We start from the raw sequence: 144,179 nt of genomic DNA, 5'->3' as shown, positions 1-144,179 counted from the left end.
ACTTTACATTTACTTGCCAGGGTTTGTTACCAAAGTATTTTATTTAAAAATATTTTAATTAATATACTCATCAATATCATCCAGCATGTTTTATCAGTACAAATTTTATGAAAAGTCTGATAAATTCTAAAACTGTCCTATGCTATGTGAGCATTATCATTCATTTCATAGTACTTTTTAATAATTATACTTATTTATATAAAAGAAACAAAAAATCTAATTACTATACAGTTCCCATTTGAATTGTATACTGTGAATAATCAATAATTTTTATGCCTAGCTTTAAAATTTTCTATAATGGCTTTAAAACACTAGTTACAACATTTTTTTAAATTTTGGAATGTGCATAATAAAAACTGATGTATGCATAATATAGTTTTGAAAAGAGAAATAGTATATATTTGCCTTTTTTGACTGTTTCATCCACCTGTCACTTGGTGAGAGGATACAGAAGTAAAATAATTCATTTCATACTTGCATATTGGAGAAGATCTCTGTCCTTAATAAAATAAGGAATTTACACTTGTCAGTTAAGTGTGACAATAAATTTGTGCACCTTTAATCCTAATCATGCATTAAAATAGAAGCATCCTGCATCTGAATAATAAAAAATCATTTTGCAATAAATTTTTGATGAGTAGTTACATGCGTTGAAAGTATAGACATTTCTTCTGGTGCTCCTGAGTACATTATTGAATTCTGATTGAGATTTCTTTTATTTGGTGGTGTTAGATTCGTAGGCATAAATGCAAAACCCAATCAGCCATTTCACCTGATGGATATATGGTTGGTAAGAAATAGCTTCCTGGGAATAAAAATGGGGCTTTTTTTGGGGGGGGGATGCTTTTTAATATTGTATAAGAAGAACTTAAAGGACAAAAATTGAATGTGTAGAAATGGAGATAAAAGACAAAACCACTTGTGGTTATAAGGCATATAATAGCATGATTAACATTTCAATTTTAAATAATAATTTGTTTCATTCCTTGTGTTATCGTGCCATTCTTTGGATAAATTCTTACCACCTCTTGATTACAAACATTTCAAGAGAACATTAAATGTAAATTTTGTTTTACTTTCGATCTCACAACATCCTGGTTTCAGACACGAGTTTGTTTCTAATAATGTATGGAAAAGAGGTAATATACGTATGACTCCAAAAAAAAAAGATTTTGAAGTTCTTCTTCTAGAGAAGTGACAAGTCTGAGCAGTGTAAACAACTGGTTATATACACGTGATGTGATGTAAATATTAACTATCATAGTTTGCATTTAATTGTATTTGGACATTTCTAACATATGTAGATGTATAAGTTCATTTCAGGTGCCTTTTATATTAATAATACAGGTTTTACTTTCAGATTCTTTTTTCTCTTTTTTAAAAATTTATTTATCTTTTTTATTAATTATAATTCATTCACTTTGTATCCTAGCTGTAGGCCCCTCCCTCATCCCCTCTCAATCCCACCCTTTTTCCCTCATCTCCTCCCATGTCCTTCCCCTAGTCCACTGAGAGGGGCGGTCCTCCTCCCCTTCCATCTGACCATAGCCTATCAGGTCTCATTAGGACTGGCTGCATTGTTTTCCTCTATGGCCTGGCAAGGCTGCCCCCCACCCCCAGGGGGCGGTAATCAAACAGCAGGCCACTGAGTTAGTGTCTTCATGTTATATACACACATATAATATATTATCTGATATGATAAAGATAAAAATATATTTGACAAGTTAACTCAATGTTATCATAACTATTAGACAAACATACTCAGAAACAAGCAACACTGTGAGTATTTTTATTTGACTTTGTAAAATAGCAATATAGTGCCAATATAGTTACTACATAAGTGTGGGTTGTTGTAGTGCTGATCCAGGGTCTTATCATTATGTGGGTTTTTGTATAATAATTTTACCACTACTTGGTTTCTTCATCAATAAAAATAATTATCACTTTTCTCAAGTGATTTTGAAACTTACTGTGTTGTATCATTCTCTAGGAGTTTGCTTTTAAAGGATATGCACAAAGGTGTGCTCAGAACATTTTGACCATTATTCCAGGTGTCTTTTGCTGTTTAGTAAACTTCACTACAATTTAACATTTTAAAACAGTAGATTTGAAAAGAGTATGCTTTATGTTTCATCATTGTTCTGTGGGCTCATCTGGAAGGTCATTTGGAGTCTGTTTTCCTCATGGCATGGCAGTCTCAGACATCAATGTTTTTCCATGGCTGTTAACTCCCCCGCATCCTACCACCACAGAGTAAGCTCTTATTTCCAGGAGTGGAGCAGTAAAAATAGCAATTACTTAGTGTCTAGAACATAAATGGGTACAAATGCCTGCCACTTTCTGCTGGTCCATTATTCAAAGAATGGACATACATATCTTGCTTCAATGAAACAAAAAAAAAGGTTTATGGACATTTTAAATCACCATATACTGGCATAATTCAGCATTTCATTCAGATTTTGTTACACTATATTTAGCTTAGAGGCAATAAAATCATATTTGAATTATTAATCTTATAATTAGTACAGAATACAGCCTCTCACACAAAGCCTTAGGTTATTGTTTAATCTTCGTTTGGTGTATAGCTTGTGGGCTGGCATTACTTACTACTCAAATTATCAATCCAAATAGATATAGAAGATCCTAATATCCTTTAACAAGTGTTACAGGAGATACATGTTATTCAGCAGCCCAGTGAAAATCAATGGGACCCTGAATCATAGGACAGTGACTCTGGGATAGGATACCTTTCTGCTGATAGACAGGTTTCCTCATCTGCCCTTTGCTTAGCCAATTAGCTCTAGACTTGGGGTTGCATAGGCAAGTGAGCTGGTTTAAAGTGAGATTTGAAAGATGGCAAATCTGAAAAGAGTTACTTAGGCAAAATCTTACAAATTTGGTTTATAATATAGGGTGTTCTGAATAAATGGGATTCATAACTGTCAACTAACTTCTGAACTGTTGATTTTAAAAGTGAAAACTTAACAATAAGCAAAAAGTAGTGCTTTACAAAGCACATGGATTGTCATGCTCCAGGGGAGCTTAAGAATATTCAGAAAGCATGGCCATGCTCTAGGAGAATGTGTTGCCCTTATGATAAATGCATTTTACAGATGTTTTAACATCTGTGTAATTATTTTATATTTGAACTCATTCTTGGCTAAGTAAAAATGCCCCCAAATAATATTTATTTTCTTTGTTTGTCCGGTTATAATTGAGCTACAGTGTGGTCAAAATAACACAGCACATAGTCTTCCTGTCTACCTAGGATGGCTTTTAATCCTACCCTGGTCAATGTGCAGGCCATTGAGATACAGGGTCTTTTGAGGCCCAAGATGATAATAGCTGGGTTTGGTGGAATAGCACACAATCTTTCTTTGAATTTGAGGCTAACTGAAGCTGCTCCTACAACCATACATAGCAGAGTGAATGTCTTTCTTACAGGTATTCTGCATAAATGCAAATATCTTATTTAGCAAAACTTCTTTTAATTTTGCAGTAAATCTTTTCAGTAGGCATGAGCTCTCAAAAGCTCAACAAATATCATTACTAAGGCTTGTTTCAAGAGTTTTGATAGTGTGTAGAATGCAAAGAGGCACCATCTCTATCTCTCATGGCATCATTGTGAAATCACGTCAGAATCAAAGGACAATGTGCAAAAGAAGCAGTGAAAAAGATGAGTTTCTTGTTCTATGTATGTATGTATGTATGTATCTATCTATCTATCTATTTAAATATTTACTTATGAATGATGGTGATAGAACACAAAAAATTAGCAAAAGATGCTTTTTAATTCAAGATGCTTTTCTTCCTTCAAACTAGAGTCCATATCTATTTTCTTTTTCTCCCCACCTTCCTCCCCCCCCCCCTTTTTGTTTTTGGAACAGACCATCACCATGTAGTGCTGGCTAGCCTGATGCTATGTAAACCAAGGGACACTAAAGTTTGCTGCAATAATCTCCATGTGCCTTCTGAGTACTGTGATTGTAGGTGTGTTCCAGCACCCCTAACAAACTATATATATATATATATATATATATATATATATATATATATATACATATATATCTTTAATCCATTTTTTCTCCCAAATTTCATGTCAGTTCATTTCTTTTTCTTCTTTTCCCTCTTCCCACTTAGAGACAAAGTCTCATCCTGTATCCCAGACCATCTGAATTTCACTATATAGCCTAGGCTTGTGAAAAACTTGGGGCTAGTCCTTTTCCCTTAGCCTCTTGAGTGCTGGGATTACAGTTATGAGCCACAGAAGATTCACACAAGAACAACTGTGTATCATTATGTTGTGCTGGGAATTAAACCAGGAGCTTACAATAGTAGGCTAGCCCTCTACTTTTGAGCCATGTCCCTAATCCTCATCTAGATAGAACTCCTAAAATCTCCAGGTTTTTTTTTTGTATGTTTCAATCAGGTGTAGGAGCCGTCTTTCTCCTTATTTTCTTACTTTGATGGTATATAAAATATATGAAAGTATGCATATTATTGGTTTCCCATGTGATTTTGTTTAATTTATAGAAAAAATCTGGATAATGTCTTCAAGCACAGTGTAAAGAATGAAAAGTTTATGTATAAGCATTTCTGAAGATAAGTACTATGAACAGAGGCAAAAATTATGAAGATACTTGGACTGAAAATTATATATTTTACATGAATGTGTCATTTACAATGAAAATTGAATTGACAATATAAATAAGTCCATTTTTATTAACTCTGAATTCATATTAAATGGTGGCTAGCATTACATTTAAAGTTTAGATTTACTATACTTGAGGAAATAAGAATTAAAAAATTAGCTGTAGTATATAAGCCTCTGTTAGTACAGCCTGTACCCCGTCAGCCCATTTCCCTCTGTTCCAGAAGTTAAAGACTATTCTCAAGCTCTTGTAAGATTTGTAAAATTTGCTGTTCTAGAAAGATAATTGGTTATAAGACTGACTGCTGCTTCTGCTTTTGTAATCAAATTTGTTTTTTTTTTTTCTGCTTGAAAAGATGACTAGAACAACTTCAAGACATATGTTAAAGTTAGAGCCTGCCCACACATATACAAAATACATATAATCTTGTAGGATTTGTCTTTTAAAATCTTGTAAACTTGTACAACCACTTTGGAAATCAATCTGGTGCTTTCTCAGACAATTAGGAATAGTGCTACCTCAAGATCCACCTATATTACTCCTAAGCCTCAAAAGATGCTCAAGTACACAACAAAAATATTTTCTCAATCATGTTCATAGCAGCTTTATTTGTAATAGCCAGAGGCTGGAAACAACCCAGATGTCCCTCAGTTGAGGAATAGATACAGAAATTGTGTTACATTTACACAATGGAATACTACTCAGCAATTAAAAACAAGGAAATCATGAAATTTGCAGACAAATGGTGGGAACCAGAAAATATCATCCTGAGTGGGGTATCCCAGAAGCAGAAACACACACAAGATATATATATATATATATATATATATATATATATATACTCACTTGTAAGTGGATACTATACATATAATATAGGGTAAACATATTAAAATCGATACACTCAAGCTAAGAAGAAGGACCTTGGGTAAGATACTCAATCCTCATTCAGACAGGCAAGGAGATAGACATCAGAAGACGGAGAAAACAGGGAACAGGACAGGAACCTACCCACAGAGGGCCGTTTAAAGACTCTACCCTGCATGTTATGCTGACACTCATAGCCAAACTTTGGGCAGAGTGCAGGGAATCTTAAGAAAGAAGGGGGAGATAGAAAGACCTGGAGGAGACAGGAACTCCACAAGAAGAGCAACAGAACCAAAAATCTGGACACAGGGGTCTTTTCTGAAACTGATATTCCAACCAAGGACCATTAATGGAGACAACCTAGAACCCCTGCACAGATGTATCCCATGGTATCTCAGTATCCAAGTGGCTTCCATTGTAATGGCAACAGAGACTGTCTATGACAAGAACTCAGTGCCTTGCTCTTTTATCACCTTCCCTGAAGAGGGAACAGACTTACCAGGCCACAGAGGAAGGCAATGCAGCCAGTCCTGATGAGACCTGATAAGCTAGGGTCAAATGGAAGGGGAGGTAGACCTCCCCTATTAGTGGACAAGGGGAGGGGCGTGGGAGGAGAAGAGGTAGTTAGGGTGGGATGGGAGGGGAAGAGGGACGGGATTATAGCTGGGATACAAAGTGAATAAAGTGTAATTACTAAAAAATAAATTAATTAAAAAAAAGAAAACAAACAAAAATCTTTCGACTAAAATTATTAGAGACCTTACCTAGAAAACTCTCTGGTCCTGGCCAGTTTCTTTTATTTTTATTTTGTATTAATTATTTAAAAATAAAAATCCTATGTTTTACTAAATTTACTATAATTAACTAAAATTATAACATTGGTGAATTTCTGAGTGACACAAGAACCAGAAGAACTTAAGAACACAAGGTTTCTCAGTTACTTTTCTATTACTGATATAAAACACACTGGGCACTGGACTTTATAAAAGAAACCTTTAATTCGGGCCTCACAGTTTCAGAGGGTTAGAGTTCGTAACTATCATGGTGGGGATCATAGCAGCAGGTAGGAATGGTACTGAGGCAGCAACTCAGCTTATCTACTGATCTGCAAGCAGGTGGCAGAGAATGGAGGGAATGCCTTATGATGTTAAAACCTGGAAGTCCTCCCCCAACCCTTACAGACCTTCTCCAATAAAGTCACACCTTTTTCCAAAAGGCCACAGCTCCTCCAGTGAGGCTACACCTCCTAACGCTTGACAAACAGTTCTATCAACTGAGGACCAAGTCTTCAGATTGATCACCCTATGGAGTCTATTAGCATCCAAACCATCACAAGAGGTAATTTTAAAAATTTAAAAACCATGATATCATATTAAACATGTTCTTCAGAAATGTTAGCTAAATATTATTAGCTAAAATATTAAAGACATTAATATTGATATATTAGTTAAAACATACCAACAGATGCCAATAATTGCTAACGTTATTTTAAATTTATATAATGAACAAATAAATTTTGAGAATTTTTGTCTTTAACATAAATAATACAATGTACCATTTTATTATTTTAGTGTTTAGAAATAATTTCACTTGCAAAATCAACTTTGAGTTGATTTTGTTCATCAAAATCATATTAGTTCATCAAAGTCACATCCTATATCTTAAACTCCTAGAATTCTAAATAATTATATTTCTGCTTTCTTTTTCAAAGGTCCCGTCTTGGTGATAATATTTTGTCACTATTATGAGCATCTTGAAATAGGAGAGGTGAGATAGCTAGTTTTAAGGAGCTCTGATCTCCCTTTAGTGTTTTAAAACAATCTCAAAGATCCGTCATAACTAAATGGACTGAAAATATAACTGAGAAAAAGCTCCTGGGCTCGCCAGAGAGTGCTGTGTTTTGGGAGGGAAGAATCCCAACAAGAGAAAAGATGCAGTGTAGTGTCTTGTCAGGATGCATATCTTCAAGTTTTTGTTTGTTTTCTCAGCATACAGGGCCATTTGATGCACTAAAATGCTTTTGACTGCAGTCCCCTAGGCTCTTCTTGTGGGGGTAATGAGGCCATTTGTTTGGTCAGCTGGAAGGGACGCCATCTTCCTGCGTGACACGCCCCTTCCTTTCCTCTAGGGCGGGAGCTGCCACAGGAAGTCCCGCCCTCTCCGAGGTGAGACCAACGGTTACTCGGTTCGCTGTGCGCCATCTTCTTTTGGCCTCTACCTGTGGCGTTGCTGGTAAGCCCGGTTTGTGGGTTCGGTTTTGTCAATAGTTCACAGAGATCATCTCCAGTTGTTAGTACCTGGCTGTGCAGCTAATTCTTAGAGCTCTCCTGGTCGCCTGCTTGTTCCCCCATGCCCCCTTGGGGGAAGAAATGTTTGTGTTGGATTTCCCTAACAGGACAACGCCTTAGGTCGTAGGGTTAGAAGGACATAGACTAGCTTCGATCTCAAGGCATGGCTTCTGATCACCGTGATCCAGGCTGGCCCTGCCATGCTCTGCCGTCCCCAGCCGCACTTAGAGCGGGAGGTGCTGAGTCAGGTGTCCGCTTAGGGATGTTTTTCCGCACCAGGTAATTTGTCCACCGAAGAGTGGATATTTTCATAGAAGCTAATGTTGCTTTCTAGAGAGACGAGTTTGGGCACCCTGGTCCGTAAAAAGAGCAACGGGGCTTTCAGAGGTGTGGCTCGCACGGTCCACTCAGGAGTGGAAAACAGACAGCCTTATTAAATGGGTCCTAAACTCTTTCCGCTGCTAGGCCTAGCCTGGAAATCTGTAGATATTATTATTATCATTATTTAAGTAACGTATGAGAAAAAGAAGTGACGATAGATACATTTTTGTATGGAAGCAGTTTAGAACTCAAAGGTGGTTTTTGTTGTTGTTGTTTATTGTTTGTTTGATTCGCTGCCTTAGGGGTGTCTGCCTGAACTAGCCAGTGTGAGGCACAAGTAGATGGCACAAGTAGTAGACACAGCTCCTGCCCCATTTTTCTATCATTTTGTCTCTTATTCAGCCAAGGGAGAGAGAGTTACAAATGGACAAACCGTGGACATACAGGACTTGTATATAGATTTTAAAGTTTCCCCAAGTTCTTAATCTTCAGTTGGCTTTTTTTTTTTTTTTTTTTTTTTTTTTTTTTTTTTTTTTTATAATTCTGTGTACTCTGACATTAATTTTGGTTACCGAAATCCAAACTTACTCCACCACAAGAGCTGCTTAAATATATGAAATTATGAAGCTGGAATTGCAAAGTTAGTTTTATAAGGAATAAAGGCCATTTATATACAGAGTATAATATACCTTGCTCCTTAAAATTATTGCAAAACCCGTGACTATGAAAACAAGTAAGAAAGTAATTTGAATCATTCTAATACTTGTTTTTCCCATAGGATTTGTGAATTGTAAAATATGTAATATGTAATTTTTTAACATGTGTAAATTTTGTCCTTCAGTATTTATAGTAGCGGAAGAACATATACAGAATAGATGTGATTTTGAGGAAAAATTCTTTTTCTTTGGGAAGGAAATAAAAATTTTACTAGAAATGACCTGAAAGTGAGATGTGATGTAGATATCTTTAAAAGGGAATTGGCTTCAAGCAGGATCCAGAGGTGTACAGCAGTGGTAGAAAGGCTGGTGCTCAGTGGCTACTTGGCTGAAACAAGATTGATTCTAAATCATCCTGTGTTGGACGTATTTATGTAAAAGAAATTTTAGAACGTTATATAAAGAAACATTAAAATGCTTCCCTGTATTTCATGGGTCTTTTTTGAATTGAAAAAAGCAGAATGTTTTATTGTGCAATGATTGGGATATGCTGAGGAAATAAAGAAAAAATGGTTTCTGCAAAAATCAGAAAAGTCATAGGTAGGGGTTGAAGTTAAAAATAATTAGAGTTACCTAATAAAGAGTATATAGTAAAGGTTTCTCTTGTCCTCATCCTCCTCAGGTTCTGTTGTCATCTGTTTTTGTTGTTGTTGTTGTTGTTTTTGTTTTGTTTTGTTTTTTCTTTTTTCTTTTTTTGGTGACAGCAGTTCCAAATATTGGGGTGGAATAACAGAGTATGTGTTTTTCTGAGGAATCTTAGTCACTGTGCTGAGAGTATGAACTATGTGTGTAAGCTTGTCAAAAAAAGTAAAAATGGAACTTCACATGACCCAGCTATGCTTGGACATGGCATAAAGCTAAACCACAAAAATATTTCTTTCTTAATTATGTTCATGTCTGCTCATTTCATAATAGAAGTGGAATTAGCCTTAATCAGACTATCAAGAGATGAGTGGTTAATGAAAACATGCTGCATGGAAACAACCATAATAAAAAAATGAAATGATGAAATTTGTATGAAAATTAGTTAACCAGTAAGACATATGTAAAACAAGAAAACCCAGGCTCAGAAAGACAAGTGCTGCATTTCTTTATCACATGTATATCCTACTTGCCAGTTGTAAAACACGTGTATCTAGTTAGGTGTTGTCTGAGTCACTGTCATATTGTTGTGTGGAGACACCATAATAAAGGTGACTTTTATAAAAGAAAGCACTTAGTTGGGGGCTTGCTTATAGTTTTAGAGGTTTAGTCCATTATTATCATGTCAGGGAACATGGAAGCATGCAGGCAGGTGTAGTGCTGAAAAAGAAGTGAGAGTAATATCCAGATTCACAGGCTCTGAGAGTGAGAGACTGGACTTAGTATGGGCTTTTGAAGCTTTAAAGCCCACTTGCCGACATGGCATAACAAAGTAAGACTAGGCACAAACCCTCATATCAAGGCTGGGTGAGACCACTCTGTAGGAGGAAAAGGGGTCCCAGGAGCAAGCAAAGGAGTCAGAGATACCTCTCACTCCCCAAGTTAGGAGTCCCAGAAGAACATGCAACTATACAACCATAACATGTGCAGAGGACCTGGCACAGACCTGTGCAGGCTCCTTGAATGTCACTTCAGTCTCTATTATCCCTCATGAGCCCTACTTAGTTGATGTCTGTGTTCTGTGGTTGTGGTTTCCTGGTGTCCTCAAACTTTCTTGCTCCTGTAATCCTCCTTCCTCTTCTGTGGGGTTCCCCTGGCTCTGTGTATTTGGCTGTGAATCTACTTCCATCATTTGCTGGATGACGCCTCTCAAATGACAATTGGGCCAGGCACTGATCTACAAGTATAGCATAACGTCATTAGGAATCACCTCATTGACTTTTACCAATCATATTTGTTTCTATCCTGAGTAACTGGATATCCAGCCTCTGGTCCTGGCTATTCAGGCAGTGCCGGGTGTTGACTCTCTCTTGTGTGGACCTCAAGTGGTTGGTCACTTCCAGGAGTTATGCAACACCATTATCCCAGCATATCTTGCAGACAGGACAGATCAAACACCTGCAGGCAGGTCAAAGGTTTTATTATAAGCTGTATTATAAGAGGCTAGGATATAGAATAAGTTAAATGTTGGATGGGCTAGTCATATAGTATGAAAAAAGTTCTTTCCTGCAATTATCCATCCCAGTAAGGTGTTTGGAGATGGGAGTTATGTGTGTATTTAAACAGTGGGTACTTGTAGTAAACTCAGAATGAATCCATTTTTTATTGTTAAAGTAGAGCAAACTAGACTTTAAGAATATAGATAGGGGTATCTTAGCAAAAAGATCTAGTTAAAAAGCACAAAAGACAAATATTCATTTCTAACAAAACAGCATTAGTTTGCTGTATGATGGAGAAGAGAGAAAATTAATAAGTTAAGCAGTTGAAAACTGCAGAAATGCAGATCAAACCCAGGGCCTTGGTTATGCTAGGCTATGGCCTTTCTACTGAGTACTACATTCATTGTACTCTGTTTCTTAAATATACTAAGCAATTAAAAAGTTAAGAAGTCTAGATAATGGCTAAAACAAAATGAAAATTAGAGGCACAGTCCTGGCTTGTACAAAAATGATGTAGTAGTAACGAATGATCTTCAAAGCGTTAGCAACTCAGTGATGAATGGCAATGCCCAAAGGAATACATGAAAGAGGAATTGATTCTCATTGGCCACCTAGGGAAACAAGCTTCAGAAGCATCATTTGCAGCTTTAGTCAGTAATCTGTTTATAGTGGGTTTGCAGGTGAAACTAAGGCCTTCCTAAGAGGCACATTTCATTAGTGTAGGGATCCTCTACACAGCAGAAACAGTCATAGCGATGCAGGGTTGAAAGTGGGTGTTTACTAGAGATATGCTGCTTTGTTTAAGATAACATCTACTTCCAGTAACACTCAAACAGTATCAGAAACTAGGAAGAAATGAAGAAAAATTTTAAATGAATTTTAAGGATGGAAATGTACTTTAACTCAAATCTGGTGATTCGATGGTAAATGTTTAAACTTTTTTGAAAGACAGGCATAGCTCAGGTTTCATTTATACTGACCACTGCCGAATCCATTTTCCTCTTAGATGTCATGAGAACATAACAGAAAAATTAGCACATTGATAGGCGTGCCCCGGTTTGTATGATGCTCATATAAACTAATGTGCATCCTAGTGAGACTCAGAACAAAGTACTTCTATGTCCTTTTTCTGTAGTCACCTTTTTATTTGGTTTCTAATTTTTATGGCATAATGTTTGGGGATTGAGGAGTGTCTTTAAAGTCATACATAGGTCAAGCAATAGTTGTAAATATCTGTATTCTTTTATTTATTTATTACAATTTCTTCTCTTTATACCCTAGCTGTAGTCCCCTCCTATGTCCCCTCCCAAACCCACCCTCCATCTTTCTTTTCCTCCTATGTCCCTCCCCAAGTCCACTGATATGGGAGGTCCTCCTCCCCTTCCATCTGACCCTAGCCTATCAGGTCTCACCAGGACTGGCTGCATTGTCTTCCTCTTTGGCCTGGTAAGGCTGCTCCCCACTCGGGGAGGTGATCAAAGAGCCAGCCTTTGAGTTCATATCAGAGATAGCCCCTGCTCCCGTTACTAGGGAACCCACTTGGAGACTGAGCTGAGGTTAGTACAGTTTTTAAATAGGAAAGTAAAAGTATAAAATATCAATACTTTAGAAAAATAAGTAAATGGTAAATTGAATACGGAAAGATAGGAGTCAGGAAGACCAATTATGTAAATACTAAAATAATACAAATAAGAAATGATGGATGAGACCATTTAATGTAATTTTGGCTTTTAGAACAGATATTTCAAAGGAATACTTTTTTTATAGAATTTATGAGTACAGGGAATGAGGTAATTTAGAAATAACTTCTTGATTATAGAAAGTAATACAAATTTGGAAGAGAAATGGGAAATTAATCTTAATGCTTATTTGGCTTTAGGCCAATGACTATATTTGGGACAAAGATTATTCTAGATAGTGAGCCTAAGGTACTGAGATGTTGGCTAAAATGTAAGGTTTTAGAGTTCACTAATTCAGTAGTCAGGAGGGTAAGAATGGCTTTTAAGTTACAAGGCCAAAGAGGATAGAGTTTGGAGAAAGACCCTAGATGGCTAAAAGAAGCAGAAGTTGAGCTGGGTGTGGTGGCACACACCTTTAATCCCAGCACTCAGGGAGTCAGAGGCAGGCAGATAGCTGTGAGTTTGAGGCCAGCCTGCACTACAGAGTGAGTCCAGGACAGAGAAACCCTGTCTCCAAATACCTAAATGAAAGAAAGAAGAGAGAATGAGAGAGATTGGGGGGGGGTGGTGGAAAGAACATGGGAGCGCAGTTAGTGACGCTGAAGAAATAATGTAAAATTAATAATGCTTAGCAGTATTTTTTATGTGAGTTAAAAGAAAATGAAGTGTAGGAAATCGATTAATCTGGTTTGTAGTGTTCCCAGAGTGAAGTGAGTGTGGATTAGTGATACCTAAACCTGTTGTCAATGCAAATACACACTTTTTTTGGCATTATTTTTTTAAAATTTTTTATTAATTACATTTTATTCACTTTGTATCCCCCCTGTAGTTCCCTCCCTCCTCCCTTCCCAACCTCTTCCTTCCTCCCCATTCTCCACGCATGCCCCTCCCCAAGTCCACTGGTAGGAGAGGTCTTCTTTTCCTTCCTTCTGATCCTAGTCTATTAGCTCTCATCAGGAATGGCTGCGTTGTCTTTCTCTGTGGCCTGGTAAGGCTGCACCCCTTAGGGGGAGGTGATCAAAGAGCAAGCCAATCAGTTCATGACATGGTCATATGTTACAGATTGTTTTGTCAGATACTTTGGGACTGAGCCACTTAATTTGAGTAATTTGAGCAGTGGAGGTGATGATGAGAGAGCTATATTGAGTTGGTATCCATAGTGATTATTTAAGAAATCATGAGAGTATATGCGATAGATGTGTGTCCTTGTGTCTCCCGATTTTGCTAGGTTCAGTGAACTGCCATTTTTTTATTACAATTTATTCACTTTGTATCTCAGCTGTAGCTCATCCCCTTGCAATCCTGAACTCAAAGCCTCTTCTCCTCCCATGCTCCTCCCCTAGTCCACTAAGAGGGAGGTCCTCCTCCCTATCCCAGAACCAAAATATCTGGGCCCAGGGGTCTGTTCTGAGAACTGCCATTTCTTAACAGAAGTCTGAGCTGTGTATTGAATTGGGGATAAATTAAGCTGACTCAAAAAACTAATACTGAGAAGCACATACGATGAGTATTTTGTTACAGAGAAAGAGTACAGCAAAACCAGTGGTATAGGCTTGGTCCTTATTATCTTGATAAAAGTGAGAAAAAAAAACCCTGAGATGTGATGTTGCTCTCTGTCTCTTTGTGTCAATCTCTTGTCTCTCTCCCTCCCTGTTCTCTCCCTGAGTGTGTGTGTATGCATGTATGTATGTATGTATCTGTCTATCTGTCTCTTTGTGTGTCTAAAAGTATGAAAAAAGGGTGGTAGCCCAGAGAGAAGGGAATCAGAACCTTAGTTTTAAAACACAGCTAACAATTCATGACAAGGCCTACAGCCCGAGTGACCTGTGTTCCCAGACAGTTGCTCCTGTCTTAACCCTGTTTGTTTCTGGTTCAGTTGTCTGTGCCCCTGAGGTGAAGTAAAAATAGAGGACAATTGCAAAGCCAGCCATGGACTATAAAATAAGCCTTCAATTGTCATTTTAATGGGTCTACCATTTACCCTAATTTAATTTCCTTACCTCCAAATATATCTTGTTTTGTAAGTTCACAAGATGACATATCATCCAGAAAAACTATTTATTTTCCCTATCTTCTCCACACAAAGACCAAGATTATTCTTGCAACAGTAATCAAGATCTTCTGTCTTTGGCTTGCAAAGAAAATGCATTCAACTGTACTTGAAAGAGAAAATTGAAATTCTGCTACAGATGATAAAGCACATTCTCCTCCTTTTTCAATTTTGTCTGTTCATATCAGCTGAACTGCATTAATAATAGCAAAGGGTGCCTGTTGCTAGTCGTGGCAAAAAATTATAACATTTGGTTGCCCCAAACTGTATGAGGTGCATGGAGATTTACTGCTTTTATGGAACCATGAGCTTTTAGGTTTCTTTGTCTTGCCCCACCTTGTCCTTAAATTTGTATTTTTTGAGTCCTAGATATTGCAAAACAAAGCAGGAAACAGCCTCTAGAAGAAAATTTTTCCACCAGCTTTAAAGCTGAGCTGAGCTTTAATGGCTGAGCAGTTGTGCATTTTCCAAAAAAAAAATGATCTCCAATATTATTGGCTTGCCTATCTGCCTGCTGTAGCCATTCTACATTACTGTTAATTACTTTAGGAAGCAGTCCAGTAGACTTATTAGAATGCATAACTCTAGCTTTAATTATTTATTGCACTTATCTAGTATGTTAACCATGAAGTAATCACTGCATACATTTACTCATAGTACAACCATCACAATAATCAGAAGTATCCAAAAATAAAAGTAGATTGCTGCCTTAGAGGTAAACGTCTAAAAACAAAACAATATATACTAGATTTTTCCTTTTCTCATAAGATTGTCTCATAGCTATGTTAGTTGGCAAACCATTGTCAAATTTAAAGAAAGGAAATGATAAGGACAAGAAAAAATTTATATTCATAGGTACTTAATAAACAAGTCTTTTTAGTCAGACCTATAATGGGAAGCCAGTAGCACAAGCCTAAGCAAAATGAATTTAAATATGCTATGTTTCGATAAGTCTACCTGCTTTTTGGCATAATTACTGACTTCTCTAGAGGCTGTATTGAGTTTTCTCTCTTTCCTCTAAATTTATTCTTAGAAGGAGGTAAAATTAATTGTCACTGAGTTTTAATTGGTAGTGATGGTGATGTTGGGAAAAATGCTTTGAAATAGTCAGCTCTATTTCAAGTTAAAAAGTAATTATTTTCTACTTAAGTGAATTTTAATTAATAGTGTTTCCTTCATTGATATCAGCATTTCACACTGCCTGAAGCTTATACAATTCAAGGAACCTTAAATATGTAATTCAAATATCTATATAGATTTGCATAGACTTACAGTTAATATAGATATGTGTTAAATACAGTAAAATGCAAAATCATTTAATTTATTAATATCTGTATAATTCTTTTTCTCTATGCTTTTCAAATTTCATTCAGTATATATTGGTCTTTTTCATTCTATCCCCTGAATCACTTCCATACATTCCTGTACCTTGATACCCACCTAACTTCATATTTTCACTCTACAATAAAACAAACAAAACAGAAGTCTAGTTTGTATTGTTTGTCTGCTTCTGGGTCTGGAACCTGCTCTGTAGTGTAGTCAAGTGTCATTCTATCCAAGTGTCATTGTCTCTTACTCAACAGCAATCTAATGGCAATAGATCCTTGTGTAGCAGTGGGACTTGATGTCCATCTCCTCTCCTCTATCCTAGGATTTGACTGATTTGAGTTTTGCAGGTCATGTGTTTATTGTCATAGTCTCTGTGCATGCTTTCATATGTGTATCTCTTGTGTTAGGAAAATAATGTTTTCTTTGAAATCATTCAATACCTCTTGCTCTTAAAATCTTTTCATGCCTTTTTCTGCTTATATCTCTGAGCCTTAAGGGGAGTGTTGTGATAAAAGGATGCACTTAGAGCTGAAAATCTCTAAATCTCTGCATGTTGATAGATTGTGGTTTTCTGTATTGACATCTGCTAATTGATTAGAGCTGAGCAATGCTCTCATGTATAGGTATAGTAATATGTCATTAGGTGTCATTTATCATGATGTTCTTTTAGCAGAGTAATAATAATAAGTTTTCCTGTAGGGCCTATGACCTAGCCTCAATTTCTTGGCCTCATTGACAGTGATTTGTATGGGTTCCATTTCATAGAGCAGGCCTTAAATGAAAACAAAATTTTGGTTATTTTTTTAACATTCATATCATGATTGCACCTTTCACCAGTAGGCATATCTTGCTGGGTAGGCTGTTTATGTAGATTGCAATGTTCATATTTGGGTGAGACTGATGATTATTTTTCTCCTCAGATATCATGTATAGCGCCTTCCAGAACTATGAATCCTAGCCAATAGAGATAAACTTTCAGTTTCCATGTACAATGATATAAGTATGTGGTGTCTTCAGGAATCGAGTCTTACTGTCAAGTTCTGGAGGGTAGTGAATAGCTTTGGCACAGACTGTAGTTTGAGGGGGTTGCTTCACTCCTATCTTCACCAGCAACTCATATCCTGTAGTGTTAGCTTAATATTACTTGATTATTTTACTCTGTAAGGAGAAATGAACTCTAGCTTTTTTTTTTTTTTTTCTGTAATCTAACTGTGCCTCTTGATTTGTAAATGCTTCTGCCACCAGCTCCAGCATGCTGGGATTATAGGCATGTAATACTGTCCTTGGCTTAATTTTTATTTTATAAAGCTTAAGTATCATTTTCTTAAGTTGTACACCTTCTGTGTCATTACAATTCTCCTTCTCCTTCTTCTTCTTCTTCTTCTTCTTCTTTTTTTTTTTTTGAGAATTCCAACATCTTTAACTTTTTTTAAAGGTTTTTGCTCCCATGGGCTACATCTGAGCAGGAGTTCTAGGTCTAGCTCAGGATTCAAGTGGGTACCCTAGTAAGGGGAACAGGGATCATTTCTGACATGAACTCAGTGACTGGCTCTTTGACACCCCCTCCACCGTCCGAGGGAGGAGCAGCCTTATTTAGGCCACAGAGGAGGCCATTGCAGTCAGTCCTTGAAGATACCTGATAAGCTAGGGTCAGATGGAAGGGGAGGACAAACTCCCTTATCAGTGGACTTGGAAAGGGCAGGGAGGAGATGATGGAGGGAAGATAGGATTGGGATGGAATGAGGGAGAGGACTATGGCTGGGCTATGGCTAAATTCTAGGAGACTCTAGCATTCTGAGTTTCATCTGTGCTGAAGCTGCCACAGGAACCAGTCTTGCTTGTCCAGGTTTGATGAACCAGATTAACAAAGCATTTGTTAATTCAATTATTCAGTCAGCAATCAGGCTTCAGTGCATTTTTACAGTGTTTTTTTTTCTTTTTTTTTTTTTCTTTTTCATTTCTTTTTCTTGGTCCTGTACCTGGACGTAGGTGAAGAATAAAGAATTTTAAGGAGACATTTCTCTTTTTTGAGTTCACAGACTAATACAAGGAAATATTTTATAACAAAAATGTTCTGCAATAATGTATAAATAAAAGGTTGTATAAAAGTAGAGAGTATTTAGATGGCTAGAATATTGGAGATTACTTGTCTTATTATTTTGTTTCCCAAAACATTTCTAGGAAATGCTCATCCCATGAAACGAATTTTGTAGCCTGTAAATACGAAAAAATATAAAAAATAGTCTATATTCTTCCTATGAGATACTCACTGTGTTCTTACCAAGTTAAATATCTATGATCACCTTCACCTGAGAAAACTATTTAATTATATAGTTGTCACTTAGCTGTATTTTACCCTGAAAATGTGCTTTTAGAAGTAAAGCACTCCAATGGTTGTGTCATAATGACCCATTACAAACTTGATTTTACAAATATGTAGGGTTACCTTAATTTTCTCTCCATGTAAGGAATCTTTTTTCTTCTTTTTATATATGAACACTTATGTGAGGTGAAAAACTAGAGTGAAATTAAGGAGTCAAATATTTAGAAGATCACATTCAGAAGATCACATTTTCAAATATCCATAGTTGGTGGAAGTTCCCTACAGGAGATAATAATCTGTATTTGCATGGTCTTCAGTTTCTGCAATAAACACTTCTTTGCTACATGTGTCACAGATGATATAGTTCATATCAGAATCAGCAAGACGTACAGGCTTTTGCTCTTGACTTCTCTGGAAAAAGATGATCTCTCCCTGTGGTATTGATATGTTAAGTAGCTGTTCATTAGAACATTTTGGGTTTAACTTCATCTTGCTTCTTTGGATTTACTTTTCCCCAGAAAGATATCTAAAGATACAGTTAACTGAAAGGGGTAAAAGAGTAAGGAAATGAACATATATAAGACTGAGTGGCAACATATGAAATATACTTAAATAAGAGACTCATCTTCTCCTCACTGCAGCACAGTAGCATGCCTGCAGTTTGATTTGGTCATATACTGTTTATGCTCAGCTTGCAAGAGACTACCAGCAAAATAGCATTGTATTGTATTCCATGTCAGCTCCGTATTTCAAAGGGAAAGTAAATAGAATCTAAGATTGTATTTTTTGGCCAAGACTCTGAAGACAGCCAGGACATTATGACTTTAGACATGTGTAATAATTAAAGTGTATTTAATTCACTTTATTATTTAAAAAAAAAAGTATATTCAGGTGACTTAGTATCTTTCCCTAGTGTCCTATCCATCTCTGTACTTTCAGTCCTCTCTGCTTGATTATCTTTTAAACTAAAAAATGTGGAGATCTGAAGAATCATCTTTTGACCTCTTTTATTCTTGCTACTAACTCATCTTGTGATCTTTTAGTTACCATATGTATGCTGATGTCTTCCCAGGTCCTCTACCTGACCTGATCTTTCCCTTGATCTTTAGACTCATGTGTAGTTTCTACCTATATTTAAACTCAAGTTCTTGGCTACCACCAATAGTGTTCTATTGTTTTAACTGCTAACATTAATTACTCATATTAAAATCAATCAGTGAATAAAGTGGCATGACACACATTATCATTGTTGGTCTCAAACCCCACATAAGCCAATTGTTTGTCCATAACTTTGGAAATTATCTAGAGTTTGATCACTCTTCTGTATTTAACATTGGTCTAGTTGTTTAAGCATCAACTTGTCAGACATCACAGATTATACTGGTAAAAGTAGAATTCATCTTGTTTTTCTAGGACCTATGAGAAAAGACACTGTCAAATTGCCTTCTTTACTCCTTTTGCATAAAAAAAAATCTAAAATGGCCTGACATATGAACCATACACATAGAAATGTGGTAATAGTTAAGAAATGAATGAACAAAGCATCATTTATATTCTTGAGGCTTTGTGCTTATTGTAGCATCTTTTGTGTTGGACTAGACAATGGGAGTATATGACCATAGTTACATCAATTATAATTGTCATTCCCTTGGCCAGATCTAGCACTAGCAGGTAATCTCTGGTATAAAAGAAGCCAAATGTTTAGTATTATGAATACATGGCAAATTGAGAGGAAGGCCTGAACTTAGTTTTCTCCTCAGATGTACTACAGTGACATAAATCTTCAATACTTACTACAGATTCTACTTTCTGGGGGATTATTACTGATTCTGTTCCTCCTGTATCTGGGCTCACTAGTTGTGAGGTATGGATGCTCAGGGAGCTTCTCTACTGTCTGTGTGCTGGCATTTCCTCCTTTGCAAATATCATTTTCTTTATAAAAGTACAGACTACATTAATCAGGAAGGACTGAGTAATAATTATAGAAAAAAAACAGATAATTATTCTAAATAATAAAAATTTTAGACTATATATATATATATATATATAACACATATATATAATCTTACCTATTTCAATTTCAGGATGTCATGTGGTTGAAATAATATTACAGTTGTGGGCTACAAACACCAGGGCTCACAGAGTAGTGATTCACATGAGGCGAGAAGGAAATCTAGTTCAGCATGTCTCAGTAAATGTTGTTGTTTACAGACTTCTAGAGTCTGACACCAGACAGTTTATTTTAGGCATATTTAAGTACAGCACAATTTTGGAAAAGTTTTTCCTGATAACAATTATCTCAATCCCGTGTACACTCCCATTTAAGAGTGACTACATCAAAACTCTTTTTCATAGTACATGTGCCCTCTTCCATAAAGATGGCTTCTATAGCTCAAAGACTGACGGGAGGAACTGGTGTGGTAAAATAGATAGCTTAGAAGTCACTAAGCTATACAATACATGTAACAGCTCCCCTTAAGACAGGTTTTAATGACTGTGAAACAATGCTCAAGATAAAGGTCGTTGAGAGTCTGGTTTATACAGAACAGTCTAGGAGATTCAGGCATGCTACCCCTATAGATACCCCTATAGACAGATCATCAGGTTATTAGCTACATCTACTTCCAGACTTTTGGGAAGAAAACAGGTATACATCTCTTCCATTAAAAAGACAAACATGTATGTTTAGCTTTCCTAAATTTCCTAGTGTTTATCTGTGAGCTCAAGGACTTCGTACCCTTTATAGTAGTGAGCACTGTTTGTTTTTATAGCTCTTTGTTTCCAGCTTAAATAAACTTGATAAAATAGCTGAGGGAATTTAACTTTGTCACCGCATGAGCTGCTCCATAAGACATTGCTGTCATGGGAAATTGTAAACTGCATTCTATCTACATTACCATTACATGATGCTTGATGTATATGACACTTTCTTTCCATACTTTGAAGCCATTCAGTAATGTTTGTGAAATTATGGCTCAAGAGTCGTATATGCCTTGTTTGCCAGTTTGTAGGTACGTTAGTAAGACAAGGCAGTGAAACATTGGAAAGTCAAATTTAGGGAATTAAGTCAAGAGTTAGAACTACTGAGTATCCTGGACTTGAAGAATAAAGAGTGCTGTGCAGCACTCCTTAGTGGTCGCAAGGAGAGCTGAGTTCTATCACTGCTTTATTTATGACAAAACCTAAGCCTTAAGGAAACTGAAAAATAAAACCATAAAGAGTAAAACCATATATGGAGATCCAATATATGGATCAATCTTCCTGGGTTTATTTAATGTAATATGACTGTTATAGGAATGATCGAAAGTGCAGAAGTGTAGCTGAAGTGCTTATCGTTCCTTTATTTTTCTTTTCTTCTCTCTCTTTTTGTTTTCTTTTTTTCAAGACAAGGTCTCACTATGTAGCTCTGTCTTCTTCTGATGACACCAAGCTGGCCTCAAGCTCACAAAGACCTCTGCTTCCCAAGTGCTGGGATAAAGTTGTGTGCCATTATGGCCAACTGGTACTATGCTTATCTTTTTTTTTTTTTCAATGCAGTTTATTCAGGAACCTTGAACAATCATCTGACCCTGGGGAAAGCCAGCCCACAGCTTAAATAGCCTCTGGGTAGCCAACCCAGGCGTGCCACGTGGGCAATGCAGATAGGTCCACATACATGGAAGCAAGCCAGATCCTCAGCCTTAGCCAAATGTGGAATTGTTCCTGACAGAGAGCACTCTGGAAGGTGGAAGGTGGAAACCAGCTCCATCTTTAAGGCATAGCATTCCACAGCTCTCTACAGTTCCCCCTTTTTGTTTTAGACGCATCAGGCAAGAGTAGAGGTCTGATCTCTGATATTAGAAATAAATTGGGACTTTGTACCGATGTTCATTTAGGTGTCATCCACCCAAAGAGCATGAGACCCGTCTGATATCTTTTTCTCAGAGGCGGGACCTGGGGCATCAACCCGCATGCAATCAGACATGCTCTTCTCTGGGTCCAAAGCGGCTGACCCTGAGTGCAGTGCTTAGCCTCGCATCCTGAGCGTATCATTTTAGCTTTTTATGGTATCCAACCATGCTTGGGGAGAATGTCCTGCTTCAATGGCTGTAAACGCCTGAATGATCATGGCTGCATCACACTGTTGTGAGACTCTAATCTTGCATATATACCACAGGCAAACCAAGGAGACCAACACCAGAAGGCCTGCTAACGCTCCCATTCATGGCTGCAGCAATCCATGTTGATAATCCTGTGGCTAGTCCTGCGTCCACTCTGGTAGAATCCTTGGTACTTATTTTATGGTATTTGATGATGTGATAATGGGGAATAAGTGAAAGAGAAATTTGGAGTTGGATGAAATATAAAAATTGGACTAGTAGAAAAGTAGTATCACTGTAATATAAGATGCCTAAGAAAATTATGTCTGTCTCCCCATTTTTCAGTTATCTAAACTGTTAGATATATTCTATGATTAGAAAACAAATGTTTGTAAAGAATATACAAGTTTTAAGCTGGCATGGAGACACTAGGAATTCAAAAGGCCAAGATTTGATTGTGGTTTATTTTCCTTAGGGATTCACTTAAGTCTTATTAGAATATAAGTGCCCTGTGAAGATACCAAAGTCTTTGTCTCAGTGGAATTCAATGAGCTCTTAAGGCATGGACTAAGGGGCACCACTTTGCTATTCCTATTGTGCTTCTAATGCACAGGACACAGCATGGGAGTTATTGCTTATCAGTAAAGTTCGTGCTGTCACTGTGAAATGTTGTTTTCCAGATGTTTGAATCATTAAAAGTATTGTCAGCACAGCAAGCATGCACGCCATTTGGGGTATCTGCATCTTCAGCAGGGACTGGCAGCCTACTGTTTTTGGTTGTTGTTGTTCTGTTTTGTTTTGTTTTGTTTTGATTTGTTTTGTTTTGTTTTGTTTCCTGATTAATGATTCCAAATACAGTGAAGCATTTCCAGGAGTTGACAGAGGAATCTTTGGCCAGGTCATTTTTCTCCTTTGTTTTCTTTCTTATGCCTGTCTATAGGAGGCTTATAGAGGTTAACTAATGACATGAGGGAAGTTGGGAAGTATCTGCTATAGACATCTTGGCTCTTTTGTTTGAATTAAATCACTATGACTTGATTATCAAATGTCAACATGAGGCCTTTTCTTTTAAAAGGGCTTCTTTGTACATGATATTACAGGAACCTTATAAGCCTCAAATGTTGGTTGGTAGGTAGAGTTCATATGAAGGATATGAGGCAACCTTTTTTTGCTTTCTTACAGACCTAAACTCACTGGGACTAGAAAAAATTCTGCTCCTTAAGTTTACATTCAGTTTTTCTTTTTTTCTTCTGTGTATGCCCTTAGGCTAGGAGGACATAAGTGAAAAATGCACATAAAAATTGCATCGCCTAAAATGCTTCCTAGAATGCCAAGCAAACAGATTTAGAAGAAGCCAAAGGATCAATTCCCTTCTTCCCTCACTTCCTGCATCTTTCCTTTACCTTTTCCAGTTTTATAATTTTAGAAAGACCTTCTCAATGTGAAACACCCATAATAGTGCCTTTTTAATATAATTGCTAATTGAAAAGAAAAAAAGACACATCATGGCTTCATGTTTTTTGGAAGACTTATTCCTGGAGTATAAAATGCATGTTTGTGAACTTTTGCCACAACAGTTCTTTTTAGTAGGTGGACTTTTTCTTGCACACAGGGACTTTCTTGTTTCTTTAACCATTTGTTGCTGGTCTATATGGAGCTTTTCCTTACACTGAATTTCTGCCTTCTCATTTTACTATCTGAAAGGCTGAAAATAGATTCCAGGTTTCTGTCCACTCCTGTTTGAGAAATAATTGCAACTAGAATTAATTTCACTTCCTGTAAGTTTTTGGTAAACATATATTGTGACATTTTAATTTATCTGTCATGGCTTTTATTCAACAACTAGTTAGGATTCTTGGCTCTTTTTCATTAGCACAAAACCCTTCAAAACAATCTATTTTTTGTACTTAAATAAATGTCTGTGTATATATTTGTAGGGAAACTTTCTGAGGCTGTTTATTTCATTGTGCTCATAACTGCATTTGTTCATATTTTTTGAAGTGTTTTCTCATGCTTCTTCACCAAGGAATCTGGCACATGAATCATTTTAAAGCTGATCCCTATAACTTTTCTTAGGATCACCTGAAGTTCAGTGTCTTTCAGAGTTTTTTACCTCTTTCTATGACCACTGGAACAAGTGTCTCAACAAGAGTATATAGTGACAGCTTTATAGTTGCCAATGTTTCCCCCAGAGCCCTTACTTTGTTCCCCTTTTCTTTGAAAAATCTTAACTATGTTTTTTAGACTTCAGAGATTACCTGCATGGCACAATGCTCAGTGGTTGAAGCAATACATTTATTATAACAGAAAGAAGTCTCTTGGTCTGTAAACCTACTTAAAAAAAAGCCTCATTTCAGTAAAGTTTGCATGCTGTTTTCTTGAGCCTGAGTCAGCAATGATGACATGGTATCCTAAACCAAACTTTTCTGCCACTTTATTATCTCTGTCTTTGTAATAGACTTTACCTTCGTGGGAGAAAGTGAAATACTAAATGAGAAAAAAATTGACAAATTTTCATTGATAAGCAAACTTTTACTGTTTTTATTGTAGAGTCTGAATTCATAGAAAGGATTTCTAAAATTTTTATCTTTCTATCCATTCTAATATTTGATAATAAAATGTGGAGTCATACTCTTCTGCCTATATTCACTGATCTGATATTTCTTAAATACGTTAATAATTTATTTTATTATTTAGTAAAAGTTAAACACAAAGCACTGTATGCACATAAACATACAAAAATAACTTTATTAAACAGTGTTATATAAAACCATAGTCACTTAGCTATATATATTCCATTTGGAACTTGTCAGTTTTGCTTGCACTATTACACATTTTTATATGTAAATATTTTCTGTTGAAAATAAAAACTACATTGCATGACCTTTTATATATTTATTTTTGAATAAACATACATGCTTTATACATAGCAGAATCCTTTATTGATGTGCTAATGTGCATATAAGTATAGATTGGTATATAAACTAAAATTTGTAGTAAATGTGTATTTGTGCTTTGAAGTACCTTATTTATTAGAGTGAAAAATCAATAGTTTGTAAGGAATAGGAAATGACCACATGTTAAAATAAGTGATATAATAATGAAGATAATATTTGTAGCATTTTAGATTTTAAAAAGTAGAAAGTTTTATGTCTCCAATTTATATTGATGTTTTATAGTAAGCAACATGTTTTCTGAAAGCTAAAATTTAATGTATAGGAAAAAATCATGGGTTGAGTTAGAACATTAAACAAATGAGAGATTTGTTTAGAAATAATTTGTTTTGAACATTGGACATAGGACATTTACAAAAATATAACAAAATATATGCTTTAAAAAGGTAAATATAACTATTGTGTCCAATAGTGCATAAAGTTAAGACATCATAAAACCAAGGTGAAGATAATTTGTTGGGAAACATAAGAAGAAAAAAAGAAAGAAAAAAGTTGGGCCAACTAAATTCTGGAAACAAGGACAAAAGTCATAGGACAAAAGTCATAGTGATTAGGATAGACCACTTAGTAATAAGGACATGATAGAAACCAAAGACACTACAAAGGATGGTCTCTCCCTCTTTACTATAACAATACTACAATATTCTTCTCTGGCCTGTAAGAATATAAGATGTCAAAAGTGATGGTGTGCTGTGGAAAAACTCATAATGATCTGGCTTTGCTTTTGTGTATTATGTGTTTTTTTTTTTTTTTTTTTTAACAGTGCTCTATACCTGGTCACATATGAGTTAATTTGTATTATAGATGTAGGTGAACAAAATGTATAATGTTTAAAAATACAAGAGCAAGTAAACTAAGAAGTAATGTTAAAGCTGGTGTGGTAGCACAAGCCTGCAATCCCAGCACTTGGAGAAGCAGAAGCAAGCATATCTCTGTGAGTTCGAGGCCAGCCTGGTCTACAAAGTGAGTCCAGGATAGCCAAGGCTACACAGAGAAACCCTTTCTTGACCCCCCCCTTAAAAAAGAAGTAATGTTAATCAAAATAATTAAGATATAATTATACAACAAATATTAGAAAGGAAAACAATCCATGTGTAGCTCTCATATAAGCAGGTTTGGTTGGAGTTATGAGTCTAGTTTGTTTCTGACTTTTAACAAGTTATTGAACAAGTAGAGATCCATATCTATTTCTTTTTTTAATTAAAAATTTTTAATATTAATTACAGTTTATTAACTTTGTATCCCAGCTGTAGCCTGCTCCCTCATTTCCTCCCAATCCAACCCTCTCTCATCTCCTCCCTGTCCCTTTCCAAGTCCACTGATAGGGGAGGTCCTCCTCCCCTTCCATCTGACCCTAGCTTATCAGGTAATAATAGTAGTACTGAAACACCTTAGGAAAGGATGTTATTATTCTATAATGTGAAAAATGAAGGTTCCAATCCAGCTCTTATGACCTGTACTTTATAAGACTGAAGTTGTTTTTCTACATTTAAAAGACTTAGACAGGGTTCCCAACACTAGTGCTAGCAGTTTTCCAGAGTAATGCAGAGAGGAGAGACACTGCAATTCTGGCAGTTTCTTCTGAGAGCACATTGAAAGTTTGAGATGAGGCACTGTGAATAATTAAAATTTAAGTGAGGTAATTGATTTATATTTATATTTGTATGTATCATATATGTTTATATAGGTAAAAGTAACAGAAAACATTAGTGCAAAAATAAACGCAAAAAAGATAGAGAACAATAAAGATCGAAAATCGGAGACACTAGTTAGGTAAATTAAGACATAATCAGCGTGAAAAGGAGAATACTAACTATGAAATGAGGTAAATAAATAATAATAATTGAGAAAGTTATTGAAAACAATTGATCATCTTCCCATGGGTAAACATGTTTTTCTAGAATAAAAAAGTATAAGCTAAGGTTGAAGACCAAGTTACTTTACTCAGTTATTACCACCCTTTTCTAGAATTCAGTCTTGAGAATGAAATTGACTTTGATGTTTTTGCTTCACATTTTGAATATTTCTTACTTTTTAGCAACAATAAGAACTAATTGAACTTATTTTATATAAAACTTCAGCCTTCAAATCAGACTACCATTCTGAAGCATGTCTTAAATGTGTCAGAAATAAAGTATTTTTTTCCCTTTTTAATGTTCTTCACAGGTAGATGATAGTACAGTAATACTGATGGGGCATAAGTAGAAACTATTCATGACTTCATGCATTGTTCAGGAAAAAGACAAGACTCTGCTCCTGCATTCCTACATATTATGCTGAACACTATTTTACATTGTATTAATAGTGCATTCTTTTTAGCTATATGTGATATCATTTGGATTTTTGCACAACTGTATGCTATACTGGGGAAAAAAAAACGCAGAAAAGTCTTGCATAAGCCATACTGTAAAAGTAGAGAAAGTTGAAAATGCAGGCTCCTTTTATCAGAACATTTCTTGATATATTAATGTAAGTTTATCCAAACCAAAAGTTCAGTTGTAGTGCAGGTTCAATGAAATCAATGAACTTTGAGTTTCAGGATAATATATCAGATTAATATATCTATTGGCACAGTTTGTAGTGTAATTTCGACATTTTACAGATGGGGTGAAAAAAATAAATCAATCTCTGTCACCCTTTAGTCTCTTTTGCTTTGGAGGTGTGGCAGGAGCACATAGTGAATAAGGCGCCATATTTTGCCTCTCAGAAGGAATTTGAGTTAAAATTTCACTTATCGTGTAAGGGCTTCCTTTTAATAAAACATGTATGTGTATAACTTCAGCTCTCAAAATAATATCTTGCTATTTCACATACTGCATTTAAAGTTCTAAAAGTTTTAAGTAAAATAAATTGTTTTGTAGCATTTAATCTCTTCCCCCAGCTTCCTTGGTTCAGCATTTGGTCAGTAATTTGCCTGGCATTAGAATAGGAGAGAAATATAATATATAAAAGAAGTAGAATTGGTATTAAAAGGTGTGCTTAGTTGCTCATTCCAAATTTTAATAGCTTTTGTTTCTTGCTAGATGAATATGTGAATTTTCATACATTTACCTAATTTTTAATCAATTATGTTATTTTTCATTAACAAAAACATGGAAGAATAGAGCTTACTTTATTTTATTTGAAATGAAACTTCCAAGCCTTGATATATGAAATATATTAAGTGTATATGAGAAATTGTGTGTCTAGTGAAATGTACCTGAGAAATTAAGCATTCTCTTTGTATTGCAGTGATTCTAATGAGTCTTCTGATTAAGATGGACAGAATGAGTCTACTATATGTAAACATTAGCCAGTCTTCACAAAACAATATTTCTTACTGGTTTGAAATTGTTATTTTTTTCAGTTTTTGTTTTATTTTTATTAATTACAGTTTATTCACTTTGTACCCCTCCCATAGCTCCCTCCCTCCCTCCCTCTCCCCTTTCAATCCCACCCTCTCTCCCATTTCTCCAACCAAGTTCCTCCCCAAGTTCATTGATAGAGGAGGTCCTCTTCTCCTTCCTTCTGATCTTAGACTATCAGGATTCATCAGGAGTGGCTGTGGCTTGGTAAGGATGCTCCCCCCTCAGGGGAGGTAATTAAAGAGCCGGCCAATCAGTTCATGTCAGAGACAGTCCCTGTTCCCATTACTAGGGAACCCACTTGGACACTGAACTGTCATGGGCTATGTCTGTCAGGAGTTCTAGGTTATCTCCATCAGTAGCCCTTTGTTGGAGTGTCAGTCTCAGAAAAGACCCCTGTGCCCAGATTTTTCAGCTCCTTGTGGAGCTTCTGTCCTATCCAGGTCTTACTATTTCCCACTTCTTTCATAAGATTCCCTGCATTCTGCCCAAAGGTTGCCCATAAGTCTCAGCATCTGCTTTGATTCCCTGCAGGGTAGAGCCTTTCAGAGGCCCTCTGTGGCGGGCTCCTGTTCGGTTCCCCATTATCCCCTTCTTCTGATGTCCATCCTCTTAGCCTTTCTGAATGGGAGGTGAGTGTTTTAGCCAGAGTCTCCTTCTTGATTAGTTTCTTTATTCATACAGATTTTAATAGGTTTATCCTATACTACATGTCTAATATCCACTTATGAGTGAGTATATACCCTGTGTGTCTTTCTGCTTCTGGGATACCTCACTTAAGACGATCTTTTCCAGTTCCCACCATTTGCCTGCAAATTTCATGATTTCCTTTTATTTTTAATTGCTGAGTAATTGTCCATTGTGTAGATGTACCACAATTTCTGCATCCATTCTTCAGTTGAGGGGCATCTGGGCTCTTTCCAGCTTCTGGCTGTTACAAATAAAGCTGACACAAACATGGTTGAGCAAATGTCCTTATTGTATACTTGAATATCTTTTGGATATATGCCTAGAAGTCATATGGCTGGATCTTGAGGAAGCACTATTTCTAGTTGTCTGAAAATAGGCCATATTGATTTCAAGAATGGTTGTACAAGTTTACATTCCCACCAGCACTGGAGGAAGGTTCCCCTTTCTCCACAACCTCTCCAGCACATGTTGTCACTTGAGATTTTCATCGTGGCCATTCTCATGGGCTGCATTGTCTTCTACTGTGGCCTGGTAAGGCTGTTCCCCCCTCAGGGGGAGGTGATCAAAGAGCAGGCCAGTCAGATTGTCAGAGGCAGTCCCTCTTCCCATTATTATGTAACCCACTTTGACACTAAACTGCCATGGGCTACATCTGTGCATGGGTTCGAGGTTATCTCCATACATGGTACACAGGAGTCTCTGGGAAGACCCCTGTGTTCAAATTTCTGGTTCTGTTGCTCTCCTTGTGGAGTTACTGTCCTCTCCAGATCTTACTATTTCCCACTTCTTTCATAAGATTCCATGCACATTGCCCAACAGTTGGAGATAAGTCTCAGCATCTGCTTCGATAGTCTGTAGGGCAGAGCCTTTCAGAGGCCCTCCATGGCGGGTTTCTACCTTGTTTCCTGTTTTCTTCTTCTGATGTCCTTCCTCTTTGCCTTTTGGGATGGGGATTGAGCATTTTATTCAGGGTCCTCTCTCTTGATTGCTTTCTTTAGATGTACAGATTTTAGTAGGTTTATCCTATATTACATATCTATATGAGTGATATACCCTGTGTGTCTTTCTGTTTCTGGGACAGCTCACTCAGGATGATCCTTTCCAGGTCCCACCATTTACCTCATGAAACTGAAAAGCTTCTGTAAAGCAAAGGACATCAAAACAAAACAACTGCTTACAGATTGGGAAAGAATCTTCACCAACCCTGTATCTGACAGAGGGCTAATATCCAGTATATATGAAGAACTAAAGAAGCCGAAAAGCAGCAAACCAAGTAATACAATTAATAAAATGGGGAACAGAGCTAGACAGAGAATTCTCTGAGAGGAATATAGAATGGCAGAGAAACACTTAAAGAAATGCTCAACGTCATTAGCCATCAGGGAAATGCAAATCACTTTGAAATCACTGAGATTTCACTTTATACCCATCAGAATGGCCGAGATGAAAAACTCAAGTGACAACACATGCTGGAGAGGTTGTGGAGAAAGGGGCACCCTCCTCCACTGCTGGTGGGAATGTAAACTTGTACAACCACTCTGGAAATCAATCTAGTGCTTTCTTAGACAGCTAGGAATAGTGCTTCCTCAAGATCCAGCCATACCACTCCTAGGCATATATCCAAAAGAGGCTCAAGTACACAATAAGGACATTTGCTCAACCATGTATGTATCAGCTTTATTTGTAATAGCCAGAAGCTGGAAACAGCCCAGATTCCCCTCAACTGAAGAATGGATGCAGAAATTGTGGTACATCTACACAATGGAATATTACTCAGCAATGAAATGTGGAAATAATGAAATTTGCATGAACGCTATTTTTTTTTAAATATGTTAGTGATTAACAGTAGTATTTAGGTAAAACAGCAGGAAATTACACTAAATATGATTTTATCTTTGTCTTATGAAAGTATTTATCACTCTTGGACTTTTGTGTTTGGAAGACCATATCCATTTGGTGAGACTAATTAACCTGGTGATATCTTTACTTGGTAGAAGAGGTGCTCAATTATTTTCCATCTTATGGAACAGTAGTTGCTTTAACTGTCTTTCTTCTTAACATCAGACCTTTGAATTGCCTGTAGCCTTTGGGGCATGTTCCTTTCCTTTCATGGGATAGAAAAGCTATACATTCCTAAAGACAGCATTCCTTTTGACTTGCAGCTCTGCTTTTGTGAAGCCCAAAGTCCACTGATTCGTGCTGTCAGTTGTAGTGTGATGACACCAAATAGTCTCTTGCATAAACATCTGATTGGGAAATATTTAGTGATTAATGGGTATTGATTTGTTTTAAAGAGCAATTTTTATTGATGTAAAATTGAGATAAAATAAAATTGACAATTTTAAATTGTAAACTTAAGTGGTATTAAAAATATCCACAACTCTGCACAACTATTATCTCCAATTCTAAAATATTTTCAATACCCCAATAAAGGACTCCATTCATTAATCCTCCAATGTCTCTGTTGCTTTGGATCCTTGTAGTATCAGTAAGGTGGCTTATAACCAATAAGCTTTATTTCCTAAATTTTAGAACCAAAGTGCTTGCATGCTCAGTGTGTCTGGGCAAGTTTCTCACATATCACAGACTTCTTGGTTGTGACCACTACTGAAGAAAGGGCAAATTACTTGTTCTTTGAGTCTGTCTCCTATGGTTGCTCCCCTTATTCCACTCACAATCTAAATACTCCTCAAAGGTCCTCCGGAATACTATTTTGGCATTTAAATTTTAACAGTACATGGATATTCAAATCATAGCACTCCTGTAGAATTTAACAGTCACTGATCTTTATGTCTTCAGGTTTTCTTTTTTGGGTGTATCATGTGAATGAAATCATTCCAATCATGACTTTTTTTTTCTCTTTAGACTTCCTACACATAGCATTGTTCTAGAGGTTCATTTGTATTAGCGCTTAAGCCATATATACTTTTATTGAATGAGTAATATCCCTGTATTCTGTCCATATTTTAAAGAAGTATAAAACAGAGATTGTCTTCAGTGTTTTTGTTTTGTTTTGTTTTGTTATTTTTTTTTTTTTTGCTATTACAAATAGTGCCTATATAACTCTTTATAGTCTTTTGTTATATACCTATTTTCTCTTCTTTGGGTGTATGCATAGAGTAAGTATGGGCTCACATGATAGCTTCATGTTTACATGTTTTGAAGAAACAAAAAACATTTTCGTTTATAATTGCATACTCATTTTATATTTCCTTCACCAATAAACAAAGTTTCTAATATAGCCTCTTACTATTTTCAGGCTTCAATTATTATTGTCTTTCAGTGCAACTCAGAGGTAAAGTATTTACTTAGCAAGAAGACAAAGAAAATTATAACTATTACACTGGATATGAAGGAGCACTTTATGGTTTTAATATGCAATTTCTTAGTGACTCATAATATTGTAAATTTTTCTCATGTCATTTTGGTAATTTGATTAATAATCTTCTAAAGAATGTCTAACCAAATTCTTGATTAATTGGATTATGTACCTTTGGGGAACTGGCTTATGAACTATTTATATATTTTGATTAATAAACCTTTATCAGTTTGTAAAAAAAAGAAATTATGGAATGTATAGTTATATATAGGTAACATGTACTCTGAGTTATGCATCCTTATTTCTTAGCCATACATACAGAAGCAAAAGGGTGGAAGGAAGCAGTTCAGTATGTGACATTGGAAGGCACAACTGTGCTTATTTTCAGAAAAAACTTGGGAGACCCATTTGGTAACAGCAGATATGTCAAGAATGATAGATACATATTAAAACAGCATTATGATTTTAAATATATGTTTAATTATCAAACTCAATAGAGGAAAATCTACTAGGTTAAAGTTGTGTGTCATTGTTGCAGATTTTGTAAGCATGTTAATATTGAGAAAACTTTCCAAAAAATACTGCTTTGCAGTTAGTGGGAGAGGTTTACTTTTTTAAATTTAAAAGTATTAGGATATAGATGTAGCTTAATTAAAATGCTTTCCTAGCATGTTCATTGAGCTGGCTAAAAACCTTAGTGTGGTGGCTCATATCTATAATCCCTGTATATAGAGTGTGGAAACTGCCTAATCAGATGATCTAGACCATTCTTTGATACATAATGAGGTGAAGGCCTGTGTGGACAGCATGATTCTTTTCCTTATATATATATATTACATATATATATACACACATTATGTATATTATTTATATATGTATATTATTTATATGCATATATAAATAATATACATATATTATATTATGTATATTATATGCATTTATATATTATGTATGTATGTAAATATATAATACATAATATATATTTATACATTATGTATATATATATATATGTGTGTGGTCTTCATGAACCAATAATACTATATGCTTTCAAAATCTGCCAGAGACCATATAAAATATAACTATCAGTCATGAGGCTGATTTTAAATATGATGATGTATAAGAATGCCCTCTGGTTTTGGAGAAAGAGCAGTAAGACTTAACAGTCTATTAAGTTACAGAGTGTACCATCACACTCTAATTTTTTTTTAATTCTAGATTATTTTGAAGGAAAATGTAAGAAATTATAAAAAACTTTTTAGGAATAGTTTCAAGTTAATTATATGTAGATTTTGTATTATTTATTCTCCATTAAAAAAGAATCTTAATGTTGATATTAGATTTGAAGCTTAAAGAAAGCAATGCTTACATGAGTTTGCATCCCAACAACTATTCTTCTTATCTGTAACTATTTGCTTTAATTTTTAAAATGGTGTGTGTGTGTGTGTGTGTGTGTGTGTGTGTGTGTGAGACAACACATAGAGATGTCAGAGGATAACTTGCAGGAGTCATTTATCTCCATTGTTGGCCTATGGATTGAACTCAGGTCATCAAAGCACTGTACCTGCTCAGCCCTAGACTAATTTCTTAACTTCAGGGTTCTTTTTCTGATGCTTTGAGAAACATATGCTATTGTGTAGGTGTCAGGGGAAGACATTTCACAGTACTATAGCAATATTCAGGTGAAATTAAGCAATGAGCTTTTATAAACAGTTCTAAAATGTCACTAAAGTTTGTTGAAAAAGATGTGCTATTTCTGTGTTGTTTCTGTTTTCTGAATTAGGAGCAGATGCTTTGACAACTTTCCCCATATACATTAGTGATCTGCATCTAATTGTCATCAATTAAAGTTTGTTTATTTTAGGCAAAACATAAAGACAATAAAGGATTCAGCTAGTCATTAATTGACATTGGAAATTAAGTTAATGGATAGTGGCAAATTATCAACTTAATATGTTTTATTATTTGTTTTGTGGTGAATCTTACTAACATGTTTTATGCTGCCTACATGCTTCCCAGTGTGACATGTCCACTGTCATCAAAATAATATGCCCATTCCTTCTCACTCATTTTCTCACATTTCTTAAAATCCTTCTGACCTTGCTGGTGTAAGTTAAGGTCCCATTCTCATTTAACTTTCTTGTGTGTTTGTGTGTGTGTGAGAGAGAGAGAGAGAGAGAGAGAGAGAGAGAGAGAGAGAGAGATAGTGAGAGAGAGATAGTGAGAGCGAGAGAGACAGAGACAAAAAGGGAGGGAGAGAGAGAGGAAAAGAGAGAAAAACTGCTGAAACTGACCGATCCTGGTTAGAAACAAAATCACAGTTGTTCTAACTGCAGACAAACCAAAACAATTGGTTTTCCCATAAAATTATGATTTTATGATATATACTAATCTAGGTTTTTTGAGAAAAATACTTTTATATCTTCAACATTCAAAATTTTAGTGTCAGTAAATATTTTAGTATAGTTTTTAAAATAATTATTATTAATTACAATTTATTCACTTTGTGTCCCAGCTGTAGTCCCCTCCCTCATCTCCTCTCAGTTCCATCCACCTTCCTTCTTCCCCTTTATGCCCCTCCCCTATTCTACTGATAGGAGAAGTCTTCCTCCCCTGCTATCTGACCCTGCCCTATTAGGTCTTATCACTACTGTCTGGATCCTTTTTTTCTCTATGGCCTAAGTAAGGCCACTCCACCAGGGGGAGGTGATCAAAGAGGAGGCAACGGAATTCATGCCAGTGACTACCCCTGTTCTTACTAGGGAACTCCATGGATACTGAGCTGCTCTTGGGCTACATTTGAGCAGTGAGTCTAGGTCCTCTCCATGCATAGTCCTTGATTGATTCATCAGTCTCTGCAGTGGCCCTGGGCCCAGAACTTTTGGCTCAGTTGGCCTCCTTGTGGAGGCCTTCTGTCCCCTCCAGGTCTTTATATCTCCCCCTTCTTCCTTAAGATTCCCTGCACTCTGCCCAAAATATGGCTATGAGTCTCAGCATCTCCTTTGATTCCCTACTGGGTAGAGTCTTTCAGTGGCCCTCTGAGGTAGGCTCCTGTTCTGTTTCTTTTTTTCTCCCACAACTGATGTCTATTCTGTTTGCTCTTTTGAATGAGGATTAAGCATCTTCCCTAGGGTCCTCCTTGTTTTTTAGCTTCTTTAGGAGTATAGATTTTAGTATGTTTATCCTATATTATACGGCTAATATCCACTTATAAGTGAGTATATACCATATACCATGTGTATCTTTCTCCTGGGTTACCTCACTCAGAATGATATTTTCTAGTTCCATCCATTTGCCTCCAAATGTCATGATTTCCTTGGGAAACAGAGATATACTGTTATACTTGTCAACGTATAAAACACATAAAGAGATATGTCTGTTTGGTTTAAATGATATTCCAATATTTAACAACAGAAATGCTACATAAATATCTTCCTGCTTACATAAACCTGTAAGGGTATATGTCGGAACACTGGGCCTGCACTCACTCATGGCAGCAGTTGTGCGCATAGGGCATGGACAGTATATATCCAAGTTTTCTTCACTTTGGCTTACTTTCTTTCTCACCCCTTCTTCTCTTACTTCCTGTATCTGGTAACCATTTGTATTTATAGTTCCTAAAGCAAACAGTTCACATCCTATATGGACAAATAGTGGTTTAAAATTTTATTTAACTATGTGTATATATTTTGTCTTAAGTTATATAAAATATGTTCACACATACTTTTTTCTTCCCATTACTGAACCCTCAGTGCTGTATATATTCTGGAAACTCTGTTTTGATCAGTTTTACTTCTGTAGCTTTCCCACTGAGAAATTGTAATCACTCTTTGTTTAATTCAGCTGTTACATGAATATGTTGAAATGCTCCACTATTTCAGTTCCTACTGTGAAAATATTTTGTAAGAAGTAGTATTAAAACACTTTTTTCCCTCCCAGCTCTCTAGATTATAGGAATTTGAAAGCAGCAAGGAGTGTAGAGCTTATTGAGAACACCATCTCACAATGCTACTGAGGTCTAGAAATGAAAAACATGGGCCTTCAACTACAACATGGGCCTCATCATGATTCTAATGCAAATCCATGTTACATTTTAAGTAGAAACTCATTGTTTTAATGGTCTGGGTAAAGCAAGTAAATTCGATTACACTGCAATACTTGGACTTCTCACTAATCCAAATGAACTTGTGTATATTATTAGCTTGTGTGGTTCAGTTTTATACTCACAGAATCCATATATGAACAGTGTGGTCATTATTTTCAGTTCGAATAGTGACAGTTTAGTAATAGAAACACAAAACCAAACCAACCAACTAAACAAACAAGCAAATAAAAACAACCAAAACAAACCTGTGAGGAATTACGGAAGTCCTGATATTGTTTAAGATTTTGAGTCTTGGCATCAGGCTCCAGTTTGGTGCCCTTAGTCACTAGAATCTGACTTGTCACCATCTAACATTTCTCTCTTGCTTTGCAAAAACTGTTTGTAAGAACTGGTATAATGTGGACAGTGATTTGCTTTTTGACCTATGCTTTAAGAAGGTTTAAGGTTTACCTTTTAGTCTTAAGCAATTCCTTTATTGCATTTTTTTTTTCAATACAGTTTATTCAGGAACCTTGAACAATCATCTGACCCTGGGGAAAGCCAGCCCACAGCTTAAATAGCCTCTGGGTAGCCAACCCAGGCGTGCCACGTGGGCAATGCAGATAGGTCCACATACATGGAAGCAAGCCAGATCCTCAGCCTTAGCCAAATGTGGAATTGTTCATGACAGAGAGCACTCACCATCGGGAAGGTGGAAGGCGGAAACCAGCTCCATCTTTAAGGCATAGCATTCCGCAGCTCTCTACAGTTCCCCCTTTTTGTTTTAGACGCATCAGGCAAGAGTAGAGGTCTGATCTCTGATATTAGAAATAAATAGAGTCTCACAACAGTGTGATGCAGCCATGATCATTCAGGTCTTTACAGCCATTGAAGCAGGACATTCTCCCCAAGCATGGTTGGATACCATAAAAAGCTAAAATGTTACGCTCAGGATGCGAGGCTAAGCACTGCACTCAGGGTCAGCCGCTTTGGACCCAGAGAAGAGCATGTCTGATTGCATGCGGGTTGATGCCCCAGGTCCCGCCTCTGAGAAAAAGGTATCAGACGGGTCTGATGCTTTTTGGGTGGATGACACCTAAATGAACATCGGCACATTTTTATTATAGCATTGTTCTGTTTCTCTTTCTGTTGATCATTTTACCTAACTAAAATTTTGAATTTAACTATAGTTGTTAAAATGTATCCTAACAATGTATATCTCTCAAAACAAAAAAACTTTAGCTTGTGATGACTTTGGGTGAATAAAATTCTTTTAGTAAGACATACTGCATTTTTTTCCCTTTATGTGTAATTTTTAGCTCAAAATTACTAATTTTCCTTTCAGTAAAAAGGGTTCTAAGGTAATAAGTGCCATTTGTATTGTGGTATTTTCTGTTCAATATGTAATAGTTTTATTTCCAAAAGCTGTCCTTAGAGTGAGGGGCAGTGGAAGGAGCTGGAGGAGGAAGCCAATTTTATAATTGGGAAAGAGAACTTAGAAATGTTATAATACATCAGGCAAGAGTAGAGGTCTGATCTCTGATATTAGAAATAAATTGGGACTTTGTACCTTACTTTGTAAGGGGCTAGAGCTGGGATACAAAGTGAATAAATTGTAATAAATAATAATATATAATTAATGAGTTTTATTTTATGCCCTTATACCTTTTTTTAAATGGGTCTTTAAAATGAAAGTACAATATTCTAAAATCTATAGTATTTTGAATAACTGCACTTAATTAGATATACAGTTTCTTCACAGTGTATTATATTATAAAAATCTTGTTATAGACATCTCTTGATAATTATTGCTAGGTTTTTTTTCCCCTCTTCTGTAATGTTCTCTGAACCTTGGGTACAAGAGTGTTTTGTAGATTCATTTGGACTGTGCTCCACAACTCTGCATTTGATAGGCTGTGGTTTTCTTCATTGTTTTCTCTGTTTTGAATAGAGATTCTTTGATGAGGTATGAGGACTATATTTATCTGTGGGCATAAGGACAGTGTTTACATTGTTGTTAGGGATTCTGCTGGTTTAGTAAAGTGGTGGTTGTAAAGGTTCTTCTCCAGTATTCGTGACTTCACTAGCACTGTGCAGTTGGCTAGATTTCCAGTAAGTAAGCATTCCATCTTGTGTAAGTCTTAAATAACACTTGGGAACTTTGTTACCACTCAGGTATGCATACCACCATTAGACCTTTAGGGCCAATTAGACCTTTTTGCCATGCCGATTGTTGATATCATTTATAAAAGCATAGCTTTGTAGGACTATTGGTTGGTTCCCTTATTTCCTTTATTTGGAAGCTTGCATAACACCTTCTAGTATGATAAAAGCTAGTCCTTCAGGAGGAGACATTCAGGTTGTTTCCAGCTAAGTGGTCTGCAGGTGTTGTGTCTGAAGTGCATGGTGTCTTTAGCAACAGGGACTTACCTTCTGCACTGGTGGGAACCAAGGGCAATAGCAAAACACTATATTATTTGCTAATCTCTTGGACAGGCATAATCAGCAATGCAAAAGGAGGGCTTCTCATGTATGGTATTGAGGTTTTTGTTAGGTGATCTTTGGCTCTTGGAGGGTACACTGTCAGCTCTAATGAGAAAAGTTTATTTATATATTTTTTTTATTTACAAAATGTTTGTATACACAAATGTATTCTTCCCAGCATCTTATAGAAATCTTATAATAGACATTCCTTGATATGTGTTACTCTATTAACCAATAAAAGGGTTCATCCCTGGGAAAGGCTAATTTCCCTCTCTAAGAAGTCAGTAGTTTCCTGTAGCTCTCTGTCAGCAGATGGGAACTCATCAAAATTTCCTCCTTTGACATTAATATGTTCACTTGATATTTCTTTATTTAGTCTTGTTTATGAAGCCATTTCTTTGTAAATTATTCCATACTAGACATCTTGGTATTCTTACTATTGTAATCTTTCCACCCCATCTCCCACAACATTCCTTGAGCCATACACAGCAGGGGCTGTGTAATTCTATTTTTATATTCATTGTACTATATAGTCAAACTTATCCACTGTTAATAGGAACTCAAAGAGGCCTGGTTTTGATAATTGTTATCTTGGTATGTATTTGAAACACACTTTATACAGCTATTTGTGTCAAACCTACATTCTACAGTAAGTAAAGAACAAAAATGGACAATTTGTAGATGATGTAGATTCAGGTGAATGAAATGTATCATTTAGTCATATTTTAGTTGAATATCATTGTATAACCTATCTCTTAAAATTATAGAATATTTTGTAGATCACAAAAATAAAATAAGCACTGAATTCAGAGAGACTGATAGTGAAAGGCACATACAAATGCACACAGGAAAGCACTTATTATATAACAAATTGATAACTTAGACATAAAGAAGAAACAAAATTACCGTGGAAAGTAGTGTCTTCACTGAGCCCTATATTGCGTAAAACAATAAGTTGTGCATCATTGGTAAAAATCTTTAAAACATTTCAGAGTATATTACTTATTTTTGTTAGGTGTGTGTATGTAAAATGGATTTTAGTTATTTTCATCTCCCATGTCTTTCCTGTGCTTTCCACCCCTGATGAAACCATCTTCGTGTCTGCTTGAGTTTAATAAGGAATGCTTGCTTGAAGACAGGTGTACAGTTATTTACTGGAGTAGAGGTAAGGTATTATTGACTATACCACGGAAGAAAATGAAATCCAGATAAACTTCTTAAGGACAGATGAAGCTCTGGACTCTTTCTCTACTCATGATGAAACATTGAAGGTTCTAATCTTATGCAGCTCTTGAACAGTTAAGTACAGCTGCTGTGATCTGTTATGTCCAGAAGGCATTGTTTTGGTCACCTAGGTCCATCCACTGACTTTTACATTCTTTCTGAACCTCTTCTATAATAGTCCTTGATCCTTGGAGGAGGTGAGATAAGGATAACCTATTTAGGGCCAAGCATATTAGCAGCCTTTGGGCATGTAGCTTTTTGCATTAACCCCTGCCTGCTGCAGGAAGCTTTCATGATGAAGACTGAGGCATAGCACTGTTCTATAAATACAAAAACATGAATATTTAGAAGGCAATTTGACCCATTATGGCCATATTTCAAAACAAATTTTAGTAGGCCTATAATCAAATAAAAAAGTGATTGGTTGTGAACACAACAGACATTTCCTCTATTGTGCTAGAGGGCACATCCATTGCAGATGTACAGTTACTTCGTTGTGTCTGGAAAACACTGTTTATTTGATGTTATCAACCATCCAGGGATTCTACTCTTTTTGCCTCCTCTTCTGCAAAGATCGTTGAACCATGGAGGGAGGAGTGTGATGTGAATAGCTCACTTAGGGCTTACCACTCCACAGCTTTTTATTCTCTGGAAGTTTACCAGTTGAAGGTCTTTGTTAATTGCCATCTACTGAGAAGAGAGAGTACTGCTGATGAATATTGAGGGATTCACTGATCAAGGGATATATCAGTAAGTCATTAGGAGTTACTCAATTTTTTTCATGTAGGTGAATAATATATTGAGCTCTTTTTTAGTGTAGGTGATATAGACGTCCTTGTGTTCACAGATAAGGACTAGGGAATCAATGTTAAATACAGCATTGTGTATTTAAAGGAAGACATGCATAACCTGGCATCTACCCAGAAGGTGGGGAGTGTACTTGGTGACCCTTGAGATATCTGTGTGTCCAAGACCACAACACATCATGTTCTAGACCCTTATAATATAAGTGAGTTTGTTTTTCCCCATTAATATGTAGAGCCCAATTTAATGGAAGGACCAAATTATGCTTTTCTTTTCTTTCTTTCTTTTTTTTTTATTCATCTCAGGTATTTTTTTTAATTCTTTATTAATTACACTGTATTCACTTTGTATCCCCCCTGTGGTTCCCTCCCTCCTCCCGTCCCAATCCCTTCCTTCTTCCCCCCTCTGCATGCAAGCCCACTGATAGGGGAGGTCTTCTTTTCCTTCCTTCTGATAGGTCTCATCAGGAGTGGCTGCATTGTCTTCTTCTGTGGTCTGGTAATGCTGCTTCTCCCTCAAGGGGAGGTAATTAAAGAGCAGGCCAATCAGTTCATGTCAGAGACAGTCCCTGTTCCTATTACTTTGGAACCCACTTGGATACTGAACTGCCATGGCCTACATCTTAAACATTAGTGCTGTTGTACCCAAGTCTCACGGACCCCAAAGACCACCAAGGAGCCAATTCTGATGCAAACGCAGTAGGGTCTTTTTATTAGATTGACTAACTGTAAAGTGCCTTAATAATTGATTTAGGGGTTACAAATGAATTTTAGTGAATAAATGCCAAAGTTTAGTAATAAATTATGAAGATGACATGTATATGCATATATATATATGTACATGTATATTAAAGCTGTGTCTTGAGCATCTTGAAGTCAGTTGCACTTCATTAGCAATGATCATAGCCAGTGCATAGGCTATGGTCTCCCAAAAGTATTACCAAAATACTAGTTTCAAGGTTAGTATAAGAAAAGTATGGACTATTTCTTCAGTATCTTGTAATATCAGAAGTAAGAAAAGACAGGGATGAAAGATAATTATTTGACAGAATAGAATAGAAGACAACCTTTAATAACCAAAGATGGAACTGATTGAGCAACAAAATAAACAATAATACTTGATGCTTGAAAAGAGATTAAAATAAGCTTGAGTCATTACTGCTATCAATAACTTATTCAAAATTAAATCAACAACTTATTCAAAAAGAAAAAAGATGGTTTAAAGTGTTGAAAATAGTTACACAAAATGCCACTGTACTATATGTCACAGACAATCTCATGTGTGTGTTGTAATTAATGGTAAAGATTAAGAAAGAACAGAGTCTGCATGAACTAAAGCATCTTGTCAGTACACCTACTAACTACAACAATCTTTGGAAAATTCTTTTGCCAGCTTAATTAAACAACCAAGGTATGCATCACTGGGAATAAATATTAGCATTGTCATTAACCTTTTGGCTTGGTTTCCTGAGAAGTTCATAACACTGTTTTTTATGATATTCTTACTGGAATGTTTTTTCATTCTAATTGAAAATAGCTCTGGTGCAAACTAATAAATGTATCAGTTGATAAATATATACTGTTGTAGGACACCATTATGTTGCAGGTGGTTTTTCCTCTTATCCTGGATAACAACTCATGAGATTCAATAAATATTATACCAATACCTAAGCCACATAGCTAGGCTTTTCTCTGACTAGATGAGAAATTAAAATGATACTAATTTACATTTTGCCATGTGGCTGGTTACCTGAGCTCAGGCACTATTCATCTTCCCTGCTCATGTATTGCCAGCTGAATCCTGCATGCCTGGCTCTATCCTAGAATTTCTTCTGCCTGCCAGAAGTTCTACCCCTATTTCCTGCCTCAGCTGTAAGCCATAGGATTTTTAGTTGACAGGTGTTATATCCATACAATACACAAGAGAGTCCTTCAGCAATTAATATTAAAATCCTGTACTTTATGTAAGTTGACAGAGGAAATGAATGAAAGAACATTTTTTTTCTTGCAGTTTTTTTCCTCCATGTCAGGGTGTGTTTTGAATTTAAAAGTTTAAAAAATACTATTAAAATTAATTGTGATAGTGAAAAAGGGATGAAGTAAACAGGAAGAACTACTTGACTTGTTAGGCCTCAAGAAATAGAGCGAGTCTTAGGCTAGAAAGCATATTGCAAAGGACAGATTTGTAATACTAACACATGAAAAAATGCTTTTTTAAAAAGTATGTAGTTTTTCTCATATATAAACGGTCCTCGTTAGCTTTAACTGTAGTCACCTGAGAAAGTCTCAGTTGAGAGATTGCTCAGCTCATATTGGCCTATGGCATGTCTGCAGAGGACTGTCTTTATCACTAGTTGATGTAAGAGGGCTTAGCTCACTATGAGTGGTTCGATTCTTAGGTAGGTGGTCCTAAACTGTCAAGGCAGCTTAGTTAGCTGAGCTTAGTCAGCTCGCTAAGCATGAGCCAGTGTAAGTCATCATGCAACATTTCTTCATGACTTCAGATGAACATTTTGTGTTGTGAATTGTTCATGCTTGAGTTCCTGTCTTAACTTCCCTTAATGATAGACTGTGACCTGTAAGATGAAATAAACCCTTTCCTGCCTAAGTTGTTTTTCTTTTTTTTTTCATTTTTTATTTTTATTAATTACAGTTTATTCATTTTGTATCCCCCCTGTAGCTCCCTCCCTCATCTCCTCCCAATCCCACCCTATCTCCCTTTTCTCCACCCATGTCCCTCCCCAAGTCTACTGACTGAGGAGGTCCTACTCTCCTTCCTTCTGATCCTAGTCTATCAGGTCTCATCAAGTGTGGCTGCATTGTCTTCCTCTGTGGCCTGGTAAGGCTGGTCCCTCCCTTCAGGGGGAGGTGATCAAAGAGCAGGCCCTAGTAAAGTGCATTGATGCTATTCATCTTAGTGCAATCTCTTCCTCTATGGAAGCTTTGTTCTCATAACCCAGGTATTAGTAGAAGAGCAGATGCCTTCCTGCAGAGAATTTATACTCGTGGTTTAGACAAGGGACAAACCAGAGAGGCCTTTCTGTGTATGTTTTTACTTAACCTGGTTTCAACTCAAAATATTCAATATGACAAAGTGTCAAAGTTTGAGCATCACAACGTGGGCCATTTCAAGCCAAATAACAAAAGCTACTACCAAGAGTGAAGCATGGGACTGGAGAGATGGCTTAGCAGTTAAGAGCACTGCTCTGCTCTTCCAGAGGTCCTGAGTTCATTTCCCAGCAACCACATGGTGGCTCACAGCCATCTATAATGTGATCTCTTCTGGCATGCAGGTATACATGCAGATGGAGCACTCATACATAAAATAAGTAAATAAAAAATTAAAAGAAAAGAGAAAGCATTTTTATTAAAAAAAAAATAGTGAAGCATGGTCGATTTTAAATGATTGGCCCAACCCTTGAGACATATATTGAAAGTGAGACAATTAATCAGTTCTTTACAATGTTTTGACCTTGAAAATGTAACACACATTTATTAAGTATTTGAGCTACATATACTTCATGTTGACATATTAAAAATAATTATCCTAGTGATTTTTTTATACCATCCAAGACATACAGAAGATTTAACTGTTTCATGCTGAAAGGTGTTTGAATAGTGTACATGGTATCATATTGAAATAGAACTCAAAAGGGAATATTTATAGAATAAATAAATCTTGTGAGTAAATTTACTTAAAAAAGTATGTAGTTTAAATATGAATACCCTTTATAATTGTAGATATTGAAGAAGTAGAGGAAAAAGGTTATACTTGGGATGTGCTTTTAAAACTGTAAGCTTCAATACCTTCTTTGCTTTTATGCCCTTATGTAACTGAGGAAGCCCTCACTAAGTCTCCATTGAATGAGAGGAGGAGAAATTGCTTTCAAAGCACTGTAGGAAAATAGGATGCTAACCATAGAAGAATCGAGATAAAGGCTGAATTCCAATCACTTTAGGGCACAGCAGTCTTTGTGTGGCATTACTTTATAAATAGTGGAAGTGTGTGTGCAGATTTTAGATGTTACAAAAAAAAAAAAAGGAGCAGGGAGTTGCTTTCACCAAACAAGACCTAGTTAGCTCAGGACCTTGAATATAATACATGTTCATTAGATTGACTTCTATTGAGTTTTTGAAAAATAAATTAAAAGGCAATCTAAGCATGTCATGTAACAATGAAAAGTTTAAAAATAGGCTATGTTAGCTACTTAGTAATTAAAATGAGCCAACTTTGATTGGTGTTGTTAGCCAGTTTTGAAATATCAACCTTCAAAGCCTTATAAACAGTGAAGTATCACAGCTTTGGCACTAATTGGGTCTTCTAAGGCTTTTAATAAGACTGAATGTCATTTACTTTAGCAGTTAACAGATGACTAGACTATAAAGCCCCACGACTTCCCAAAAGTTTGGCAGGATAGATCATCATTGGTAAAAATCAGCTGCAAAGCTTTCAGCCGAAAGTTTAGGGTTATTAGTGTAGGGGAACCTACAGCAGGAAGAACACAAATCCATTCTGGCTTCTACCAGTCCCTGTATGGCATCAACTCTTCTTACCATTTGTTCTAGAAAGTGTGAAGGAGGAGGACTATAAGGGACAGAAATAAGTGGCTGGACCTGCTTTCTAGCACCTTTAATTGCTCATTACCTGGCAGCGTCCATCAGGCCCATAGGCTCATCTTGCCCTTTTCTTTTTGCGGCTGCCTCTTGGAGAAAACTAGCAATCTGTTTCTTGAACAAATTCTCTTGATTTCTCTCTGACATCTTTGGCCTTTCTTTCTTTGTATTTTCTTTGCCTTACATATCTGCCTGGCCTCTAAATTTTGCAGCCGCCTAGGGTTTATGTTACTTTCTACTGGTGCATAACAAATTACCATAAACTTAGCGTTTTAAAATAACACCCATTTTATAATCTCAGTTTCTATGGAGCAGACGTCTAGTCATAACTCAGCTGAATCCTCTTTTATGACTGCACTCAGGCTGTCATCTGCAACTGGGATGTTATCTGAGTAAGAGATTTATTTTAACAATTTTTCAAGTTGCTAGAAGAATTTATTTCCTTAAGGCATGGGAAGGAAGGGGTCGCTCTTCTGTTGAGTGCAGTTTGGTGGTTTTGTGAAGTGGCAGCTAATGGCCCTTAGTGCTTGTCCTTGCAGGTTCTCTGATGTGTTCCTTTGCAGAAGTTCATTAGTCAGATGAAAATCATAGAGGGGTGTGAACACCAGAAGGTGAAGAGAGTGGGACACCTAGAAGCCCACTGTCTGTGGATAGTTCTCTGCATTCAGTTTCTATTTTGTCACTCACTCGCTCATGTATCTCATGTTTTTAAAATTATAAACTCATGGGCTGGCACTTTGATCACCTCCCCCCTCAGGGGTGAGCAGCCTTGCCAGTCCACAGAGGAAGACAATGCAGTCAGTCCTGATGAGAGCTGATAGACTAGGGTCAGATGGAAGGGGAGGAGGAACTCCTTTATCAGTGGACCTGGAGAGGGGCATGGGAGGAGAAGAGGGAGGGAGAGTGGGATTGGGAAGGGATGTGGGAGGGGGTTATAGCTGGATTACAAAGTGAGTAAATTGTAATTAAGAGGGAGCAGCCTTACCAGGCTACAGAAGATGACAGTACAGCCACTCCTGATGAGGTCTGATAGACTAAGATCAGAAGGAAGGAGAGGAGGACCTCCCCTATCAATGGACTTGGAGAGTGGTATTCGTGAAGAAGGGGGTGGGAGGTTGGGATCAGAAGGGAGGAGCTTATGGGGGGATACAAAGTGAATAAAGTGTGATTAATAAAAAAATAAAAAGAGGAAAAATAAAATTTAAAAAATTATGCCTTCTAGACAGCTTATATTTCATGAATGTGCAGCCCCAAATCAGTTTTTCTAATTACATGATTTTTCAGTACCTCAAATTGCCAACTTTCCTTTCAGTTGCTCACATCAAAGACATGTGTATCATCCCATACCTTGCATTCTCTTATATGTCATATTTACTTACTTATCAGAAAATTTTGTTCCACCTATTTCCAAACTATTTCTTCTTCATCAAAGTTCTCCCTACTTCATTCTCTGCAAAACTACATACTCTAGTCTTTGTTCTTCTTGAAAATTTTTTTCATGCATTCCCCAAACTGGCTTGTTTGCTATCCTTTGAGTAGATGATACACAGTTCCATGTATAGGCCCTTTCTGGCCATTTTGTATTTGCAGGAGGCCTATTTTCTTCAGATGAATTGCTAACTTGCACACTTTCTTTGGGAAAGGAGACACAAAAGAATTCTTTGCTTTCCCTGCTGTTGTTGTTTATTCCAAATAGTGCTCATAAAGCTCAGCTCTACTCTTTTTCATCATGACACATACCATCTTACAACACTGACATTGTGTGAGCTCTTGTTTAAGATCCCCATTCCCTGCAAGAATGTGGTTATCACTCATGGAGGTTGTGTATAGATAAGAGTAATCCAAACTGGGGTTGAGAAAAGTTAACAGTTTTTTTCTTACAGTTTCTTTCTTTCTTTAATTACATGTCCTTTGTATGCAAACATTTGCTTCTGATGAAATAGTCTGTGATGTTTTCTGGGTTACACAACATACTCATCTGTCCTCATTTTCAGTTTCTCTGAAAACTCATATTGCTTTTTCTACTGTGTTTGTAGGAAGCTGGGTCAGAACTTTTGAGGAGATTATCTGCACTCGAAGGACTCTGCAGGTAATGAGAAAATAAGGAGAGTGGGTTACAGTGCATACACACACACATATTGTCTCTATCATTCACACTCACATTCCTTTTTTATGGGGTGGTGGTGGAAGGAATTAAAAGATCTGATAAGGGAGTTTGTTAAAAAAATAGAGTTCACAAGGGTACCATGTTTTAAATGTTTGTGCTTATCGACACTATTTATGATAATAGGATTCAGTCTAATGATGGGAAGAATAAGAGGTAGATACGAGTTAATTTAACAAAATATTTCCAAAATAAAACATTATCTATCAGGAGAAAAAGCTTTCCGTGATATTTAACTTCATAGTGTTAACCACACAAACAGTAGACTGCAGAAGAAAATGTATGTACTGTCAGCTAACATACACAAGGAAGAAGCACGTGAAAATAGTATATAATTAGAAAAAAAAATCTTTCTTTTGGCCAGCTGAGACCACCAAGTATTTTAAAATGTCATTTATCATTTTAGTGTTAAGAGCGCCCCCTGGTGTGACTGTATAATCATATGTTTATGGAAATTTTACATTTTTATTTTATTTTTTAAAGAATCTCCCTTTGCTATCAGATGGCGATGGGCCTTCTTTTCATGCTAGCTTGAACAGAATTTATATTGTGTGTAGCTTTTCACTGAAATGCAGTGGAAAGGTTTTTCTATCCTTGCTCATATCTAGGATCAGTATGAAAGCAGAATATGGGAATATTTGATTTCTAAAGTTCTTTCTTTTATGCTAATGTATCACTTAGTAATTGTGCAGTTATACATACTAATGTGATTGTGACAGTATCTATGATTTTTGATGTTAACCTTGTTGTGGTCAATTGCTGTAAACAATTCATTCTTGGTAAATTCATGGCATTTTGATAATTAAACAAGAAAACTGGATTATGTTTGTCCATCATGTGAAAAATGACACAAATCTTGAGATCTTCTAGAAGGTCTTCCTCTTGCTCTTCCTCTACAGCTACTGACCTTGAAATGTAAATACTCCTCATCCTGTACCATGTTCAGAGATCTTAGCTTTCCCTGGCCACCCAGTAAGAATGTCTTGCCAAATATTCCCAGTCATGATCAGCAGGGTACTCATTTATAACTGCTATTTTTCCTTGTATTTAGAAGTAATCAAATCATCCTTGTGAAGTTAAATTGCATGTAATATTTTAAAACACACATCTATAGATTTCTCAGTGGTAATTATTTTCTCCTATTCTCCCTTTCTAGACTAAATGTTACTGATTGTTTCTTACAGGCTTTGTTTGTGTCATCACTGTGATAGTCATTTTTGTTTTTGTCTTTTGTAGATTTCCTTTTCACCATCAACCAGGTATGTACTTACAGTAACCCATGTTTTTGTTTTTTGTTTTGTTTTGTTTTGTTTTGTAACTGTGTTCCACTCTTACTTTTCACATTTACAATAGAAAAATAGAAATTGTGGTGTTTGGGCAGACCAGCGACTCATATTTTAAGGAAGAAATGCAAAATACATGTCACCAGGCAGTGTTAGTATATACTTTATAGTTCAGGCTCACTCTATGTCAGACTTTGGCAGAGTGAGCATTTCTTTATATAAGACATCTCTGTAGATACTATTAGAGAACTCCCAAATGTGGAAGTCAAGATCCTGATCAACCACTCCTAATTATGTAATGGGTATACAACCACATTAATTTAATTGCACACATTCATAACTACATCTGTTGATGGTATTATCATAAGGACTAATAGTCACATAATACATGCACATAGATGAAACCAGGATTTTGGAGACACTGAGGGGCTCTTCTGAGATGTATGCATTTACAAGGAAACCAGAATTACTTTGGGAACTTAATTCTTCATGGAAACTGTCTCAAACTAGGGTTAGCATTAAATGTTGCACTATTATACATAATAGAAAAGGAGGATATAGGATGTACATATTTTAAAATGCTGCTTGTTTCTTTCTTATTCAGCATATCTTTAAATTTTTCTAGACTTGTTCTTATGCACTTTGCCATTTTCTTTATGTAACCACGTATTTGTATTGTTTTTGTGAAGCTCCCTTTGTGCTTCTAATAGGTATTTTTCTGATTTTTTTTTATTAGCAGATTTTTCTCTTACATTTTTATAGTGGCCAAAACAATGTTTATTGTCTCATGAATAATAGTTTTGAAGGTTACTAAGTAGCTCACCATGGAGACTCCATGTGAACAACCCTGTTCTTTGTTTAACAGATCCTAGTGCTGCCTATTTTCCATTTGTCCTTTAGATTTGCTCTCGGAAGCAGCTCTTCCATGATAGTTCAAAAGCACATTGTTGATTGTTTTCTGCGCTCTGGACAGTCTTATGGTTTGATATAATTATACTATAATTATATTATACAAATATAATACAAATATAAGTATATTATATTTGTAAATTTGCTTTTGTTTCTTGTACCTGGGTGTTCACATTTATTGTTTTTTTTTTAAACTTTTATTAATTACACTTTATGCACTTTGTGTTCCCCATAAACCCCTCCCTTCTCCCCTCTTAGTCTCACCTTCTCTCCTCCTTCTTCATGAATGGCTTTCCCCAAGTCCACTGATAGGGAAGGCCTCCCTCTCCTTCCTTCTGATCTTAGTCTATCAGATCTCATCAGGAGTGGCTGCATTGTCATCTTCTGTGGCCTGGTAAGGCTGCTCCCTACTCAGGGGGAGGTGATCAAAGAGCAGGCCAATCTGATTATGTCAGAGGCAGTCCCTCTTCCCATTACTATGGAACCCACTTGGACACTGAACTGCCATGGGCTACATCTGTGCAGGGGTTCTAGGTTATCTCCATGCATGATACTTGGTTGGAGTATGAATCTCTGGAAAGACCCCTGTGTTCAAATTTTCTGGATCTGTTGCTCTCCTTGTGGAGCTCCTGTCCTCTCCAGATCTTAACTATTTCCCACTTTTTTCATAAGATTCCATGTACTCTGCCCAACAGTTGGCCATAAGTCTCAGCATCTGCTTCGATAGTCTGCAGGGCAGAGCCTTTCAGAGGTCTCTGTGGCAGGTTCCTAACTTGTTTCTTCTTTTCTTCTACTTCTGATATCCATTCTCTTTGCCTTTTGGGATGGGGATTGAGCATTTTAGTCAGAGTCCACCCTCTTGATTAGTTTCTTTAGATGTACAGAGTTTAGTAGGTTTATCCTACATTATATGTTTTTAATCATTGCCTATACCAAGATCTACCACTAGAATCCATTTAGGAGCATATAACCAAAGGACTAAAATCTACACAATAAAAAGATTGCTGCGTATCTGAGTTTATTGTGTGTTTACATTAGGCAAGTTGCAGAAGACATACATGCATATCAGATAATCAGTAAAGAAAATGTAGTGTATGTAGGTCTTTGGCTGCTTTTTGGAGACTGCTTGCTTTTGTGTTGGAGCTGTTTTGTCTTTTGGGACCTGACTAGATGAACAGTATATAAGTAGCTATGCATGTTCTTATGCAGCACTAGGGTAAGGTATCACGTGACTCAGCATGCACCAAGCTTATGAAAAACAGTTTAACTCTCATGTTGAATCAGTGAGTGAATGAAAAAGAATCAGAGCTATGCTAAAGTTTTATCCTCATTTCTGCCCAAGAGATATGCAGGTTCCCTTTGTTCCATGCTCAAGTACACCTGGTTAATTAGCTTTTTAATTTTGAACTTGTTTAATAGTTGTGAAATCAGTCTTTACATTTACAAATCCTCTGGTACTGTTTTAGTTTATACCTTTATGCTAGACAATTAGAACAGAGTCTCTTCATTGGACTCCCTGACTCTAGTTTTCCCCCATACCAATAAATTGTACCCACTGGAACATGGCTAATTTCCCTAAAGTATATAATTAATAACCATTTAAAATGAGTCAGTGTCTTTTGTCTTTGTTCCTGCTTACTTTGATTCTAGCTTAACTCATTACCATTGTCTCTACTCTTGAACTTTGTGTTGGGTCTTACTGAAACCTTTGCAAATGGTAGAATGCTTCCCTTCTCATCTTCCCTATGCCTTCATGTAGCCAATGCCCTTCTGTATCACTCACTCTATTCAGTGAGTCTTTTTCATGTTCACCTTTACCTTTGATGACACTTTTCCAGACAAAAACTGTACAACACATAATGCATCTCTTCAGTAGCCAACTCTAAAGACCCTTTATTTGCGATTTCATTTTACAGAACGTGCTAGCTAGTTTTATGTTGACTTGACACAAGCCAGAGTCACTGGACAAAAGGGAACTGCAGTTGAGAAAATGCCTCCATGAGACCTGGCTGTAGGCAGGCTTGTAAGGCCTTTTTTAAATTACTAATTGATATGGAGGGGACCGGCTCATTATATATGGGGCCATCCCTGGTCAGGGAGTCCTGGGTCTTATAAGAAAGCAGGATGGGCAAGCCACAAGGATTAAGCCAGTAAGTGGGCACTCTTCCATGGTGTCTGCTCAGCTCTGTCTTCAGGTTCCTGCTCTGTTTGAGTTCCTGTCCTGACATACTTTAATGATGAGCAGTGATATGGAAGGGCAAACCAAATAAGTCTCTTCTCCCCAGCTTGCTTTTTGGTCATGCTGTTTTATCACAGCCTTAATAACTCTTAAGTCAGACAGAAAGTGGGACCAGGACAGTGATTGTATTTCTGTGACAGACCTGACCATGTGTTTGGGGAGGGTTTTGGAATGACTTTGTAATTTTGGGTGATGCTCTTCTTGGGAGTTTCGAATATGAGAATGTGGAGAACAAATGCAGACATTGGAGGACTGGCTTGTTAGGTTTTAAAGGATGTTTGAGAGTTTCTTAATGACTCTATCAGAGCCATTTACTATTTTCAAATCTTCTATTCTGGTTAGTTGGGGATGAAGAATCAACTGTGATTAACAAGATACCTGAACCACCAAAGTGAACCCTTTGTTTTTCTGAGACAATTGGGGCTGGCCAGCTACTTCTGAGAGATTGATGATGAGTAAGAAGAAACCAGCAGTCATTGAGGTTAAGTCATTTGGAAGTCCTTCCTCAGAGTCAGCAGTGCAAGTTGTGTTTCAGAGGCCACCAAGATTGCACCTTGTGCTGGGAGCAGAACTTAGTATAAGAGTCACCCAGGTGATGCTGGCTTTAAAGGCATGAAGTGGCCTTGGAGAGCAACTGAGGTTTGGCTTTCTTTGGTAAGGTTGGAGTCCCTGAAGACAAACAAGGAAGTGTTAACGGTGAAAGTGCAGCCACATTTCAACCAGAGACTCCAGCATTTTTGGACATGTCAGTACATCTCCAAATGGGATGAATGACAAGGACAGCAACAGGTGCGAGGTGAAGCTGGCCTGAGCCTTGGAGACAAACAGTGTTTGTGCTGCAGAGGGCAGAGCCATAGAAGTGACCCAAGCACTTTAGAGGAACCCAGAAGATCATGAGTGAATCCCAGATGTTTGAGTTATTTATACTGTTGTGAATAGGGCTACCCATGGGCAGATGGGGTCTATAAGAAAACAGGCAGAGCAAGCCATGATTAGCAAGCCAGGAAGCAAGCACTCTTCCATGGCTACAACAGAGGCTCCTGTCTCCTGCACTGTTCTTGCCCTGGTTTCCTTTAATGATAAGCAGTGGTATGGAAATGTAAGCCAAATGAACCTTTTTCTCTCCAACTTGCTTTTGGTTATGGTGTTTTATCATAGCTATAGTACCCCTAACTAGGATACAAAGTGTAACTTGAAAGGTAAATGATGTTATATTACCAATTGAATAGCAGTGCTGGGAATAATACAGAAAGTGTTAAGGAAAAACAGTATTTGTGAAGTCCATGAAAAAAATTTAATAAAAAAGAAAGGTCTTATGTTAGGATCCTATAAAACCTGCTAATTTGCTCAGGATTGAAGCTGGTAGTTTGAAAGGCCTACTCTTGCTAACTACTACATTAGGAGGCCTATTTTACTCTGCTTCATTTATATCAACTCTTTCAACAGCATGTAGCCTTTAGTGCTGTGTGCAACACACACTCATTATTCATTTATTACTATGAGAGGCCGTCTATCATTGCCTTATCTTTATTCCTTCCTCTTATTCTTTCTTCATTCCTGGAAATTGTGTGTGTTGATATCTGTCTTATATCTGTGAGGAAAAGAAAGACCAGGGTTTGTTCAGATTTGAACCCTGACATTCTTGAACTTCTAGGCTAAAACCAGTAAGTGTTTTTTCTTTTATTATTGTTATTTTTTTTATTTTAATCACAGGCCATTCACTTGTATCACAGCCGTAGCCTCCTCCCTCTTTCTTTTCCAATCTCTTCATCTCCTCTCTGCCCCCTTCCAAGTCCACTGATAGGGGGTACTTTTTCTTATAACCACTGTGTTGGATTTAAACCATTGTTTCTAGGGGTTTATATTTCATAATTCCATAATTGATAAATTAATAGTATATGTTTTCTTTGCTTTACTTATATTTTGTATTTTTGTTAGTATTTTGTTGTTTGTTTGTTTTTGTTTTTTTCAAAACAGGGTTTCCCAGGCTAGCTCTGAACTCAAAGAGATCCAGCTACCTCTGCCAACAAGTGGTGAGATTAAAGGTGTGGGCCTCCACCCAATTGTATTTTGTATTTTTATTATTGATTTAATCACTTTACAGCCTGATTACAGCCATGTCCCTCCTCTCCTCCCAGCTCAATCCTCATACCCTGCCTCCCCACTCTCCACTTCTCCTCAGAGAAGGGTATTTTTAAATTCACAAATCATGTGTTGTATTCTGTTGCTACAGTATACTTGTTTAGACACTGTTTTTTTTAATTTATTTATTTTTAAAATTAATTACGGTTTATGCACTTTATATCCCAACTCTAGCTCCCTCACTCTTCCACTCCCAATCTCATCCTCACTTTCTCTTCTCCCCTTGACCCTCCACCAGTGCACTGATAGGGGGAGCTCATCCTCCCCTTCCATCTGACCCTAGTCTAGTCTATCAGGTCTCATCAGGACTGGCTGCACTGTCTTCCTCTGTGGCCTGGCAAGGCTGCTCTTCCCTCAGGGGGAGGTGATCAAAGAGCATGCCACTGAGTTCATGTTAGAGACAGTCTCTGTTCCCCTTACTAGGAAACACACTTGGAGACTGAAATGCCATAGGCTACCTCTGTGCAGGAGTTCTAGGTTATCTCCATGAATGGTCCTTCGTTGGATTTTCAGTCTCAGAAAAGAACCCTGGGCCCAGATTTTTTAGGAGAGAAAAAAATGACACTAAGTTTTAAACATCATTCTTGTGCAAATGTCCTTTGATCTTATGAAAGCACAAAAAGATAAAATGCATTACAGTATGCAATGCCATATGAGATAGCCTCACAGTATGCACATGGAGAAAATATAAAGATAAGCAGACAAGAATATATCCATTTGGCTAAGGAATCCCTAAAAATTAGCACATGTTGTAAAACCTGGAAATGAATCTATCACGTGAGATATGAGCCTTCAGGGGCAGAACCTCTTTCTTGTTCCCTTACATGACACAGTGTAGGTAGTCACTTATCTGTAAGTGTCAGCCTTGCTGCCTCTTAATAATCATGAAAATGAGTACAGTCTAGGAAACGAAAGATAAAACTCCCACTTGAAATTACTGACAGGCTGTCTTTGGAAAGCCAAATTGGTGAGAGCAATCTACAGAAGCTGACACAGGAAGTTGCCAGGGATTCTCTTGACATACAGACTGAAAAACAGTAAGCCAGAAGCTAAAAAGAGGGAGGTGGTAAACAAGACACTGAAGTTCAGTTGTTGAAAGGCAAGAGTTAGTTAATGGACAGCAGCATCAAAACATCAGGCAGCCAACAGCCCGGAACAAAATACAGAGAGGGAGGACTAGGGCACAAGACTCCCCAAGAGAGCACAGAAATAGGCTGCTCTGCTCCAGGCCTCTTGGAAAAGTCTCTTTGAGGGAAGCCAGATGCAGACCATAATAAGGACCCTATTTATAAAACCAACGAGGTTCAAATGAGCTAAAATGAAACAAGGATCCCAAGACATAAAAATTATAATGTGTCATTGTGCGGCAGTGGCATTCAATGCTCAAAGAACCTAATTCAAAAGAAGGTTCAGGGACACTGGCATAGATTTCAGCACTTGATGTAGAGATGATTATCTGTTGCTTGTTTGCTTTAGTGTACACTCTGTACTGGAAGAGTCCCAGCAAAATCAAAATGAACACAATGAGGAAATTTTGGGGCTGGGCTAGATTTTGAGGTTGCTGTTTAGAATTTGGGGGTCTTGGGATAAAGTACAGAAAGAAATTTGAGAGCATTGCCTTTTTTTTTTTTTCCTCTGACATCTTGGTAAAATAATATGTCTCCAGTGTGCAGCAGAACCTTGTTTTGGAAGTAGCTATGAATACCAATAAACCATCCAGATATGTTGATCACAACATAGTCTATACTTTGATGCCAACTAGGAATTATGGACTAAATATGCTTTGATGCATAAGTACAAGGGTATGATAGAGTTCTCTGGTAGTTCATTTGTAATGCAAAACCTATCTTCCTAAAAATTCAGAGTGACTAAAAAGGATCATAGGTATTTTGGCTTTATGAGTATATTCTGCATGATTATTTTATGTATTATTTTATGTAATAAGGGGCAGTAGTGTCTATTTTAAATGATCTAATAAAGACATACTGAATATCACTCACAAGAACATTGGTGTGTGTGTGTGTGTGTGTGTGTGTGTGTTTGACAGGGATAGAGAGAGCATTAGAGAGAGACTTTAAAAGCAGTAAAGGAGACAGCCTTTACTTATGGCAGTACAAGTTATCTTGCACAATGCTGAATGTCATAGAACAGAGGCTTTTTATATTGTCTTTCTTAATTTAATGCTGTTATAGAATGTGCCAGCTTTTGTAATATTTTCTTGAAAATATTTGAACTGAGTCGGTTGCCTGACTTATGGGACATGTGATGTATTCCTCACATTCATCTTCTGGTAATAACCTGGATGTCAGAAGGAATGGTATTTGCTTTAATTTCTTTGTGTAGTTTGTCTCATGACCCAAGACTCCTAAAACATTTAGTCAAAATCCAGAATTTTCTCTATGTTGATATCACGTTTGCTATGACAGATATACACTTCAAAATCTGCACTAAAACAAACAAGAAACAACTGCCTCAAGACCAAATGAAACCAGAATTGGATCTTATAAAACATTCATTTTACTATTTTTAAATGTATAATTCTATAGAATTAATAATATCCAAAGGTAATACTGTTTTTCAAACTTTAGATGTCTAAGTTTCAGTAAAAATCCATTTTAAGTTTTTCTCTATGCTTTCAATATTGATAATTTCAGTTACTTCAAATTTGGCCTTTTAAATTAAGTTCTGATCATTTAATACTTAAGTTTTCCATTTTCATTTTTATTGTTATTGTACTCTTTTTTTCATGCTTTACCATCTTTGGTAATTTTGAAGTGTAACAGACAAAAAAATCAAGGCATAGCATAGAAACATATAAAACAGAAGGCTGCATGATCTTTTCTGTTGCTGTAAAATACAAGTTCTCTGTTTGAGAATCATAAAACTCACTCTGGTGGTTTATAGGTGGGAGCTTTCAGAGGTGATGGGGATTAGACAGGATGGAGTCTGCAGGTAAAGGTGGCCATATCTGATTAGAGTCCAGACAGAAGCATACTCCTGTATTGCTGTAGGACACTGTTAGTAAGTAGACTCTCGCCAGATGTAATCCTTTAACCTAGGACAAGAGCTAGGAGGCAAAAATAATCCCACTATTTATAAATTTACTCAGTCTGTAGTATTGTATTAGTAACAGTGGAAACTAGAATAAGATAGTATACAGTAGCTGGGAATGGTAGCTCATGCCTTTAACTCCAGCACTCGGAAGCAGAATCAGGTTGATCTCTGTGAGTTCGATGCCAGCCTAGTCTACAAAAGTGAGTCCAGGCCAGCCTTATTTCGCAGAGAAACCCTATCTTGAAGAACAAAACAAATAATAGATAGTATAGAGTATCCATTTAAGTGATTTTAGGTGATTTTACAGTTCAGTGGTATTCATAGTATTCACAGTGTTGCCTAAAATAATCACCACTTTTTATATAAAAATATTTTCTTTACCTAAACAGAATAACTATTTCATATAGCATCTTGTTTTTATCTTTCTACAACATGGGAATCTCTAATGCACTTTGCCTCTCTGGTTTTTTCTTTTCTCAATTCATATAAATATTATCATATTGACCATTATTTCATGCACTCACTTCACTTTGTAATCTGTATTCAAGTTCATCCAGCTTCATTCCTTTATGTGGCTGAATTTTCTATTGATGAACATCTGAGTTGGACACCTGAGTTGCTTTGTTTTGTATGTGGTGTGTATTGGGGGAGAGGGGAGTGAGGGAGAGGGGGGAGAGAATGTATGGCCAGTGCCCTGGAGGCCAGACGAGAGCATCAGACCCCCTACAGCTGGAGTTATAGGTAAACTCATGTCTTCTGCAAGAACAGTGCGTTTTTAGTGCTGAGCCACCTCTCATCTCTTGTTCCATCTTTTTCACTGAACTAAATCTCACAACAAACAACATTTGTTTTTGTTGTTGTCATGTTTTCTTTTTTAATGGTTTTAGAAGCAATCATTATCGTCATAGGATATTTACAAGCTACGAAATACTGAGTTTTGTTAAAAATTACAAATCTTATGACATGCATACTCTTTTGCCTCAGTGCAAGTATACCTGGAGGTACCTGTAATATTGATGGAGTTCGCAAATTGTCCTTTATTTTGATTTTTTGATTATAGTATTGTTTTTACCAGCAGTGAAGAATAATGTTTATATCTTAAGGTCATCTCATCACTACTGTATATCCTGTATATTATCAAATATGTTAGGAAAAATATAGGCCATTCTTAGTGTAATCTGTTTTGATTATCATTGAGATGTTTAATGTTAAAATAATTTATATACTCTTTTTGCTAAACTATGTTTCACAAATATTGGCCATCTTTTAATTAATTTTTTATTAATAATAGTTACAGTTTATTAACTTTGTATCCCAGCTGTGGCCCGCTCCCTCATTCCCTCCCAAACCCACCTTCTCTCTCTCATCTCCTCCCTGCCCCTTTCCAAGTCCACTGTTAGGGGAGGTCTTCCTCCTCTTTCATCTGATCCTAGCTTATCAGGTATCTTCAGGACTGGCTACAAAGTCCTCCTCTGGGGCCTAGCAGGGTTACTCTCCCTTGGGTGTGTGTGTGGGGGGGTGTGTGTCAAGAGCCAGCCATTGAGTTCATGTCAGAAACAGTGCCTGTTCCCCTTACTAGGGTACCCACTTGGATACTGAGCTACCATGGGCTACATCCAAGCAGGGGTTGTAGGTTATATCTATATATATTTCTTGGTGGGAGATACAGTCTCATAAAAGACCCCTGTGCCCAGATGTATTTGGTCCTTGTGGAGCTCCTGTCCTCTCCAGGTTTTACTAACTCTCCCTCATATGATTCCCTATACTCTGCTGAAGGTTTGGTTATGAGTCTCAGTATCTGCTTTGATACACTGCTAGGTAGAGACTTTCAGAGGCCCTCTGTGTTAGGCTCCTGTCCTGTTACTTGTTTTCTCCTACTTCTAATGTCTATCCCATTTGTCTTCCTTAGTGAAGATTGATCATATTACCCCAGGTCCTCTTTTTTGTTTATCTTCTTTAGGTATACAGATTTTAGTATGTTTATCCTATCTTATAGGTCTAGTACCCACTTATAAGTGAGTATATACTGTGTGTGTGTTTCTCTTTTTGGGGACCTTACTCAGGATGATCTTTTCTAGATTCCACCATTTGCCTGCAGATTTCATGATTTCCTCATTTTTGATTGCTGAGTAGTATTCCACTGTGTAAATGTATCACAATTTCTGTATCCATTCCTCAGTTGAGGGACATCTGGGGTGATTCCAGATTCTGGCTATTACAAATAAAGCTACTACAAACATGGTTGAGCAAATGTTCTTGTTGTGTATTTGAGCATCTTTTGGATATATGCCTGGGAGTGGTATAGTTGGATCTTGAGGAAGCACTATTCCTAATTGTCTGAGAAAGCACCAGATTGATTTCCAAAGTGTTTGTACAAATTTACATTTCCACCAGTAATGGAAGAGGGTTCCCCTTTCTCCACAACCTCTCCAGCATGTATTGTTACTTGAGTTTTTCATCTTAGCCATTTTGATGGGTATAAGGTCTCAGGGTCATTTTGATTTGCATCTCTCTGATGGCTAAGGATGTTGAGCTTTAAGTTGTCTCTGCCATTCTATATTCCTCCACAGAGAATTCTCTGTTTAGCTCAATACCCCATTTTTTAATTAGATTGCTTGATTTATTGCTTTTTAACTTCTTTAGTTCTTTATATATGCTGGGTATCAGCCCTCTGTCAGATATAGGGTTGGTGAAGATCCTTTTCCAGTCTGTAGGCTGTTGTTTTGTTCTGACTATAGTGTCTTTTGCTTTACAGAAGCTTTTCAGTTTCATGAGATGGCCATTTTTACAATAAAAAGCAAAAATAGGACTGGAGAGGTGGCTTAGAGATTAAAAGTACTGGCTGCTCTTCCAAAGGTCACGAGGTCAATTCCCAGCAACCACATGGTGACTCACAACCATCTGTAATGAAATCTGGTGCTCTCTTCTCGCACAATGTGTACACGCAGACAGAATAATATATAAATAATAAATAAATCTTAAATAAAAAAAGCAAAAATAACAAACAAATGAACAACAGCAGTCCTAGCTGCTGTGTAAGTTCTTAAGTGTGGTAGCCCTGCCATCCAGAAGACAGCACTGTAGCTGGAGTTTGCTACTTTGTGGGCTCTTTCTCCAGAGTTCTCTGCCGTTTTCCCACCCTTTTAACCACTTAACACTAGATAAGAGAGAAAAAGGATAGTGAAGAAAGGAAAGAGATCTGTGAAAAAAGTCAGGGGTCTGAAAGGGGGCAACATATTTGTTAAATTATTTGCTGCTGGTTAGGGCATAGAGGAGCTTGGGGCAAGTTTGAACTTTGATGTCAGGATATCTAATTTCTTCTTGTTGATTCTTCTCTGTGCACAACTACTTAATAAAACATGACAGGCAGCGACCAACAATCAACTGAGAATCCACCCTGTGGGTCCTCAGTATTTATGTACCCTCTGAAAATTACTCAGAACTCCAGAAGTCACACAATTGCAGAAACTATCCATACTTGGCAAAATCATGCACCCACCTGAGCACAAGGCAAATCATAGCTTCTGGGAAGCAGCCCAATATCCTCACACCTGGGATTAAAATGAAAACATTCTTACAATACTTTTGTGTTTTTTTTAAATTTTTTATTAATTACACTTTATTCATTTTGTATCCCCCCATAGGCCTCTCCCTCCTCCCCTCCCGATCCCACCCTCCTTCCTCTTTCTGCATGCATGCCACTCCCCAGGTCCACTGATAGGGGAGGTTCTCCTCTCCTTTCTGATCTTAGTCTATCAGTTCACATCAAAAGTGGCTGCATTGACCTCTACTGTGGCCTGGTAAGGCTGCTCCCCCCCAGGGGGAGGTGATCAAAGAGCAGTCCAATCAGATTATGTCAGAGGCAGTCCCGCTTCCCATTACTATGTAACCCACTTGGACACTGAACTGCCATGGGCTACATCTGTGCAGGGGTTCTAGGTTATCTCCATGAATAGTCCTTGGTTGGAGTATGAGTCTCTGGAAAGACTCCTGTGTTCAAATTTTCTTGTTCTGTTGCTCTCTTTGTGGAGACCATGTCCTCTCCAGCTCTTACTATTTCCCACTTCTTACATAAAATTCCATTTGCTCTGCCCAACAGTTGCCCATCAGGCTAAGCATCTGCTTTGATAGTCTGTAGGGCAGAGGCTTTCAGAGGCCTTCTGTGGTAGGTTCAAAATTCCAGAATTTTTATTACAGAGCATGTCACCGCATTTCTTCGAATTTTCCAACTCTTACATTCTTTCTACCACCTTTCTTTTTCTTTTTTTTTTTTCAATGCAGTTTATTCAGGAACCTTGAACAATCATCTGACCCTGGGGAAAGCCAGCCCACAGCTTAAATAGCCTCTGGGTAGCCAACCCCAGCATGCCATGTGGGCAATGCAGATAGGTCCACATACATGGAAGCAAGCCAGATCCTCAGCCTTAGCCAAATGTGGAATTGTTCGTGACAGAGAGCACTCACCATCGGGAAGGTGGAAGGCGGAAACCAGCTCCATCTTTAAGGCATAGCATTCCGCAGCTCTCTACAGTTCCCCCTTTTTGTTTTAGACGCATCAGGCAAGAGTAGAGGTCTGATCTCTGATATTAGAAATAAATTGGGACTTTGTACCGATGTTCATTTAGGTGTCATCCACCCAAAGAGCATCAGACCCGTCTGATACCTTTTTCTCAGAGGCGGGACCTGGGGCATCAACCCGCATGCAGTCAGACATGCTCTTCTCTGGGTCCAAAGCGGCTGACCCTGAGTGCAGTGCTTAGCCTTGCATCCTGAGCATAACATTTTAGCTTTTTATGGTAGCCAACCATGCTTGGGGAGACTGTCCTGCTTCAATGGCTGTAAAGGCCTGAATGGTCATGGCTGCATTACGCTGTTGTGAGACTCTAATCTTGCATATATACCACAGGCAAACCAAGGAGACCAACACCAGAAGGCCTGCTAACGCTCCCATGCCCCCCCATTCCTTCAGATGATTCATGGCTGCAGCAATCCATGATGATAATCCTGTGGCTAGTCCTGCATCCACTCTGGTAGAATTTACTGTGACAATGGCCACTCTCAGCTGCTCCATCGTAGTATCGAATTCTCCAGTCCAATTACCTAAAATATATCTCGACAATTGTTTAGACAGATTTGAAGCACAGGAAAAAATTCTCATGTTATATGCTAGTGACTCAAAGTCCAGCATATTTTCATTGACAGCCAAGTTGAGCGATTTGCCATAGGGTATCAATTTGCTCCTGCACGAGGTCAATCCTCTGATTGAACACCATCAAGCTTCCTTTTAGTTGAGCATTAATTCCTTTTAGTACATCTAAGGCATGAGCTACATTGTCTAAATGATTATTCAGGGTCTGAGCAGTCTGCCCAGTATGACTCTACCACCTTTCTATTGTGTTTATTTCTTGAGCCTTGGTGTGGAAAGTTTTGATATTGATGTCCTATTTAGGTTTGACCACCCACTTTCTCATTCTCAGCACTTTGACGAAATACTTTCTAAAACTTCTGCCTACAGCAAAAACAGACTCCTCTGAACAAGCTTAAGGGTAACCCAAAGGATGATCTTTTTCTATTTCCCACCATTTGTCTGCAAAGCTCATGATTTCCTTGTTGTTAATTGCTGAGTAGTATTCCATTGTGTAAATGTACCACAGTTTCTGTGTCCATTCCTCTGTTGAGGGACATCTGGGTTGTTTCCAGATTCTGGTTATTACGAATAAAGCTGCTACAAACATGGTTGAGCAAATGTCCTTGTTGTATGCTTGAGCATATTTTGGATATATGCCTAGGAGTGGTATAGCTGGATCTTGAGGTAGCACTATTCTAATTGTCTGAGAAAGTGCCAGATTGATTTTCAATGTGGTTGTACAAATTTCCATTCTAGAAAAGATCATCCTCAGTGAGGTATCCCAGAAGCATAAAGAAACAACTGGTATATATTCACTTATAAGTAGATATTATAAATAAAATATAGGACAAACATATTAAAATTTATATACCTAAAGAAGCTAAGCAAGAAGGTGGACCCTGGGTAAGACGATCAGTCCTCATTTAGAAAGGCAAATAAGATGGATGTTGGAAGTAGGAGCAAACAGGAAACAGGACAGGAGCCTGCCATAGAGGGCCTCTGAAAGACTCTACCCAGTAGGGTGTCGAAGAAGATGCTGAAATTCATAGCCAAACTTGGGCAGAGTGCAGGGAATCTTTTTTTAAATTTTTTATTTTACTTTTATTAATTGCAGTTTATTCATTTTGTATCCCAGCTCTATCCCCCTTCCCCATCCCCTCCCAATCCCACCCTTTTTCCTTTTCTTCTCCTATGCCCCTCCTCCAGTCCAATGATAGGGGAGATGGTCCCCTCCTTCCATCTGACCCTATTCTATCAGATCTCATCAGGACTGGCTTCTTTTTCTTTTTCTGTGGACTAGTAAGGCAAGTGCAGGGAATCTTATAAAAGAAGGGAAAGATGAAAGACCTGGAGGGGACAGGAGCTATACCAGAAGAGCAACAGAACCAAAAAAATCTGGGCATACGGATCTTTTCTGAGACTGATACTCCAGCCAAGAACCATGCATGGAGATAACTTAGAACCCCTGCAGAGATGGAGCCCATGGCAGCTCAGTGAACAAGTGGGTTCCCTAGTAAGGGAACAGGGACTGTCTCTGACATAAACTCAATGTCTGGCTCTTTGATCACCTCCCTCTGAGGGGGGAGCAGCCTTACCAGGCGACAGAGGAAGACAATGCAGCCAATCTTGATGAGACCTGATAGGCTAGGGTCAGATGGAAGGTGAGGAGGACCTCCCTTTTCAGGGGACTGCGGGAGGGATATTGGAAGAGAAGCAGGAGGAACGGTAGGATTGGGAAGGCATGAGGGACAGGGCTACAGCTAGTATACAAAATGAATAAATTATAATTAATAAAAATTTTAATTTAAAAAAAGAACGACAACAAAAGAGTAGCCCAAAATGTGGGTATAGACATTAATATTCAGAAGATAATTTGATAGCATAGCAATTTAGCAAGTTAATAGCAGCTTCCACTCTAGGGCCTATGTCATACATTTCTAAGCAATCTCATTATTTCATTCCATTTCTTCACACCCTTCCCATGCAACAGATTAATTTTCTAAGCTTGGTTTCCAAGTACAGTTTTTTTTACTCAAGATGTTATATAACGAAGTTCAACATCCTAATCTATAATTTGACCTTTACATTTATTTTCTACATTGTTTATATGACTCCTCAGCTTTAATATTACACAAACAAAAGCATATGTCAGTCTTGTCTTCATTTTCTAGCTTCTCCTCCTCTGTTTCTATGAAATATTTGTCTCTACATCTCAGTGTCAGAGTTCTCCAAATGCAGTGCAGGAATAGCTTCTTACTCTTCTTTCTTTTTTCCCTTTTAGTCTTTTAACATAATTTTCTTCATTTGACTTTATGAGACAGAACCCTGCTATTTGCTCCTAGCTGTCCTAGATATGCCCGGTAGACCAGACTGACCTCAAACTTAGAGCAGTGTTTTTCCCCGCCCTTTCAGAAGTTTGAATTATAACTGCTGTGCTGCTTAGTTTAATGTCAGCTTAAGACAAGCTAGAGTCATTATGAGAGGGAACTTCAATCAAGAAAATTCTTTACCAGATTGCCTTGTAAACAAGTCTTAATTAATGACTGATAGGGGAACACCCAGATCACTGTGAGCTGTGCCACCTCTGGGTAGGTGATTCTATGTGCTGGAAGAAACAGCACTCTTCCATGGCCTCTGCTTCGGTTTTCATCTTGAGTTTCCACCCTGACTTCCCTGGATGATAGATTATAAGCTATAAGATGAAATAAACTCTTTCCTCCCCAAACTGCTTTTAGTGATATTTTATCACAGAGAAGAAACCCAAAATAAGACATGTGCCACCATCCCTGATTTTCTCCTCTGTAGTGATAATTTCTTCATTCTCTGATGAAAGGTCATTTATAATATAGTGCATTGGTTGGATATTCCCCCAAATCTCTGCTCTATCTTTATCCTTTAATATCAGGGAAATTTTGGGTTAAAGTTTTACGGGTGGCTTGGTAGTCCCCTTTTTCTATTAGGAGTCTTATCTGGTTTGAGGGTGTTATCTTCAGTCTCCATGTACCCCACCTGTGGGGGGCTCTCCGCTAGAGTCACCCCATATTCTCCTAGGACCCCACACTGTTCTAGGTCTCCATTGTGTCTCAGAGATGCCCCAGGCCATGGTTTCTCTTCTCTCTGCAAACTCTCTATGTTCTTGCAGGCCTCTGTCTCCCCACAACAGATCCCCTCCATCAATTCCCACAGAATTCCGTCTCCTGTCCTGTTCCTTCTCTTTGAGAACTTCATCTGTCTACTATATTTTCCCTTCTTAGTAAGATTCATGCATCCTCCTTTGGACCATTCTTGTTGCTTAGCTTCTTTGGGTCTGTGAATTGTAGTATGCTTACCCTTACTATATGGCTAAAATCCACTCATAAGAAAATATATAACGTGTGTGTCTTTCTAGGTGTGGGATATCTCACTCATGTTGATCTTTTCTAGTTCCCACTATTTGCCTGCAAATGTCATGATAGCCTTGTTTTTAATAGCTGAGTAGTATTCTATTGTGGAAATGTACCACAGGTGGCTTTTTTTTTGTTTGTTTTTTTGGTTTTGCATTCTTCGTTTGAGGGAGATCTGTGTTTTTTCCCAGTTTCTGGCTATTACAGATAAAGCTGCTCTGAACACAGCTGAATATGTCCTTGTTGTATAAGAGAGCAACTTTTGTATATATGCCCAAGAGTGGTAGAGCTGGGTTTTGAGGTAGAACTCTTCCCAATTTTATAAGAAACCTCCAGGTGGATTTCCAAAGTAGTTGTACAAGTTTGTATTCCCACCAGCATCTGCTCTCACTTGAGTTTTTGATCTTACCCATTCTGATGAGTATAAGATGGAATCTCAGAGTCATTTTTATTTGCATTTCTCTGAACACTATGGATATTAAGTAGTTAAGATCACTGACTCCTCTTCCAGAGGACACGAGTTCAATCCCCAGTACCCACATGGTAGCTCACAACTATCTATAATTGGGTCTGATGACCTTTTCTGGCATACAAGCATACATGTAGAGAGAACATTCACATATTAAATATATGAATATGTAATTTAAAAATAATCATCAGGGTCAGATGATTGTTCAAGGTTCCTGAATAAACTGCATTGAAAAAAAAATAAAAATAAGGAAGAGCTGGAGAGATAGCTCAGAGGTTAAGAATACTGGTTGCTCTTCCAAAGGTTCCAAGTTCAATTCCCAGCAACCACGTGCCGGCTTTATAACTGTGTATTATGAGATCTGGTGTCCTCTTCTGGGATGCAGGCATACATGCAGACAGAACACTGTATATATAGTAAGTAAATAGTAATATTTAAAAAAACAGAGCTGAGATCTTTTAATGAGACAGAACCTGTGATGTTTCTGTTTCTGAGTTTTTCCACTCAATATGACATTGTCCAGTCCCTTTCTAGAGCTATTAATGCATTGTCTTTTGTGCCAGACAAAGATCTTTATGATGTTGATATCTAAAAGCAACTATTACTAATAAGATTTTCTTGGAAAAATTGAACATGGAAAGCAATTTATCAGTTTGTTTTGTAAAAGTGGGTGCAAACTGAAGTGGAAATTAGATTTCCAACAGTTTTGTAAATGGACTGTTCCGATGATGTAATTATATCATGGTCAAAAACTGATGGTTATGAAATAAGAAAGATTATTTCTTTATTATATTCAACTGAATGGAGCCATGATTCTTGACATACTTTTCTATTTAAAACAAGATGGATCTTGACAGTATGACACTTACCATGAAAAATAAATTCTCTTTGGAGGAGAAAAAGTAATGATGCAATGAGTCTTTGAAGTTCCTCAAGGAATGCTGAATCCAATTTGATGTGCAAGAGATGGCAATCTGAAGTGTACACTGAGAATACTGCTGTTCTAGTCTTGTTTCCAGTGAATGCTAACTCATGTATAGGGTATTGACAAGCTCATCAATGTGCTAAGCAGGAATGTACATACTTTTTAATTTTATGTGCTGAGCTAATCATATTTCTCTTCTCAACATTACTTCCCCTTTAATCTTTCTATATTTTGTAAAAGTTAATTCCTCATCTCTACTAAAATTTCTCTCTACCAGTACTCAGAGACTTTGAGTTAAGTATTTCTTTGAGTAATTCTATGTAGTTTTCAAAGAAATACTTATATATATATGTGTGTGTGTGTATATATATATATATATATATATATATAAAACTTTGTAATATATACAAATCATGTTTACCTATCATTCTTAATGAGTTTCTGGTTAAATATCTTTATGATTTTTTAGTTTTGCTTTATATAGACTTAATTTTATTCTTTTGACTCTTGAATAATTTTCTATGTACTGCATTTATCACTTCACCTTGTCTCCTGTGATTGACACATAGCATTGTCAGAGGTTTTGTAGGCCACATGCAGTTTTAATTAACTACTTTTGCATATTTTACAAGATTGTTGAATTCATTTTCTAGCAGTCTCACAGCATAATTTTACCAATATTTTCTCCAACCTCAGCTTTATATAACTTTCTGACTTTCAGTTTGAAAAATTAGTAATTTCAAATTCTTGTTTCATTAATAATGAGTGAGCCTTGATTTCACGTATGTATGCAGCTTTTGTTAAATAATTCTGTAGAGTTTCTTATCTTTTATTGCTAAACTAACTCCAGTGTTGTCAGTGTAGCATATCAATAGATTGTGGTACAAGATTGAAGACATGTTTCCTATGGGAATCAGCTTCCTGGAAGTCCCTAGCAAGAACCCTAACATGGCCATCTAAGCCAAAAGACATATTGTAAGTCCCACGCTTACTTGGTTGCAGGATTAAATTGATGAGCTTTTTTGCTGTTTCTCTATGATTCTTGGAACAGTACAATTAAATATCCAAGGAAACACATTGCTAATAGATTGTTAAAGGTTTAGCAAATAAGAGTAGAAGGAAAATAAGATTTTAGGAGAGGTAATAAATCAGATTCAGCATCAGGAATTGCTTTTGGAAAAACCAAACATTGTAGGTAGTAAAAGGACAAGAGTTTTAGGGCTTTCTAAAGAAAATGTTTAATCAGGATCTGTTATGATAAATGCTCTGACTATTCCCACTGCAGTAAAACCACTACAAAACCATTACCTAACACAGATGTTTATGATGAGGCAAAAAGAAGATAGGCAAACAAAGAAGGTCAGAGAGTTTTGTATTATACTATAAGTTTTACAGACAGGCTAGCTCAAGCATCTTATCTCTAAGGAAAGATTGTAAATCCTTAGCAAGACAAACAGGAGGAATTCTCCTCAGTGCTTAACTCCAGGTGGGTTGTAAATCTTTAGCTAACTTGGACTTGGTTCGGAGGGCAATGACAGCCCCTGGACTTCCACTCACTAATTAGTAGCAGTAAACTGCATAAACACCACTAGTTTAAGGATGTGTGTTTGCTCTGCTTAAGAGGCTGTTAGGCCAAGATTTTTATAGATACTGCTTCTACCAGGGTATTCTTTCAGTTAAAATGTAAACTTTGTATTGTTGGTAAAAAGTCTGAATGCTCCGGGAAATATGTCAACTTCAGGTGCTTCTTTATGTAATCACTATATAAGTGCTAGCTTGACTTCAGTAAATGGCAGAAGATCCAAATCAACATTACGTGGCGTGGTCTCTGTCATTTCGCCTATCTGTGCCTTCCTGATATCCGAATTCTCTGATTTTCCCTGCGGACACGAGGCATCCAACAGAGCCTGTCCGTGGCATTTTATGTTAAATAATTTTTTTCTGTAGTGTAGATTAGCACCTTGTTAACTTTAAACATTGCATACCTATCTTGTATTTAGTCTTCCTTTCTAAACTTAAAGTATTCCTCTTTGAAGAGAAATTCTTCTTTACATTTTGTTAACTTTTTAGATTTTTGCTTAATTTTTTTTCTGAGGTAAATTTAGTAAGTTTGATTTTCCACTAAATTTACTAAGTACATTTTGATGAGTTTTCAAAGATACATATTTCTGTGTACTTAAACTTGCAGTCAAAACAATTTGTTTTTGTTTCCTGTTTTTTTCTTTTCGACCTTTTACACTTGATTTTTCCTTTGCTTACTACCCCTAGGCAACCAGTGTTTGGTTTTGTGTCACTAAAGATTATTTCTGCTTCTTCTAGAGTATCATATAAATGGAGTCATCACTGTGTGTACTTCATGCATTACTAGGCCTCATTAACCTAGTAAATGAAATAAAAGAATAAACATACATACATACAAGTACATACGCAGATATTCATTGAATATGTTATGTGCCTTTTTCTGGCATTACTTATTCCTTTTGTGGCATAACCAGGTTACTTTTTTTAAATTTAAATTTTTATTATTAGTTACATTTTATTAACTCTGTATCCCAGCCTTGTCCCGATCCCTCATTCCCTCCCAATCTCACCCTCCCTCCCTCATCTCCTCCCTGCCCCTTTCTAAGTCCACTGATTGGGGAGGACATGCTCCCCCTTCATCTGACCCTGGTTTATCAGGTATCTTCAGGACTGGCTGCAAAGTCCCCTCTGTGGCCTAGCAGGACTGCTCCTCCCTTAGGGTGTGGGGAGGTCAAAGAGCCTGCCATTGAGTTCCTGTCAGAAATAGTCCCTGTTCCCCTTACTATGGGAAACAAATTGGTTACTGAGCTACCACGGGCTACATCCGAGCAGAGGTTTTAGATTATATCTATACATGGCCCTTGGTGGAGTGTCAGTCTCATAAAAGACCCCTGTGCCCAGATATATTTGGTCCTTGTGGAGCTCCTATCCTTCCCGAGTCATACTAACTCCCCTTCTTTCATATGATTCCCTGCACTCTGCCTAAGGTTTGGTTATGAGTCTTAGTATCTGCTTTGAAACACTGCTAGGCAGAATCTTTCAGATCGTGTCATACATCCAATGCACATTCCATTTGTCTTTCTAAGTGAGGATTGATCATCTTACCCCGTGTCTGCTTTCTTGTTTAGCTTCTTTAGGTGTATACATTTCATTATGTTTATCATATCTTTTAGGTCTATATAAGCGAGTATACCATATTTGTCTTTCTCCTTCTGGGATACTTCACTCAGAATGATCTTTTCTAGATCCCACCATTTACCTGCAAATTTCATGATTTCCTCATTTTTGATTGCTGAGTAGTATTCCATTGTGTAAAAATACCACAATTTCTGTGCCCATTCCTCTGTTGATGGATATCTGGGTTATTTCCAGGTTCTGGCTATTACAAATAAAGTTGCTATGAACATAGTTGAGCAAATTTCCTTGTTGAATGATGGGGAATCTTTTGGGTATATGTTCAGGAGTGGATCTTGAGGTAGTGCTATTTGATTTTTTTGAGAAGCCCCAGATTGATTTCCAAAGTGGTTGTACAAGTTTTTATTCCCATCAGCAATGGAGGAGGGTTCCCCTTTCTCCACAACCTCTCCAGCATGTGTTGTCACTTGAGTTTTTGATCTTGGCCATTCTGATGGGTGTAAGGTGAAATCTCAGGATCGTTGTGATTTGCATTTCCCTAATGGCTAATGAGATTGACCATTTCATTAAGTGTTTCTCTGCCATTCGATATTCCTCTATCGAGAATTCTCTGTTTAGCTCTGTTCCCCATTTTTTAATTGGATTACTTGATTTTTTGCTTTTCAGCTTCTTTAGTTCTTTATATATACTGGATATTAGTCCTATGTCTGATAAATGGTTAGTGAAGATTCTTTCCCAATCTGTAGGCAGTCATTTTCTTTTGATGACGGTGTCCTTTGCTTTACAGAAGCTTTTCAGTTTCATGAGGTCCCATTTATTGTTTGTTGCTCTTAGAGTCTGTGCTGTTGGTGTTTTGTTCAGGAAGTTGTCTCCTGTGCCAATGAGTTCTAGGCTCTTCCCCACTTTTTCTTCAAACGGATTTAGAGTATCTGGTTTTATGTTGAGGTCTTTGATCCAGTTGGACTTTAGCTTTGTGCAGGGTGATAAATATGGATCTATTTTCATTTTTCTTCATGTAGACATCCAGTTGGACCAGCACCATTTGTTGAAGATGCTGTCTTTTTTCCATTGAATGGTTTTGGCTTCTTTGTCAAAAATCGAGTATTCATAGGTGTGTGGGTTTATTTCTGGGTCTTCTATTCGGTTCCATTGATCCTCCTTTCTCTTTCTATGCCAATACCAAGAAGTTTTTATTACTATTGCTCTGTAGTACAGCTTGAGATCCGGGATGGAGATACCTCCAGATGATCTGTTGTTGTACAGGATCGTTTTGGAGATTCTGGGTTTTTTATTTCTGCATATGAAGCTGAGAATCCTTTTTTCAAGGTCTGTAAAGAATTGAGTTGGTATTTTGATGGGAATTGCATTGAATCTGTAGATTGCTTTTGGTAGGATGGCCATTTTCACAATGTTAATCCTACCAATTCATGAGCATGGGAGATCTTTCCATCTTCTGATATCTTCTTCAATTTCTTTCTTCAGAGACTTAAATGTTTTTCTCAAACAGGTCTTTCACTTGCTTGGTTAGAGTCACACCAAGGTACTTTATGTTATTAGTGGCTATTGTGAAGGGTATTGTTTCCCTGATTTCTTTCTCGGCCCCTTTGTCTTTGGTATACAGGAAGGCTTCTGAGTTTTTTGAGTTAATTTTGTATCCTGCCACTTTGCTGAAGGTGTTTATGAGCTGAAGGAGTTGAATTTTTGGGATCGCTCATGGTTACTGTCATATCATCTGCGAATGATTACAGTTTGACCTCTTCCTTTCCAATTTGTATCCCATTGATCTCCTTTAGTTGTCTTATTGCTCTAGCTAGGACTTCAAGTACTATGTTGAGGAGATATGGAGAGAGTGGGAAGCCTTGTCTTGTCCCTGATTTCATTGGGATTGATTTAAGTTTATCTCCGTTGAGTTTGATGTTCGCTATAGGTTTGCTGTATATTGCCTTTACTATGTTTAGGTATGTGTCTTGTATCCCTGATCTCTCCAATACTTTAAACATGAATGGGTGTTGGATTTTGTCAAATGCTTTTTCGGCATTTAAGGAGATGATGTGGTTATTCTTCATTTTTTTTATGTGGTAGATTACATTGATGGATTTCTGTACGTTGAACCATCCTTGCATGCCTGGATGAAGCCTACTTGGTCATGGTGGATGATATCTTTTATGTGTTCTCGGATTTGGTTTGCAAGGATTTTATTGAGTATTTTTGTATCAATGTTCATAAGAGAGATAGGTCTGACGTTCTTTTTCTGTTGGGTCTTTGTGTGGTTTAGGTATCAAGGTGACTGTGGCTTCATAGAATGAGTTTGATAATGTTCCTTCTGTTTCTATTTTGTGGAATAGTTTGGAGAGAACTGGAGTTAGCACTTCTTTGAAGGTCTGGTAGAATTCTGCACTGAATCCATTTGGCCCAGGGCTCTTTTTTGGAAGGGAGACTGTTGATGACTGCGGTAACCGGGTTACTATTTGTTGTCCTTCCTGTGTAGTTCCAAGTCCTCCTTTTAGCATTCCTTTTAGTGTAGATGAAGTACAAATAAGTCATTTTGTAAAGCAAACCATAATGTATATGTGCTGTGTGTGTATGTGGGGGAAGCACCTACTTCTTTGTGCCCTTGTGGAGTCAGGAGTTGTATTTATAATGTTTTTCCTATGCATCTATCTTATATTTGTTCCTTTTGCTGAAACTTGAGTTCCAACTATATTGGTTGGTTAGTGAACCCTGCGCCTCATGTTGTCTCTGCCCCTTTAGCATTAGGACTCTAGATAGATAGATAGACACATACTCCTCCCACATTTTTTTTTTTTTTTTGTAATCGTGGATTCTAGGGACCTGAAGTTAGGTCCCCAAGATCATTCGGTAAGTATTTTACCCACTGAATTATCTCCCCAGTGCCACCAACTTTACCTCTAAAGGAGTTTTTTCACCTCAGGTAATATTTTTGCCTGAAAATTACTTTCTCCTGTGCTTTGGACCTGCCAATCCGATGTCATCTAGTCTCTGATCATTCTTTTTTATTTATATTTAGGATTTCCATGTTTGTACTGAAACATCCATCTGATCTTACATTAATTTTTATTATAGCTATTAACCCACCATAATTATTTTCTCTTATTTGATAATCTCAATATCTATATCCTATCTAAATTTGGTTCTGATTTAGTGTTCCTTCTTTGTCTTGTACATGTTATGAATTTGTTATTGTTGACAAGCTTAAATTTTTGGTTTTTATTCTGGATGATCAGCACACTTTTGTTATTTTAGACTTGTGGTATAAAACTTAGGTTAATATAATCAAGACTTGTGCTATAGTCTAGACTAACTTTATTTTTTTTTCAGCCTTATGATTATGGTCCAGAGAACTGGTGAATTTTCTGAAATTTTGTTAAACCTGCCTTAGACCAACACCATAAACCTAGTTCTTCCATATTGTTGGCCTTTGTAAGGTTTTTTGATACTTCATTTAGAGATATTCCAGGTAGTATCACATGTTCTTGCCTCACTTGATGCTAGTAATCTTGAGTCATGCAGGACAATCGAGAGACACTTGAGGGTGCAATGAAGCCTCAAAAAAGCAGAGGAATCAGCCTCAAGAAACTGAACCCCAGCCATCCTTTCAGAAGCATATTTATTGACTGTTATACAAAAGATGTTTTTACAGTGAACCAAGTTCCTCAAAATAGAATGCCAGGTCTAATCTAGGTGATTCTTGGAGGACGCATCATTTCTGCAGTCTTAGCCCTTATTGTATTGTGACTAAAGTCATGGTCATGCAAAAGCTATAAAGTTCCTTCAGAAAAATAACTCTATAAATGAGAAATTTTCTGTCCTCATCAGGGATTTGTTAGTTTGCATGTAGTTAAAGCCTATGAAAGTGTAGCTTCCACCTGTGTCTATTTGTCAACCCTCAGAGACATCACACTTCCACACTTGTCAATAGTCTTTAGGAATTTTTAAAATATTTCTGATATTTTAAATATCCTGTTTTAGCTTATATGGCATTTGGTGTCTTATGTATATTAGATAAAGACATTTATTCTGGTTTCTCTCTTTTTTATTTTTTCATTGAAAAAAACATTTATTTTTTTCCTTATTGAGGAGTATATATTTATTCATTTTTAATTTTAATTTTTTAATATTCATCACAGGTTATTTACTTTGTATCCCACCCGTAGCCTCCCTCCCTCACTCCCACCCAATTCCACCCTTCTTCCTCATCTCCTCCCTGTCCCTTTCCAAATCCACTGCTAAGGGAGGTCCTCCTTCCCTTTCATCTGACCCTAGCTTATCAGGTATCTTCAGTACTGTCTGCAATGTCCTTCTCTGTGGCCTAGCAAGGCTGTTCCTCCCTTGGGGGTGGGGGAAGGTAAAGGAGCCATTCCTTGAGTTCATGTCAGAAATAGTTCTTGTTCCCCTTACTAGGGAAACTCACTTGGATACTGAGCTATCATGGGCTGGTTTCTCCCTTAACTCCTCCCTTTCTCTCCACGTTTAGACTTCTGTCTGTATCCAGACCTTAGTTCTCTAATAGCTTTTAATAAATTGTTAATTTCTTTTTTAACTGTATGGGTTTTTGTTTTTGTTATGTACCTAAGGTAGGTATTAAACTTATTCAATTTACAACTCAGTTTTGCCTGAAAAACATTTGTAGAACCTTAGGTATATAAAGAAACAAATCAAATATTTATTGATAGTAAATGTTACTTTATTCTTGCTATGACAAAAATACCTGATAGAAAAGGCAACTTAAGAAAGAAAGGATATGTTTTAGCTCATGGTTTGAGAATAATATTGTCTACATTGTTTGGGACCTCATGTGGCAGGAGCATGAGGCAACAGGTCACTTTGTATCATTTGAAGCACTTTGAAGCAGACAGAGATGAATGCTGGTGCTATCCCATTTTTTGAATGAGTCTGAAAATTCAGTTCTTAGAGCAGTGTTACCCACATTCCAGATGGGCCTTCCTCCCTCAGTTAAACCTCCTTCAGAACATCATTACAGATGTGGATGTCTCCTGTGTGAGTTTAAATCCAGTCAAGTTCACAGTGAAGATTCATAAAGAAATTTATTTCCAAACAATTTTTTGCATACATATTTTCAGTTTTCTAATGATAAGACAAATGTGTAATTAGGTATTTTACCTTTTTATTTTCAAAGAAAGAATAGAATCTTGGGTTGATAGTCTACTCACTGGGTACAGAGTTTGATGTGTAATCAGGGGGATCTGAGTTCAGAATTCCAGCACTCAGGCAAACACCCTCACATAAAAATTGGCACACATAGAAGTATATCTTTGCTGAATATTTCATATCACAGGATGTAGAGCATCTTCAAGTTTTTTCCAGAGTTGATTACTTTTTATTTTATACTTGTCAGTGTTTTGGAATATCATCTCATTAATACCAATTGTAAAATGGAGGTCATTTTTGGAATGGTTGAAAGTTCATTTTTAATTACTGGGTGAAATTCATTGAACATTTTTTTTAATGAAAATGAAGCCTTCAACTCCAACAGTAGTTTTTAGAACCAAACATCCCATAGTCCAATCCAAAGATGCTTCTATTTTTTTATGGATTTATGTGTTCTTTTTTTAATATTTTTTTATTTTTAAATAATTTTATACATTCACGTGTATCCCAGCTGTAGCCCTTTCTTTCTTTCCCTCCCAATACTCCCCTCCCTCCCTCATCTCCTCCCTGCCCCCTTCTGAGTTCACTGAGAGGGGGTGTCCTCCTCTCCTTCCTTCTGGCCCTAGCTTATCAGGTATCTTCAGGACGGTTGCAGTATCCTTATATGTAGCCTTGCAGGGCTACTCCTCCCTCAGGGAGAAGGGGAAGCTCATGAGTTCATGTCAGAAACAATTCCTGTCCCTCTTATTAGGGAACTCACTTAGATACTGAGCTGCCATGGGCTATGTCTGAGCAGGAGTTGTAGGTTATATCCATGCATGGTCCTTTGTTGGATAAACAGTCTCATAGAAGACCCCTGTGCTCAGATATATTTGGACCTTGTGGGGCTCCCTGTCCCCTCTAGGATATACTAATTCCTCCTTCCTTCAGATGATTCTGTACATTCTGCCGAAGGCTTGGTTATGGGTCTCAGCATCTGTTTTGATACACTGCTAGGTAGAGTCTTTCAGGTGCCTTCTGTGGTAGGCTATTGTCCTGTTACTTGTTTTCTCCTACTTCCAATGTCCATCCCCTTTGTCTTTCTAGATGAGGATTGATCATCTTACCACTGGACCTCTTTCTTGTTTAGCTCTTTAGGTGTACATATTTTAGTATGGTTATCCTATCTTATAGGTCTATATAAGTGAGGATATACCATGTGTATCTTTCTGCTTTTGGGATACCTCACTCAGAATGATCTTTTCTAGATCCTACCATTTGCCTGCAAAATTCATGATTTCCTTGTTTTTAAATGCTGCATAGTATTCCATTGTGTAAAAATACCACAATTTCTGTATCCATTCCTCTGTTGATGGTCATCTGGGTTGTTTCCAGGTTCTGGCTATTACAAATAAAGCTACAAACATGGTTGAGCAAACGTCTTTGTTCTGTACTTGAACATCTTTTGGATATATGCCTAGGAGTGGTATAACTGGATCTTGAGGTAGCACTATTCTTAATTGTCTGAGAAAGCACCAGATTTTTTCCATAGTGGTTGTATCAGTTGACATTCTCACCAGCAATGGAGGAGGGTTCCCCTTTCTCCACAGCCTCTCCAGCATGCGTTGTTTCTTGAGTTTTTGATCTTAGCCATTCTGATGGGTGTAAGGTGAAATCTCAAGGTTATTTTGATTTGAATCTCTCTGATAGCTAAGGATGTTGAGTATCTCTTTAAGTGTGTCTCTGCCATTCTATATTCTTCTACAGAGAATTCTCTGTTTAGCTCCATACCCCATTTTTTAATTGGGTTTCTTGAATTATTGTCTTTTAAATTCTTTAGTTCTTTATATATTCCAGGTATCATCCCTCTGTCAGATGTTGGGTTGGTGATGATCCTTTCTCAATTTGTAGGTGGTCTTTTTGTTCTCTCGACAGTGTCTTTTGCTTCACAGAAGCTTTTCAGTTTCATGAGGTTCCATTTATTGATTATTGCTCTTAGGGCCTGTGCTCTTGGTGTTCTGTTCAGGAAGTTGTTTTCTGTGCCAATGAATTCTAGGCTCTTCCCCTCTTTTTCTTCTAACTAATTTAGTGTATCTGGTTTTATCTTGAGGTCTTTGATCCACTTGGACGTTAGTTTTGTTCAGGGTGATAAATATCGATCTATTTTCATTTTTGTACATGTAGACATGCAGTTGGACTAGCACCATTTGTTGAAGATGCTGTCTTTTTTTCCATTGAATGGTTTTGGCTTCTTTCTCAAAATCAAGTATTCATAGGTGTGTGGCTGACCTGATGGAGGAGAAGCAGCCCAGGCAGGACCAAAATCAAAATAACTAGGGGTGTGTGGCTAGGAAATAGCAAGACCAGCTAGATGGGTTAGACTAGATCATATCTAACCAGTTATTGAACCTAAAGCTTTTAAATAAATCTAAAAAATCTCCGTGTCATTTATTTGGGAGCTAGGATGGCTGATTAGAAAAGGCCTCACAAGTTATAATATTGTTTCATCATATATATTTTACATATTGGTATATTTAGTTATAATAACGTATGTCTGCATTCATGAACAGCTTCCTTATTCTCTTTTAAAGTTGGGGTTAGAGAACCTCCAAATAAATAGTGTGCTATCAGTTTTTTTCCTTAAGAATTAATATGATTAGTTTTTTTAGGTGTACAGATTTTAGTAGGTTTATCCTATATTACATGTCTAATATCCACTTATGAGTGAGTATATACCCTGTGTGTCTTTCTGCTTCTGGGATACCTCATTCAGAATGATCTTTTCTAGTTCCCACCATTTACCTGCAAAATTCATGATTTCCTTCTTTTTAATTGCTGAATAATATTCCATTGTATAGATGTAGCATATTTTCTGTATCCATTCCTCAGAGGGGTATCTGGGTTGTTTCCAGGTTCTGGCTATTAAATAAAGCTGCTACAAACATGGTTGAGCAAATGTCCTTGTTGTGTACTTGAGTATCTTTTGGATATATGCCTAGGAGTGCTATAGCTGGATCTTGAGGAAGCACTATTCCTGATTGTCTGAGAAAGCACCAGATTGCTTTCCAGAGTGGTTGTACAAGTTTACTTTCCTACCAGCAGTGGAGGAGAGTTCACCTTTCTTCACAAACTCTCTAGCATGTGTACACCTAAAGAAACTAATCAAGAAGGAGTACTCTGGCTAAAATGCTCAACCCCCATTCAAAAAGGTTAAGGGGATGGACATCAGAGGAAGGGGAAAATGGGGAACCGAACAGGAGCATGCCACAGAGGGCTTCTGAAAGGCTCTACCCTGCAGGGAATCAAAGCAGATGCTGAGAGTTATGGCCAATCTTTGGGCAGAATGCAGGGAATCTTATGAAAGAAGTGGGAAATAGTAAGACCAGGATAGGACAGGAGCTCCACAAGGAGAGCAATGGAGCCAAAAAATCTGGTCACAGGGGTCCTTTCTGAGACTGATACTCCAACCAAGGGCCATGCATGGAGATAAGCTAGAACCCCTGCACAGATGTAGCCCATGACAGTTCAGTGTCCAAGTGAGTTCCATAGTAATGAGAACAGGGACTGATTCTCACATGAATTGATTGGCCTGCTCTTTGATCAACTCCCCCTGAATGGGGAGCAGCCTTATCAGGCCACAGAGGAAAACAATGCAGCCAGTCCTGATGAGACCTGACAGACTAGGAATAGAAGGAAACAGAGGAAGACCTCCCCTATCAGTGGACTTGGAAAGGGGCATACGTAGAGAAGGAGGAAGGAGGGTGGGATTGGAAGGGGAGAAGGGAGGGGCTCACGGGGGGAGGATACAAAGTGAATAAAGTGTAATTATTAAAAATAAAAAAAGAATTAATATGAGATAAATGCCTGTTTTTACAAATTTGTCAGACTTGTGAAAAATGGTCATGTTTTAAACACTTTCATACAAGAGGAGATTTTTAAAATAAAATTTTAATTAGCGAGTCATTTTCAAAGCTATTTCTTCTGTTTCTCTGTTACTTTGACATGCTACTGTTATTTTTGTGTCAGTGAGGGACAAATGTTCATGAGGTACATAGGAAGGAGAAAACTAAAAACAAACTTCTCTTCTGCTGTATGTTCCATTGATTCTCCCAATATAACTCTGTATTATCTCTTTAATCCCTGAGATTTTCCTGTGGTTTTATGCCACATTATAGATTCTCTCCATTGTGTTCTCTCAATTTGGGTTATCTAGAATACAGCTAAACTCTTGGCAACTGTTTTGGAAATTTGAGATGTGTTTGACAGCTTGGCTTCCTAGAATTTTTTTCACAATATAGTTAATAGTTCATTATAATATTTAGTCCTTGACATTCACAATGTGTGTGACAATTATTTTTTTTAATTTATTTTTTTATTAATTTCAATTTATCCACTTTGTATCCCAGCTACAGCCCCTTCCCTTGTCCTCTCCCATTCCTACCTTTCCTTTCTCTTCTCTTTCCTTGCCCCTCCCAAGTCCACTGATAGGGGAGGTACTCCTCCCCTTCCATCTGACCCATGCCTATCAGGTCTCATCAGGACTGGCTACATTGTCTTCCTTTGTGTCTTGGTAAGGCTACTCCCCCTTCAGGAGGTGATCAAAGAGCCAGCCTCTGAGTTCTTGTCAGAGACAGCCCCTGTTCCCCTTACTAGGAACCCATTTGTACACTAAGCTGCCATGGGCTCCATCTGTATAGGGGTTCTAGGTTAGATCCATGCATGGTGCTTGGTTGGAGTATCAGTCTCAGAAAAGACCCCTGTGCCCAGATTTTTTGGTTCTACTGCTCATCTTGTGGAGCTCCTGTCCCCTCCAGGTCTTTTATCTCCCCCTTTTTTCATAGGATTCCCTGCACTCTGCCCAAAGTTTGGCAGTATGTCTCATATTATTTGGCTTGTGAATTTGAGTAACACTTCAAAATTATTTTGTTGACACTTTTATTTGAGTTTCTTTCCTACAAATCACAGTATTTTATAGTAGAAAACTTGATTCCCATAGAAATAGAATGATTTATTTAACATAAAAGAGCTATTGAGAGTATTCTAACATACTGTAAACTTTGTTCTTATAGCACTAAACACATTGCTGTATAAACTATTGTTTACTCAATTGTGTACTAATGATCTTATTTTAAGACAAAATTATAAACACTCAGAATATTTAATGCTTTTTGGGATTCATGGAAAACTTCAGCAACTACCCTCCCAAATTTAGTTCCATGTGCTCTTATGAAATAGTGAATTCAATCTAAAGGAATTATCTGTGCTGTCCAGATAATTTTTGTGTGTGTGAGAACGATTGTTTTTTTTTTTTTTCTTTTTTTGGTCTATCATTCAAGTATCCCTCAGTTTGTCCTTGATTTCCTGTTGAATTTATGGCTCCTTACTGAAAAGAAGGGACACCTAAAGAATTATCAAATCAAAGAACATGCTGTCTCCCACACATTATGCCTGAATTGATTAGTTATGTGTTGGGAACCAAAGGCTGATGTGTTGTCTGTTGTACATTTCATGTGGATAATTAATTACGTGTATGCCATAGCAGAGGACAATGAAAAGAAATGAACACATTTCTATGTATATAATTGTTATTCTATTACATTGAAAGATACCTGAGTTTTAGGGGAAGACAGCTGTCATGCTTGTGTGTTCTTCACAGAGGTCACAGCAAAACTCTCAGTAGTGGCCCTCTATAAAAGACCTTTGTAGACTGACCCATCATGTCTTCTACTAAATGTATAAAAGGTAATAGGTAAGACAGAGATTAGATAAAGGTCAATGAATGCATATAGAAAAATTGAATAATCAAAAATTGGCATGTAGTGTTTCTGTCTACTTGTGTGACTTGTCCAGCTGTTTTCAGCCCCTGTAGTGTGGTGAAGTACAGTAGCTTGACCTTTGTCATCTGTATCCTGGAACTCATTGGAGGCCTCAGCATAGTATTTTGAGAAGACATCTCTTGCAAGCTTGCATATTTTTGAATTTAAATTGCTAATTAAATCAGTTTCTCTTCTGCATTATTCAGAAAAAAAAGCCAAGGTCCAAAAATATATTCAAGCATCACATATTTAAAGCAATTTCTATAGCTAGAAGACACCTAACACTTGAAGAGGATCTCAGTAGCCCTAACTGGTCTCAATTTCAGACTGTGTTCTACAGAAAAGATTCAAGAATCTGTCTGCTTTCAGCATGTCCAATTTGAGTTTTAAAACCTGTCTCAGGGCTTTCCTGAAATTTCTTTTAGCAGAGTAATCTTCATTGACTTGTATTTGTCTTATTTTATCATATTTCTTCAAGAGGATAAATTTTTCTTTTATAAAAAGTAGATTTTTTTTCTTACATACTGCATCCTAATTAGTGTCTCCCTTCTTTCTGCACCCCTCCCAGGTCCTCCACTTCCTCTTCCATCTGGATGCACTATCTTTCTGTCTCATTGGGGAGCAAATAGGCTTCTATGGGATAATGATAAAATTAAATATAATTGGATAAAACAAAAACTATCACTTCAAAATTGGACAATACAAACAAACAGAATGAAAAGAGTTCCCACTTGTTTGGATACTAAAGAGTCCTGTAAAACCTGAATGCCATAATCTTTAAGCAGAAGATACTCTTTTTTTCCTCCTTTTCTGAATGGTTCCAAGAAGATAAATTTTTGACAGTCTTTTTGGATCCTGTAGTTAGATAATCAAACTTTACTAAATAAAAAAAAATTCAGAAAGCAGGTAGAAAGGGGGGCAGGCTAAAAAAAGGAATAGTAAATGCGTACTTGAGTTTTCTTGCAATGTCCCAGTCAGGAGGCCATGACTTAAAGAACTGGTGGACTGACATCTGTACCCTGACATGGCCATTGTAACTGCACACAGATGCTCAAATATCAGTGTCCTCATTAACAGTTGTGTAACAAATGTTTCTACTTATGTTGCAAATTATTGTCAAAACAGAATTAAATTATTTATGCCAGTCCATACTCAAGATAAGTACAGACTGTTGGTGATTATTTAGTAAGTGTAACTTCCTTTGTAATTCTCATTTTTCATTCATGACAAGTCAAATGATAGTACCTGTCATGAACAGCAATAACATGTCATCAACAAGGGACTTAATTTAGAATAATTGAGGTATGAATTTTACTTTCTTCTCTCATTTGAATCTCTGTTTTCTTTCTTTTTCTATTTCTTCCTTCTAATTTTCATACTCTTCAGTCTGAGGAGACTGAGCAGCCACATTAGAGTATTGGGCTAGGCCTCAATGTTATTTTCTCTTCATGTGTTAAATCTAAAGTGTATGTTGGGGGCAATATTAATATATCTGTGCTTCAAAAAAAGGTATTAGATGTACATCCACAAGTAATTTTCTAGGCTGAAATGTAGAATTTCAATTAATCATCATGACACTGCAGGGTCCCTATCCAGAACCTCATTGTCTCTAATTATATAAGACTAGTTCTAGTCCAAGTACAGCCCAAGTTATAATGAAAGCAAATCAGTAATGTACGTATTATTATCATGTGACAGCAGGGAGAGATGATCACATGTCCTTTCACCCCAGAATGGGGTAACTAAAGTAAAACTTGCTGAAACCATGGGGTTTACTTACTGAAGCATGGGTGACAAGTGAACAAAAGCAGAGGTTATTCAGAGGTTATCTGCAGAAGAGATAAGCTTACCCCAGTCAGTAAGATAACATTACTGACAAATGCTGCCTCCTTGGAGCATTGCATGACTTGCACCTGGAAAGTGTCTTCTCTGCAATTCTTTACTGCTTCTATAACTTGGGGTGGTGGTGGGGAACATGCAAATTTGTGGTTTTCAGCTCATCAGGTCTTATGAGTTTGATTCTTGAGTCTTGGGGACCCCTTTCCTCCCTCTAGGAGGCAATGTTTTAATATGTAGGAAATTGCTACTCAACAAATATTCTATTTGCATCAGATAAATTCTGCAAGATTTTACAACCCTATATAATGCACAGCAGATGGCCTTTTCTGCCTGTGGAAAATCATCTAAAGGCAGAATAGAACAGTGTTTTGAAATTCAGTAATTTCAAGTTGAATATTTTCAGCACTTAAAATTGAGTTTCTACTATTAACAGGATTTTGCAAGGAAACCAAAAAATCTTTCAGGCAGAGTCTGGAGAGATGGGTCAGTTATTAAGAGAACAGATTATTACAGAGTTTGGTTTTCTTTACAGCATTCACTTCAGTTGGCTCAGTTAACTATAACTTCCAGTTTTAGGGTATTCAGCCCTTCTCGCTTCCACAGGTATCTGCAGTCATGTGTGCATATCTATACTCAAGACATATACACCTCATTAAAAATAAATTTGAAAGGTTTCAGAAGAAAAAGAATGATTTCAAAATGAGTACAAATGAGTATATAGTAACAGAAAACTATTGAAATTATAATACAGAATATATTTTTAAAAGAATATTTCTGAGGCTTAAGAAAAAAAAATCTCTGAACATATCCTGGGAGTTCAGAGAACACCAAGATTGTTTCAATTTACGTTTAAGATTTAAAACAAGGTAGCATTTCAGTGATAATTCTAGGGCAAAAGACCCTAGAGGAGACATTAGAAAAGAAAAGGCATTTTAAGTAGGGAGATCAGCCTAATAAGATAACTGGAGGAGAATATATGAAGCATATACTTAATGGTGAAATTTAGTATACCTGAAATTTAAAGAAAGAATATGAATTGAGATTCTACTGTATTATTATAGGCATTGGATACCATGGTGTCTCGGTTAGGGTTTTATTGTTGTGAAGAGATACCATGACCAAGACAACTCCTACAAAGTCATTTAATTAGGGATGGCTTACAGTTTCAGAGCTTTAGTCCATGGCAGGAAGCATGGCAGCGTGCAGGCAGACATGATGCTCAAGGAGCTAAGAGTTCTACATCTTGATTGGAAGGCAACCAGGAGGAGACTATCTCACACAGGGTGGAGCTTGAACATAGGAGTCTTCAAAGCCCTCCCCAACAGTGACACATTTCCTGCTACAATGTCACACCTACTCCAAGTCCATCCCTTCTAGTAGTTCCACTACCTATGGGCCAAGCATTTAAACACATGAATCTATGGGGGTCAAATATATTGAAACCACCACACATGATATATTTTGTTTTATTCATGTTTATTCAGGATTACAACAAAAATTAAGGCTATCATACCATATATGTAAATATTACACCTTGTGCATATATTTGTATGTTTATTTCATTTTGTGGTAGTTTGGGTGAAGATGCCAGGGTGGAGGACATAGGCAGAACTACTTCACCCATTGAATCAAGTTGGTTTCAAAGTCTCAACAGCAACACATCTCACTATCTGTGAAGAAAAAAAGAAAAACTTAAACCTGGGACCCAGAGTGAACTCAGCAGAGAAAGGGAAAAGAAAGATCAGTGTTGGGAACTGGAATTAGTGGGCTCTACAAAGAATGCCATTGTGTGTGTGTGTGTGTGTGTGTGTGTGTGTGTGTGTGTGCATCTTTCAATAAAGAGTAACTAATGAGGTGTATATAACATTGTTCATTCTCTCTGGAAACAGTTTCCCTGGACCAAATCCAAAAGAACAGGTAGTTGTAACACACCTGTAGTTGGCTAGAATGCTCTGTATACTTTATATTAAAAATATTCTGCATATTCCAGTACAATGAAATTCATATTGTGTCCCACCTTTATTTAATAATGGTACCAATTGAAAATATTAAAATCTTAGTCAACCACTGTAGAAAGTTTTCTCCATGAAAGTAAAGCTGTTTGAATTTTTTTTACTGGTCTTTAAAAAAATAAACATATTTGATTGCTTGGAAAATAATAGTCTTGTGGTTGGATAAATCTTTTATAAGTATTTATTTTATAACTACCCAAAATAGAAATAGGAGTAAGATTATCCATTTTCTCAATCCTGAACAAGAAAGTAAAACTAATAATGTTTTATCAATTCTTGAGGTGCCACTTGAGTGAAATTGAATCTTTATTTCTGCACCTTTATGACACAAGAATATTCTTTCATATAGTTTGTTCAGAATTTTTTTTTATGAGCAGTTAGTTTAAGCTGAAAATTTATTGACCAAAATAGTGAAGATTATGGTAAAGCTAAACATGAGATACACAAAATGTAAAATATGGAGATGGGGTTAGGGGAAAGGTGCTAGAGAGATGACTGTATCATTAATAGCACAGGTTGTTCCTATAGAGGACCTGTGTTTGATTCCTATGTCCACATGGTGGCTCCCAATCACCTATAAGTCAACTTCCAGAGGATCCTTCACCATCTTCTTCCCTCAGTGGGCACCAAAGATTGCAAATGGTTTGTAGACATTCATGCAGGCAAAACACTCATACATTTATATAAAATACAACAAAAAGTAAAAAGGCAGTAATGTAAATATTTACACGTAGGATTGTTATATTGCAGGCCATAATTAACAAATACGACTATGAAATGAGTTCTGAGTGTAGTTGATTCAATGTGAATGTATTTTTTTTATTGAAGATAATCACATTAAAGATGTAATTATCCTGCCCACTAAAGATACATTTGATAGGAAACTGGCCCAGATGCCCAGGCCAGAACCACTTATGGTCTTGGCGCCTAAAGTAAAGCAATAATTTCAAAAGTCAGTTTTCCTTACCCAGTCATGTAACACCAAAGCATATAAGTCCCTGCTTTTTTTTTTTTTTTTCCCCCTTTAAAAATCCTGTTTCCCTAGACTGCAGTGCTGCATTCCTCTTTTGCTTCCACAGGAAGTTTGCTACCCATGTTTGAGCACATATACAATAAACCCTCATGTATTTGCAGCAGATTCGCTTCCTGGTGGTCTTTGGGAGACTCACGAACTGGGCATAACACTATCATTTTGGTATGTTGGATCCATAATATTATATATCTCAGATTATATTTACTGTATGGTTTTAAGGCAACCTTAAATAAATGTTATACAAGTACAAATAATTTTATTGTCTAGATTTAGGTTCATATTCATTTTTTTAAAGTGAGATGTCAGCAGAACAGAATCTTTAGCCATTTGATTTTTCAAGACAGGGTTTTGCTGTGTAGACATTGCTGTACTGGACTATCTTTGTAGACCAGGTTGTCCTCAAACGCACACAGATCTGCCTGTCCCTGCCTTCCAGAGTGCTGAGATTAAAGGTGTGTGCCACAACATTCAGCTAATTTTCTAATTTCTTATGCACGAAACAAAAAATAATCAAGAGCATTTCAAGTAAGATCATCAAAAGGGCAAAATGCAACAGAAATGTAGAGAGATCTTGATCTCTAAATAAGAAGCAGGATTTATAAACAAAGAGGCTTAGACTCCAGATGATTGTGTTAGAAAGGCTTTCAAAAGGGTTTGTAGCAGATAGTTTATGTTTTCCCATCTCTTTAAATATTTAGACTTTATTTGAAAATATATAACCAGATTTCTTTTATGTTGTTGTGTTTTCAAAGCACCATCTTATAGAAATAGAAAGTTGTATTACTAAATCAGGGGTCAAAGTTGGTAAAAATCAATGAATTTTTGTGACCAAGGGGCCATTGTGTGAAGCCAAATGTAGAACCGGACACTATAAAGAAGAGGAAAATGAAAATTACACCAAAATATCAGCTAACATTCTTTTTTCAATTTATTTTTTAAATAGTAGTTACAATTTATTAGCTTTGTATCCTGCTCCCTCATTCCCTCCTGATCCCACTCTCCTTCCCTCATCGTTATGGCTTTTGTAATCGCAGGGTTTTGTTTTTGCTTTTTTTAATATCTTTGCTTGTTCACCAGTGTTGTCCTTTCTGCAAAAGTAAGAATTGTAGATGTAGACCTAGTGGAGTTGCCATGCAGACAAAGAATAGATGTGAGAAATGACTGCAGTTTATATCATATTCTTAGATATGTCATATTCAGAGGTATTCTTATGTATTTACACATGTATTCCCTTAATATATAGATACTAATTCTTATTAAGGTGATTGGGGATGTTTTATTAGCCCAAAGCGCATAAATAGTACAAAAGGAAGAGTCAACCATCATAATAGTGCTGGAAAGCCTCATTCTGATTTTTAAAATATGAGATTGAGGAGTAAGACTTACTATATCCTTAACTTTCTATATGAACAACTTTATCTGCTAGAAGTTATGAAAAACAAGAAAAGAAATCAGGAGTAATTGTGGCCAGGAAGCAATATATATATCTATATATATGAAAGTGCAAGGAGAATGGCCAGACAGCATATATGTGCTACTTGATAAATGTTAAACAGTTTTAGAGAGAAAACAAGAACATGTATAAGGATATGATTGCACTGTCTGAAATACTTCAGAGAACATAGACTCAAAACTGAGGAGAGTCTATGTAAAAGAATTGACCAATAAACTGAGCTATTTGATGAGAAAGTATGTACCATGGCAACTGTAGCATAGTAACTGGCCTAGCAGAAGAAAGGCAGAATTTTAATATTAATGAATACAATTTTTGCTGTAAGTATAACTATTTTTACTGGCAACCTTCCTCTAGAATGTAACGTGATTTCATTTTCCATGTTTTCTGAGGTGTAATTATGTTTTCCCCCTGTTACTGGTAAGGGATGAAGAATGAAGAAATTACCAGGAAGGCTTCAAATTATTGAGAACTTAGTTTATGAGCTTTGCCAAGATTGTAAGAATATCAGAATCCATTGAATCACTGGTTTCTATATGACTATTGGAAAATTCCCTTAAGGGTAAAATGAGGTTTTATCTTCTCTAAAGCAAGACAAAATTGTTTGCCATGGATACTGGTTGTTAAGGAACTTTGTGGATTATTTTATAGCTCATCTACATTTATTTCATCCTATGCCTGTGGGACTAGAAGGTGGGGCTTAGTCGGGGTACCTTTGAACTTAAATAACCCAAGATTTTGTCAGGACTCCCTGCAGTGCAATCTCACAGCTTTACAAACCCAAGCTCTTCACCTCATCCATCAACTCTGAGGAACTGTGGGGATCATTTAAGTAAGTCCCACATCCCTCCAATGTGCTTTCCTCAGACTTCTCTTACTAAATAATCCAAGTGCCAAATACTTGTAAAGATGCGTGAACCTGGTTTTACGCTACTACTCTAGTCAGAAACTTTGAAAAATTGACTCAAAACAGGAATTTCTTTAGTAGACTTCAATGATGTACCTGCCACTTTTTCTTTTCAAATGAATAACATGCAGATCTAACTTAAAATTAGAAACCCTTTTCCAGATTCTGGCTATTACAAATAAAGTTGCTATGAACATAGTTGAGCAAATGTCCTTGTTGAATGATGGGGAATCTTTTGGGTATATGCTCAGGAGTGGATCTTGAGGTAGCACTATTTGTTTTTTTTTTTTTTTTTTTTTTGTTAACCTAGAACACAATGCTGAGCAATATTTACTCCCTCCTAAACCTCCAAACCCTCAGTTTCCTAACATTTAGATTTCCCACATTATACTTGCTTTTTGTGAAATCTTAGGTCTGGTTCATGCTCCAAGTCCTCCTAGCTCTCTCCTCCCACTCTGCTCTCCTTGTGCTCTCCTCCTCCAGCTCTTCCTCCTTTTCGCCCCTTCCTGTTCTCTAGCTCCTCCCCTCTTTCCTGTCCTCTGGCTCCTCCCATTGCACAACATTGTATCTAGTTGCTTTATTTGTGTCCTGTTTACACAAGAGTTGAGACAGGATGGTTATAGTGAGTATCACAATGCAATATCCAGATTGAAACCAGAGAGTTGGGGGTGGAGAAATCAGCAGTTGAATTAACAAGGGTAAGGCATATGCATTTTCAAAGAACATTATACCAACATTTCCCCCTTTAAGTCCAATAAAAGGCTCCTTTTCTTTCAATACAATAATAATTATGAAATTATGAAAACTGTTAGGTAAGATCTACACATGCAATGTCTAGTCCATGTTTAGCAAATGGAGAGGGTATCTTAGGAGAAAGTGTCTGATTATCCTATCTATCTCGACAAGTTTAAAGTTCTATACCTAAATTAACTTTTATCCTTATTGGTATTACCTATAAAAAAAGATTTCTTAACTTCTAAACAACTTAATCTTAAATGTGATACTGTAACTACTTGGTCTTCAACCCCATCAGAGACTTGAGAAGGAATAAAATTAGTTATGAGAGTAAATAGGAAGTGCATGTTAGCAGCTTCCAAAAAATAAAAAAATAAAAAAAAATTGACAGAGACAGTTTGCTGAACAGTTAGTCACCCATAAATCTCTATAACGTTGGAGCATCATCTTCAGCCTTCTGGCTCAGAATTTTTTTTTTTTTCAATGCTGTTTAGAATATTTTTTTTTTCAATGCTGTTTATTCAGGAACATTGAACAATCCTCGGACCCCGGGGAAAGCCAGCCCACAGCTTAAATAGCCTCTGGGTATTTTGACAGACATATACATGAAGCAGGAACTATTTAGGACTTGCTTACCCTGTCTTGGCAGAGTTCGGCAGTCGACTTGTCCTGCATTTTAGGCAGAATTTGTCTGTTGTGACGTGAGGGTATTTTCTTTACCCGAGTGGCTTGTTTGACATATTTGAAGCCATCTCCATATGGAGGTTCTTCAATGCTCATTATCTTCTTTCAGGTAGGCAGGGTGCTGCCAGGAAATGACTCGTCTCATTGTCAAAGAATCTTTAAAATAATAAGAACATTTTAAACTCCATATTCTGTAGGTCTCTGAAGTTTTTGAAGACTACCTATCTTTATGTAATCGCTTTGTATACAAAATCATATCTATCTGTTAAACCTATGATTTTTTTTGAGAAGCCCCAGATTGATTTCCAAAGTGGTTGTACAAGTTTGCATTCCTACCAGCAATGGAGGAGGGTTCCCCTTTCTCCACAACCTCTCCAGCATGTGTTGTCATTTGAGATTTTGATCTTAGCCATTCTGATTAGTGTAAGATGGAATCTGAGTTGTTTTGATTTGATTTGCATTCCCCTGATAACTAAAGATGTTGAGCATCTCTTTAAGTGTTTCTCTGCCATTCTATATTCCTCTGTTAAGAATTCTGTGCTTAGCACTGTACCCCATTTTTTAATTGGATTATTTGATTTGTTGGTGTCTAATTTCTTGAGTTTTTTTTTTAAATATATATATTCTGCATATTATCCCTTTATCAGATGTAGGGTTGGTGAGGATCTTTTCTGTGTATGTAGATTGTTGTTTTGTTCTGTTGACAGTTTCTTTTGCTTTACAGAAGCTTTTCAATTTCAGGTGGTCCTATTAATTGATTGTTGATCTTAGAGCCTGTGCTATTGGTGTTCTGTTCAGGAAGTTGTCTCCTGTGTCAGTGAGTTTAAGGCACTTCCCCACTTTTTTTTCTAATAGGTTTAGTGTGTCTGATTTTATTTTGAGGACCCTAGGGAAGAGGCTTAGTCCTCATTCAGAAGGGCAGAGAGGATAGCCATTTGAAGTAGGAGAAGACCAGGATCCTTTGAAAGACTACCCATGAGGGTATCAAAGCTGATACTAAGACTCATAGTCAAATTTTGGGCAGAGTGCAGGGAATATTATGGAAAAAGGTGGAGATAAAAACACCTGGAGGGAGGGAGGAGCAGCCCTGCTAGGCCACAGAGGAGGACTTTGCAGCCAGTCCTGAAGACACCTGATAAACCAGTATCAGATGGAAGGGGGAGGAGGTTCTCCCCTATCAGTGGACTTAGAAAGGGGCAGGGAAGAGATGAGGGTGGGAGGGTGGGAATGGGAGGGAGAGAGGGAACTGGATACAGCAGGGATACAAAGTTAACAAAGTGTAACTAATATTAAAAAAATAAAAATTAAAAGAAAAAAAAAGACCTGGAGGGGACTAGTGCACCACAAGGAGACCAACAGAGCCAAAACATCTGGCCTCAGGAGGTCCTGCAGAGACTGATGAATCAAGTAATGACCATGCATGGAGAGGAACTAAACCCCATGTTCAGATGTAGCTCATGGGTAACTCAGTCTCCATGTGGTTTCCTTAGTAAGGAGAGCAGGGGCTGTCTCTGGAATGGGCTCAGGGGCTGGCTCTTTGATCACCTCAGCCTGGCAAGATGTCCTAACAAGGCCTCAGAGAAATAGGATAAGACCTGATAGATTAGGGTTTGATAGTAGGGTAGGAGGATCTCCTCTAGTAGTGGACTAGGAGAGGAACATAGTGGGGGGGGGGGACCAAGAAGAGATGAGAGAGGGGTCTACAGCCAGGATACAAAGTGAATAAATTATAATAAATAATAAAAATTATTATAAAAATAAAAAAGTCTCCCATCCAAAAAGAGCCCAGGGTCAGATGGTTTCAGAGCAGAATTCTACCCGACCTTCCAAGACTTAATACCAATACTCTTTAAATTATTATACGAAATAGAAACAGAAGGAACAATACTAACCTCATTCTATGAGGCCACATCACCTTGATACCTAAACTGCAGAAAGACCAACAAAGAAAGCTTCAGGCCAATATCGCTTATGAATATTGATTCAAAACTATTCAATAACATACTTGCAAACTGAATCGAAGAACATATCAAGGATGCTTTCCACCACAACAAGTAGCCTTCATCCCAGGCATGCTGGGGTGGTTTAGTATACGAAAATCCATCAATGTAATCCACCATATAAACAAACTGAAAGAAATCAAAACAAACAACAATAAAAAATGTGATCATCTCCTTAGATACCCAAAAAAGCCTTTGATAAAATCCAATACCCATTCATGTTTAAAGTCTACAGATCCAGTGCAATTCCCATCAAAACACCAACACAATTCTTTATAGACTTTGAAAGAAAAATTCTCAATTTCATATGAACATTTTTTAAGTGCTTCTTGACCATTAGAGATTCCTCAGTTGAGAATTCCATTTTTAGTACCACATTTTTAAATTTTATTCATTTATTTATTACAGTTTATCACTTTGTATCCCAGCTGTAGCGCCCTTCCTCATTCCCTCCCAGTCTCACCCTCCATCCCTCATCTCCTCCCATGCCCCTCCCCACGTCTACTCATAGGGGAGGTCCTCCTCCCCTTTCCTCTGGTCCTTGTCTATCAAGTCTCATCAGACTGGCTGTATTGTCTTCCTTTGTGGCCTGGTAAGGCTGCTCCCCCATCAGGGGGAGGTGATCAAAGAGCCAGCCACTGAGTTCATGTCAAAGACAATCCCTGTTCCCATTACTAGGGAACTCACTTGGACACTGAGCTGCCTATGGCTTCCATCTGTGCTGCGGTTCTAGGTTATCTCCATGCAAGGACTTTGGTTGGAGTATGAGTCTCAGAAAAGACCTCTGTACCCAAATTTTTTGGATCTGTTGCTCTCCTTGTGAAGCTCCTTTCCCTTCCAGGTCTTTCTATCTCCTCCTTCTTTGATAAGATTCCCTGCACTCTGCCCAAAATTTGGCTATGAGTCTCAGCATCTGCTTTGATACTCTGCAGGGTAGAGTCTTTCAGAGGCCCTCTGTTGTAGGCTTCTGTCCTGTTCCCTGTTTTTTCCCTCTTCTGATGTACCACATATTTTAATTTTGGTATTTTTTTGTTGATGTATAGTTTCTTGAGTTCTTTTTATATTTTGAATAGTAGCCCTCTGATGAAAATGAAGTTGGTGAAGATCTTTTTCTCTTCTCTAAGCTGCTCATTTGTCCTTTTGATGGTTACCTTTGCCTTACAGAAGATTTTCAGATTTATGATGTCCTATTTAATAATTGCTGATTTTAGTGCATGAACTGTTGGTATTCTGTTCAGGACGTTGTCCTCTGTGCCAATTTGTTTAAGGTTATTCCCCTTATTTTTTCTATAAGATTTAATATATCAAGTTTTATGTTGAGGACTGTGACCCATGTGGCCTTCCTTGAGTTTTATGCAAGGTCATAGATATGGATATTTGGATTCCTGTACATGCAGACATCCAGTTAGACCAGCACCATTTGTTAATGATGTTTTCTCTTTTCCATTGTATAGTTTTGGCATCTTTATCAACAATCAAGTGTCCATAGATATGTGGGTTTACTTCTGGGTCTTCAATATGATTCCATAGATCAATCTGCCTGTTTTTATGCCAATACCATGAGTTTTTATAACTATTGCTCTGAAATTAGGAATGGTGATACCTCCAGGAGTTCTTTTATTGTACATGATTGTTTTAGCTATCCTGTAGTTTTTTTCTTTTTGTATTAAATTTTTATTTTTTAAATTAATTATGCTTTATTTACTTTGTATCCCAGATGTAGCCCCCTTCCTCATTCCCTCCCAATGTCTCCCTCCCTCCCTCATCTCCTCCCTGCCCCTCTCTAAATCAACTGATAAGGGACTTATCTCACCCTAGCTTATCAGGCCTCACCAGGACTGGCTGCAATGTCCTTCTCTGTGGCCTAGCTAGGCTGCTCCTCCCACGGGGGGGAGGTGGGGAGGTCAAAGAGCCAGCCACAGAGTTCATGCCAGAGACAGTCCCTGTTCCCGTTACTAAGGTACCCACTTGGATACTAATCTGCCATGGGCTATATCCAAGCAGGGGTTCTAGGTTATATCCATGCATGGTCCCTGGTTGGAGAATCAGTCTCAGACAAGGCCCTGTGCCCAGATATATTTGGATCTTGTGGAGCTCCTGTTCTCTCCAGGTCTTACTAACTCCCCCTTCTTTCATATGATTCCTTGCACTCTGCCCAATGTTTGGCCATGAGTCTCAGCATCTGCTTTGATACACTGCTATGTAGGGTCTTTCAGAGGCCCTCTCTGGTAGGCTCCTGTCCTGCTTCTCATTTTCTTTTACTTCCAATGTCCATCCCATTTGTCTTTCTAAGTAAGGATTAATCTTCTTACCCTGGATCCTCCTTCTTGTTTAACTTCTTTAGGTGTACAGATTTTAGTATGCTTATCCTATCTTATAGGCCTAGTATCCACTTATACGTGAGTATATACCGTGTGTGTCTTTCTGCTTCTGGAATATCTCATTCAGGATGATCTTTTCTAGGTCCCGCTGTTTGACTGCAAATTTCATGATTTCCTTGTGTTTAATTGCTGAGTAGTTTTCCATTGTATAAAATGTACCACAATTTCTGTATCATTTCCTCCATTGAGGGACATCTGGGTTGTTTCCAGGTTCTGGCTATTACCAATAAAACTGCTACAATCATGGCTGAACAAATGTCCTATGAAGTTGTGTGTTGTTCTTTCATGGTTTGTACAGAATTGTGTTGAAATTTTGGCAGGAACTGCACTGAATTTGTGGATTGCTTTTAGTTAAGATGGCCATTTGTACAATCTTAATACTCCCAATCCAAGAGTATGGGAGATCTTTCCATATTCTGACATCGTTTTCTATTTCTTTCTTCAAAGATTTGAAGTTCTTGTCATACAGGTCTTTTTCACTTGACAGGTTAGAATTACACCAAGAGCTTAAATCTGGCCAGGATTCAACATTCATGCTACAAGTTGTATTGTCAATAGGTTCTAGGATTTTACAGCTCCAGCCACAATGATTGAGGTAATTTGCAATGACCATTAGGAAATAAAGTCCACTTTTAACTGCAACACCCATGACACCATCAGGTATTTGAAGAACCTGATAGTGGCCCATCTGGAACCCGTTGGAATAAGATCATTCTTAAAAAGTGGTACACAGTTTTTAAGAACCACATGTCTCTTGGAGATTATGAAATCTATGAGGAGATGAACCTGAAGCTATTACCAATAGAGGGGAATTCTTCCACCTTGTCCTACCCTGCATTCCTCTCCCATGGCTCATTTAACACTGTTATAGATGCTCATGTTTAACAGTTCACATGAATAAAAACTTAGGTGCTGCTTTGCTCCTGTTACTAAAAAAAAAAAAAAAAATCACTATACCAAGATATTTTATATTTGTGTCTCTTGTGAAGGGTGTTGTTTCCCTAATTTCTTTTTAGCCTGTTTCAAATCCAAGTCAACCAATAGTAAGTGATTGCCATAAGCCAGGAATTCTGTAAAAGCTAGAAATAAAGTTATAGATAAGGCATATAATAAATGTTCTTATAAAACTGTGAATCTCCAAGTATAGATATGAAAGCATTAAATTTCATAATCTCTGAATGTATCAAGTTAGCACTATAAAACAATATTCTACAGTGATGCCAGGAAATTAAACATTACTTGTCCATTGTTTTTTAAATACAGAATGATACTTTGAGATGCTCTGAAGCAGAAAAAAAGTAGCCCTTACCCACTCATCCTATGATAACTGAACTGCCATTGCTCATTAATTCTAAGTATTGGAGTGGTTTTTGCTTTGTTAATTACATCCCATACTTCACTTCTCTTGAAATTGCTACTAAAAGGTAGAGCTGGTAAGAGCTGTTTGTGGAATAAGGAGAAAGGGGAACTCTGGAATCCGGGAGGCAAGCTACAGATTGATGCAACAGTGGTACCTGGAGGATTTAAAATCAGGTTTCCCATGTTATCCAGCAATTACTTTTCTGGCCATCTATTCAAGGGACTCCAAATCACCACCTTTCTAAAAATGTCTTCCCCTCTCCCATTCATTACAACATTGTTTGCCAATATCCAAGATAATGAAATAGATAATCTAAGTGCCTAAATGAAGGGCTAAAGAAATTACAGTGTCATGAATTTCTGAAAGCTTCCTTGTTGTATTGGAATAGTGTTTACCACATAGAAGGCTGTTTTCTGACAAGAGCCCTCCACTGAATTCCTAGGTGAAGATTTTGCCTCATTGGTTATTCTATTAGCTGCAATAATAGATGCTAAAAATACTTGCAGATACTTTAATGCTGATAGTGCTAATTCATATATCAAATTATTCAGTGGATCATCAGCTTATGTGATTAAATATTCAAAGCATAGCTATATTTAAAAATGTCTAGTGCTTCTGCATGTTTAATCTCATGCATTAACATTAAATGTTTATTTTTTAAGTTGCGAGTAACATGGAGAAACTAAGTAGGTCACTCAAATTGAATTTCATATACAGTCTTTATTTTTTTTGATCTATGAACATCTTAGTTGGGTGGTTGTAAAAATAATGAAACTGAAAATCTGCATAAATTTATGTATAATAGTATTACTGGGAGAAAATATTTACAATGTAAAAAATTAGAAAGAAAAACTGGTTTTTAAAATGCATATTATTACTGTATTTTGATAAAGGCAAATTAATAACTATAGTGAAATATTTGTATAGTATTTCTCCTTTTGGGAGAAATGTGAATAGAAATGGTGAAATGAAATGTTATTGTTTTAATCATATAACCTTTAAAAATAATGCTGACATTTTGAAGTAACTATTATAAAGTTTAATTTTAAAATTGCACATTCTATATCCCCACCCCCAATCCTAGTTACAGAGCAATCCCCTGTATTAGAATTAAGTGGTGATGGCAGTTAAGTAGCACAGTTATTGAATTATTTGTTTCAAATTTTATTATTTTTATGTTATGTGAACGTGGTGTGTATTTTGCCTGCCTGTGTGTCTATTGTTAAACTTGTGTGTCTGCTTCCTGCAGACAGAAGGCATTGGATTCCCCTGGAATTAGAGTTACAGATGATTGTGTGTAACTATGTAGATGCTGGGAATTAAATCTGGAAACTCTGGAAGAGCATCTAGAGCTCTTAACTTCTGAGCTATCTCTCTAGCTCTACATTTGCTGAATCCTTACTACATGTCAGTACAGAAAAAAAAATAAAAATACTTCTGTAGAACTCATATTTGGGGGCAAAATTCGATACATCATTTAATATTTTCTTTTTTTTTTTTTTTCTCAATGCAGTTTATTCAGAAACCTTGAACAATCATCTGACCCTGGGGAAAGCCAGCCCACAGCTTAAATAGCCTCTGGGTAGCCAACCCCAGCGTGCCACATGGGCAATGCAGATAGGTCCACATACATGGAAGCAAGCCAGATCCTCAGCCTTAGCCAAATGTGGAGTTGTTCCTGACAGAGAGCACTCACCATCGGGAAGGTGGAAGGCGGAAACCAGCTCCATCTTTAAGGCACAGCATTCCGCAGCTCTCTACAGTTCCCCCTTTTTGTTTTAGACGCATCAGGCAAGAGTAGAGGTCTGATCTCTGATATTAGAAATAAATTGGGACTTTGTACCAATGTTCATTTAGGTGTCATCCACCCAAAGAGCATCAGACCCGTCTGATACCTTTTTCTCAGAGGTGGGACCTGGGGCATCAACCCGCATGCAATCAGACTTGCTCTTCTCTGGGTTGAAAGCGGCTGACCCTGAGTGCAGTGCTTAGCCTCGCATCCTGAGCATAACATTTATCTATTGATGCTTGCTTTGTGACCAACTATGTGGTCTATTTTGGAGAAGGTTCCATGAGGTGCTGAGAAGAAGGTAAATTCTTTTGTGTTTGGGTGTAAGTTTCTGTAAATGTGTGTTAGGTCCATTTGATTCATGACATTTGTTAGAGACATTGTTTCTCTGTTTAATTTCTGTTTAGTTGACCTGTCCTTTGTTGAGAGTGGGGTGTTGAAGTCTCCCACTATTAGTGTGTGTGGATCTATGTGTGCTTTAAGTTTTATCAATGTTTCTTTCACAAATGTGGGTGCCCTTGTATTTGGGGCATAGATGTTCAGGATTGTGATGTCTTCTTGGTGGAATTTTCCCTTGATGAGTATGAAGTGTCCTTCCCCATCTGTTTTGATTAATTTTGGTTGAAAGACTGTTATCAGATATTAGAATGGCTACTCCTGCTTGCTTCTTGTGTCCATTTGCTTGAAAAGCCGTCTTCCATCTCTTTACCCTCAGGTAATGTCTATCTTTGTGACTTAGGTGTGTTTCTTGTATACAACAGATTGCTGGGTTTTGTTTACGCATCCATTCTGTTAGTCTGTGTCTTTTTATTGGAGAATTAAGTCCATTGATATTGAGAGAGATTAATGACCAGTGGCTGTTAGATCCTTTGAATTTGATGTTGGCTGTGGTCATACGGTTGTATGCTTGGTTGCTTTTTGTTTTACTATAGTGGGGTTATTTATTTTCTGTGTTTTCTTGAATGTAGCTAGCTTTCTTGGGTTGCATTTTCCCTTCCAGTGTCTTCTGTAATGCTGGATTTGTTTGTAGGTATTGTTGAAATTTGTTTTTGTCATTGAATATCTTGTTTTCTCTGTCTGTGAGGACTGAGAGTTTTACAGGGTATAGTAGCCTGGGCTGACCTCTGTGTTCTCTTAGGGTCTGCATGATATCAGTCCAGGCCCTTCTGGCTTTCATAGTCTCTGTTGAAAAGTCAGGGGTGATTCTAATGGGTTTGCCATTATATGTTACTTGGCCTTTTTCTCTTGCAGCTTTTAGTATTTTTTCTTTGTTCTGTATACTTACGGTTTTGATTATTATGTGGCGGGAGGATTTTCTTTTCTGGTCTAATTTATTGGGTGTTCTATAGGCCTCTTGTATTCTTATTGGTCTCTCCTTTAAGTTGGGGAAATTTTCTTCAATGATTTTGTTGAAAATATTTTCTGGGCCTTGGTGCAGGGAATCTTCTTTTTCCTCTATTCCTATTATTCTTAGGTTTTGTCTTTTTATGTTGTCTTGAATTTCTTGGACGGTCTATGTCAGGAATTTTTTAGATTTAACATTTTCTTTGACAGATACATCTATTTCTTCCATTGTATCTTCCACACCTGAGATTCTTTCTTCCATTTCTTGTATCCTATTGGTTATGCTAACCTCTGTAGTTCCTGCTTTCTTCCCTAAGTTCTTTCACAATTTCTTCCATTTGTGTTTTTTGTTTTTAATTTTTCCAATTCTATCTTCAGGTCTTGAGCTATTTTGTTGGTTTCCTTCCCCTGTCTGACTGTATTTTCATGTTTTTCCGTCAATTCCTTCAGCTGTTTGTTTGAACAATCCACTGTTTCTTTTATTTCATTCAGTGATTTAAGCATTTCCTCTCTAAAGGCCACAGACTGTTTGCCTGCAGCTTCCCGTATTTCTTCACGGATGGCCATAATCTCCTTGTCTTTAATTTCCTCCATTTCTTTACGGATAGCCATGATCTGTTTGTTTTTATCTTCCTCTAATTCTTTTTGTATTTTATTTGTTTCCTCTGTTATCTTCTTCATGAGCATAGATGTTAGGTCATCTCCTTGAATTTCATTTATGCTGGGGTGTCTAGGGCTATTTGCCCCTGGATAATTGGGTTCTGGAGATGCCATATTGCTCTGGCTTTTGTTGATTGGAATTCTACGCTGTCCTCTACCCATTGGGCTATCTTAGTTGTTTGAATTTAGTTTCTGGTTGTTCCTGGACTCTTGTAGTGGAGAGAATCCCTTTGGCAGGAAGATGGTTTTTCCTGAAGAAAGCCTTTCCAGCTTTTTGGGTATAGTCACTGGATGTCCGATGTTTTTCAGGAGTTGCTACAGCTCACCTCAGGCATAGAGACCTGGGTAGTAACTGTGGTCCTGATTAGTCGAGAGGGCTCGCCTCTCACTGGGAGAAGTCCTGGAGACAGCTGCCCTCCTTCTGGGTTTCTTGCTGTAAATTTAGTGATCAACTGCTGTAACCTGTGTGTCCCGTGGTTTGGTCGGTTTTGTTAGGGATAACTGGTCGCCCCTTGGAGCAGTATCTGGGGGGTTGATCTCAGGGTTCCCGGTCTTTTGTAGGTCTGAGGTTGGGGCTCTGTGCCCCAGAACCTAAGAGGTAATTTGTGGCAGGTGAGTACTGCTCTGGTGTCTTGGGGCACACAGTTCTGCCTGTAAGATGTATTTGGTACAATGCAGGCCTCTGGGCTGGTGGAGCATGCGCCCGCCTGCTAGTCTGCGGGAGCTGAGTTTCCGATCACTCTGTGCTCCCTGTTTGGGCCCAGATCTGTGATGGCTGGGCGTACTCACCTGTCTGCGATCTGCAGGCTGCTAGACTTTCCCTAGGTGACCCCAGCAGCACGGTTTCTTCCTTCTCTGTGGGGTCCTCTCTGGACAGGGGTTCCCAGTCCCTGTTGTACTGGGGTGCACAGCTTGTCTGTAAGCTGAGCTGAGTGCACAGATCTCTGCTCAGCAGGAGCTCAGTTGTGTTGGCGGATGGTACCCGCCGTCCTAGCGACCTTCCGGGGATAGACTGGGTGACCCGTGATCAGTCTGGCAACTTTGCTTCCCAGTGGGGTACCCTCGCGGCTGGGACTCCCAGCCTCAGGCACCCTTGTGCTCAAGGATCAGCCTGGGAAAGTGATTGAGACATGGACGACCCTTGCGGCTCCAGCCTGGACACACAAAGCCCGCGTTACCTGGGACTTCTTCCGGGTTCTGGCTGGGTAGCAGTGAGTGGACCCTCCCCTCACCTGGGAAACACAATCAATGTAGTTTCAGGGCCCAGAGTTCAGTCTCCTGGTCTCTGCAAGGCAAGTGCTGTCCTGCTTCTCAAACGCGGTGCTCTCCCGCCGCCGCCATCTTGGCTCCCCAATATTTCCTTTTCAAACTTATAAACTTCTGTGCCATGACCATCTGTTGGCATTGGGAAATTTCATATTTACCTGAAGTCACATGGCTATTTATGCTTTGTAATGTGTAACTCTAATATGGTACTCTGCTTTTCGGTTGTAAAATCACAAACATTTCTTAGAAAAGCTGATCTTCTCTGAGACTAGAGCGACTTTTGTTACCAGGATTCCTTTCTTTCTGAGAAGTCACTATCCTTAAACTGATAATTTTCTGTTTTTTGTTTTGTTTTGTTTTTTTCTTCCTACTGGATAGTTCCAAATTCAGTGAGCATACACATTGTATTATTTCTCTTTGCTGACTGATTCATACTTCTTCTCATTCATTCTCCTCATTTCCCATCCTCTTTCCTTCTTCCCCTTATCTTTTCCCTTCTCCTTCCCTCCTTTTCTTCCCTTCGTTCCTATCATTCCTTTTTTGAAACTGTTCAAACTTTGTTCTCTTTTATTTGAATGAAATAACCAGATGTAAAGGCTTGTGTATTACTATTACTAAGCCCAGAATGTATTTTTCATGCAGCTTAGCTAATCCTTGAAATTTGACAGTCTTATCTTTTCCTTGAAATTCTTTCTTTGTCTCCCAGCTGATTTTTCCTGTGGTTCACCATTAGCCTCTTTCGGTCCTTCTGGAAGGTTCTCATTTACTCATCATTCTAGTAATTGAATCAAAAAAAATTTTTTTCCTGTAATGACTTATATGAAGAACCCGTCTGGTTCTGGAATTTAAGTACAGCAAAGTAAATTGCATTATTTTGTATCACTCATCCCTTTATCCCTTGAGCAATGTTGCAAACTCTTTTCTTGTAGTGTGCCTAGCATTCCCAGTAGGAGAAATGCACTTTCCTTCTCTGTTCTTTGGTTTGAGCATATAATTACTAGACTTGGCCAATATAATATCAAGCACAAGTGTCTTTATTCCACTTCCTTCTGCTTTCACGTTTATCTTTTCTGCACAGAACAGTCAGTGTGGAATGTAGATTTTAATTGTCTGCTAGTCCTCCAGTCATTACTTTCCAGTGATTTCTGATTGTCATAGTGTGTTTCAGCAGTTGTAACAAGTTGTCCTTTTTAAAAGAAAGCTCTTTTTGCTCTGTCTTTACATAGGAGGACAAAGGTTCTTTAGGATTTCACCTGTAAGAGTACAGTCTCATTTGTGTGGTCCCTCTTGATATTTTCTCTTCCCAGAAGTATATTGGATGCTAAGGTTTCAGGGTAGCCTTTGAGAGGAGGGGCATACTCACTCAGTCTTTTTGCAGCACTTAGAAAACCTTCTCTACATTCTGCCTGCATGCTTTGTTCACTGTTCTTCCTACCACACTGGACTCTGTTGTTTATGGGATATACAGAGCCTGCTCTGCTTTAAGCATTTTTTAGTTGGTTGTTGTCTCTGGCTGAACCCTCTTCTCCAGACAGCATGTGGCTGACTTTGTTGTGCCCTGTTCATTTCTGCTCATGTTACCAATGAGGCTTTTCTTAAATACTGTATTCCAAACTATGTAGATGTCTTAGTATCCATATGCCCATTCTCCTTTGGCTTTCTTCATAGTTTTTACTACTTTGGTTATGTTATAGAAGTTATCTTGGCAATTGAAAGAATTAAAAATTTCGCTAAGGAATCTAAACAGAGTTCTCAATAGAAGATGTAAAAATTGTGAAGAAACACCTCAGTAATTCTTAGTAATTAGGGAAATGCAAATTAAAACAACTTTGAGATTTCATTTCACTCTGCTCAGAATGGCAAAGAATGAAAGAACAACAGATAACAAATGATGGTGAGGTTGTGAATGTTGCTGTTGTTGAGAATGGAAATTGGTACAGTTGCTCTAGAAATCAGTATTGCAGAATCCTCAAGAATCTAAAAATAAATCCAGTATATGACCCAGCTATATCACTTTGCCATATGCACAAAGGACTTGTCATCCTAATCCATAAATACTTTCTCAGTAATGTTCATAGGTAACATAGTTATAATAGCCAGAAAATGGAAATAACCTAAATGTTCTTCAGCAGGTGAATGCATAATGAAAATGTAGCACACATATACATATTCAGATATAAAGAAAAGTGTATATTGAAGGAGCCAACCCAGACATAGAGCTTTCTTTTCAAATATAATTAATTTGTGTATGTGTGCCCACACAAGCATGCACATGTGCATACATATGTATGCATGTATACCTAATGGAGTGTATGTATGTTCATGTGTCTGTATATGTTTATCTTTGTGTGTGTGTGTTATGTAATCCAAGACCACATTTTATATTTAAAAGGTTTTTAAACTGACCTCTCATAAATATATGAATCTAGTACAATTACTCTACCATGAAATGTAAGTTAAAAAGGTATGAATTTCCTTCCATGAACTCTTTGCCATTGTAAATAGCACATGAAAATTCCATTAATGGTAGATATTTGTAGAGAGGGAGTTTGCTGACTTCCTGGTGCCATAAACCTCTATTTGCTATTAAGCCACTTTCTCCTCATACTTTCTACAACCAATGATGCAGATAGTTCAGCTTGTCTGTAATGTTGACTGTTGGCTTTCTGCAGTGGTGCATAAGTTCCTTGAAATGAGGAAGTTGGTAATGTTCCCTGATTTATCTGCAAGTTACCAGAAAGATTCTACTACACTGTAAGTCTAGGTGAATGATCAGTTAACTGTTCTGTTATGTTTTCAGGAAGTTGTAAGTGTTGGCTTCTCACCTTTTGACAGGGTCTTAATATTTGTATTTGTTTTCTGGTATTAGGCTTCCTTGAAGATCTCAGGTCACAGAAATGCCATTAGCTCCCAGAGAAGGCTGTTTCCTTACAGCATACTTCTAATCCTTATAATCTTTTTATTTTTATTTTTTTTAGGGCACACATAAAGACTTAAATAAATTACTAAAAGATGGGGAAAATGATCAGATCTTGAACTTGGGCATGATTGGACCTCATTTAGTGTCCTTTAAGAAACCATAAATAGTGAAAGAATCTGACCATATCCTGCTACTGTGACATATTTTAATTTTACTTAAGAAGCAAAGAAAAACAAATTATTCAGAAGTTTCACATTATACATCTATACATTATACTGGTGTTGGTGCATTGCAGCATGGCCTCTTAGATACAATCATTTAAATGGCATATTTATCACCAGATTGTAAAAGATTATGCTAATTAAAGTAGTGCAAAGTATTCTTCAGGGAGATATAAAGGAATAAAAACCAGGCATGCTCTTTTCCACCGAGAAAGACATGGAGTCATCCTGAGGCATAATGGCACTCTGCATTTTCATTGGAAACTCGAATTGCAGAGACGATTCTGCTTGCAGTGTGTGACTGTTTTCTTCAAATACATGGTTTTTATAATGTACTAGAGGATTACATTTTACTTTTCTAGCTGAAATAATATTAAAGATTGTTGCTATAAAACCATCCTCACTTGCTATTTCTGTAAAAGTGTCCTCCTGTAGTTGGACCTGCAGTGTCTGCATCTGAGGTAGTTAGGTAATTTTAATTATTCCCTGACATTTACAGCAACAACAACAAATCTCATTTAAATTGCTATTGGAACACTTTCTTATACTTGGGCAGCCTTCTCTGGCCTCAGTGGAGAAGGATGTGCTGAGTACTGATGGGACATGAAGTGGCAGTGCTGATGGCACTTGGGATTGTGTGTAGCACCCTTCTCTGAGAAAAATGGATGGGGGTGGGGGGAGAAGACGGTAGGAGAGTGGAACTGCAATTGGAAAAGAAATAAATAAACTTAAAAAATTAAACTCAATCTCCAGTCTATAATTTGGTGTAAAGGTGTCTTCTTACAGATGTACTCTTAGATGTACTCTTAATGTCAAGCTAAGGAGGCAATAACAGTGATTATTTTGCTGCTCAACACTGAATTTAGAGAAGATGGTTTGATCATGTTGAGCTTACGCAGCCCTGAGGAGTCCTCGCATTGTAATGATCAGTACTGCATCCAGGTTTTTATCATTCTTACCTTTACTGAAATACAAGTAACATATATAAACTATTTGTACTTAAAATCTGTGTCTCAGTTTGGGGTTTTATTGCTGTGAAAAGGCACCATGATCACAGCAACTCTTACGAAGGAAAACATTTTATTGGTGCTGGCTTATAGTTTGAGAGATTTAGTCCATTATTGTCATGGCAAAAAGCATGGCAGAGTGCAGGCAGACATGGTCCTGGAGAAGGAGCTGAGAGTGCTACATCTTGATCCTCAGGCAACAGAGACTGAGTGTCACACTAGGCTTAGCTTGAGCATAGGAGACCTCACAGCCCTTCCCCACAGTGGCACACTTTCTCTGAAAAGCCACACCTCCTCCAACAAGGCCATTCCCTATAGGCCAAGCATTCAAACAAACACATGAATCTGTGGGGGCCAAACCTATCCAAACCGCCAGAGTGTATAAGAGAGAGAGAGAAATTATAAAATAATTACTGTTGTTAAGAAAGTTAGCACATTCACAGAAGCCTTCGCCATTCTCACTGGCATGTGATGGCAAAATTTAAGGTTTATAAGCATCAAGTTTTAATACTGTTACACTGTTCATTTCACTCTGGAACTTAGCCTTATGACTAACATTATGTGTTCTTAAACCAACGTCTTTTCACTTCCTCACACCCAGGCCCTGTAAACTACTGTTATACTCTATGCTTCTAAAACATAATTTTAGATAACATATAAAGGTGAGATATAAAATTCAGTAATATAGGTCCTGTGTTTATCTCTTTTTGTGTCTTTCTGTTTTGTGTTACAACATTAATAAATTTTATGACTGAAACATTTTGTTGTTTTGTTGGTGATGGTAGTAGTGGTGGTAGTAGCGTGTGTGTATATACTCTGTACTTCTTATACCTTATGTATTTATTTCACAGTAGGTAAGTACACTCAGGAGACATTGTAAAACAGTGTTACAGTTGGACTATACTGATTCATCTTGAAAATATTGACATTTTTATTTCATTTTGAAGAAAGAATGCGATTGCTGTTATTTTTTTTATATGATACTTCTGTTTTTAAAGATTTCAGAACCTCTCATAATGTTTTCTACACAAATGTATGTTTCTACCAATAGAATGCAAATGTGTCCTTTTCCTCTTGTCCTTTTGATAATAGCCATCCTAATGGGAATGTGGCTATATCTCACTGAGATTTTGAATTGCATTTCTCCTGATGATTATTGCTTTTGAGCATTTTCAAAATATACTTCTTGGATATTTTTTTGTGTGGATCTAAAGAATATATAAAGGATGTGCCTTATAAGCTAGGCTGTCAGTCTGTGGTACTGTTGGGAGGAGTTAGGATATTTCTAAGGAGATGTGTTCTGACAAAGAGGGTGAGTTTATTATGACATGAGTTAAAGGGGAGTTAAGGTACTCAAGGCCTTCCTCTTACTTTGTATTGTTTCCTGCACCTTAAGTGAACTGCTTTACTGCTCCACAGACTCCCCTTCATTAAGTTCCATCTCGCTGTAGGCCTCAAACAAATGGAGCCAGTTGGCCATCTGAAATAGTTTACTTAATAGCCAATAAGCCTTTCTGCCTTTGTAAACTTGATATTCTCAAGTGTTTTGTCACTGAGATGGAAAACTGATTAATAGAGCTGTATATTTGGTTTCTTTTTAAAAGAACTTTTGTTCAAGTGCCCCCCCACCTCTTTGTTTTTCAAAACAGACTCTTTGACCTCCCCACCGCCCCCAAAGGAGGGGCAGTCCTGCTAGGCCACAGAGGAGGAATTTGTAGCCAGTCCTGAAGACACCTGATAAAACAGGGTCAGATGAAAGGGGAGGAGGTCCTTCCCAATCATTGGACTTGGAAAGGGGCAGAGAGGAGATGAGGAAAGGAGGGAGGGTTTGGCAGGGAATGAGAGAGCGGGATACAGCTGGGTTACAGAGTTAATAATATGTAATTAATAATAAATTAAAAAAATCAGAAAAAAGAAACATGCAAAAAATTAAAAGCAAACTTCATGGCTGACTACAATTTTACATAAGATAATTAAAAATGCTGACTTAATACTAAATATATATATAAATATATATAAAATATATATATGGTTTCTGTAATAGCCATGGTGTCCTGGAACTCTGGAACTCTTTTTATAGATTAGTATGGCTTCAAATGCACAGAGATCTGTCTGCCTTTGCCTCTTTAGTGTCGTACCTGTGGCAGATACTTATATACACATTGTGTGTTTCTGTTTTCTTTTAGTTTTTGTTTGTGCATTTGAGGTATGACCAAAATATCACTGTCCAGGCTAAATCTAAATGTTTTATCTTATTAGTCCTATCCTTTTAGAACCTCTATAGCTTAAAGTTTCACATTTAAATCTTTGATACATTTTAAGTTGGCTTTGTACATCAATTAAGGAAAAGCTCAAATTTCATTTTTGTGTGTAAGATAACCAATTTTTCTGCAATGATTTATTGTAGATAATTTCTTGTTTTTCCACATTTTGTGCTTTGGGCATTTTATTTAAGACAAAATATGTCTGTGTAGCCCTGGTTTTCTAGGAAAGTAAATATGTCCTCAAATTCAGAAAGATCTTCCTGCCTCAAACTGAGTGTAAGGACTGAAGGTGCACACCAACATCCCTGCTTGTTTTTCTTTCTTTCTTTTCTTTTTTTGTTAAAAGGATGTATTGTCAATTGCGAGGTTTATATATGTGTTCTGTTTTTTTTGCTCTAATAGTCTGTAAGTGTTTTATGTCAGTACCTGTTTGTTTCAATTCTCCTTTTTAATTTTTTTATTGTATTAATTACAGTTTATTTACTTTGTATCTCCCCTGTAGCTCCATCCCTCCTCCCCTCCCAACCCTGCCTTCCCTCCCTCTTCTCCTATGGCCCTCCTTTAGTCCACTGATAGGGAGGTCCTCTTCCCCTTCTATCTGACCCTATCCTATCAGGTCTCATAAGGACTGGCTGCATTGTCTTCTTCTGTGGACTGGTAAGGCTGCTCCTCCCTGAGGGGGAGGTGATCAAAGAGCAGGCCAATCAGTTCATGTTTCAATTCTTAAATTTTTATGTTATACTTAGCATCAGGTGGAGTAGTGACTTCAAATTCATTTTTATTCAACATTTATGAGAAAGGAACTTCTTGAGTTTCATGTAAATCACATTACTACTTTCTGTTGCCATGAGACACAATTTGAATCTTTGCATTGGATCTATTTTTTTGCTTTAATTATACAAAATGTATTTTAACAATTTTTCAGAGCCTCCATGTAAACACAGATGTTTTCATACATGCCTGTGTTCATAGTTACTTTTCATTGATACTGCATAGATTATATTATACAGATCTTTTGCCTATTTGTTTAAGTGTATTCCTAAGTGTTTTTAAAACTTTGATATTATTATAAGTGATGGTTTTTTAAAATAGTTTTTCTTGGAAGTTCATTGTTACTGTGGGTAAAAACAACTGATTTTTCTTTATAGGTTGATTTTTATATCTTGCAGCTTTGCTGAATTTATTATTATTTATTATTTATTATTCTATTTTGGGATAGCGTATTGAATAAAAGCATGTCATCCTAAATCAAAATATTTATTGTTTCTTTCTGATGAGCATGTGTTTAATTCCCCGGTTGTGCCTAATTGTTCAGGCTATAGCTTTCAGTACTAATTTCAGTGTGTGATTGGAATTGGTAGTGTGCCTTTCTTCATCCTGATCTTCGGGAAACCATCACTGAGTAGTTCTCCACCGAGTTCCTCTTATGTGAACTTTATTTTGTTGATCAACAACATTCCTCCTATGCCTGTCTTCATCCAAAAGTTTATTGCAACAGGATGTTGATTTTGTCAAATGTTCTTTCTGCATTTAAGATTATCATAGGAATCTAATGTGTTAGTGTGATGTAATACATCTGTGATATTTATATCTGATATATATCAATTTGTGTATGTTCAGTCATATTTGCATTTAAGTAGTAGGATCCCTTGATCATGGTGTGTATACCTTTGAACATGCTGATGAACCTAGCTGATAGCCTTTTGATGAAGATATTTCCATCTATGCTCCTTGGGAATATTAGACTATATTTTTTTAATTTTGTTCTTTGACAACATCCTACATTTATGTAATGCATTCTAACTTCTGCTATTCCCTTCCAAATCTTGCTGGCCTCCCTTCTTCCTTAAAGATCTCTTTCTTATATTCATGACTTTTGTTTTGTGTTAAGCTTAGTAGAGTTTAATTAGGGCTTTCTATGTGACTTTGGATTTGAAACTGTCCATTAGCTTCATTCATTTAATCATATCCAGTTCATACTCACTGGCATAGTCTTCATAGTCTTCCTATAATACTATATAATTTTCACCAAGTTACAGTCCAGCTGGCCTTGACTATGTTTTACTAACTGTATTATTTATTCTCTAAGCAAACATGTATTGAATTCAAGAATTCCAATATGAGAGAAAGTCTTTATTCTTATTAAATTCTTCATTTAAAAGAAAAATAGGATAGATTTATTAATTAAACTCTAGTTTATGATGTGAAATAGCTAGGAACCCCTCTCATCTAGTTTTTCATAAGTCATTTGTTTCAGATTAAAATAAATAATACTTTATTGTATGCTTATGAAGAAAATAATTCAAGAAATGTCTTTATGCTGTAATCATTGATATTTCACAACTTTGACTAGAACTTCCTAGGTCTTGAACTCAGGATTGTACTATCTGTATGATCATTGCTGTCTCACTACATCATTAAAATTAAAAGTAGGTTACAAAGAGGGGATTGTGATAGAAATTAGTGAGTTACTTTAATAAGCACTGGAACTTCCATGTCTTTTATAATTCAGTCTACTCAACAACATCTGACCTGTTGTTGGAATTTCTGATTTCTCCTGGGCTCTCTTGATTTTAATCTGCAGTGCTTTCAAAGGTCTGAGAAGGGCATAGCAGAAAGCAATTCATCATGTTGGCCAGCTGAGATCTGTATTTCCCTAGAGCAAAGCAGTGAACCTTTGAGTTTCAGACAGCTTGGGGTATTGAGTCCAAACATTCACACTTCAGGCAAAAAATAGTAAAAGGAAGTAATAACCTGGAAAATGCGTTTTCAGCCTTAAGTCTACTTCCTCATCAAGAGAGACTACCATGACATACACAGCATCAGTTCATGCTATCCAGTTGTCCTGGGACCAGCAGAACACAGTAGGAATGATTGATCAATTAAAGCAATATAATCTGTATGAGGAAGCAAGAAGAGATTGAATTTAGTAAGGCCATTTCTAATGTACCCCAGGAAGCTGTGCCAGATCTCTAATGGATACTTTGGCTCCAAGAAAACAGCAGGGAACTATCTTGCACTGGAGATGCTACATTTCTGTGGACCTCTGCTATTGGTTTTGCTGACAAACAGGTAGTACAGAGAGAAAAAGGATTCTTTTTGAAGGAAGCCTGGCATAAGAATATTTTAAAGGGTTTTTCTACTTAAAAAATGCTCTGATCCAGGAAGAACTGAGGCACTGTAAGAGAGAACATTTACTTTACTGTGGACATAATTCATGTGCCTTCCAAGCTTTCTTGGGTTTCATTTGCAGAAAGCACAAGCCACTAAGCAGTTAAAATGCAATGTGGTTTTTAGATGAGAGAGAAAAGAGAGAGTGAGAGAGTGAGAGTGCAAATCCTCCCTGGAAACCCCATTGGAAGTCATAATTTCACTGAAACTTGCCTTTGTAAAGTCACTAATATGTCAGAGTTCTCCTTGGGCATCTGTACACATAGGTGGTCCTTTAAATAATTTTGCTTCTTTGGGGAATTCTAATTTCCTTAAATTTACTTTCTTATTCATTATTCTTTCATTGGCTGCAACCATTTGACCATTAAACTATCCTTTGTTCTTTTTTGGTTTAATTACAGTTTTTGAAATTTTTATTTTTTATTTTTAAAGAATCTTTAAAATTGTTCAAAAGAGACCATGTCTACCTTGGACTACTAGCTTTCTCTTCTGTACCTCTCATTAGAACATCAGAAAACAGTTGTCTGAAATAGATTTATTTAATTGCCATGGATGAAAATCCTGGTTAAATAAATATTACCCCACTTTCAACATAGCAGTTTTACTGGAAATGTTTATAGACTAAATGATTTTAGTAAAGCCTTTTGTTTACGAGTGAAATAGAAATTCCGTTTGAGGTCTGAAAGTTTTGCACTACTGGCTTCTGCTGAAATTTCCTGACTTATTTGGTATCAGCTCCTCTCCATCTCATGGTCATCTAGTCATACTGATCTGTTCCTTAAGTGTCTACCTTAGGACCATTAAAGTTGAGTCTTTTGCTTAGCACTTGTACAATTGTATTGCAGTTGACGCTATGGCTGTGCTTACCTGTCTAGTCTCTGTGCACCTCTATGAGTTCTGCTTAGTTGATCTAATGGGCTGTGATCCCCTTGTCCCCTCTGGCTTCTATAGTTCCCTCAGCTCCAAGGGGGAGGACCCAGTGGAGGTCTCCAATTTAGGCTCTCTCTCTCTCTGCCTAATGTTTGGCTGTGGGTCTTTGCACTACACCCTTTAGCTGCTGGAAGAAGCCTCTCAAGTGATACTTGGGCTAAGCATTTGATAACTAGATTTATTCACCAGTGTGGCAAACTATTTACATGAAAATGTGTGTACTATCAAGCATAGTGTAACTGGGAGTTGCCTGTGTTATGGTACAATTTTACTTTTGCTTTCTGAAGATAAATATGCTGCCAGTAGTTGAAGAGAACAGAGAGTCGAGACTGGTAGGATGAGTAAGGAGAGTAAATGGAGGTAACTTGGTCTGTCATAGTAACAGATAAAGGCATTTGAACAGATCTGAGTTTTTGTAAAGATGAAGAATTAAAAGAATCTAATGGTATGGTTGATAATGTGAAAGAAATGAGATGTCAAGAATAGTTTTGAACTTAAATTAAATGGACGATAATATTAGTGCAATAAGGAAACATCTATGAGGATCAGTTTTAGAACAGCATTACTGTATAGGTCTGTTGATTTACTGATACGCTTGAGTTTGTTAGGATGATTTCCTTCCTTCTTTCTTTTCTCTCTTCTCTTCTCTTCTCTTCTCTTCTCTTCTCTTCTCTTCTCTTCTCTTCTCTTCTCTTCTCTCTTCATTTTTTCCTTTCCTTTTTCTTTTCCTTTTTTTCCTTTCCTTTACCTTTCCCCTTTTTTCCTTTTCCCTTTCCTTTCCTTTTTCCTTTTCTTTCCTTTTTTCTTTCCTTTCCTTTTCTTTTTCCTTTCCTTTCTTCCTTGAAAGATATGCTTGGAAACAACCTAGATGTCGATTGAAGAATAGATATAGAAATTGTGGTACATTTACACCATGGAATACTACCCAGCTATAATCAAGAGAGCGGACCCTGACTAAAACGCTCAATCCCCATCCCGAAAGGCAAAGAGGATAGACATCAGAAGAAGAAGAAAACAGGAAACAACCTCGGAACCTGCCACAGAGGGCCTCTGAAAAGCTCTGCCCTACAGACTATCAAAGAAACACTGAGACTTAAGGCCAACTGATGGGCAAAGTGCATGGAATCTTAAGTAAGAGATGGGAAACAATAAGATCTGGAGAGGACAGAAACCCCACAAGGAGAGCAACAGAACCAGAAAATTTGAACACAGGGGTCTCCCCAGGGACTCATATTCCAACCAAGGAACATGCATGGAGATAACCTAGAACCCCTGCACAGATGTAGTCCATGACAGCGTAATATCCAAGTGGGTTCCATAGTAATGGGAAAAGGGACTGCCTCTGACATAATCTGATAGGTCTGTTCTTTGATCACCTCCCCCTGAGGAGAGAGCAGCCCTACCAGGCCACAGAAGATGACAATGCAGCCATTCCTGATGGGATCTGATAGACTAAGATCAGAAGGAAGGAGAGGAGGACCACCCCGATCAGTGGACTTGGGAGGGGCAAGCGAGAAGAAAGGGGAGGGAGGGTGAGGCTGGGAGGGGAGGAGGGAAGGGCTTATGGGGGGATACAAAGTGAATAAACTGTAATTAATAAAAAATAAAAAAAACAAGGAAACCATGAATTTTGCAGGTAAATGGATGGAACCAGTAAAGATCATTCTGAGTAAGGTAACCCAGAAAGAGAAAGATACTAATGCTATATACTCACTTATAAGCAGATATTAGCCATATAATATAGGATAAAGTTACTAAAATCTACAGACCTAAAGAAGCTGAACAACAAAGAGGACTGTAGGGAAGATGGCAAACAGGATAGACACCGGAAACAGTAGAAGAGAGGGAACAGGACTTGAACCTACCACAGATGTCCTCTAAAAGACTCCAGCCGGCAGGGGACCAAAGCAGATGCTGAGATTCATAGCCAAACCTTGGGCAGAGTGCTGGGTGTCTCATGGAATAGTTTGTGGGATAGAAGAAGATAGAGGGGACACTAGCTCCTTCTCTTCGTCTCTCAGTCCCTCCCTCCCGCCATCTACTGCTCTTGAGTAACCTCTCTTTCTTTCTCTGTTCTTGTGAGAGTTGGAGGTATCCTATCTCTGACTCATTCTGGCAGAGAGTTTGTCACTTTTTCTGATCCTCAATTATTAGTTACTTTCAAATATGGCTGCTTCTTTCTAAAAACTAGCTTTACCTTCATTGTTTGGGATTAAAGGTGTGTACTAAGGGCATGTCTGTATTTCAGTGGGGTCATATAGACTTAGAAGGTCTTTGGATGTGATTCCTTGCCAGAGCAGCCATGCTGCTGAATTAAAATTTCTTTACAGAGAATCATGACTTTGAAGCTATATTAGGCTATATAGTGAGGCCATATCTAAAAACAAAAATAAACAAAACAAACCAGGAAAGAAACATGTTTCTATAATATCCAAGCTCCTTTGTGTACTTTGTTTCTCAATTACTGTGTATTTCATCGGGCTGTGATTAGTCAAGGACTCCCCTTTTCCTCAAAATAAAACAAAGAGCAATTTAAAGTAATCTCTATATTTTTCAAATCTGATAAAGTTAATGGCCTGTATGTACCAAAATAAATTTTGTATCTAAGAAGCCAAATACTATGTCAGGGCCAAGTAGCTTAAGTTGCATAACCTTTGTTTATGCAAAATTTATGACATATTTACATAGAAACCTTGCTTGTTTTAATAAAAATGTAATTATAATATATAATACACTTTGACCTCTTGAATATATGAGAAACTTAAACCTAGTAATCTTTCTCAAACTAGAATTTTCATATTAACTTATATTATTTTAAAATAAGTCTGTTCTGTATTTTTGTTGTATTTTTGTTCTGTATTTTGTTGCATAGGTAGAATCTTTAGAGCTTTCTTTATAATTTAGTATCCTCCCTTCAGGAACTTGAAATACAAAGTTGAACAAAATATCATTTCACAAAAGTGAACATCCTGCCACAAGATTGCATCCTGTTGTACTGTTTCTTCTGAAGAATCCTCAGGGTATATCAGTTAACCAAAGTTGAACCCTCTGGCCACTGTTTTTCATTTTCTAATACTGAATCCAAATTGGAAGAGGAAAAAGGTCAAATGCTTACATCTATTAAGAGTCTCAAGAAGTTCTTAAAATGTTATGAAAGTAAGAAAGGAGGGAGCACAGAGAAAAGAACACTGACCTGGCACACTGCAGAGCAGCCATCGCTGCTTCAGGCTTGGGAAGTGAAATTTTTGTCAGATGAGGATTTTCTTTGCAAATGCTCCCACTGTTGTTCAGGTAATGTCAGTAACAAAAGTCTTACACAAACAGGTTTAAGTTATAGGTAAATTTTGGAGAACAGAGATACATTGTAAGCTAATTAAAAATCAGGAGATTTTTAGGAAATGGTAAATATCATAGTCTAATTTTGGCATTTCATTCAAATTGATTTCAAGACTGTACCCTTAATGACCTGAGTTCTAGTTAGCAATTTAAAATAGTTAAAATTCAAAATGCAAATTAGTAGGTGCGTTTTTTAAAAAAAAATACCTTTGTTACAGAAAAGTTAAATGTCTCAATGCTCACTTTTCTATAAGTGTATCACTGACATTATCGAGAAATGACATCCACAATTTCATTTCAATGAGGTTGTTAATATAACATTTCTGGCCTCTGAAGAGTCATGATTTTGGTCTATGCATATGATATTTAATGGATCAAAGTAGGTACGGAGACAAGAAAAACATCTGTACAACTATTGAAACTCCAAGAATATCAGTCATATAATGACCACACATATTGTCTTCTTTGGATGTAAAGATATTCTGGATTTATCAAACAACCTATATTTGGTTTAATGAATGCCTTCTAGAACCATTAAATCATTGGAAAGTACACAGTGATGCATAAGATTGGAACACAGAGCCCTCTTTTGGTGTTCCCCTAAGCTATGCTAGAAAACCTTAACGTAGATATGTTCCAGGCACAAAAAGCATGGCATCCTCTGCTAAGTTTAGAAAGTGCCACATGCTGTCTTTATTGAGGAATTATTGCAGAACATTGAATACCACAGAAATTTTTCAAACTATCTGCTGCCTTTATATTTCCCCAAATGTGTAGATAACCCTGTAGTCTTATTTTCAATTGGTGCTTACCCTTACCTAACAGAACTAGAGAATGGGTATATGGTTGGAAAATAATGAAATGAGGATGTATTCTGATTGCAATTACTGTTAGCTTAGGCATTCCGGCCACTACTATATAGTCCAGTCACTGTGGTTATCTCTGCATTCCATCTAGTTACTTAAGTTCTGAGAGTTTCCTCATCATGAAACACATCCTTGGATGATTGTCATTTCCAAGTGTGTGCACAAAAGAACTCGTGTATAAAACTGAGGACTGGAGGAAAAGCACAGTGGCTGCACCACAGGAGTAGCACATTTGAGCCCTGCATTGACACACCATAGATTCATGTTCTTGCTATTTCTTACTGGAAATTTTATGCTCAGTGAATGGCTTCTGTTACAACAGCATCACCCATTTAAAATCTTTTAAATGTATTATCAAAAAACAAACAAGAATGCCCCTTTGAGGAAGTACTGGACCTGATTGACATTCATTATCAAAAAGAGAGCTGGAGCAGAAAACTTTCAAGAGTGTGCATTTCTTAAATCCTCACCCTCAGGCACCATTGCCTTAGGGAACAAGTCAAAGTTCCTTGTGCGGTTGTCCCTTCCTCCTGGCAGATCAAGTCAGTGATAACCTGCCTTTCTCCCTATTCAGGTAGCATTCACTTATGTAACATTTGAGACTTAACAGCCTTAGGCAAAGACATCAATTCAGTGAGTTGGGATATGATGCCATTACTTATAAAATATAGCCATTGTTCAATATTTGCTCCAGTACTTTTTCTCTTTGCAGGGTTCCCACATTTCTTGTGAAAAGCATGAAAGCTTGAGTAGTAATGATGGGAGACACTTTGCACAATCTGTGCTTAATCCCTCCTTGAGTCCTCTGACACACACATAAATGAGCTAAAACCACTGCAGGTTATGTGCATTTCATTTGAAGAAGATTGCCTTTTTATTGTTCTTAGTTTGCATTGATATTCTGAAGCTGTAAAAAGAAAGACTAGAAATAAAAATCAGGTAGAAATGAAGGTGCTACAGTTGAATAATGTCCAAGAGCTAGCTTTGAAAACAAGTAATTTATTATACAGCAGAGCACCACCCTTAATACCCTTAAATGCTGCCAGCTCTTTCTGTTGGCTAGCTTAATCTCAGGTGTCTGTACAGCTCTTGCATAGCTCAGGAGCTGCTTTCTAATCCACCATGGTGCTGAACCCACTACAGCTTTCCTCTTTAAAGTATGCTCTCCTTGGGAAGGCCAAGAGCGCCCAGAGCTGGATTACACCCCACAAATAGTCTTATCTGTAGTCCATATGCATGTATAATGGTACAACTTGCAAAAGAACTTACTTCAGAAATACAGATTCTTAGGCAGTTCCCCAGATACTCTCATATTTGATGTGGGACAAGAATCTATTTTTATAACAAAGACACTCATAGAATCTGGAAGGGTTGGGACAAAATTAAATAAATTCAATATTTATTACTTTATCAGCGTTTTGTTGAAAGGAAACAGAACTTGGATGGATTTAAGTGAGTGGTTGATGTTTTACTGCATAGTATGGGATCAGTTCCTAATAAGTTTGCAACCCATGATGGGATATAGAAAAATGCATTTTCTTCATACTTAAGTTGCCATTTGCACTAAGTGAAATGATACGATTCTTGGTGGAACCAATGAAAGGCAGGGCTGGAAATGTAAATGTACCGCAGTGGTTGGGTGTTTGCTTAATATGAGCAGAGCCCTGGGCTCAATCCCTAACACTAACGAAGCAAAACAGAAGTTAAAAGAACCCATTTTCTTCCATATTCAACAGCAGAGAACAATCAGAGAAAATTTTGTACTAAGACACCATTGCTGGAAGATGATACAGCTGATATATAGTGGCTAAAAGCAGGGACAGTACAACAAATATTAAAATGTATAAGCTAATGCCATACCAGGCAGTTATCACTTGACATTATGTGTCAATTGAATTTTATTGTGAAGACCTGGTATAATTTTTTAATTTAATTTTTATGTTAATTACAGTTAATTCATTTTTGTCTCCCAGCTGTAGCCCCTCTCTTATTCCCTCCGAATATTACCATCCCTCCCTCATGTCCTCCCACATTCCTCTCCAAGTCCACTATGAGAGGAGGACTCCTCTTCTTCCATCTGACCCTAGCTTATCAGGTCTCATCAAGACTGGCTCCATTGTCTTCCTCGGTGGCCTGGCAAGGCTGCTCCACCCTCAGGGGGAGGTGGTCAAAGAGCCAGCCACTGAGTTCATGTCAGAGACAGTCCCTGTTCCCCTTACTAGGGAACCCACTTGGATACTGAGCTGCCATGGGCTACATATGAGCAGAGGTTCTAGGTTATATCCATAAATTGTCCTTAGTTGGAGTATCAGTCTCAGAAAACACCCCTTTGCTCAGATTTTTTGCTCTGTTGCTCTCCTTGTGGAGCTCCTGTCCTCTCCAGGTCTTACTATCTCCCCCTTCTTTCCTTAGATTCCCTGCACTCTGCCCAAAGTTTGGCTATGATTCTCGTCACCTGCTTTGATACACTGCTGAGCAATGTCTTTCAGAGGCCCTCTGTGGTAGACTCCTGTCCTGTTTCCTGTTTTCTCCTTCTTCCAATGTCCATCCCGTCTTTCTGAGTGAGGATTGCTCATCCTACCAAAGGTCCTTCTTCTTTAGACCTACTGGGAAAGGACCTACTATAATTTAATCACATCACATGAATCATCTCTGATGACTGAGAGTGATAACTGTGACACTGAAGAATCAGGATCCTGTTTCCTATCCTTAAAATTAAAGAGAACCATTATATCAAATAAGGCAGATATTTGTTGGTCAGTATTGGGATAACCAGGTGATACATTTCCCTTGGGATTCTTTCAAGATTCTGTTCCTTTGTAATCAAGTATCTATCCCCACATAATCATAGAGCACCTCGGTTATTATTTTTTCTCTATTCTGCACCCAGACTCTGATTCCACAGGTTCAACTATAAGCTAGTATATCTAGTGATTTTAAAATGGGACAGATATTTTAGCTAAAAATCTTAACCTAGAAACAAAGACATTAGAATTTTCAATAAGATTTTATTGTCCTAGCACTTTTTATTTATTTTTTCTCTGCTGTAAGTACTTCAAATCCTTATTACCCCTTTAAGAAACATTGTTATAAATACTTCTTTAATGAATGTAGAATCTGGGATTTTACAGCTATTTTCTGGTGGGTGCATATATGTCTGCATATCTGTCTGACTGTGTGTCTATGTGTGCATTTCTGTCAATCACACATAAGGCCTCACATGTACTAGGCAAGTGGCATCAGCTCATCTACACTGAGCTATATCTTTAGATCTGTTAAGTCTGATTTACCCCCTTATTTTATTCTATTCCAATCTTTATGTGACGCTCAGTGATTTTTTTTTCCATGCAAACATCAATGTTTCTCAGTAGCAAATAGAATCGTTTTAAAGGAGAATTTGACATTTCATGTTAAGTATATCATCTTAAGGTATTTCATTATAAAATCACATAAGTGTCATCATAAAACTAAATTAATTCTTTTTATGTTTAAAATTTAATAAAACTATAAACCCAAACCATATTTTCAAGGTAAAAGTAAAAACAGCAAATCCAACAAAGAATACTTAAGTTTTCCATATTATTTCAGTACAAACATTAATCATTCTTCTGAAACTAATACCAGTTGTGGTGATCATACTTTCCTTTTTAAAAATATCTGCAATTGCTACAGTAAGTTTTGGTGTAACTGAAGAGTTTTAGTTAGCCTGCGTATAACTCCATTTTGAAATAAAGAGCCATCTTGACTGGGAGCTGAACTCAGGTACCAGGAGATATCACAGTACACTTGGCAGACAACAAAGTTAACTCTCCCAGCAACAGCCTCCAGGAAATATCACAGAATAAATGCTTCAGAGAAAATAGAGACAAACTCCCTGGCAATAATTAATGAGAATCGGTTGGGAATCGGGTGGAAAAATTCTCCCCCATGTTTCAGATATAGTTTAGAAGAATAGCCATTGTGATTTTAGGCCTTAGCAATTGTGACTATGTGCCTCAGAGACCAGGTCATCTTGCCCCTCTAACTCTTACTAATCCTGTAACATCAAGACATGCCCCCCCCCCTGCTTGCTGCTATGGAAACCCCATGTTCACAGACTTTCCCTTTAAAAATCCTGCTCACTCAGAGCTCGAGGTTCCACTTCCCTACTGCTGCGTCAGTGAGACTTGGGTACCGAGTTCGATTGCTCTCCTAATAAAGCTCTCTTGCAATTGCATCGAGTTGTCTCCTGGTGGTCTCTGAGGGTCCCATGAACCTGGCATTACATAACTCTGTTCTTATTTTTTTTTTTGCTTTTATGTGAATATATCATATAAATGTAAAATGCACATACACTCTTTTTTTAAAGGTTTATTTTTATTTTATGTGTATGGTTGATCAGCCTGCATACATGTATGCCTGTGCATCCGCATTTATGCAGTGCCTGCTGAAGCTAGAGGAGGATGACAAATGCCATGAAACTAGAGTTAACAGATAATTATCAGGCACAATGTGGGTACTAGGAACCAAATTGGTTCTGCTAGAAAGAGCAACAAGTGCTCTTAACTTCTGCACCATCTCTTCAGCCTCCGAATATATTTTAAAACCAACTCAGACAAATAATTTTAGATACTAGTGCAAGTAAAATATACAGAAGCAACATTATCCAAATCTTCTATTATTTATTTTATTTTATTTTATATTATCACAAAAGTTAAGGTGCAGGATGAAAAATCCTCAGTAGCAAGGACTGAATCTAAAAAATTCTTTCTCAGCAGTAGGAACTAGAATGTCAGGTCCAAATTTCATAAGAGACATGAGAAATCTTTACTGTGCTTTCCAGTGTTACATCTACTGGGCTAAATGGCTAAGGTGCTACAGAAGTCACCTCATTCTTTCTGTTATTCTAGACCTCTGAGGATACTTTGTTGCTTCAACTATGTGTTTCTCCCAGGTTTTTGTTTGGTCTGCTTCTATTTCTTACTAGCCTCTAAAGACTATAAGTGTCACCTCATCTGGAACCATTCAAAGACTCCCAGATTGCTCTCTTGTCTACAGTAACAGCACCCTGTGCTCCTTGCTCATTTACCCAAGTGCATCCTTAGACATGGCTGTGCCTGCCCTCTGTGTGCAAAAACCTTATTGAACACGTGTAGTGCTTCTTGCTCTGAGTGTAGGGAAGGCCTCACAAGTCACTATGTGAAATGAAAATACAGAAAATTTTAGGGAACCATGTTCAATTAAACGGTTATCTCTGTTAACCACAGGGGTTTGGTTAGTTGGTTTCATTTATGGTTAGCTTTTCAATATTTAGTGTTGACTATCTGTAAGAAATCAAAGTACACTCCAAAAACCCCTTGGATTTAAAAACAAAGATCTTGTGTTAATATCATATCCTGTTACTTGTTTTTATTTAAAATGGACCACCCTTTCTCTCTGTCTGGCAAAATAAAGGCTAATTTTCTTTCTTTTTTTACATTTTATTTTCTTTGTATCCCAACTATATCTCCTTCCTTTTCCCCCTCCCAATCTCACCTCACTTTCTCATCTCCTCCCATGCTACTCTCTAAGTCCACTGATAGTGGAGGTCTTCCCCTTCCATCTGACCCTAGCTTATCAGGTCTCATTAGGATTTTCTGCAATGTCCTCCTCTGTAGCCAGGCAAGTCTGCTCTTCCCTCAGGGAGGGGTGGTGGTTAAGGAGCCAGCCACTGAGTTCATGTCAGAGACAGTCCCTGTTTCCCTTTCTAGGGAACCTTCTTAGATACTGAGCTGCCACGAGCTGCATCTGAGCAAGGGTTCTAGGTTATATCCATAAATGAATCTTGGTTGGAGTATCAATCACAGAAAAGAACCCTGTGCCCAGATATTTTGGTTCTCTTGCCACCTTATGGAGCTCCTGTCCTCTCCAGCTCTTACTATTTCCCCCTTCTTTCATATGATTCCCTACATTCTGCCCAAAGTTTGGTTATGAGTCTCAGCATCAGATTCTGCTAGGCAGAATCTTTCAGAGATCCTCTGTGGTAGGCTCCTGTTCTGTTCCTTGTTTTATCCTTCTTCCAATGTCCATCCCATTTATCTTTCTAAGTGAGGATTGAACATCTTACCCTGTGTCCTCCCTGGTTTAGCTTCTTTTTTTTTTTTTTTTAATGCAGTTTATTCAGGAACCTTGAGCAATCATCTGACCCTGAGGAAAGCCAGCCCACAGCTTAAATAGCCACTGGGTAGCCAACCCCAGAGTGCCACGTGGGTAATGCAGATAGGTCCACATACATGGAAGCAAGCCAGATCCTCAGCCTTAGCCAAATGTGGAGTTGTTTGTGACAGAGAGCACTCACCATCGGGAAGGTGGAAGGCAGAAACCAGCTCCATCCCCCTTTTTGTTTTAGATGCATCAGGCAAGAGTAGAGGTCTGATCTCTGATATTAGAAATAAATTGGGACTTTGTACTGATGTTCATTTAGGTGTCATCCACCCAAAGAGCATCAGACCCATCCGATACCTTTTTCTCAGAGGCGGGACCTGGGGCATCAACCCGCATGCAATCAGACATGCTCTTCTCTGGGTCCAAAGCAGCTGACCCTGAGTGCAGTGCTTAGCCTCGCATCCTGAGCATAACATTTTAGCTTTTTATGGTAGCCAACCATGCTTGGGGAGACTGTCCTGCTTCAATGGCTGTAAAGGCCTGAATGATCATGGCTGCATTACGCTGTTGTGAGACTCTAATCTTGCATATATACCACAGGCAAACCAAGGAGACCAACACCAGAAGGCCTGCTAACGCTCCCATGCCTGCCCACTCCTTCAGATGATTCATGGCTGCAGCAATCCATGATGATAATCCTGTGGCTAGTCCTGCGTCCACTCTGGTAGAATTTACTGTGACAATGGCCACTTTCAGCTGCTCCATCATAGTATCGAATTCTCCAGTCCAATTACCTAAAATATAGCTAGACAATTGTTTAGACAGATTTGCAGCACAGGAAAAATTCTCCTGCTGTATGCTAGTGACTCAGAGTCCAGCATACTTTCATTGACAGCCAAGTTGAGCGATTTGCCATAGGGTATCAATTTACTCCTGCACGAGGTCAATCCTCTGATTGAACACCATCAAGCCTCCTTTTAGTTGAGCATTAATTCCTTTTTGTACAACTAAGGCATGAGCTACATTGGCTAAAAGATTATTCAGGGTCTGAGCAGTCTGCACAGTATGACTCATGGCTAATGCCACGGTGGTAGCTCCAACAGCCGCCAATGAGATGGCAGTAACAATGGCGGCTGTAATTCCAAGATCCCTCTTCTGTCTGAAGAGAGTCATAGCGTGAGGGGCATCAATGGGCACAGGCACCCAACGAGTCATGCGAGTAACCAGGGCATATCTAAATTTACTAGCATTCCAGCATTGGGCAAAAAAGCAAGTATCATTACCACAATTACTTGGCTCTATCTGGCTAATAATGAATAAAAACGGGGGATATAAACAAACAGGTGTGGGCTTATGGGAAATATTATGGGAAGCCTTAACCCCCTCATTGGAACATCCTGCATCAGTTCTAGAACTAGCAGTGGTGATGTCCGAGGTCTGAGTAGGTTCAGGAGACCATTGCCCCCAGGGGCGAGACGTGCTCCATGTAAATTGACTAATTCCATGTTTTCCTCCACTTTTGAAAGTCATTTAAGGCCTGTTTAGCTTCTTTAGGTGTACAGATTTTAGTATGTTTTTCCTATATTATAGGTCTAGTACCACTTATAAGTGCATATATGCCATGTGTATCTTTTTGCTTCTGGTCTGCCTCTCTCAGGATAATCTTTTCTAGATCTCACCATTTGCCTGCAAATTTCATGATTTCCTTGTGTTTAATTGCTGAGTAGTATTCCATTGTGTAAATGTATCACAATTTCTCTATTCCTCCGTTGATGGACATCTGGGTTGCTATTATGAATAAAACTGCTACAAACATGGTTGAACAAATGTCATTGTTGGGTACTTCAGTCCATTTTGGATATATGCCTAGGAGAGGTATAGCTGAATCTCTAGGAAGCACTGTTCCTAAGTGTCTGAGAAAGTGCCAGATTGATTTCCAAAGTGGTTGTACAAGTTTATCTTCCTACAGCAATGGAGGGGTTCTCCTTTCTCCACAACCGCTCCAGCATGTAATGTCACTTGAGTTTTTGATATTATGTGTGTAAAGTGAAATCTCAGGGTCATCTTGATTTGCATCTCCTTGATGACTAAGTAGGTTGGACATTTCTTTAAGTGTTTCTCTGGCATTCAATATTCATCTACAGAGAATTCTCTTTTTAGCTCAATACCCCATTTTTTAACTGGATAACTGAATTTGGTGCTTTTTAATTTCTTGAGTTCTTCATATCTTCTGGATATTAGCCCTCTGTCAGATATAGGGCTGGTGAAGATCCTTTTCTAGTCTGTAGGCTGTCGTTTTGTTCTGATGACAATGTCCTTTACTTTGCAGAAGCTTTTCAGTTTCATGAGGTGCCATTTATTGATTGTTGATCTTAGAGCCTGTGCTGTTGGTATTGTGTTCAGGAAGTTGTCTCCTGTGACAGTGAGTTCTAGGCCCTTCCCTACTTTTCATTCTAACCTATTTAGTGTGTCTGGTTTCATGTTGAGGTCTTTGATCCACTTGGACTTTAGTTTTGTGCAGGGTGACCAATATGGAACTATTTTTATTTTTCTGCATGTAGACATCCAGTTGGACCAGCATTATTTCTTGAGAATGTTGTCTTATTTTTCCATTGAATGACTTTGGATTCTTTGTAAAACATCAGGTTCTATAAGTGTGTGGGTTTATTTCTGGGTCTTCTGTTTGGTTCCAGTGATCCACCATTTTGTTTTTATGCCAATACCATGCTGTTTTTATTATTGTTGCTCTGTAGTAGCTTGATATCACGGATGGAGATACTTCCAGACAATCTGTTGTTGTACAGGATCCTTTTGGAAATTTTGGGTTTTTTTAAGTTGATTTTGTTGCCAGCCCGTTTGCTGAAGGTGTTTATCAGCTGTAGGAGTTCCCTGGTAATATTTTTGGGTTTGCTCAAGTATACTATCATATCATCTGGGAATAGTGATACTTTGACTTCTTCCTTTCTGATTTGTATCCCGTTGATTTCCTTTAGTTGTCTTATTGCTCTTGCTAGATACAGAGAAAGTAGGCAGCCTTGCCCTGGGTTTGATTTAAGTTTCTCTCCATTTAGTTTAATGTTGGCTATGGGCTTGCTGTATGTTGTCCTTACTCTCTTTAGGTATGTGCTTTGTATTCCTGATCTCTCCAAGACTTTAAACATGAATGGGTGCTAAATTTTCTCATATGCTTTTTCAGCATCTAAGGAGATGATCATGTGGTTTTTCTCTTTCAGTTTGTTTATGTGGTAAATTACATTGATGGATTTCTGTATGTTAAACCACCCTTGCATGCCTGGAATGAAGCCTACTTGGTCATGGTGGATGATATCTTTGATATGTTCTTGGATTTGCTTTGCAAGGATTTTATTGAGTATTTTTGCAGCAATATTTATAAGAGAGATAGGTCTGAAGTTCTCTTTTTTTGTTGGGTCTTTGTGTGGTTTAGGTACCAAGGTGACTGTGGCTTCATAGAATGAGTTTGGTAATGTTCCTTCTGTTTCTATTTTGTGGAATAATTTGAAGAGAATTGGAGTTAGCCCTTCTCTGAAAGTCTGGTAGAATTCTGCACTGAAACTATCTGGCCCTACAGGGTTTTTTTTGTTTGTTTGTTTTTGTTTGTTTGTTTTTGTTTTTTTGTTTTTGGAAGGGAGACTTTTGGCTTCTATTACCTTGGGGGATATAGGAATATTCAATCTATTTACCTGATCTTGATTTAATTTTGGTAGATGAACTCTATTAACAAAATTGTTCATTTCATTTAGATTTTCAAATTTTGTGTCGTATAGGCTTTTGTAGTAAGACTTAATGATTGTTTAGGTTTCCTCAGTGTCTGTCCTTATGTCTCCCTTTTTGTTTCTGATTTTGCTGATTTGGATAGTCTCTCTCTGCCTTTTAGTTAGTTTGGCTAAGGGTTTGTCTATCTTGTTGATTTTCTCAAAGAACCAGCTCTTGGTTTCATTGTTTCTTTGAATTCTTTCATTTGTTTCTAATTTATTGATTTCAGCCAGGAGCTTGAATATTTCCAGCTGTCTACTCCTTTTTGGTATGTCTGCTTCCCCCCTCCCCCCTAGGGCTTTCAGGTAAGCTGTTAAGTCGCTTGTATGTGATGTTTCAAATTTTTCCTTTTTTTTTTCCTTTTTTTCTTATTCGTTACATTTTATTAACTCTGTATCTCAGCTGTATCCCCCTCCCTCATTCCCTCCCAATCCCACCTTCCCTCCCTCCTCTCTGCCCTTCCCCTTTCCAAGTCCACTGATGGGGACTTGGAATGGATGACCTCCCCATTCATCTGACCCTGTTTTACCAGGTCTGCAAAGTCCTCCTCTGTGGCCTAACAGGACTGTTCTTCCCTTGGGGGGTGGGGAAGTCAAAGAGCCAGCCACTGAGTTCCTGTTAGAAATAGTCCTTGTTCCCCTTACTATAGGAAACCAATTGGTTACTGAGCTACCACGGGCTACATCCGAGCAGAGGTTCTAGGTTATATCCATACATGGTCATAACCAAATCTTCGGCAGAGTACAGGGAATCATATGAAAGAAGGGGAGTTAGTATGATGGGGAAAGAAAAGGAGCTCCACAAGGACCAAATATATCTGGGCACAGGGTCTTTTCTGAGACTGACATTCAAATTTTTTTCTTAAAGGCAGTTAGTACTATGAATTTTCCTCTTAGCACTGCTTTCATTGTGTCCCATAAGTTTGGGAATGTTGTGCCTTCATTTTCATTGAATTCTAGGAAGTCTTTAATTTCTTTATTTCTTCCCTAACCCAGCTGTCATTGAGTGAGTTGTTCAGTTTTCACATGTTAGTGTAGGCTTTTTGATATTTCTGTTGTTTTTGAGGTCCATATTTAGTCCATGGTGGTCAGATAGGATACAAGGGATTATTTCAATCTTCTTGTATTTGAGGCTTGCATTGTAACCAAATATATGGTCTATTTTGGAGAAGGTTCCATGAGTGCTGAAAAAGAGGTATACTCTTTTGAATTTGGGTGAAAACTCCTGTAGTTCTATAGGTCCATTTTGATTTAGCGCCTCTGTAAGTGCCCTTATTTCCCTGTTTAGCTTCGGTCTGGATGATCTGTCCCTTGGTGAGAGTGGAGTGTTGAAGTCTCCCACTATTAAGGTGTTGGGATCTATGTGTGATTTCAGCTTTAATAATGTTCCATTTACAAATGTAGGTGTTCTTGTATTCGGGGCATAGATGTTCAAAATTGTGATGTCCTCCTGGTGAATTTTTCCTTTAATGAGAATGAAGTGGGCTTCCTCATCTTTTTTGATTAATTTTGTTTGAAAAGCTATTTTATTAGATAAATAGGATAGCTACCCCAGCTTGTCTTTTTGGGTCCATTTGCTTGAAAAACATTTTTCCATCCCTTTACTCTGAGGTAGTGTTTATCTTTGTTGCAGCTGTGTGTTTCTTGGATGCAGCAGAATATTAATCCTGTTTCTGCAACCATTCTGTTAGTCTGTGTCTTTTCATTGGCGATTTGAGTCCATTGATGCTGATAGATAATAGTGACCAATGAATATCAGCTCCTATTATTGTGGAGTTGGTAGTGTTACTGTGATTCTTTGCTTGTTTTCTTTTAATTTTTGTTGTGAAGTTATCTGTATCCTATGTTTTCTTGGGTGTAGTTGTTTTCATTGGATTGGAGTATTCTAGTATCTTCTGTAGGGCTGGTTTGCTGTATAGATACTTCTTTTTTTTTTTTTCTCAATGCAGTTTATTCAGAAACCTTGAACAATCCTTGGACCCTGAGGAAAGCCAGCCCACAGCTTAAATAGCCTCTGGGTAGCCAACCCAGGCGTGCCACGTGGGCAATGCAGATAGGTCCACATACATGGAAGCAAGCCAGATCCTCAGCCTTAGCCAAATGTGGAATTGTTCCTGACAGAGAGCACTCACCATCGGGAAGGTGGAAGGCGGAAACCAGCTCCATCTTTAAGGCATAGCATTCCGCAGCTCTCTACAGTTCCCCCTTTTTGTTTTAGATGCATCAGGCAAGAGTAGAGGTTTGATCTCTGATATTAGAAGTAAATTGGGACTTTGTGCTGATGTTCATTTAGGTGTCTTCCACCCAAAGAGCATCAGACCCGTCCGATACCTTTTTCTCAGAGGCGGAACCTGGGGCATCAACCCGCATGCAACCAGACATGCTCTTCTCTGGGTCCAAAGCGGCTGACCCTGAGTGCAGTGCTTAGCCTCGCATCCTGAGCATAACATTTTAGCTTTTTATGGTATCCAACCATGCTTGAGGAGAATGTCCTGCTTCAATGGCTGTAAAGGCCTGAATGATCAAGGCTGCATCACACTGTTGTGAGACTCTAATCTTGCATATATACCACAGGCAAACCAAGGAGACCAACACCAGAAGGCCTGCTAACGCTCCCATGCCTGCCCATTCCTTCAGATGATTCATGGCTGCAGCAATCCATGATGATAATCCTGTGGCTAGTCCTGCGTCCACTCTGGTAGAATTTACTGTGACAATGGCCACTCTCAGCTGCTCCATCGTAGTATTGAATTCTCCAGTCCAATTACCTAAAATATAGCTCGACAATTGTTTAGACAGATTTGCAGCACAGGAAAAATTCTCATGTCATGCTAGTGACTCAAAGTCCAGCATATTTTCATTGACAGCCAAGTTGAGCGATTTGCCATAGGGTATCAATTTGCTCCTGCACGAGGTCAATCCTCTGATTGAACACCATCAAGCTTCCTTTTAGTTGAGCATTAATTCCTTTATGTACAACTAAGCCATGAGCTACATTGGCTAAATGATTGTTCAGGGTCTGAGCAGTCTGCCCAGTATGACTCATGGCTAATGCCCTGGTGGTAGCTCCAACAGCCGCCAATGAGATGGTAGTAACAATGGTGGCTGTAGTTCCAAGATCCCTTTTCTGTCTGAAGAGAGTCATAGCGTGAGGGGCATCAATGGGCACAGGCACCCAACGAGTCATGCGAGTAACCAGGGCATATCTAAATTTACTAGCATTCCAGCATTGGGCAAAAAAGCAAGTATCATCACCACAATTACTTGGCTCTATCAGGCTAATAATGAATAAAAATGGGGGATATAGACAAACAGGTGTGGGCTTATAGGAAATATTATGAGAAGCCTTAACCGCCTCGTTGGAACATCCTGTGTCAGTTCTAGATACTTCTTAAATTTAGTTTTGTCATGAATTTTTTTTTTCTCTATCTATGTTGATTGAAAGCTTTGTTGGGTATAGTAATCTAGGTTGATATCTGTGGTCCCTTAGAGTCTGCATTACATCTTCCCAGGCCCTTCTGGTGTTCATAGTTTCTGATGAGAAGTCTGGCGTGATTCTGATAGGTCTACCTTTATATGTTACTTCGCCTTTTTCCCTTGCTGCTTTTAATATCTTTTCTTTGTTCTATAGATTTAGTGTTTTGACCATCATGTGATATGAGGAGTTTCTTTTCTGGTCTAGTCTATTTGGTGGTCTGTAGGCCTTTTGTATGTTTATGGCCATCTCTTTCTTTAGGTTGGGAAATCTCTTTTCTATGATTTTCATGAAAATATTTTCTGCACCTTGGAGCTTGGAATATTCTTTTTCATTAATTTCTATTATTCTTAGATTTCGCCTTTTCATTGCATCCTTGATTTCTTGGATGTTTTGTGTTTGGGAATTTTCTGATTTTTCTTTTTCTTTGAGAGAAATATCAATTTCTGCAAGTGTATTTTCAGCACCAGAGATTCTCTTTTCCATCTCTGGCAGTCTATTGGTGATGCTTACCTTTGTGGTTCCTGATCTTTTCTCTAAGTTCTCCAGCTTCAGGGTTTTCTCTGATGTCATTTTCTTTATTGATTCTAATGCTGTTTTCATGCCTTGTACCATTTCCATCATCTGTTTGAATGTTGATTCCTGTTTCTCTATGATGGTCTCTATTTTTTGTTGTTTCCTCTCTGTATGCCCCTAATTGTGCCTCTATTTTTTTGGCTATATTTGCCTGTATTTCTTTGAGAGTTTTGTTTATTTCCTCTTTATTTACCTCCATTTGTGTGGCTATTTCTTTGAGAGATTTGTTTGTTTCCACTTTATGTGCCTCTAATAACTAGATAAGCATAGCGTAAAATCATTTTCCTATGTTTCCGATGAATTGGAGAATCCCTTGATTTTCGGGGTTGCTAGTGAGGCCATAATGTCCTGATTTTTTGTTGGATGTGTTTTTATGCTGACATCTGGCATCTGCTTATCTGTAACCTTCACTGTTTGTTCCTGGAGTCTGTAGTTCAGACTTGTACAGTCTTTCTCAGGTGTCTTGAGTATTCTTTAGGAAGATGAGATAGGTTCAGGGTAGCCTGTACAGTCACTGTCTGGGAGGCCCTGCAGGGTCCATAAAGCTGCTTGAGGTCCTGGACCAGGAAGGTTGGTACTGTGGACCCTGGACCCAGAAGGCTGGTACTATGGATCTGGGACCAGAAGGCTGCCACCTAAGAGCTAGAAGCTCCACCTCTGCAGTCTCAGCCACCAGGCAGTGAGTTCTGTGCTAAGGGTCTCAGCCACTGTGAGCTGGCTCTGCTGAGGAGGATGGAGGCCCGAAAAGGGAAATTGCAGGGGGATCAAATGTTCACCACTCTCCGTCCCCAGAGACATCTGTTGTTAACCTGAATCTATGGTCTCAGCTCACGTGATATCCCCTCTCATGCAGGAAGCCTCAATATCGATTTTCTAGCTTCAACTGCCTCTCCATTCACCAGTTTCAGAGTCTCAGATCCTTAGCCTTTCAGATACAGTGAGCTTTGGTTGCCACCATCTTAGATCCCCAATTTTCTTTCTTCATTGTTGCTTGACTTACTTTTATGGCCCTTAATGATTGAAATTACTGTTGTTACCAGAGAAATTTCAAATCAATACACTTTCTTCCTAGATTTAGACTGTAGTCCAGTACTGGTTATTCTTTTTCCTTAACTTAACCTAAACATCACTGTTTAAAATACTTGCACAGCCTTTTTATCTGACAGAACACTACATTTTGTTTGTGTATATTTACTTAGAACATATTCCCTTCATTTTATTGATGCAAGGGTGGAAGAACCTTTACTTTGTTATTATTACCTAGAGAAATCCACCTTTTTGTGGTCTTTTTTCATCAGAGAATGTATACTGTAAGAAACATTTCCTTTTGAATATTATCAAACTGTCCATTGTATGCTTCTGTATGGCTGTTAGAACGCACATATTTAGTTGTTTCTGTACTAAGCTAAGGATACATGATCATACAAAATTCATTACAGAATTATCAACTGGAATTTAACAATGTGGAAAAGGCTTAAAATCAGTGGATTCTTAATTTTCATATTTGCTTCATAAATCAAAATACACACAAGGCAGATGTTGCTGATACCAGCAGGAAGGAGGAATGAGAAGATTGCAGTTGTATTACTTACATTTTTTTTTTATAACAGAATTCCTAACACAGACAAGGAAGAATTTATCGTGGACCAGAGTTCAGGGGTTATACTTCATTATTGTGAGGAAGTCCTGGTGACAGGAATACAAATTGGCAATAGATGTGAAGACCATGGGCGAATACCATGGTCTTATACCTGGGCAAATTAGGACACAGATGAGACAGGAAAATAGGACAAGAACATGAGATAGGAAAAAGATCTTGGTGGAAATCTCAAAGTGTACACACTAGAAATTTGCTTCTCCCAGCAAGGCTCTACCTCTTAAAAGTTCCACAGCTTTCTAAAATATCCCCACAAAGCAGAAATCACGGGGTCAAATATATGAGATCTTATATTCAAATGTTGCAGCAATATTTTATTAATGGAATGCAATGCTAAGTAAATACTAGAGAGCAATTTCTAGAGGGAAATTCTCAAAAGTCAATTTATTAGAAGAAAATGTAGATGGAAGAGCATCATAGATACAGGAATATCTGAAAAATGAACTATGTTATGATTGTGTGCAATCAGTGTCAGTAAAGCCAAAGTTTCTGGATTGCAGCTTCTCAATGTGGGAAATAATGAAGTCGGTTACAAAGCAGCAGACATGAGGCAAAGACGTAGTTATTGTAAATTATTCTCTGATACTGTTCTTTCCAAATGACCAAACAGGAAGAAATAAAAGAACAGCAGAAAGAAATGTGACACATGCTGTGATTGGTTCATAATCCTGACAGAAAGCTAGAATGTTTAGTAGGTTTTCGATAAGCTAGTTTGATGTGTAACAAATGGTTCTGTGTAACTCTCTTGGGCATTTTGATAAGCGTGGATTCTGCACATGGAAAAGCCTTTGCATGCTTTTGATGAGGACAAAATATTTAACACCGTCTGCTGTGTTGTTATTTTGTGTTATCACACGCAATCTTCACCATACTGTTACCAGCTTGACAGCGAAGGCAAAACAAAGGGATTTTTCCATAACTGCTCATATTTTTTCAGTCAAGCAGTACCTTAGCTGAAATTAGAATCCATACATTTTGATGTCAGAGTCACATTCCTGGGTTTGGCGAGCCATCTTACCGGGAAGCGTTTACTTCATTAGCCAGGGGACATGAGTTCATTTCCCTAGCAGCTGTATAAATGCTGTATATGGCCATGCACATATCTAATCCCAGCAATGTGAGACAAGGACTGTAGATCCTGGGCTCTGAACTAGACAGTCTAGATGAAACCATGAGGAGATGCAGTCATCAACCTTTGTCCCAAAAACTAAATTGGGAAAAGGTACAAGACGGACTGCCCTGGAAATTTGGCTTCCACATGGGTGTTCTTTCCTCCCCTTCTCTCTCCTCCTTCCCTCCCCCTCCCTTATCCCTCCATCCCTTCCTCTCCTCTCACAGAAATGAACCATCATAACTGCTCCAGGTTTCATGTAGGTCTGTGGGCCTACATGAAACAGTGTAATGAAGGAGGAACTGAATTCAGATCAGATGTCATTGCTGAGGTTACCTTATGTTTTGTTTTCTAGATCTCTGGAAATAGACCTATCTCTGCAATCAATAGTAATCCCTTCATAGTTCATGATGTTTCCTTTGGCCAGATATGCACTAAACCATCTCAAGATTCGAAGCACCCTGAAAGTTTTGGGAAGACAGACCCACACAAAGCCCTCAATGGACTTTCATGATAAATATGGCAATGTGGTGCTAATTAGTGGATCCACTTTCTGTTTTGTTGGATATGTGTTTTATATGACACAAATGGGAATAGAATGGAACCTATCTCCTGTTGGCAGAGTTACCCCAAAAGAGTGGAATGAATCTTAGTAGCTATCCCAGATACAATAATAGAGAATTGTCTCAAAACAAATATGTCATGGAAATGCTCTTCTGTTCATTAAAATATAGTATAACATAAATAAAATTGATTTAAAAGTACTAACAAGTTATCAGAAAGTATCATTTTGTTCCTGGAAGTAACACACTTAACAGTAGCTACAAATACTGGAGAGTGTGGATACAGTATCTTTGAAAGTATAGTTTTATTCTAGTTATCTGTCTTCAGTAGGCATTCATACATACATAACTTAGAAATTAATTTAATTGTAACCAATGCATATTGTTTTATCAGTAACTGCCCTGTTACTGTGTGTGTGTGAAGAAAACATTTTAAATTTTATTTATTACAATTTATTCATTTTGTATCCCAGCTGTAGCCCTCTTCCTCATCCCCTCCTAATCCCACCCTCTTTCTTCTCCCATGCTCCTCCACCAGTCCACTGATGGGGGAGGTCCTCCCCTTCCATCTAACCCTAGACTATCAGGTCTCATCAAGACTGGCTGCATTGTCTTCCTCTGTGACCTGGTAAGGCTGCTTCCCCCTCAGGGGAATGTGATCAAAAAGCCAGCCACTGATTTCATGACAGAGACAGTCCCTGGGATACATCTGTGCAGGGGATCTAGGTTATCTCCATGAATGGTCTTTGGTTGGATTATCAGTCTCAAAAAAGACTCCTGTGCTCAGTGTTTTGTTGTTGTTGTTGTTCTTGCTCTGTTGCTCTCCTTGTGACATCTGTCCCACCATGTCTTTCATCTCCCTCCTGCTTTCATAAGATTCCCTACACTCTTCCCAAAGTTTGGCTATGGGTCGCAGCATCTGCTTTGATACCCTGCTAGGTAGAGTCTTTCAGAAGCCCTCTGTGGTGGATCATGTCCTGTTTCCTCTTTTCTCCCTCTTCCGATGTCTATCTGGTTGCTTTTCGGAATGAGGATTGAGCACCTTACCCTGGGTCCTCCTTCTTACGTAGCTTCTTTAGGTGTACAGATTTTAATATGTTTATCCTATATCATATGTCTAATATCCACTAATAAGTAAGTATATACCATATGTGTCTTTCTGATTCTGGGTTACCTCACTCAGGATGATCGTTTCTAGTTCCTACCATTTGCCTGCAAATTTCATGATTTCCTTGTTTTAAATTTCTGAGTAATATTCCAATGTGTAAATGTACCACAATTTCTGTATCCATTCCTCTACTGAGGGACATGTGGGTTGTTTCTAGATTCTGGCTATTACGAATAAAGCTGCTACAAACATGGTTGAGTAAATGTCTTTGTTGTATACTTGAGCATCTTTTGGATATATGCGTAGGAGTGGTATAGCTGGATCTTGAGGTAGCACTATTCCTACTTATCTGAGAAAGTGCCAGATTGATTTCCAAAGTGGTTGTATGTTTACATTCCCACCAGCAATGGAGGGGGGGATTCCCCTTTCTCCACATACTCTCCAGTATGTATTATCATGAGTTTTTACTCTTAGCCATTCTGATGGGTGAAAGGTGAAATCTCAGGGTCATTTTGATTTGCATTTCTCTGATGACTAAGGACATTGAACATTTCTTTAGTGTTTCTCTGCCATTTGATATTCCTCTCCAGAGAATTCTCTGGTTGGCTCTGTACCCCATTTTTTAATTGGATTACTTGATTTGTTGGTATTTAACTTTTTGAGTTCTTTATATATTCCAGATCTTAACCCTCTGTCTGATACAGGGTTGGTGAAGATCCAGTCTTCAGGCTGGCATTTTGTTCTTATTACAGTGTCCTTTGCTCTACAGAAGCTTTTCAGTTTTTAAACCACCCATTCTCTTCCTCAGGCCTGTTTGTAACAACCATACTTCCACTAGCATTGATAACTAAACTTTCTCATAGTCTCCTTGCTTTTCTGCTTATCTTCCCTGGACCTGACCCCTCCCTCACCAATATGTATTTTATTTCACTTCAATAGTCAACATCATCTTAAAACTGTCATGATATCACTTCTGTCATGATATCATATCTTGAGAAGACAGAAACTCTAAGCTCTTAGATAAGAAAAGTGATTCTGGATGCTGCAATGGCCATCTTATTTTGCCTCCTACAACTAATTTTTTTTTCTCTCTCTCTATCTTGTGCATAGGATGCACTTCTGATTATGTATGAATCACATTATGTATGAATCCTTACAACATCTTGGTTTTTCTCACATGTCCTCTTTTCTGAGTAGACCTCTTAAAAACTGCAACCTTTGGTTGGGTCCTTGCTTTCTCTCTGCCAACTCCATTACCTTGTTTTCTAGACATCCCATTTCACTATCTCACTTTCAGGGTAGCCCTTAACCTTTTGTTTGTTATTGGTTTGTGAAACTTTGTAAGATCGTAGGCTTGGGATGCTTTTGTGATTTCATATTCGGAACAGGTTTTGTTTAATGAGGCTTTCAATTATGTTGGAACAATGAAAAAATGAGTGAGTATAGGTAACCATAGACCACATTGTTAAAAAAAAAAGGTGGGGGGAGATTTGATTTCCATTGAGGGTTGTAATTAATTATTGGAGACTGTTTTAATTATATTTTATTTTACAAATTACTCTGAAACTTTTTCCCATAAGCCATTTGTGAACTTACATTTTTTGTCAATGAGAATCTAAGAATGATGGGGTGGTGGGGCTCTTTTAGTACAGGACTTCATATTTCTACAGAGTATCCAGAAAGAACCACATTCATCTCAGGGCAGGAGTAGCTTCCAATACAAATTCACTCACTTGTTTATCTCAGGGTAGCATGCTTAACTTCCACTTTAATGATACCATTTCGATTATCTCTGGTAACAGCCTTGCTTTTATACCAATAATGCAAGTCTTAGGGACATGAAACAACTCTCTCACTAGTGGAACCATAGTGATAATAGTGAAAGAAAACATACCTGTATTCACTTCTGGATTCTAAGCCCATAAGCCCCAGCTCTGGTAAAATAGGGCAATGAATTTGTTCCTTATTTAAAATCTACCAGATTCACAAGAGTACATTTTACCTTGTGAGATGGTGTTATTCAACTTAGAATTAATTCTTCAAATGACAATTATACAACTTTATCAGTTAATAGTTATGTCTCTGTGCCAGACTCTCATCACATGTTCTTTACTAATTTTACACAGGCACTGTGTGACATCTTAAAAGATGTGATGCAAGGAATGTGGAGATTATGAGCCAGTTATTAGTAACCATTACCAAAGCATTTCACTGATGCAATTTCAAAAAGGTGTCTGGTAAATTTACCACATTAAGTATTACAACAGTTCTTCATTATGACAAGTCCAAAAAAAAAATCATATGACTGTATTCATATGACTTAAAATCTTCCATGCTTTGCAACAACAGTTGCTTTTCCTAGGGGAGATGACATTAATTTGAGCAGTATCTCTTATTTTCCAATAACCTTTTACATTACAAAAAGAATCTGCAACTTCATTTTCTTCCCCTATCTGGAAACCATAGAAACCAATGTGAAATTATAGCTAAGAAGTTCGTCACTGGGCTATCTCAAGCTGATCTCCATGGAAACACTTCACATTTTCTTGAAATGAAAGATCTTCCAATCAGACATACACCAGTCACTGATGAGTGTCTGACAAAAGGAATGCGAAGGAAAAGGCATATGGCCATGCATTAAGTAATGCATGTAAGAGGGTTTTAATACTACTTACAAATCAGAACATTTAAAAAATAAATATTCCTACTGCAGAAATGAAAGCAAAATATATTTTTGAAAACAGCTTTCTGTTCTTTTATTCATTGTTCTTGTTTGTGTTAAGGCAATTTCATACAATAGTGTTGATTTTAGATCAGTGTTCAGAACCTGACTCAGTCCTGCAGCCACCTGCCTCATCTCTTACTGGTTTGTGATAAAGTAGAGGGGAGTAATAGACATTTTACAGAAGTTTCTTGAAGATTAAGTGACTTAAGTTAAACTCTGAATGAGAAATTGTAATTGTTTTCTCTGGTTAAAATAGAGGCACGATGACAGTGGCAACAGTGGCAGGTTCAGACTGGTAATGAATGGCTGTCAAAGGCTGGTACTGTGAGATGCAGACTCTAAGGGCCACATTAACTAATATCAACAGCTCAGATCCAGGTGCTGTGTTACAGACGTGAAGGGTTTAGTATTCCATCAGAAAAGTCACTTTTAAGATTGTTGTTTGAAGCTTGGGTAACATGAATTGGGGTAAGGAAATGCCACATACTGTGTTAGTTTTAATTAACTTGCCACACTTTGAAAGTTAATTTCCACACAGAATTATTCATTTTAATATATCCCGCTGCTATACACATAGCAATATGTTCATTTGCCAAGACATACATGACAAACACTTTTGTATAATAGATGTGCCATGTAGAGTGAAACTGAAAACAGGAGGCCATTACAAAGCAGAGCAATAGATCGGATTTTTCTGTCCTGTATACAGTCTTTGTGTCCTTTTAATTTTCTTCACTCTGTTATCCTCTATTACCTAGATCTTTGTCTACTATTAAATCTAATTGATTAAAAATGAATATTTCATGGTGCTACTATATTTCAGTAGAAACAATATTAATATTAAGTGGTTTTTAAACATTTTTCTGCTGCAATAGAGATTAGATGCATGACAAAGTTACACTGATATATTCAGAAGTTAAAATTATTAAGAAAATATCAGGTACATTAATAAAATAGTTTTTTTTAAGTGTTTGCTTAGCTCAGGTTAAGATAGACTTAAAGCTATGATTTAATTCAGATATTCTATTTTGGCATTGTACCTTTATGTCTTAATGAAACATTCAGCTGGTGGTTTGTAAAAAGGTCATATATTAGGAATATCCTTAAATGCACCCCAAATTCCAACTTTTCTGTATTCCTGTCTATTAGTCATTTCTGAACTTGAACTTCCAAGTGTGATGACTGTGAGCATAATACTCAGACCATTATTTGTAGTCACCTACTGTTGTGAAAATGGTGCTGAGAGTCACAGACCAGGCCTGCCAAATCTATGTCATCTGCATTGTGGTACCAGAATTTCTGCAGTTCTATTGACTGCTAGTTACTCAGGGGTACTGACTGAAGAAAAGAAGCAAACCCTTTCCACTCACTGAGATTTTTTTTCTGACATCATACCCACTTCAAAAATGGTATTCAGAAGTTAATCGATTTTAAGAAGCTGCTCACTTCATATAAAAGTAAGGATTCAACTTGTTAACAGGTTTAAAGTAATACATTTGAACTGTACTTCTATTATTTTTTTTATAATGTGACAACACTAGACAGATTTAATCATAAGAATTTGAAGCATGCAAAGGCTGTGTTAAGAAGCACTGAGTATGTCTTTGGACAAACATGGTGAACAAAAACAGGAAAATGGCTGGCATCTCTGCCTCCATTTTACGTTACTTTCCTTTACTGCCAGTCACCTGCTTACCTCAGCAGGTTTGCATTTTAAGCATTCAAGAACTGTCTACCCTATATCATCTCTCCCCAAGGCTAAGAAACAGGTAATTTATTATCCTAAACCTGCCGTCACCTTAGATTCCAAGAACAAAACCTCACAAGATGGACCTTTATCTGTGAGGTGAGAACAGATGTGCTGAGCTTCCCTCTGGAGCCAGTGTCATCATCCCTATCTGCAGAACCAAAAAAAAAACAACCAAAAAACAAAAACAAAACAAAACAAAACAAAACAAAACAAAAAAAATAATCCAGGCCACACTTGACCAAAACTGCTAGATAAGCCTCATGTCAGTACCCTACACACAGACTTGAAGACCCCTTTATATGTTCCTTTTTCCGTTTTAGATACATTAAGTAATTGTCCTCACACTATTTCCCACCGTAATTTACTTCTATGATTGGCACTCTGACTGGAGGCTGAGCCTTGTCTATTGAAGCTGCCAGACCCAGGCTTTCACTTTAAAATGCCCATTAGAAAGTTCTGTTAAATTTTAAGTTACTTCATCGTGATGGAACAAACTACACTAAAGTTTTGTCACTGGACGAATGTAAACAGTAAGAAGGGAAAAGAGAAGCAGCTTAATTTATTAAACCAGAGCTACAAAGCTCTGAATTGTGTGTGTGGGGGGGGGCTATAAATTGACACAATGCTGATGTTCTCATTGGTCTCCTTCACTCTGCTGTTTTCAGTAGGATCCCTTGCTGAACCTGGTGCTGACCTGGCTGTCCAGCAAGCCCAAGATATCCTGGCTCTGCCTTCCCAGCAGGTGGATCACAAGCCTACTCTGCCACACCCATTCTTTTTCTTATGTGGGTGCTGGGGATCCAATGAGGCCTCACAATTGCTGGCAGGTCACATCACCCACTGAGTCATCTTCTCAGGCAACCAAGTACTTAACTCTTAAGTTATAATGCATACATTAAGGCTTGTTGCTGATATAAAATGAAAGTCTTATTTAAGGACTCCCGACTGGACACGTCTATGACAATTCTAAGAATATTATAGTACTGTCAGGTCTGTAATTCCACATTCCAGTTCTGGATAAATAGTTTCTTAAACACATATCAGGATGTTCATTACCCAGTTGTTCATTTTAGCCAAGACATGGAAACAAACTAGATGACTAATTAAAGAAAAGGTTAAGAAAATACATATATACATACAGAAATAGTATACATCTTTATTATTGTTACAAATTTTCCTATATTATGAAATTACATAAAAACTCTTGATAAAATGTAAGAAAACTTATTTTCTATTTGCCACTAATAGGATAATGTATATAGAAAACACGGAGAATTGATAGACTACAAGCAATAACAATTCTAAGATTCGGTTATACTATGAAACCCTAAATTAATCAACACAAAGAAGGTACGGATAAAATTACATTAGGGGGACAAGATGGTAGCGCCAGGAGAACACGGCGTCTAAGGAGCAGGACATTTTCCTTACAGTGACCAAGACACTTAATTCTGGGCCCTAAAACAACAGCAATTGTATTTCCCAGGTGAGAGGAAACCCCCATGGAGTGGCAATCAGTAGGGTCCACGCTCAGGTCACCCAGCCAGAACCCGGAAGAGATCCCGGGTCACGCAGGCACTAGGTTGCCAGACCAGAGCCACACTCCTGCGTGTCCTGATCACCTTACCAGGATGATCAGTGGGCACAAAAAACACCAGAGACTGGGAGTCCCAGTTGTGAGAAAAGCCCACAGGGAAGGAAGGAACCAGTACTGACTTGGGTCACCCAGTCTTTCCCTGGAAAAAGTCTCGCAGCGGGTATGAGCTGCCATCACTGAACTGGGCTCCAGCTGCAAGCCCAGACAGTTGCTGCATGCTCAGCTCTCTAGCACAGACAGAGCTGTGCTCCCCAGGGCAACAGACTGGGAGTCCCTGTTGGGAGAAAACTCCACAAGGGAAGGAAGGAAACGGTATTTCTTGGGTCACCCAGTCTTTCCCTGGAAGAGTCTTGCAGACCTGCAGGTATGAGCCGCCATCACTGAACTGGGCTCCAGCCACAAACACAGACAGTTGCTGCATGCCCAGCTCTCCGCCACAGACAGAGCTGTGTGCCCCAGAGCACCAGAGACTGGGAGTCACTGTGGGAGAAATCCTCACAGGGAATGAAGCAAAGGGGACAGACCTAGGCCACCTGGTATATCCCTGGAAAAGGTCCTGCAGATAGGCCCAACCCAGGGACCTGCTGTGCCCCAGATAGCCTGCTATTACCAGGAGAGCAGTACCCACCCGCCACAGATTACCACTTGGGTACTGAGGCACAGAGCCCCAACCTCAGACCTACAAAAGCCCAGAATCCCTGAGATCAACGCCCAGATACTGCTCCAATGGGCAACCAGTTATCCCTAACAAAACTGATCAAACCAAGGGACACACAGGTTACAGCAGCAGCTCACTAAATTTACAGCAAGAAGCTCAGAAGCAGGTCAGCTGTCTTTAGGACTTCTCCAGGTGAGAGGAGAGCCCTCTCAACTAACAAGGACCACAGTTCCCACTCAGGTCTCTATGCCTGAGGTGAGCAGCGGCAATTCCTGAAAAACACCAGCCATCCAGTGACTCTACTCAAAAAGCTGAGAAGGCTTCCTTCAGGAAAATCCATCTTCCTACCAAGAGGATTCTCTCCACAACAGGATTCCAGGAAACACCAGAAACTAACTCCAAACACCTAAGATAGTCCAATGAATAAAGGCCAGCGTAAAAGCTCAAGCAACAAAAGACAGAGCAATATGGCATCTCCAGAACCCAGTTATCCAAGGGCAGGTAGTCCTGGACACCCCAGCATAATTGAAATTCAAGAAGATGACCTAACATCTATGCTCATGAAGAGGATAACAGAGGTAACAAATAAAATGCATAAAGACCTACAGGAAGATAAACTCAAACAGATAATGGTCATCTGTAAAAAAAATAGAGGAAGATAAAAACAAAGAGATTATGGCCATCCTTAAGGAAATACAGGAAGTTGCAGCCAACCAGTTTGTGGCCTTTAGAGAGGAAATGCTTAAATCACTGAAAGAAATAAAAAAAAAACAGAGGATTGTTCAAACAAACAGCTGAAGAAATTGAAGGAAAAACAGGAAAATACAGTCAGACAGGTGAAGGAAATCAACAAAATGGCTCAAGACCTGAAGATAGAATTGGAAAAATTAAAAAAAAAAAAAAAAAAACACAAGTGGAGGAAATTATGGAGGGAAAGAACTTAGGGAATTAAAAAGGAACTACAGAGGTTAGCATAACCAATAGACTACAAGATATGGAAGAAAGAATCTCAGGTGTGGAAGATACAATGGAAGAAATAGATGTATCTGTCAAAGAAAATGTTAAATCTAAAAATTTCCTGACACAGACCATCCAAGAAATTCAAGACAACATAAAAAGACAAAACCTAAGAATAATAGGAATAGAGGAAAAAGATTTCATCCTCCAAGGCCCAAAATCATTGAAGAAAATTTCCTCAACTTAAAGGAGAGGCCAATAAGAATACAAGAGGCCTACAGAACACCCAACAAATTTGACCAGAAAAGAAAATCATCTCGCCACATAATAATCAAAACAGTAAGTATACAAAACAAAGAAAAATACTAAAAGCTGCAAGGGAAAAAGGCCAAGTAACATATAATGGCAAACCCATTAGAATCGCACCTAAATTTTCAAAAGAGACTATGAAAGCCAGAAGGGCCTGAACGGATATCATGCAGACCCTAAGAGAGCACAGATGTCAGCCCAGGCTACTATACCCAGCAAATTTCTCAGTCCTCATAGAGAAAACAAGATACTCAGTGACAAAAACAAATTTCAACAATACCTACACACAAATCCAGCGTTACAGAAGACACTAGAAGGGAAAATACAACCCAAGAAAACTAGATACTTTCAAGAAAACACAGAAAATATTTAGCCTCACTACAGTAAACAAAAAGGAACCAAGGATAGAACCTTATGACCGAACCCAACATCAAAATCAAAGGATCTAACAGCCACTGGTCATTATCTCCCTCAACATCAGTGGACTCAATTCTCCAAAAAACAAAGACACAGACTAACAGAATGGATGTGTAAACAAACCCAGCAATCTGTTGCATACAAGAAACACACCTAAGTCAAAAAGATAGATATTACCTGATGGTAAAAGGTTGGATGACGGATTTCCAAGCAAATGGACACAAGAAGCAAGCAGGAGTAGCCATTCTAATATCTGATAAAATAGACTTTCAACCAAAATTAATAAAAAGAGATGGGGAAGGACACTTCATACTCATCAAGGGAAAATTCCGCCAGGAAGACATCACAATCCTGAACATCTATGCCCCAAATACAAGGGCACCCACATTTGTAAAAGAAACATTAATAAAACTTAAACCACACATAGATCCCCACACATTAATAGTGGGAGACTTCAACACCCCACTCTCAACAAAGGACAGGTCAACAAAACAGAAATTAAACAAAGAATGTCTCTAACAGAGGTCATGAATCAAATGGACCTAAAAGACATTTACAGAACCTTACACCCAAACACCAAAGAATTTACCTTCTTCTCAGCACCTCATGGGACCTTTTCCAAAATAGACCATATAGTTGGTCACAAAGCAAGCCTCAACAGATACAAGAAGATTGAAATAATCCCCTGTATCCTGTCTGATCACCATGGAATAAAGCTGGACCTCAATAGCAACAGAAATAGCAAAAAACCTACACACACATGGAAACTGAACAACTTGCTACTAAATGACAGCTGGGTCAGGGAAGAAATAAAGAAAGAAATTAAAGTCTTCCTAGAACTCAATGAAAATGAAGACACAACATACCCAAACTTGTGGGACACAATGAAGGCAGTGTTAAGAAGAAAGTTCATAGCACTAAGTGCCATCAAGAAGAAATTCAAGACATCTCATTCAAACAACTTAATGGCTCACTTAAAAACCCTAGAAAAAGAAGAAACAGACACAGCAAAAAGGAGTAGACGGATGGAAATAATCCAACTCAGGGCTGAAATCGATCAATTAGAAACAAAACAGTTCAAAGAATCAATGAAACCAAGAGCTGGTTCTGTGAGAAAACCAACAAGATTGACAAACCCTTAGCCAAGCTAACTAAAAGGCAGAGAGACAACATCCAAATCAACAAAATCAGAAATGAAAAGGGGAATATAACTACAGATACTGAGGAAATTCAAACAATCATTAGGACTTACTTCAAAAGTCTATATGCCACAAAAGTTGAAAATCTAAATGAAATGGACAATTTTCTTGATTGATTCGACTTACCAAAGCTGAATCAGGACCAGGTAAATCAATTAAATAGTCCTTTATACCCCAAGGAAATAGAAGCAGTCATCGAAAGTCTCCCAACCAAAAAAAAGCCCAGGACCAGATGGTTTAAGCGCATAATTCTACCAGACCTTCAAAGAAGAGCTAACTCCAATTCTCTTCAAACTATTCCACAAAATAGAAACAGAAGCAACATTACCAA

The 144,179-nt window shown here is 37.7% G+C and overlaps 1 protein-coding gene and 1 pseudogene across 3 annotated transcripts; both read left to right on the top strand.

Moving 5' to 3' along the window:
* The first annotated feature begins 47,882 nt into the window (after positions 1-47,882).
* LOC110541746 (cytochrome c oxidase subunit 7B2, mitochondrial) lies at positions 47,883-133,336 on the top strand. Of its 3 annotated transcripts, XM_060378722.1 has the most exons (4): positions 47,896-47,984; positions 49,296-49,318; positions 54,468-54,535; positions 132,921-133,336. In XM_060378722.1, the coding sequence occupies exon 4, from the start codon at positions 132,973-132,975 to the stop codon at positions 133,216-133,218; it is 246 nt and encodes an 81-aa protein (XP_060234705.1). In that variant the 5' UTR covers positions 47,896-47,984; positions 49,296-49,318; positions 54,468-54,535; positions 132,921-132,972; the 3' UTR covers positions 133,219-133,336. The 3 variants fall into 3 exon arrangements, with proteins under 3 accessions (XP_060234704.1, XP_060234705.1, XP_060234706.1); XM_060378721.1 differs by lacking the exon at positions 54,468-54,535 and having other exon boundaries at positions 47,883-47,984; XM_060378723.1 differs by lacking the exons at positions 47,896-47,984; positions 49,296-49,318; positions 54,468-54,535 and adding an exon at positions 86,660-86,718.
* Positions 95,303-95,601, top strand: LOC110543925 (ubiquitin-like protein 5; annotated as a pseudogene).
* Positions 133,337-144,179: the final 10,843 nt, after the last annotated feature.

The sequence above is a fragment of the Meriones unguiculatus genome, chromosome 3 (genome assembly GCF_030254825.1).
Source record: "Meriones unguiculatus strain TT.TT164.6M chromosome 3, Bangor_MerUng_6.1, whole genome shotgun sequence".
Classification (NCBI taxonomy): domain Eukaryota; kingdom Metazoa; phylum Chordata; class Mammalia; order Rodentia; family Muridae; genus Meriones; species Meriones unguiculatus.
Note: the sequence above shows the minus strand (reverse complement) of the source record. Positions and strands in the feature narration are given on the sequence as shown.

What these genes read in the sequence shown, in the direction of transcription:
- LOC110541746 (XM_060378721.1), top strand. Translation starts at nt 132,973, where the DNA reads ATGATGTTTCCTTTGGCCAGATATGCACTAAACCATCTCAAGATTCGA.